General features: G+C 38.1%; 2 protein-coding genes and 1 long non-coding RNA gene across 11 annotated transcripts; all 3 read right to left on the bottom strand.

Annotated features, from left to right (window-relative positions):
* Nucleotides 1-23,437: 23,437 nt before the first annotated feature.
* On the bottom strand, nucleotides 23,438-69,853 carry LOC105421530 (branched-chain amino acid aminotransferase 2, chloroplastic-like). Of its 9 annotated transcripts, none has more exons than XM_088852687.1 (11): nucleotides 69,492-69,853; nucleotides 68,912-68,988; nucleotides 55,614-55,699; nucleotides 51,971-52,145; nucleotides 44,071-44,247; nucleotides 43,828-43,959; nucleotides 41,397-41,495; nucleotides 38,947-39,063; nucleotides 26,309-26,404; nucleotides 25,329-25,441; nucleotides 23,438-23,795 (listed from the first exon to the last, which is right to left on the bottom strand). In XM_088852687.1, the coding sequence occupies exons 3-11, from the start codon at nucleotides 55,676-55,678 to the stop codon at nucleotides 23,675-23,677; spliced, it is 1,095 nt and encodes a 364-aa protein (XP_088708813.1). In that variant the 5' UTR covers nucleotides 55,679-55,699; nucleotides 68,912-68,988; nucleotides 69,492-69,853; the 3' UTR covers nucleotides 23,438-23,674. The 9 variants fall into 9 exon arrangements, with proteins under 9 accessions (XP_088708813.1, XP_088708814.1, XP_011627551.2 ...); XM_088852688.1 differs by lacking the exon at nucleotides 51,971-52,145 and adding an exon at nucleotides 49,014-49,122; XM_011629249.3 differs by lacking the exon at nucleotides 68,912-68,988.
* Nucleotides 69,854-74,027: 4,174 nt separating this feature from the next.
* Nucleotides 74,028-109,156, bottom strand: LOC105421531 (branched-chain-amino-acid aminotransferase 3, chloroplastic-like). Its single transcript, XM_011629250.3, has 10 exons — nucleotides 108,977-109,156; nucleotides 100,882-100,967; nucleotides 93,298-93,472; nucleotides 90,524-90,700; nucleotides 90,285-90,416; nucleotides 87,675-87,773; nucleotides 85,473-85,589; nucleotides 81,577-81,672; nucleotides 80,773-80,885; nucleotides 74,028-74,402 (listed from the first exon to the last, which is right to left on the bottom strand). The coding sequence occupies exons 1-10, from the start codon at nucleotides 109,097-109,099 to the stop codon at nucleotides 74,282-74,284; spliced, it is 1,239 nt and encodes a 412-aa protein (XP_011627552.1). The 5' UTR covers nucleotides 109,100-109,156; the 3' UTR covers nucleotides 74,028-74,281.
* Nucleotides 109,157-111,417: 2,261 nt separating this feature from the next.
* On the bottom strand, nucleotides 111,418-114,465 carry LOC148779424 (uncharacterized). The gene is made up of 3 exons (XR_016045158.1): nucleotides 114,405-114,465; nucleotides 114,036-114,118; nucleotides 111,418-111,628 (listed from the first exon to the last, which is right to left on the bottom strand). It is a non-coding gene; the product is annotated as an uncharacterized LOC148779424 (long non-coding RNA).
* Nucleotides 114,466-144,179: the final 29,714 nt, after the last annotated feature.

Below are 144,179 nucleotides of genomic sequence, written 5' to 3'. Positions count from 1 at the left end.
CCATGAGGCCAGGTCCCGTCACTCAGATGCTGCACCTCCAAGGCAGCCTCTTCACCCTATCTCACAGGACAATTTTGTCCCTCACCTCGTCTCGCAGGCAGACATCGATGCTATGGGGACTCACAGCTTAAAGAACAGACAAATCTCGAGAATACAGGGTGCAACTCTTTATCAAAAGTCGTACCCTTTATACATTGGTCTGACGTCGTTTCCCTCAGACTATAAGAAAGGGAAGTTTTCCCTATTCAATGGTGCCACATCTTCACACCAGCATATCACTCATTTCCAAGCGGCATGTCGAGAGACAACAGCTGGCGGGAGACTCCTACTCTGTCAGTTCGTTGAAGCACTTGACGACCTGACTTTTTAGTGGTATGCTCGGCTTCCCCCAAACTTAGTACATAATTGGGAGGAAACGAAAAAACTATTCCACCAGCGCTTCTATAAGGTTGAGAGAGAGGTTCAAACCCTCGAGCTTCTCACATTGACCCAATTTCCAGATAAACCCGTAGATCAATTCATAGCAAGGTGGAGAGATTTGGGCGCTCGTCACCCTAATCCCATGCTTGAGAAGGAAGCTGTTTAGACCGGTGTGCGAAACCTGCGACCTGAGATAGCTCTACATGTTGAGGCCTCCAACCCCGACCTTCATGTCAGAGCTAATCTCTAAGTCAGTTTGCATAGAGAGTCTGTCACGCCACCATGGTGGGTCGCGACAACAGTCCTCAAGCTTGGGAAACAATCGGGGGAATGGTAGTTCTCAGGCCAACGCCCGATGTAATCAACAAAAAGGGATAATCAATGCAGTTGTCACCATCAATGATGGAAAGAAAGCTGCCTCTCGGACTTTGGACCTCTCCAAGGAGTAAGCACAGCAAAGACAACACCTCAGACAGGCAAACAACAGCCGTCATACAACCGGGTACCCCCACTTACAAACCTTAACCGAGATGACTATTGGACTAGACATCAGAACAAGGTTTATTCTTTTGAAAAGGAATGGGTTTCTACGCTGCTCCGACTATTGCTGGGACATAACATGATTGAGCTACCCTAGATCAAGTTCCCCGATCAAGTTGGTCTCGATACGCACACAAGATACTGTGCTTATCATCAAATGGTCAACCACTCCACAGAAGAATTCTACACACTTCAAGATCTCATCGAGGCTCTGATCTAAACGGTGTGAGATCAAGCTCGAAGAACTCAAGAAAGCATTTGGGGTTGCAGAAGCGTCCTATGCAGTGACAGTTCAAGAAGAAGATGAGGCACCCAACATCCTTCGTGCCTTGTTTGCCAGGATGCTTTAAGAAGGCCTCATCACGCCAAAACCAACAAGACAACCCAAGCGAATGCTCTGACTTCCACGAGCTATTAGTGAAGAAAATGCAGAGAGCCTAAGAAGTTGGTGACATTCCAGACAGAGATCCCCAAATCTCTCCTCCACTGGTACAAGAGGACCCCTTGACTCAAGAGCCGAGAAATCATAATTCAGCCCCTCTTCTAGCCTTGTTTGAGGTGATGCTCCAATAAGGGCTCATCACTCCTAAGCCGGCAATGCAGCCCAAACACCTTGCCTATGGGACCGAGAATCACCGGTGCCCATACCATCAGATATGGGGGCATGAGCTGAATGAATGGGTGCCCATACCATCAGATATGGGGACATGAGCTGAATGAATGTTATGGGTTCAAAGCTGTGGTTGCGGAAAAAGTCCAGGCAAGTCACATTGATTATGCTGAACGCCCACAAGTCGATACTTCCACTCAGGAGAGTGTCCTAATACAAGACTCCCCGAAGGATGCCTCTGATCCCGCTGAACCCTCGACTTCCCAGCCAAGAAAAGTCCATCACGGGCCGAGCAGACTCAAGTCTTTGAAGGGAGAAGCGATTCGTCCAGCTAGGGCTGTTCACAAACCTAGCAAGACAGACCAAGCACCTCCAAAGGTGGCTATAAGAAAACGAGCACCAAGGGATGCTCACCGGAAGAACATGGTTCCTCATCCATCGGTCGAGCCAGAATTCCTCAGGCCTCTTCCTCCCTTGCCGACTTTAAAAGACTTCATACTGGTCGCCACCGACCTTATTCCTTCGTCTCATCAAGAGGATACCCCTGAGTCATCTCTTACTCGGGGCACGTCCAATGAGGGTGATGATGTTAAAAGTACTCCCCAACGACCTAAGCAAGGGAAAGACCCAAAAGACCCCCTGCACACGTCCAATTGTGGTGATGATGTAAAAAGCTGTCCAAATCGGTCTAATGAGGGAAACGACCTTAAAAGTCCCTCACCTACTGACCCTTCTCCTTCTTCCTCTTATTCTTCTCCTTATCCTTCCTCTTCTATGTCTCCTACAGGTACAACCTTGAAACGTCCAAACTTTGAGGCTCTTGACAGAGAGTTCGAAAGAACCAATATAAGCAGGACGCACCAAAGACGGCTATAAAATACGTTAGCCCAGGCGGCTGGATTCTTAACAGTTGCTGACGCCTTAGTGGCTTGAGTTAAGTCAGAACCATCCTCTTCTACCAGGAAGTACAAGAATTCAAAGTCAAAGAAACCCCAGTGGCCTCCTGAGCTTGACTTTGAGTCGAGACTAAAAGAATCAAGAGGGTAGAGCTCTATCCTCAGGAGGCTTGCCACATGGTATAGGTCTATGAAGTATCAGCTAGCACGGGGCAAAAACTGCAGACACCCTTGCAAAGACTAAGCGATTCATATGAGGGTCCTTCTGGCTCTGCAATTGTTGAATCTCAACTTCCCTGTAAATTTCAAATCAAACTCCTGCAGCCTAATATGCCGTCCATATTTGAGGTCGACCCTTCTGTGCCCCAGTTCGAGAAAGGTGTAGAGATCATGACCTATGCCAGATCTCTATTGGAAGCGGAGATGTCAGGATCATGGGTCTCTACACTTGAGGTTAATGAGAAAACCTCTGAAGCCAATAATGACGAGTTGCAAGAGGCCCTATAAGAGTGGCAAGAAGGTGGTCAAGCCACAGCAGATGAACTTGAGGAAATCAATCTAGGGGATGACGCCAACCCCAGACCCAATTTCATCTCGACGATTATGTCTCCAGAAGAGAAAGAAAATTTCATTGTCTTCTTGTGAGAAAACCGAGATGTCTTTGCATGGCATTACCATGAGATGACTGGTTTAAACCCTCAAGTTGCGATTCACCATCTTGGCATCGATCCAACTGTCAAACTTGTCAAGCAAAAATCAAGGAGATTTAGGCCTGACCTCGAAATGCAGATAGATGCCGAGGTGACCAAACTCAAACAAGCAGGCTTCATTCGCGAAGTCAAGTACCAAAAGTGGCTGGCAAATGTTGTACCAGTCAAGAAGGAAAATGGTCAAATCAACATCTGCATTGACTTATGTGATCTGAACACCGCTTGCCCAAAGGATGACTTCTCGTTGCCATTCACAGAGATACTCATTGATTATATGGATCACTGTCAAATCTTCTCCTTCATGGATGGATACTCCGGGTATAATCAGATACAGATGGCACCAGAAGATGAGGAAGCCACCGCATTCTTGACTCCAAAAGTGGTCTTTTGCTACACAATGATGTCTTTTGGATTGAAGAATGCTGGTGTCACATACCAGAGAGCGATGACAACCATCTTCAAGGATATGATGCACAAGGAGGTCGAATGTTATGTAGATGACTTGGTGGTAAAATCCAAAGAGAAAGACGCTCATATGAGAGACCTTGAAAAGTTGTTCGAGCGGTTACGCCTTCAACAACTTACATGAACCCGCTGAAATGCACTTTTAGCGTGCATTCAAGAAATTTCTTGGGTTCATTGCTGGAAGCTGAGCCAGTCAAGATCAAGGCAATCAAAGAAATGTCATCATCAACTACACTGCGAGAGCTGTGCTCTCTTCAAGGGCAGCTGGCATACATCCGCTTGTTCATCTCGAACCTCTCAGATCGCTGTAAACCCTTTACACACCTGTTAGAGAAAGATACCCCATTCATTTGGGATGAAGCATGTCAAGCAGCCCATGATGACATCAAGCATTATTTTCTCAACCCTTCAGTGCTCTCTACACCGTTATTTGGAATACCTCTCATCTTGTACGTGACTGCTTTGAACGAGTCACCAAGGATATTGTTGGCGCAGAACAATGATGAAGGGAAAGAAACTGCACTGTACTATCTCAGCCGCAGGATACAAGGGGCCGAGAAAAATTATCCCCTATAGAGAAGATGTGCTTGGCCCTAATCTTCGCAGTACAAAAGCTCCGCCACTACCTACTTGATCATGAAGTAAAACTTATTTCAAAGGAAGATCTCGTAAAATTTCTCATGACACGCCCATGCCTATTAGGACGTCTTGCTAAGTGGGCATTATTGCTGATGGAATTTAACATCACATATGTTCCACAAAAGGCCATCAAGGGCCAAGCTTTGGCAGATTTTCTTGCATCACACCCATACCGGCAAAATCTCCTTTATCAAGTGACCTTCTTGATGAAGAAGTATTATGTGCAGAACTTACTCATGCATGGGAGATGTACTTCAACAAAACCTTCCAATCTGATCGAGGAGGCGTCAGAGTGGTATTTATGACTCCAAAAGGAGGAGTACTGCCTCTTTCTTTCTCTCTCACCGAAGCCTGTTCCCATAACGAGGCAGAATGTCAGGCTCTTATAATTGGGGAAGATAGCCTTTGATCTAGATTTGGAGCAGCTCAAGATCTATGGTGACTCTGAGTTGGTTATGCTGCAGCTTAAGGGAATATATGATGTGAGAAAAGACATTCTCAAGCCTTATCACGATACTGCAAAGTCATATATGGCTCAGCTTGAGGATGTTTCTCTAAGTCACATCCCCAGGAGATTAAACTCGCAGGCTGATGCACTCACAAAGCTCGGCACTAGAATTCAACTGTCCTCACCAGGGCCTACTCCTGTTTGGGTCGCAGAGTGGAGACACATTTAACTAAGAACCGAAGTGGACACAGATGATAAGAGAATTCTCTTTCCCGAGTGTCCACCTTATTCATTCAGGGCACTTCGATCGGCCAAAGAAGTTATTAAGACTGAACACGAAATGGCACGAAGTTAAGGAGCTAAGGCTCAAAATCAAGAATCAGAATTCTTTGACCCAATATGCTCAGAAGTCGAGCAGGTAGAAAATTAGAGAGAGCCCATCATTAATTTTATAAAACATGGTAGACTCCCAAAAGACCGTGTCAAGCAAAACAGTGTGCGTCAAATGTCTACCAAGTATACCCTCCTTGAAGGAGACACTCTCTTTAGACAGTCATTTGACGGTATTCTTCTTAGATGTGTGGACGTGCAAGAAGCAAACAAGGTACTAGAAGAAGTACACTCATGCATCTGTGGACTACACCAGTTTGGCCCTAAGCTCTATGAACGAATATGCAAATTGGGGTACTATTGGCCTTCAATGATTACCGACTCCCTAAACTATGCCAAGAAGTGACAGGTCTGCTAAATACACTACAGCCTTGTTCATTCGCCTCCAGAGCCCTTGCACCCTATAGTGGCATCATGGCCCTTCTCACAATCGGCAATGGGTCATGTATTTATTCTAGCTGCAATAGATTACTTCTCCAAGTGGGTTGAAGCGGTCCCCCTTAAGCAAGTTCCTAGGACCACAATGGCTAATTTCGTCCGACATCACATCATATACCTTTTCAGAGTGCCTGACCGGATTATATCTGATAATGGCCCTCAGTTCAGAAGTCATCACATCAATCTCTTAGTTAACCAGTTTGGTTTCGAGTGGAAGTACTCAACTATGTACCACCCTTGGGCCAACGGATAAGCTGAGGCTTTCAATAATTCCTTGGGCAACGTTTTAAGGAAATCGATATCAAAGACGAAGAAGAACTAGCACGAGAAACTTCTTGAAGCGATGTGGGCCTATCGCACTACCACACGAAGTGCCACTGATTCCACTCCCTATTCCTTGGTCTATAGAGGTGAGGCAGTCTTACCCCTCGAGATTCAACTACCCTCATTACGGGTCGCCATACATCAAGGACTGACTGAAGATGAGAGAGTCAATCTTCGCTATCAAGAATTGGATGCGCTTGATGAAAAGAGAATGCAAGCCTAGCAGAATCTTGAGCACAATCAGGGGAGAATGAAGACAGCCTTTGACAAGTCAATCAAGGTTTGCACATTTACCCTTGGAGATCTGGTTCTAGCTGTTAAAAGGCCGATTGTCATGCATGGACGGCGTCAAGGGAAGTTTGAACCCAAGTGGGAAGGTCCCTTTATAATAAAAAAGGTCTCGACTGGCACATCCTGATGGAGAGGAGGCAATGCCCCTTATCAATAAGCGATACCTAAAGAAATACTACCCATGATGCATACTCAAAAAGACTCATTGCACAAACAACAAAGAGTTAAAAAAAGATGGTAAAAAGAAGACAAGCAAGATAGTTCAAACAAAGTTTAACTCTTTTTATTGCTCTTTTTATTGCATTAGAAGGAGTTACAAGCTAAAAAAAGGCCCATTATTACGGAGGTTACAAATCTATCATGCAGTATTGCTCTCACAAAGGGAATAACTGCGGTGGAACGTCGCTCTTGCATCTGAGGAAAACAGAATGGCTGCCCTCGGCGTTGCTCTTGCATTTGAGGAGAGGACGGTTACAGGCAAAAAATTTCTTTCGCCATCAGAAGCGTTGCTCGTGCATCTGAGGAGACGATGATGGTTACAGGCCAAAAGTGGCTCTCACAATAAGAGAAGGTGGAAGTGCTTTGATGGGGTATACCAGACATATGAAGCAAAATTCTCTGACAAGGAACTGGCCTATGATGGAGAGCCAACCTTGCTCACAGTGAGGGCCCTTCCACAAAATAACATGGACTTCACTGTTGTGCTGGAGTACTTGGCTTCTGACAGGCATCATAAACGCAACCTTACCATTAGCCATCACCCTTTGCTTACCCAAGTCATCGTTGTGTGTGACAATCACAGCGGGCAACTCTTCCCCTAGCATAACCACAGTTGAAAGCAACTTAATGTCATTCATGAAAGGATCGTCAAGTGAATAGCCACCGCCGCACATGATCAATGTCGTATGCGTCATGTCGCTGGCCATGCACTGATAAGCGCCGGTGTGAGGTTAGCGCCTCTTGTGTCTCTAAAGCCCAGCGGCGGTTGCACTTCTTGAGGACTAATGCCGGCTGTGACTAAGAGGGGTAACGCCGACGGTGTTGGACAAAGGGGGTAACGCCGGCTGAGGCTTAGGCCGGTTGTGTTCACTGTCGCCGCACGTGTTCGCTCGTGACAGTGACCTTTCACCTTCCCGTGACCCTTCGTCTCCTCGGCGATTGTGAACTTTCCCAAGACTCCTCATTTTCCTACGATGACCCAAATCCTCGGCAGCCTTTTGTCTCCCCGTGAGTGTCCGACTACCTGCGACTACTCACTTTCCCTGCGACCTCTGGTTGCCCACTGGGAAACCGTCTCCCCGCTCGCTGGAAACCAACTGTGACACCTCTCCCACTACTCCGATGACTAAGAACCTCTGTCGGAATACCTCAGCAACCCACCGACGTTCTCCCTGCTTCACCTGAACCTTCTGTTCCTCAGCGGAAGCCTCGGTGCTCTCCGATAAACTCTTGCAGACACCCTGTCGAAGCTGCTAAACTTACCGAAATACCTGCGCGCTCGCTGGAAGTTCTCACCAGAAGTCTCTTCTCTCCCACTGTTACACTCTCATTGTTTTACCTTAGGTAAAATAATAAAAATGGGGTCTTCCCCCCTTATATAGAAGACGGTTCCCCAAGGTACCCCTCACAAAGCAAGAATACCAGACAGGACCTTGAAGGCCAAGCAGTAATGAGCCGGATTGGGTTAGGCTCAGACTCGAGGCCCAAAACAGAGGCTTATCGCCGACTGCGCAATGTCAAGCACCACCCTTTAGATGGGCTGGACTGGGTCGGGCTCAGACCCGAGGCCCGAATGGAGGCTTATTGCTGCCCGTCACTAATGCCGCGTGCAACCAATGTTGAACGTAGGGTAATGCCGGCTGTATCGTCGAGTGTGACTAACACCATGTGCAAAGCTACACGCGTCAGTACTATTGTCGCCTATGACCACTAGTGCTATGTGCACCATTGACTATCGCCGCGTATGTTACTGTTGTCCATGGCTAGCGTCGTGTATGTCTGAACTTGATTATCACTGTGAGTATTCTACCACTATCCCTAGTGGAGTTGCATTAAAGCCATAACCTCTGTCATCCTCAGTGGAGTTGCATCCAGGTCGTTCCACCCAGCTCATGACTGGTCATCCCCAATGGAGCTAGATGTAGGCCGTTGTCCCTCATCCCGAGTAGGAACTACACTCGTACTGCAGCCCATTGATCCCCAGCGGGAGTTAAAGTCGTGCTTACCCCTCTACTTCCCTGTGGATCAGCCACGTACGAAGCTATCATATCCCTAGGAGTCAGGTTACTTTCATGAGCCTATTCCCCATGGAGTTCCTTAGGGAGTCATACGTCCCCTAATCCCCAGTGAAGTCTGCTTCCTATCTAAAACCCCTGCTATCATTTTACCCCAGTGAGTCAGATAGCTATCCACAAACCTATTCCCCATAAAGATTTTTCACCTACTAGACGACCCACACTATGGTCTGTGCTGCATGACCTTAAACTGCACAGCCTTGGTCTAGATGCACGACCTTAAACTCCATGGTCCAAACTACATGACTTTAAACTATAGCACTATGGTCCAAACTACATAACTTTAAACTTTAGCACTATGATCCATGTTGCACGACCTTAAACTCCATGGTCCAAACTACATGACTTTAAACTGTAGCACTATCGTCCAAACTACATAACTTTAAACTTTAGCACTATGGTCCATGTTGCATGACCATAAACTGCACAACCTTGGTGATGCATGACTCCATGGTCCAAACTACATGACTTTAAACTGTAGCACAATGGTCCAAACTACATGACCTTAAACTGTAGCATTATGGTCCAAATTACATGACTTTAAAATGTAGCACTATGGTCCAAACTACATGACTTTAAACTATAGCACTATGGTCCGAACTACATGACTTTAAACTATAGCACTATGGTCCGAACTATATGACCGTAAACTGTAGCGGAGGTCTAGTTGCGCAACCTTAACTACATGATCTTAGTTGCTTCCTAGTTGCATGACTTTAAACTACATAACCACAGTCCAAGCTATATAACCTTAAACCACAATGCACGCCCTGGCTGCATGACATTAAAAGGCTTAGCACCATGGTCCAAACTATATGACCTTAAAATTGTAGCGAAGGTCTAGTTGCATGCCCTTAAACTGCATGGTCCTAATTGCATGACTCTAAACTGCATAACCACGGTCCAAGCTATATGACCTTAAAGCATAGAGCACGTCTTGGCCGTATGACGTTAAACTTCTTTGCACAGGTCCCAAAGGCATGACCTTAAATACGCCTCCACACGCACACACACACGCTTTACGTGCATCTTCACGCACGTCTTCCCTAACCACCCATTCGTGTGCGTGTTTCACCTTCATTTTCTCCCCAGTTAGTTTGTTCATTTCGTCACTCTCCATCATTCCCCAGTGAGTCTCACCGTGCTCACAAAAAGGTGAGTCATCTCGCCATCCATACTCACCGTCAGCTAGTGGGTCACCACTTTTCCACCTTCCATTCATACATCATCCATCTTTCATAGGTAGCCTCATGTCATCTCCCCAAAGTGAGTCAAAACCACCACCATACTCACTCCATGGCCTCCACAGACTGTCATCCGTCTCTACTATTGTCCAGTTCTATGACCTTAAAATGTAGTACACGTCCTGGCCGCATGATGATAAGAGGCTTTGCATAGGTCCCGAAGGCATAACCATAAATATGCGTTCACAAAAAAAAAAGAAAAAGGGCATGGTGTATACCTGGACAAGGGAACGCCATGAGTAAAAATGATGGACTGGAATTGTCAGTAAACCATGAGTAAAAGAGTTCCGTGAGAATAAAAACTCGGGCTCGGTGAAAACCCGAAAGGGCACCGTGAGTAAAAATTAAAAACAAGGATGGACATGGTCAAAAGGTCATGAGTAAAAGAGCCCCAAATAAAAGGAAGTTAGTGAAAATTGTCTTTACGGCACCACTTCCCAAGTCCAAGTGAAAATTCGCAAAGGACGCTTGGACCAATAAACAGGTTGATGCAACACTCACCTCAATAGGCGGCTTTAGCAACATTCTAAAGAGAAAAATCCCTAGTGTCATAGTACCATCCAAAAATATGAGCATCAAGCAAGATTTCGATAGCTTGAGTCCATTTACAAAAAGATTCGAAAAGACAGAAGACTCGCCAAGAAGGCAAGACAAGTCTTAGGACAAAGAGCACTATTCTCACGAGGTCACCAAACACACTCCAAAATGCTAAAGATGCCCCAAGAAGGTCAAGCCAGCCAAAACTTGGACCTGCTATGTAATGACACTGCTAGCAGGGGGCAGGGGTTATACCCACAGCTGGTCACCTCGATAAATTGAGGTACCCTGCCCAACTGAGTACAATCTGGTGCACCACGCAAACGGACGCCAACCAAAGACCCTTCAGCACATCATCCACAACCAACAACACAACAAACACATTGCAAAATGTTAAAGACGCTCTAAGAAGGCCAAATTCAGCCAGAACTTGGACCTGCTATGCAACAACACTACTAGCAGGGTAAGGGTTATACCCACAGTTGTTCACCTCGATAAACTGAGGTACCCTACCCAACTGAGTACAATCTGGTGCACCACACAAACGGTCACCAACCAAAGGCCCATCAGTAGACCACCAACAAACCCATACCAAAATGGGAAAAATGCCCTTTAGCATGGCACTCGACCGCCAGACGTGCCTGATTCTGATCAACAAGGTCTGTACAAAATCCTTAGCTGTCAGAATCACAATTAGTCCCTTGAGGGTGAGGACTTCGACAGGATCCCCCAAAAAAGTTACTTATCCCTTAAAATCTCCATGGATAGACTTGTATATTACATCCAAACATCTGAGCATCCTAGTTGCAACATTGCGTGAATCTCCTCGGCATTCACGTGGTCTTGTCACTAAGAAGAAAAAAGTAATAAATTCGAAGGAGATTTTCTGAATGTTATCCTTCTTGCTTCTCTTGAAGCACACCATTTGGTGGGGCAAGCTGTTTGAAAACATTTTTCAGCACCTTAGTCTCCGATGCGGAATGAAAAGATGAAGCAGGTCAATAAAGCCTTGACATACTGTGAGATTCTTGATAGTCTCAGAATTTCCCTAGAACAGGTAGAAATCTTCCTAAGCACTTCAAAAGGCCTCTTGCCAAGTTTCGTCATGATTCGACATGTCTATGGCAATGCAGACAAAGAAACAATTTCGAAAAAATCAGCCTCTACCACCTTGAAATGGACCCTATCACTAGAACTATATTTTTGGTACACCAAAAATCCATGGGACCACCGCCGTTGGATCCATCCAGGTCGAAAACCCATATGGGTCAAGTGTCGGCTTAATCAGGCACTCTAGGACAAAGTTATGGGTAAAATACCAATAAGGGGTAAGCTGCATACTATTCCCCTGGGCCTTCTTACACCAAATCACCATTAAAGGTAGTTCTTTTTACAGTCTCGGACAATGAGTTTCGGGGGCCATATCTCACTTGTCTTGAGTCGGATCACGCTCAAATTTTATGTGTGTTCGTCTCATCAAGACGAGTGTTTTGATATATGGCACACCCCATGAGGACTTTGGAACAAGGAGAAAAGCTAGAGAGACGTTGCTAATCTGTGAAGAAAGTTGTACACGTCCTGGCCGCATGATGATAAGAGGCTTTGCATAGGTCCCGAAGGCATAACCATAAATATGCGTTCACAAAAAAAAAAGAAAAAGGGCATGGTGTATACCTGGACAAGGGAACGCCATGAGTAAAAATGATGGACTGGAATTGTCAGTAAACCATGAGTAAAAGAGTTCCGTGAGAATAAAAACTCGGGCAAGGTGAAAACCCGAAAGGGTACCGTGAGTAAAAATTAAAAACAAGGATGGACATGGTCAAAAGGTCATGAGTAAAAGAGCCCCAAATAAAAGGAAGTTAGTGAAAATTGTCTCTACGGCACCACTTCCCAAGTCCAAGTGAAAATTCGCAAAGGACGCTTGGACCAATAAACAGGTTGATGCAACACTCACCTCAATAGGCGGCTTTAGCCACATTCTAAAGAGAAAAATCCCTAGTGTCATAGTACCATCCAAAAATATGAGCATCAAGCAAGATTCGGATAGCTTGAGTCCATTTACAAAAAGATTCGAAAAGACAGAAGACTCGCCAAGAAGGCAAGACAAGTCTTAGGACAAAGAGCACTATTCTCACGAGGTCACCAAACACACTCCAAAATGCTAAAGATGCCCCAAGAAGGTCAAGCCAGCCAAAACTTGGACCTGCTATGTAATGACACTGCTAGCAGGGGGCAGGGGTTATACCCACAGCTGGTCACCTCGATAAATTGAGGTACCCTGCCCAACTGAGTACAATCTGGTGCACCACGCAAACGGACGCCAACCAAAGACCCTTCAGCACATCATCCACAACCAACAACACAACAAACACATTGCAAAATGCTAAAGACGCTCTAAGAAGGCCAAATTCAGCCAGAACTTGGACCTGCTATGCAACAACACTACTAGCAGGGTAAGGGTTATACCCACAGTTGTTCACCTCGATAAACTGAGGTACCCTACCCAACTGAGTACAATCTGGTGCACCACACAAACGGTCACCAACCAAAGGCCCATCAGTAGACCACCAACAAACCCATACCAAAATGGGAAAAATGCCCTTTAGCATGGCACTCGACCGCCAGACGTGCCTGATTCTGATCAACAAGGTCTGTACAAAATCCTTAGCTGTCAGAATCACAATTAGTCCCTTGAGGGTGAGGACTTCGACAGGATCCCCCAAAAAAGTTACTTATCCCTTAAAATCTCCATGGATAGACTTGTATATTACATCCAAACATCTGAGCATCCTAGTTGCAACATTGCGTGAATCTCCTCGGCATTCACGTGGTCTTGTCACTAAGAAGAAAAAAGTAATAAATTCGAAGGAGATTTTCTGAATGTTATCCTTCTTGCTTCTCTTGAAGCACACCATTTGGTGGGGCAAGCTGTTTGAAAACATTTTTCAGCACCTTAGTCTCCGATGCGGAATGAAAAGATGAAGCAGGTCAATAAAGCCTTGACATACTGTGAGATTCTTGATAGTCTCAGAATTTCCCTAGAACAGGTAGAAATCTTCCTAAGCACTTCAAAAGGCCTCTTGCCAAGTTTCGTCATGATTCGACATGTCTATGGCAATGCAGACAAAGAAACAATTTCGAAAAAATCAGCCTCTACCACCTTGAAATGGACCCTATAACTAGAACTATATTTTTGGTACACCAAAAATCCATGGGACCACCGCCGTTGGATCCATCCAGGTCGAAAACCCATATGGGTCAAGTGTCGGCTTAATCAGGCACTCTAGGACAAAGTTATGGGTAAAATACCAATAAGGGGTAAGCTGCATACTATTCCCCTGGGCCTTCTTACACCAAATCACCATTAAAGGTAGTTCTTTTTACAGTCTCGGACAATGAGTTTCGGGGGCCATATCTCACTTGTCTTGAGTCGGATCACGCTCAAATTTTATGTGTGTTCGTCTCATCAAGACGAGTGTTTTGATATATGGCACACCCCATGAGGACTTGGAACAAGGAGAAAAGCTAGAGAGACGTTGCTAATCTGTGAAGAAAGTTGTACACGTCCTGGCCGCATGATGATAAGAGGCTTTGCATAGGTCCCGAAGGCATAACCATAAATATGCGTTCACAAAAAAAAAAGAAAAAGGGCATGGTGTATACCTGGACAAGGGAACGCCATGAGTAAAAATGATGGACTGGAATTGTCAGTAAACCATGAGTAAAAGAGTTCCGTGAGAATAAAAACTCGGGCAAGGTGAAAACCCGAAAGGGCACCGTGAGTAAAAATTAAAAACAAGGATGGACATGGTCAAAAGGTCATGAGTAAAAGAGCCCCAAATAAAAGGAAGTTAGTGAAAATTGTCTCTACGGCACCACTTCCCAAGTCCAAGTGAAAATTCGCAAAGGACGCTTGGACCAATAAACAGGTTGATGCAACACTCACCTCAATAGGCGGCTTTAGCCACATTCTAAAGAGAAAAATCCCTAATGTCATAGTACCATCCAAAAATATGAGCATCAAGCAAGATTCTGATAGCTTGAGTCCGTTTACAAAAAGATTCGAAAAGACAGAAGACTCGCCAAGAAGGCAAGACAAGTCTTAGGACAAAGAGCACTATTCTCACGAGGTCACCAAACACACTCCAAAATGCTAAAGATGCCCCAAGAAGGTCAAGCCAGCCAAAACTTGGACCTGCTATGTAATGACACTGCTAGCAGGGGGCAGGGGTTATACCCACAGCTGGTCACCTCGATAAATTGAGGTACCCTGCCCAACTGAGTACAATCTGGTGCACCACGCAAACGAACGCCAACCAAAGACCCTTCAGCACATCATCCACAACCAACAACACAACAAACACATTGCAAAATGCTAAAGACGCTTTAAGAAGGCCAAATTCAGCCAGAACTTGGACCTGCTATGCAACAACACTACTAGCAGGGTAAGGGTTATACCCACAGTTGTTCACCTCGATAAACTGAGGTACCCTACCCAACTGAGTACAATCTGGTGCACCACACAAACGGTCACCAACCAAAGGCCCATCAGTAGACCACCAACAAACCCATACCAAAATGGGAAAAATGCCCTTTAGCATGGCACTCGACCGCCAGACGTGCCTGATTCTGATCAACAAGGTCTGTACAAAATCCTTAGCTGTCAGAATCACAATTAGTCCCTTGAGGGTGAGGACTTCGACAGGATCCCCCAAAAACGTTACTTATCCCTTAAAATCTCCATGGATAGACTTGTATATTACATCCAAACATCTGAGCATCCTAGTTGCAACATTGCGTGAATCTCCTCGGCATTCACGTGGTCTTGTCACTAAGAAGAAAAAAGTAATAAATTCGAAGGAGATTTTCTGAATGTTATCCTTCTTGCTTCTCTTGAAGCACACCATTTGGTGGGGCAAGCTGTTTGAAAACATTTTTCAGCACCTTAGTCTCCGATGCGGAATGAAAAGATGAAGCAGGTCAATAAAGCCTTGACATACTGTGAGATTCTTGATAGTCTCAGAATTTCCCTAGAACAGGTAGAAATCTTCCTAAGCACTTCAAAAGGCCTCTTGCCAAGTTTCGTCATGATTCGACATGTCTATGGCAATGCAGACAAAGAAACAATTTCGAAAAAATCAGCCTCTACCACCTTGAAATGGACCCTATAACTAGAACTATATTTTTGGTACACCAAAAATCCATGGGACCACCGCCGTTGGATCCATCCAGGTCGAAAACCCATATGGGTCAAGTGTCGACTTAATCAGGCACTCTAGGACAAAGTTATGGGTAAAATACCAATAAGGGGTAAGCTGCATACTATTCCCCTGGGCCTTCTTACACCAAATCACCATTAAAGGTAGTTCTTTTTACAGTCTCGGACAATGAGTTTCGGGGGCCATATCTCACTTGTCTTGAGTCGGATCACGCTCAAATTTTATGTGTGTTCGTCTCATCAAGACGAGTGTTTTGATATATGGCACACCCCATGAGGACTTTGGAACAAGGAGAAAAGCTAGAGAGACGTTGCTAATCTGTGAAGAAAGTTGTACGAAAATCATCAGCGACACGCGTCGCTCAAGCTGCCAAATCATGGTGCTCGCGCATCTGATTGGCATGAAACCAATTCCATCGCGTGCGTAAGCTCCAGAGCTACCATTGGTCCGAACGCCGTACATGATGAACGGTCGAATATCACACATGAAGCCAATAAAGTGACTGTAAATTTTGGTAGTGAAATTTCAAATTCCGATACAAACTTCAATGTTGCGAAATCTTCGTCCAAGCATAAAATCGAGCTGCGTTTATTGTCACCCTATCATGGCTTAAAACACGATCTATGGCTCGAAATTGATATCAAATCGATCATCATGCCAAGCCCTACAAGAAAATAATCATCTTTTGATCAAACGGGCTCCAGAGCAACCATGGATTATCTATGGAAGATCACGTATGTTTTAAGGCAGCAATAGAGACTGTTTTGGAATTCCATGAATTGTCAAGAAGGGGAAAATAGTCATTTTGCATCCATTTTTAGAATTTATTTTAATTCAACTAAATTGTAATTATCATCAATTGAGATAGTTTTTTTAGCATCCACCCATGTTTGGGCTCAATTTGATAAATACATGCTAAACCTAATTGTAAAGGGTTGTCCTAATTCCCCCTCAAACTTTCAATTGATCAATAAAGTCCATGTTTCTTCTTTGAGTTCGTGGTTGCATCTTAGAGATAGATAGGAGAGAGAAAAAAAGGGCTGGTACCTTTTGGTAAGGTAATTTTCTCTCTCCTCCTCTCGTATATATCTCTTTCTCTCTCCTCTCTTCTCTATCTTCCCCTCTCCTCTTTTTTTCTCTCTCTTGCTTCCTTTCTCTTTTCTTTCTTCTTCTTTTCTCGGCTTTTCTCTCTTCTTCTCTGTGAACATGCACGGTTGTGGTAGGGCTATGCATATCATCTTCATCCTTCTACTTCTTTAACTCACAAGGCCATGGCAATGTTGTGTGTCTCCCATTCTCTATTTCTTCTTCTTCTCTATTTTTCTCTCTGTCTCTCACTGTCTGAACAGGCATGGCGATGGCAACGCTGTGCACGAATCTCTCTTTCTGTTTCTTTCGCTCTCTTCTTCTCTATCTCACACACATGGCGATGGCAACGTCGTGTGAGTTTTCTTCTCTCTCTTGTTCTTTATCTCACACACAAGGCGATGGCAATGTCGTGTGAGTTTTCTTCACTCTCTTCTTCTCTATCTCACACACACCATGATGGCAACGCCATGTGAGTTTTCTTCTCTCTCTTTTTCTCTATCTCACACACACGGCAATGGCAATGCCGTGTGAGTTTTCTTCTCTCTCTTCTTCTCTACCTCACACACACGGCAATGGCAACACCGTGTGAGTTTTCTTCCCTCTCTTCTTTTCTATCTCACACACACGACGATGACAACGCCGTGTGAGTTTTCTTCTCTCTCTTCTTCTCTATCTTACACACACAGCGATGGCAACGCTGTATGAGTTTTCTTCTCTCTCGTTTTCTCTGTCACACACACAACAATGACAACGCCATTTGCATTTTCTTCTCTCTCTTCTTCTCCATCTCACACACACAACAATGGCAACGCCGTGTGCATTTTCTTCTCTCTCTTCTTCTTCTTCTTCTTCCTCTTTTCTTTCTTTCTTTATTCTCTCTCTGCTCTATTTTTCTTTCTGTCTCTCTCTGTTTGAACACGCACAACGATGGCAACGCCATGCACGAATCTCTTTCAGTACTTTCTTCTCTATGCTCTATCTTTTGCTCTGTCTCTCTCTGTCTGAACATGCACGGCAAGGGCAACGCCGTGCACAAATCTCTTTTTCTATTTTCTTCTCTCTGAGACACACACGACAGTGGCAACGCAGTGCGTGTTTCTTTGTCTTCTCTTTCCTTATTCCTCCTCTCTTTCCTAATCTCTTTCCTAATCTCTTTCCTTCTTTCTCCTTCAGCTCTTTCCCAATTTCACTTCTCACTTTCCTTTGTCATCTCTTCTTTCCTTTCTTCTCTCTCTACTTTCCTTTTCTCTTCCTCTTTACTAAAATCCTCTTTCCTCTTCCCTGTCTTTCTTGCCTTCACTCAGATTTCTTTTCTCTCTCCTCTCCAGTCGTGCACGACGATGCTTATCATCGGGTATGACGTTCTCAGCCTTCCTTTATCTTCTGAAAATATGCGTAGTGAGCCGGGCCTTAACCAGAGTGACGGGTCAGGCCTCTGTCCAAATTTCCCCTTTCCCATGTGGTGCACGGCAATGCTCATCGCCATGCATGACACTCCTTACTCATTCATGTCTCTTCTTCTATCATGGACAGCGGAAGTCCATCATCGTCTATGCTTCTCTCTTCCTTTTTCTCTCTTCTTTCTCTCTTCCGTTCTCTCTCTTCTTTTTCTCTCTCCTCTTCTCCCTCTCCTTTCTCTTTCTTCTCTTCTCTCTCCTTTCCCTCTTTTCTCTTCTCTTTCATTTTTCTCTTCTTCATCTTCTCTCGCCTTTCCTCGCTTTTCATTCTCTTCTCTCCCATTCCTCTCTGCTTTTCTTATCCCTTATCTGCCTCTTTTTTCTTCTTCTTCCTCCCTCATTTGACCAAAGGGCAAGCCTAGCATTGTCACAGTAGTCTCGTAGTTGGGCGGTATTGCCGACGTGCCGGTTTTGTTACCGTACTCGTCTTGCTGCTACATCAAACTTGCCATTGTGCCAGGTTGGTTGGTGTTAGTGTTCTGTAGTCGATTAGTACTGTCGTCGTACCGGTCTCGTTATCATGCCAGTCTTGCTACCACGTTAGGTCAATCATCATGCTAATCAGCCATTGTGCTAGGCTCGTCACCCGGTCAAATGTCTCTTTCTTTTCTTCTTCTTCTCTCTTCTTCCTTCTCCCAACCCTCATCTCATCATTTCTTCTCTTTTCTCCTTTGAATGTGCACACCTTGTGCATATTCACCCAAAGACAAGGTGGGATCCTTCGGCCCACTTGTCTTGTAAAATTAACCATGTGTATATGATTGCAGAAACAGGAGAATATGATTGCAGAAACAGGAGAATACAGGCCAAGGGACGCGATTTCGAACTAGTTGTAGGACTGAGGGGACTTTCTTCGTGATCTAAGAGGGTGTCCACACGAGCCAGCCCGAGTAAATCCCGAACCCACCTTAAATTCCTATCTCATCGGTTGGTATACCTGCCCTTGCTCTTGTGCGAGGTTCCCGAGAGAGCGATCTCAAAGTCCCGGGTTCCCCTGAAACAAGAGATGCGTGTTGCCAGATAATTCAGATCCGGAGAGCGATATCGAAGTACCTCACTAGAGTCCTTTTCACCTATTCAGAATACATAGGAATAAAGGACTAGTAGACAATAGAAGCCAAAACCCTTCTAATTGGAATCAAGAATTTTAACCATTCTTGGGGAAGAATACAACAGATTGAAGGAGATGCCCAAAACATTATTAACTGGGGTTCTGGGATAAGTGATCCACCTTGGTATTGGAGACATATTTTTTATGAGATTGAACACTTATGCAGGGACTTGGAAGTCATTTGGAAGCACACCCGAAGGGCCGCAAACGCAGATGCACTCGCTAAAGAAGTTGCCCGACAACATACCTAACTAGATGCAGTTAGTCTGGGTGAAGGAGAAAAACTACAAGCCCCCACACAGTTTTCTTTTGTTTGTTTCGTAATAGTTTGTGTAAAGGGCCAATACTATAAGCCCTACTATGCTTTCCTTTGTCCGCTTTTATAACTGGGATTCTATGCTTTCCTTTTGTCCGCTTTTGTAATTGGGCATATCTATAAGCCCTTCTCAATGGTTGTGTCTGTCTCGTCTGGTCCTCCACTTAGGGACCATTACACAGCTGAGGTCCACGCGTGGTGGACCTCACTGTACCGATGTAACTCCTTTTATTTAATGTTAAGTCAACTTTTATCAAATAAAAAGCAAAAAAATTAAAAGAATAGACACCAATATGGAACAACTGTATATCTCTTTGATGCAGTAGTTATATTCCTTCTTCTACTACCCCAGTAGGGAGGATTCCATTATTTGGGAGCTCACGACTAATGGGTTCTTTTGAGTAAAGTCTTTGTATACTGATATTAGCAAAGACAAGATACTTAGCGTGCATAATCAGAACACATGGAATTGGAACATCAAGGCTTCCTTAAAGAGTGAGAACTTTCCTGTGGTTACCCGAACAAAACCGCAAACGAACAGCAGAACAACTGAGGAAGAGAGATAGAGTATTGGTGAACATATGTATTCGGTTCAAGCAAGATGTAGAAAGTAGTAACCATCTCTTTCTCTATTGCCTTCTTACAACTTCTCTATTGCCCTCTTGAGCTTAGTGAGGTTCATCAATGGATTATTATAGAAGAGGACTGTGTGAATGTGATCAGATGGTGCTTGAATCCTTGCAACTCTTTGGCAAATGACCTCCACCATGGATTTATCCTTCAGAACATGGAGGTCACTTTTTATACCCTTTTAATCAAAAAACTTTTGTAACCCTCCTTTTCCCTTTCCACCCATTAAAAAGGTTTTTTGGTTGAAATGGTATAAAAATATTTTTCAGGGTTATTTTTTATGAATAAAATATAGCTTGAAAGAAAAACGAAAGGAAAGTCTATCCTGAAATAATATAAAAAATTAGGGTTATATCCGAAATTTTCCCTTTTATTGTGCTGACAAGAAATGAAGTGACACATATTTGGTTCATACTTTTGAACATATAAAAATGTATTCCAAGTGAAAGATATTCACCGTAAAATGACTTTTTTTATAAAAAAAGAACTCACCACATGAAGTGGGGGAAAATTACAAAACATTATTTTCCCATCGAACCTAAATTAGACTATCTCAAAATTCAAGTTTTAAAGAGAAAGTATTGGAAATAGGTCAGGAGCTCATGAACGGCATCGGGCTCTCTGACCACAGCCTTGCAGGCATGTTGCCATTGTGAGGTTCCCGTTGATCTCATATGCCCTGGGAAAATACGCAGAAAGCCACCCGAAGACATAATGCACTAGGAAGCTCATGGTAAAATGCCCCGGGAGTAGAGAGAGAAAATATGTCGAATTTTAAGTTGTAAATAGAGAAGCTACCTCAAAATTTGAGAGAGAAACTATACCAAATTTCAAGTTTTAGAAAAAATATCTCAAATTTTTTGAAAAAGAAACTATCTTAAAATTCTTAGAAAAATAAACTATTTCAAAAATTTACAGAGAGAAGCTATCTCAAATTTCAAAGTTTTAGATAGAGATATCATCTTAAAATTTTTAGAGAGAGTAAAACTAACTCAACTCTCAAAATTCTAAATAGAGAAACTCTCAAAAATTTTAGAGAGATAAACTAATGTTCAATTTTAAATTTTAGAAAGAGAAACTATCTCAAAATTTTTAGAGGGAGACACTACGTAAAATTTCAAGTTTTAGAAAGAGAAACTATCTCAAAAATTTTAGAGTTGGAAAACTATCTTAAATGTTCCAGAGAAAGTAGCAAATTTGAGAGAGAGAAATAAATTCATAATTTTTAGAGAGAGAAATTATATCAAAATTTAAGTTTTAGAGAGAAATGTTATCTCAAAATTTTAGAGATAAATTGTTATAAATTCTTTAAAAGGGAAACTATCACAAAAAATTTATAGAGAGAAGCTATCTTAAATTTCAAAATTTTATAGAAAATACAATATCAAAATTTTTAGATAGAGAAACTATCTTAAATATTCAATTTTAGATAGATAAAATATCTTAAAATTCGGATAAAGCTTTCAAATATTAGAGAAGGAAACCATCTCAAAATTTTTAGAGAGAAACTATCTTAAAAGTTTTAGAGACAAAAACTATATCAGAGTTTTTAAAGGTAGAGGCTATCTCAAATTAAAAAATTTCTTGTAGAAGGCTTTCAAATATTAGAGAAAGAAACCATCTCAAAATTTTTAGAGAGAAACTATCTTAAAAGTTTTAGAGACAAAAACTATATCAAAGTTTTTAATGGGAGAAGCTATCTCAAATTTAAAATTTCTTAAAAGAGAAAATATCTCATAATTTTTAGAGAGAGAAACTATATTAAATTTCAAGTTTTAGAGAGAAATTATCTAAAAATAGAGAGAAACTATATTAAATTTCAAGTTTTAGAGAGAAATTATCTCAAATTTTTAGAATGAGAAACTAAGTTGGATTTTAAGAGAGAAATTATCTCAAGGTGTTCAGAGAGAAGCTACTCAAATTTTAAATTTTTAGAGGGAAAAACTATTTCAAAATTTTAGAAAGAAAAACTATCTCAAATTTGTTTCGAAAAGAAAAATTATCTCAAACCTTTTAGAGGGAGAAACTATAATAAATTACAAGTTTTAGAGAGAAACTATATCAAAATTTGAGTTTTAGAAAGTGAAATTATTTCATAGTATTTAGAAGAAAAAACGATATCAAATTTCAAATTTTAGGGAAACTGTCTCAAAATTTGCAAAGAGAAACTACATCAAATTTCAAATTTTAGAGAGAAAAACTATCCCAAAACTCTTAGGGAAAAACTCTTAAAATTTTATAGAGAGAAACTATCACAAAAATTTTAAAGAAATATGCTATCTCAAAATTTAATTTTAAAAAGCTACTTTGGCGTAAATGCAAACATAAATTTTATTGGAATCAATAGTATAATTTAAAAAGTACTTGGAGGGAGCGTATGCTTAGGCCATATAGTCCAAAGGGTATCTAGGCGGTCAAGGGGTCCAGGCCGCCAACGCGGTCGAGGGGTCCAGGCCATGTTTCAAAAAGCAGATATCCATATAGATAATTCAGTGTTTCAAAAAGTGCTAGGCGGCATCTAGACGGTCTAGGTCCAGGCACCTAGGCGGTCGGGGGTCCAGGCCGTGTTTCAAAAAGCGCTAGGTGGCACCTAGGTGGTCGGGGGTCCAGGCCGTCCAGCTCCCAGACAGGCCCCTAGAACCTGGGTGGCCTAGTAGATTTTTTTTTTTTGGGTTTTCTCTCTAAAATTGCCTCTAATGTGTTTTAAATTTCAAATGAACCTAAAAGTGACCCAAAAATCCCCTTGGGTAATCCGTCCAGCCTATTGGCCCGCCTAGACGCTGGCCGATCCGCTTTTTAAAACTATTATATATATGCTTCCTTGTTTTTTTTATCATGTTATGTTCTCTCTCTCACACTGGGCCTCTTTCTAAATACGTTTTACTAAATATAGTAAAAACACAAGCTTGAGCAATTCTTTCCCTATAGATTGTTAGTATATGTAAAATTGTGTTTTTTTTGTAAAACTTTTCCTGTCAAACTATTTCACGCAAACGAAACGACCCTTAAGATTTTCCCAGCATAAGAACTACATTTCCAAGCAGAACTCAACTTTCAATTATATAGCTTAGGCCTCAAACTTTTTTCTAGTTCATACATATTGTCATGGTAATAAATGACTATGCAATTTAATGTAATATAATCAAGAGGTTGCACTGTAATGGAGAGAAGGGACAATTGTAGGGGTTCATATTATATGGAGCTTAAATAAATTCGCCTAGCATCTGATGAGCCCATATGGTGGTGTGTAGTCCTGATATAGTTACCCTGTTCCCTTAAGTTCTTCTAACGAATTACTATTAATGGAATAATCAAATCAAATATATGGCCAATTGTTTACAGGACGAGCATTTAAATACTTTGCGATTTGGCAAAAAGATAAGATCCTGTAGCATGGAATTGGAACCGCAGAGAATCACTCTGATTGTCAACAATTCAATATTGAGAAATCAAACAATCTAGAAAATGCAGTTCTTAATAAAATGCTTACTACTATGTACATTGCATCCCCATCAAAGAAAAGTCGATCTATTTTCATGTTTCTTGCTCCATATATTCATTCATATAATAATCTCCCTAGAGCATATATGTCTTCTCAGCAAATTACTTTTCTACGGCGACAACCCACCCGAAGTTGTCCTCCATGAGTCCCCACTGGATACCCGTGAGTGCAGAATATAGTTGCTGAGATACCTTACCAACTCCGCCATTTCCATATTGCATCCTGCAAATGATACAAATTGCATTAAGGTCAAATTTTCATTGAATTGCCAGCATCGCGACAATGAGACCGTGAGCCTTGAAAGAAACAAGTTTGACAGACATTATAGATGTTCCACTCATAAGCCATATTATGTAGGGCCCTATATTCCTCATATATACTACTGGAGTGGCAAGGGGAACATATGGATGCAGTGCAAATGGACTGGGACTCAGGAATGCATGGTAGGATTTTGGGGAATTCGCTATATTAGATATCATTTTAAATGCATTAGCTTTACAGTTGGTCAGACATAGCTAAGAGTCTTGGAAACCTAAACATTAGAGTCTTGTGATTGGTCCATGGTGAGACGTGCCCTAAATTCCGCAAAAAGCAAGTGTTGTACAGATTGAGTTAGGTAGTGTCCTAGGTTGCCTTGAGGATGTTCTTAGTCCTAATAAAATAACAATATAATGTGGAAATTCAACTATGAAGTCCTTCTGCAACCTTCCCAAATCCTCAATAAGAGCTAAGAGGTAATTTACACTAGCTAAACTAAACCCTAACCAATCCTGTCAGTCATTTGTTGTTATATTTTTCTTCTGTCCTCTTCTATCCATGTATATGCCTCAGTTTGCATGACTACTCCAGTAATGAGTGACAGCTCAACTCCCAAAAAAGTGAAGGTATGGGATTTCTTTCAAAATTTGTCCATGAATGATCCACATCTTTTTCTTCCCAAATTTGTTTGAGGTTTCATGGATCGCACTTGAGAGGGGAAAAGCTGAAGAGGGATTGGGCTATGAGAATTAATGCCCATGAAATGTTTTGAAATGTTTTGGTGTTTTTGTGTGGAGGGAGGGTGGGGTGGGGAGGGGGGTATGACATGATTTTGGAAGGTGCTTAAATGGATTGCTTGAGAGTTGGGACTAAAGAGAACATAGTAAGAAATTTATAGATCTTTTGGAAGCATAATCTCCAATAATTATTGGGGTTTAGCTCTATCAACCCAATGAATGGAAGCTAATGATTATAAGAGCCAACACAAGAGCCAGGCAAGTGCCTTGTGTACCGAGCCACCAAAAGGCAGGCCAAAGCTTACAGTGAACACATATCCTACATTTTTCAGGATGGATCCTATCAGGACTCTTTTAAAACCTTTCATAGGATTTGTAGACATTGGAAATTCTTCGGGGGGTATAAACTAGAGAGTTCTGTTGATAAGTTTCGCGTTGTCTCTTGTTTCTACTTGGCCCCACTACAGTGAAATTGACCACAACAGACTAATGTAACCAAAAGATATACCAGAGGTCACTATCACCAAGTTTCAAGTTCTCAATAGTTGTTCTTCCTTTGAAAACACAAAACTAATTACACGATAAGGGGCACACCATTTGCAGGAACAATTACAAAGGAACTACACCAGAAGTGCTCTGGAAGAAAACTTTTACAAGAGTACGACGGTACACACTAGCAATTAAAAGGTATGCATCAAAGAACACATCAAAAATAAATAAAAAAATGAAAAACCTGGCGTTTGAAGATATAGTTGCTTACTTTTTCCTCTCATATGTGATACTTCCAACTGGAGACACAACCACTGCACATCCTGTGCAGAAAACCTCATCGGCTTCAAACAACTCCTCCACTGGTATAGGCCGCTCCTCAACCTGCATAATGGGGCAAGTGATTCAACCATCATCAAGAAACCATAATGGTACAACATCCATGATGTCAGAAAATCACCACAGATTCCATAAAAACAAATGCATCTCCTAAAAACGCAAGCATCCAACATCCACAGAAGCAATAAGATTCATATTTTGCTGATGATGGTTGAGGAGTGGCCTATACCACTTCCATAATGGGGCAAGTGGTTCAACCATCATCAGCAAACCATATTGGTTCAACATTCGTGATGTCGGAAAATCACTACAGGTTCCTAAAACACAAATGTATCTCCTGAAAACACAAGCATCCAACATCCACAGAAGCGATAAGATTCATATTTTGATCCGGAAAGTAATTTTGCTATCATTTTTTCCCTTTATCTATCACCTACATGAGACAAACACCAAAGCCTAAAAACTGAGAAGAGCTCCATAGCACTAGAATTGTGCACTCAAATAATCTAAGGATTTATATTTAAGAGGAAAAATAATTGAAAGATTATAAATTCTAGATGTTAAAACTCAAATGTCATGGCATATGACATGAAATTCAGAACTTTTAATATCTACAACACCAAATAATTTTCTTCCTATAATCACGCCTTCAATATAAAAGGATGTGGAGAAGCCATCCAAGAACATTGAAATATTTCTTCAGTACCAGAAAGAAACATATGAGATAGCATAAATAGCCTTGTTGCAACTCAGTCATCACAAAAGTTATTAATATCAAAGCTTTTGCCTTCCATACTTCCCAAATAGCATCCATCCATGACAAAATCACAATTGTAAAATGATGTACAAACTTTAGTACTTAGTTAAATGCAATTCATTTCACATTGAGGTAACTAGCTGCAAGTTGAGTACCTTGTATCCTTCATTTTGAGCAACATCGATAATACTCAACCGTGTAATTCCTGGCAAAATGGTCCCTTTTATTGGCGGAGTTAAAATTGTTTTCCCCTATTCAGCGAAGATGGACAAAGAAACATGTAAGGAGCACAGGCAGAGCATAAATAAGTTATCTACCATAATCTTGGTTAAAAATGATAAATAGCATGCATCAATGACATACAAGTAACACGCAAAATAATCCCGAAAAAAACCCATCATTTGTAAGTAAATATTTGATAGGGATCATTTACTAGAAGAACGTATTGGCACAATTAGATCAGATTCTAACACATAGTTGTTGGAAGTGGGAGCAGGAGCAAAGAATTTACCACATAGTTGCCACATGCTAGAACCTCCCTAGCCAGAGAGCTCTTTTCAAACAATTATTTAATTGATAAAACAAAAAGAAATTACAAATAAGAAATTTTATTAAGAATTTAGAATATCCAACAATTCCCACATATAAAAGTAAAGAATGGGAAAAATTTATTTAAGGAATAGGCCAGGGGCCTGGGTGGTTAGTGTGCTTGAGCAACAAAATGACATTTGGGGTTCTATTCTTACCTGCTATATAAACCCATCAAAACATATTTATGAATAAACTAATTGTTTCTAATTCATATATTTTTATATTCCTTTGAGTTGTAGTTTATGTACCAATAATATTATGATGATGCACATCGGGATAACAAATAACACTACAAGGGCGTTGATTTCTTATTGATAAAAAAAATGCTTTATTTACCATTTCAAGCTCTAAAACCTTAACAAGCATATCAAGCTACTTTATTTAGAATTTTACACATCACAACCTCCAAAAGTATTAGAGAGTTAGAGACAATATGATTGCAATTAAGATAAAAATAAATCATCGGTTCAGCCTGCTCCTTCGACCGGCTAGAGGTGATCCCCAAAAAGTGGGGACTGAGCTAACAAATTTAAAATTTGCAAGCCCATTGAGATACCTATTCTAAAGCGTCTAAGGGAGATCCCATATCAGGATCTACATGAATTGGGAGATCCCAGTAACTATGGTCTAGCATAACATTTCGATCACGAGTGATCTAAGAAGATGATCGAAAAGCCGTCCGTCCAACCGCCTAAGCGGACTTTTGGATAAAACGCCTAGGCAGTTATAAAGTGGACACTATTAAGCGGCCAGAACTAGGCACCCGCCTAGGCACCCAAGATGCGTGACTAGGCGGTTAAAAGGACAGGAAAAGGCATCTGCCTAGGCATTTTATCCTTTTCCAAAAAAAGAAAAAGAAATATACTCAATTTGAGTATTATTACCATCTATGTGTAGTCTTTTCAGACTTAAAAGATTTTTGTGTAGTCTATATTGATGATATTCTAGTATTTTCTAAATCACTAGAAGATCATAAAAAACACTGAAAATAGTTAGTGATAAATTCCTAGACTGGAATTATCCTAAGTCCTAAAAAGATTGAAGTAGAAAAAACTTCAATTCAATTTCTTGGAATAATCTTGGACAACCAAGGGATAAGATTACAAGAACATATTATTACAATCTTGGACCAGCAAGGGATAAGATTACAAGAACATATTATTTCAAAAATAAAAAAATTTCCTGGCAAACTTGTAGATAAAAAACATCTACAGAGTTTTTAGGAATCCTTAATTATGGGCGAAACTTTATTCCAAACCTCTCCAAAAAGGAACAACCTTTATTGAAAAAACTCAAGAAAAATAAAGAATTTATTTGGGAAAATAAGGACTCCAAAGCAGTCATAAGTACAATAATAATATTGCTAATGATATTTATATATTTTTTAATTTTTAATATTATACATCTAACAATAATATCATAATCAAAATCATTAAACATAATAAATTTATTTAGTATTAATAATAATATTGGATAGAGGGGAAGGAGAGAGAATACAATGATAGAGAGTAAACATTCATGTAGGAGAGATATAGATGAGAGAGAATCCATTAAGAAGAGAGAATTCACAGAGAAAGAGATTTTTTTTTTTAAACTTTCAAAGAAAGAAAATATATTGAGAAAAAGAGATGGTGTATTTTTTTTTTTTTTTTTAGGGGGGGGAGAGAGGGGGGAGAGTAAATATTAAAGATAAGAGAGAATCTATTAAGAGGAAAGAGAGAGTGAATATGGTCATGAATATGGGAGAGTAATAAATATGTAAGTGAAAGTTAAAATTGGAATAAATAAAGTCTAAAGGATTAAAATGAAAAAAGAAAAAAAGATACTTGGCATGAGAATAAGATGGTCCTCCTCTCACTTTATATATAATAATAGAATGATAGACAGATAGATAGATATAAATCACATAGAATGCATTAAATCCTTGTATCTGTGAACCAGAACTCAACACTGGCCATAGAAAATCAGGCTATGACCAGCACAGCCCGAAAAAAAATCAGATGGCAGTAGTAACGCAACTCCATCACTACATTCAACTGAACACATACCATCAACATGTCCTAAGAAATATTAACGTCAAGCACTGATTTCCATTCAAGTGTAAACATGATAAGAAGTGCACCGATGCAAACTTAAAGGAGTAGAAACTAGAATCATCAAAACTTTCCAACAGGTTGCAGGGAAAATTTTATTTTTACTCAAAAAAAGCGCACAAATGAGGATAAATAAAACAAACTGGTGCCAATCGAAAAGCAATATCACACACATGTACTCATGCATGCATGTCATGCATGCACTCAGGTGCACGAGCACACTCATAGGAAACATGCATTAAAAGATGCAAATGTAAATAGTGTTGGGATTATGTGGCCATAAAAGGCCTTCTTATAACTAATATCCTAATATAGTGGAACATAAACTCAATGGGAGTATGGTCCTTAATGGACCATACTAGGTAAATGTTATTTACCGATACTAAGACTTGACATGACGTGCTAAGTCAGTCGAGTTGGAATGCCCATGGTACCTGAGCATGGAATTAAACCGATGAGGGATTTGTGGGTAGGTCATCCCTTGATGAGGTCTGAGTTACCCGAATGAGTGAGTCAAGGGACTGTGTGACCCTTTTGTGCGATGGTTGGCCTTTATAGAAAAGGGTCAAAGCCTCATCACTTAACCATCACACGACATGTGCATATGCTAGCCATATCGAGAAATCGAACCATCTTTCAGGGTGAAGCGTATACATGTGCAAAAGATTATCTCTATGCACCATAGAGTTGTGGTTGCCTCAGGTCTAGGTGACATTAATTCGTCTCTAGGGGAGAACCAATAGTCCATAGATTGAGATTGCGTCTCCTTACCTATTGGCTGACTTTGGTGGCCCAATCATGAACCCCTACGGTGGTTTGTGGGTCATGAAAACTGCTGGGTCAGTTTGAGAAAGCAAATGTGGATAATAGTCCATAGTAGAAGGTGGGGTTCTCAACGATCTTATAATTTATAAACCTTGTTAGATCCGATTCCCATCAAAATTATTTCGTTTTAATTATTTTTTATGATATATGATTTTTAGATTGATTATTTGAATTTTTGTGAATCTCTGGATATTTTATTTTTACAAATTAGATTTATAAATCTACAGATAATCATTTTTTAGTATGTAAATATTAAAAAAAATAAAGTTTATTTCCATATTTCTAAAAATTAAAATATGAATTTTATAATTCACTAATCATATGGGGGCCCCACCATGGAACATGGACCCACCATTAATTAAATCACATGGGGGATTGAGTGGAGCCCACATGTGGCCACCTAAGGGTGGTACGCCCCACTCAATAAGAAACACCCGTCTTACTGTAAAAATTGCACATGACTTGATTGAAGTGGGGACAACATGAAAACCACCAAGGGTGGCATGCCCCACTCAAGGCAACCCTTACAAAAAGTTGGCCAAGCCAACATGGCTAGCAATTCAAGATGAAATATTTTGGTATGATTTGAAATTTAAGGAAGATTGATTTCAATCAAAATATTGTGTAAGTAGGTTATGGAAAAATATAGTAAAATTGATAATATTTTTCATATTATAATATTTGATGGGATTTAGGAAGCTGGAGGATAAAGTTCTAGCAATTTCTTTTTAATCATGCTGGTTGATGTAAGAAACGTATGGCTCATATTTCTCACTCAATAAGTGATGCAGAGAAAAAAAAAATTTAAATTTTTTATTATTATTAGGATTTTTAAGTATATCTCTAACTTAATAATAGGAGGTACGTAGGGATAATTAGGTGCGAGTTTATCTTGTACGTGAATGAATTGATATTTATCAATTGGGTGGTTAGTTTAAGAGTATAAATAGGATAAAGTTAGTACTAGGGGGTTTATCTTTTCAACAATGGGTAAAACGTGGGTGGCACGTGAATTTAAGAGAGAGAAGATAGGGGTGAGAGAAAATAGGTTAAGGGAGATAAAATAGGAAAGTCAGTTGTTTATTTTCTTTTCTTTTTCTTACTCTATTTAAAGAGACATTTCCCTTCATTGTAAAGAGGTGAATGAGTTAATAAAATTTGGTCTCGTGAAGAGATTATTTTGGGGTGGATTCCCTTGCAAACCTTGAGAGAGGGTATATTCTCTCAAATCTTTTCTTTTTTTATTGTTATTATTTTGGTTTATTTCTCCCTACATCAATTGGTATCAGAGCAAGTTAGGTCTAGAATTTACAATGCCACTAAAAGCCAATCAAGCTAATCCTGCCCTGGCTATGGAAAATCATTGGGGAGAAATTTTGACTAAAGCCCTAGAGGATTTTTGAACTGAAGTACGTGAGATGAATCAGAGAATGCAACGGCTAGAGGATTTTCGAACTGAAGTACGTGAGATGAATCAGGAGATGAATCAGAGGATGCAACAGTTGGATCAGAGATTGCAGCGGTTGGAGAATAACCTTCCTCGCGAAGAAGGTACTAGCAACAACATTAATCTTGCATCAGAAATTCCACGACAAACCCAGAATGTTGATTTCACGCGTACTGAAGAAATTTACAGGCCAAATCCGCATCCTATAAAGCGACCACGAGATTTTAGTATTAAAATCGATCTCCCAAAATTTCATGGTCAAGGGTATTCATCAATAGAATATGGTGCTTCTTTGGCAGAGGACCCATTCCTAGTTCGAAATAATCAGCCCAAGCTTTTATTCACCAATTACTCTTGGGACACAGTTGCAGGCAAAGAGTCTTATATTAGTCTTGAAGACATTGAAGAAGAAATTAACATTAAAGAAATTGAAGAAAAGGTGTCGAGACGCGGGGTGAGATTACATCACCAATTAGCAAATGGTGATTGGCTTCAAGCTCAAGGTCGAGCTTCTCCCAATCCCGAGAGAATGATGCAAATAAAAAAAAAATTAATTAATTTTTTATTATTATTAGGATTTTTGAGTTTATCTTTAACTTAATAATAGGAGGTCCGTAGGGATAATTAAGTAGGAGTTTATTTTGTACGTGAATGAATTGGTATTTATCGATTGGGTAGTTAGTTTAAGAGTATAAATAAGATAAGGTTAGATCTAAAGGGGTTTATCTTTTCAACAATAGCTTTGGGTAAAATGCGAGGGTTTATCTTTTCAACAATAACTTTGAGTAAAACGTGGGTGGCACGTGAATTTAACAGAGAGAAGATAGGGATGAGAGAAAATAGGAAAGTCAATTGTTTCTTTTCTTTTCTTTTTTTATGTCTATTTAAAGGGACATTTCCCTTCATTGCAAAGAGATGAATGAGTTAATAAAATTTGATTTCGTGAAGAGATTAGTTTGGGGTGGATTCCCTTGCAGACCTTGAGAGAGGGTATATTCTCTCAAACCTTTTCTTTTTTTATTGTTATTATTCTGGTTTATTTCTCCCTACATCAACAGGTCTCTTATGCTTAATGGTCTGGATAAAATCTCGGATGGCTAACCCTAAGGAAACCCTCGCTCATGAAAAATTTATAAACAGGGGTTTTCTCTCACATAATTCTCCACACCACATATCTCATCTCTCTCTACTCTCTCTCTAAAAGGGTGGCACGCAACCCTCAGGGTTTTCATCTGTCTCCTCTCTCATCTCAAGATCTTTAAAGTGGGTTGGAAGGGGGTCACGCCCCACTTAGGTATTAAGACGGAGCACACCCACTTAGTTGGTGAAGGCATTGAAGCCTTATGCATTTAATTGTTTCATACTCTCATAATTAAGGGTTGAGCCTTAAGCTTTCCCATACTTGGTAGATCCAAGATAGACCTTTGATCCCGTGCGCCATTGGAGGAGGAGACGAGGTGTGGGGTGTACAAAGCCAGATTGAGGTAATCTCCAACATCTTCCTTTTATGCTTTCTTGTGATCTGTTATTCCTATGAGTATTATGTGCTTCATAATCCCAAGATCAAGTTTATGCTATTTTTTGTGTCAAAAAAGGATGGTTAATGTGGCAGTAAGTGAGAGTCATTGGGATTCCTTGTGTTTTAATTATTTCTCATTATGCATTTGGACATCTGTAAGTAATCCGGGTGGTGAAGATAAAGAAAACATAGAAAACTTTTAACCGGTAAACACTTGCCCGGTTACATAGTCCAATTTTCATTGGTTTCAAAGCAAGATCATTTGCTGCCATATCTCTTTTATTTTACTTTTTCTGTGAGTTGAAAACCAAAGATTCGAAAGACAATGGATTTGTGGTCATATGGCAAACTTCCGGAAAGCTCAATGGCATGACTCCTACACCGAAAAGGCACTCTGTAGAATCGGGTATTCTTTGTTGTTTAAAAGAACTGATATGAACAAGAGAATGAGGTATTTCTCTAATAAATACTTCAATGATATTTTGTGTTTTTGAGAGAACTGAGAGGTATCAGTTGTGACCCTGTAAAATCAAGGAATTGTACAATGAGTTTCATGAATTTTTCCACCAAATAAATAATTTTATTTCTAGGTAATATTTGACAATAATTCATCAAATTGAGTCTACTTTCAACCAAAAATAATTTCATGAAGAAAATTCTTGTGGTTTAAAAGATATGGTCTTTTATTGAAGGGTGCGTAAGTGTTGTTTTCTACAACGAAACTGTTTCAGTGACATGAATGTCAACATTTTATTTCCATTCTTAACAGAATGATTTGAGGGCCACACTGAGTTTCAAGTTGTCATTTTGAGTTTAGTTTCTAATAAAATTTATTTGAGAGAAAAATCCATAAGAAATGGAGAATTTTTTTTTTGGAGATGGGTCATCCTGAATTTCTATAGTTAGATGTGTTTCATTGAGATGTAAATATCTATATTTGTCACGCCTATTTAACATAGTAACATGAGGCCTGCAGAATATATTTGTTGCTATTTTGTCTACTTCCAAAGGTAATTTTTTTAGATAGTGTTCATCCTGGAATTCTGCAATATGATATATTTTGTTACATGAATAGTGTTCATCCTGGAATTCTGCAATATGATATATTTTGTTACATGAATGTCATTTATTGATTTCTCTGAAGAAAAATATTATTTGGGAATCACACTATGATGTTATGTTTTTGTTTTGAGTCTATTTTTCAACAGAAAAGATTTCAATAAGAAATTCTTTGAGGAATCAAAGAAATAAATACTTTATTGAGAGGCGTGCAACCTGATTTTCTGTTGTGAAAATTGTGTTGTGATGTATATGTCACTAATTGATAAACTCACTAGTGGTGTGATTTGGGGATGGCACTGAGTATTGATTTTGAAATTTGAGTCTGTTTTCATACTTAAAAGTTTCAAAGATAAGTTCTTTATCAGTTGAAGAGATATCATAATTTTATCATGGGATGCTAATCTTCTATTCTACAATAAAGCAAAAGATGTGACATGTTAAGGCACATCTTTGTACTCCTTATAATAGAAGCATTTTACAGGCTCATTCAAAGCAGATTGTGCCATGAGTATGGTTTTTTAACAGTAAAACTTCAGAGAAATGTAATGTAATGTTGGGAAATATGATACTCTATGTGAAGAGTGCTAAATCTAGGAACTGCATAAATAGAAAAAACACAATGCACGTAAAAGCACCTTGGTTTCTCTTTGTAATAAAGGGATATGTATAAGGGACTTGGGAGAAGCATAGAAACTCTAAAATATCAGAGGGAGAATCAAAATTATGATTTTTGGAAGGATATGATGAAGAAGAGGATTTCTTCATGGTATGAGAAAGGGAGAATTCATGTGCTGAAGAGAGGGCCACTTTGTTGCCATGTAAAATCGATGACCAAGAGATTCTCCATCAGTTTTGTGCTCTTCCAAAATCATAAAAAGTTCGTCATCAAAGAAAAGCAAGGATCAAGAAAGCCCAAGTACCACACCACATGGTTTTAAGGTATGAAATCTATCCAATTTTTTTGCATGGTCAGGTCATACAGGGAAAGAGGATGAAATTTTCTTTTCATCTCCTATATACTTCTTTGATTATATCTTGGCTCTTTGTTTTTTAATATGAATGGAATATATGGACATTAGTTGATAGGTGCTATCGAATTTGAAATTGTCAGTTTTTGAATACCGTGTGTTTTTGTGCCTCTTTGTGCTTGTACATGAACTACTTAAAGTAATAAAACACATGTAGATGTGGTTTGATCAAAATCTACGGACCTAAGTATCAAACACGAAAGATGGGTATGGCTCATTCAAATATGTAGCACAAAGGGAGTGTTCTGATAGAAACCGGTCTTGATAACCATCCTCGCAATAATGTCTGATGATAATGGTGTGTTGCATGTGATGAGGATCTCATGTTAAAGACTCCATGTGGTTTGATCAAGATCTATGGACCTAAGTATCAAACACGAAAGATGAGTATGGCTCATTTAAATATGTAGCATGAAGGGAGTGTTCTGATGGAACCCAATCTTGGTGACATCCTCTCAATAACGTCTGATGAGAATGGTGTGTTGCATGTGATGAGGATCTCATGTTAAAGCCTCCAAATATTTTCCAAGAAAATATGTGTATTTTGGATATTTGTTAGTTTTGCTACACCTTTTTAGTAGTGTTTCATTTTAGATAAAATCATAGATGGATTTTATGATTTGTTTTGTGGCTATAACATGACTTGGTAAGTAATTAAAAGTATATGTGGTCAAAAAATTATAAAGGCTAAGTAAGTTCTTTTGGAAATCGGATTGGACCTTTTATGTTGAAAAACCTAGGTCTATGGATACGACTTTGAGAAACACCATAGTCTTCCTAGGCCCACTAAGTATTTATGGAAAATCATTTAAACCACCGTGTTTTTTTTCTAACTATTGCTTGTGAAAATATACCAAGTCAAGAGTTTTTATTATGAGGAGAAATATTGGGTCTTGAAAGTATTTTATGTACATGTGAGAAAGTGTAATTTATCTATGAACAGTTTTTAAATGCCCATATGTCAACTCATGTTTCATAGTACCAAATATGTGACCTGTTTTTGAGTTCTTTAGAAACTTCGATTACCTAAAACCATAAACCATATGGTATGTCATGGGATAGCCATCTTGCTAGGCTTCCTTGACACATGTTGGGTTGATAAGATAACATGGTTTGTATGGATTTACAACCAAGAGACTAGTGTGGTTGAACCTTTGTGATTCGCAAAAATGGTTTTTACAATTTGCGAAACCATATGGGCATCGAGTTGCTATTTGGTATGAGACTTGCTATACGACCTCATGACAGGCATGAGAATGCTGAGATAATTTTTGTTTTTTACATGTTAGTTTTGAGTGAGAGTTGTTAACAATCCTACGATTATTTTTAGCTGCTTGGATATTCAAATATACAGGTATCCTATTATAAGAGATCCAGATAGCTTAACATTCCAGTGGGAGTACCTGCTAGTGTTTGGCGAGCCAACTGAAAAATGTTGTTCACCCATGGCACTTGGATATGTGGTGCCAGTTGTATGGCTGAAAATGTTGTTTCACCGATGGCACTTGGATATGTGGTGCTGGTTGTATGGCTACACAGGATACATGATGATCTTCAGTGACAACGGGTCCTAAATTCGCGATGCGATATGAAAAAATAGATTACGACCACGTTCAGGATGTGATCGAAGCAGCAAAGAGAAAGAGACTTCATGACTCCCTCAGAAGCTGCATCCATAAACCCTTTGTGAAAGGTTTGACAGGCGACAGAGTTCACCAGGGTTAATATAATGAGAGAGAATAAGTGAGAAATGCTTGAGAGAGATTGCAATTGGGGGATGAGAATGTGAGGAAGAGAGATTGTAAAGCCTTCAAAGGCCAAGTGAGAGATGTTGGATTTTTGTGGCCATTAAAGGCCTTATGAGAGCATGTAACTAATATTCTGATATAATGGAATATAAACTCAGTGGGAGTATGGTCCTTAGTGGACCATACTAAGCAAATGTTATTTGTCGATACTCAGACTTGACATGACGTGCTAGGCCAGTCGAGTTGAAAAACCCATAATACCTGGGCATGGAACTAAACCGATGAGGGTTTTGTGGATCATCCCTTAATGAGGTCGGAGTTGCCTAGATGAGTGAGTCGAGGGACTGTGTGACCCTTTTGTGCGATGGTTGGCCTTTATAGAAGAGGGCCAAAGCCTCATCACTGAACCATCACACGGCATGTATATATGCTAGCCGTATCGAAAAATTGAACCACTTTTAGGGATGAAGCGTGTACATGTGCAAAAGATTATCCCTATATACCATAAAATTGTGGTTGCATCAGGTCTAGGTGACCTTAGTTCGTCTCTAGGGGACAACCTGTAGTCTATAAACTAGGATTGTGTCTCTTGCCTATTAGCTGACTTTGGTAGCCCAATCATGAACCCCTGCAGTGGCCTGTGGGTCATGAGAACTGCTGGATCAGTTTGAAAAAGCAAGTGTAAATTATAGCCCAAAGTAGAAGGTAGGAGCGCTCCAGCAATTTTATAATTCCCATCAAAATTATTTGGTTTTAATTATTTTACTGATATATGATTTTTAGATTGATTATTTGAATTTTTGTGAATCTCTAGAGATTTTACAAATTGGATTTATAAATCCAGAGATAATCATTTCTCAATATTTAAAAAATGAAAATATGAATTTTATAATTCACTAATCATATGGAGGCCCACCATGGAACATGGCCCAACCATTAATTAAATCACATGGGGGATTGAGAGGACCAGCCCACATGTGGCAACCTAAGGGTGGTACGTCCCTCTCAATAAGAAACACCCCTCTTATCAAAAAAATTGCACATGACTTGATTGAAGTGGGGACCACATGAAAACCACCAAGGTTGGCACAACCCACTCAAGGCACAACCCTTACTAAAAGTTGGCCAAGGCAACATGGCTAACAAATCAAGTTGAAATATTTTGGTATGATTTGAAATTTAAGGAAGATTGATTTCAATCAAAATATTGTGCAAGAAGGTTATGGAAAAATATAGTCAAATTGAGAATATTTTTCATATTACAATATTTGATAGGATTAGATTTAAGAGGCTGGGGGATAAAGTTCTAGCATCTTCCTTTTAATCATGATGACTGATCTAAGGAATGTATAGCTTATATCTTTCACCCCACAAGTCTTTTATGATCAATATTCTGGATCAGATCTCACTAAGGATGGCTAAACCTAAGAGTACCCTAGCTCATGAAAAATCTATAAATAGGGTCTCCTCTCCGATAATTCTCTACACCACAAATCTCATCTCTCCCTACTCTCTCTCTCTATAAGGGTGGCATGCAACCTTAGAGTTTCATCTCTCTCCTATCTCATCTCAAGATCTCTAAAGGGGGTTAGAAGGGGGTTACACCCTACTTAGGCATTAAAAGGGGCACCCCCCACTTACTTGGTGAAGGCATTGAAGCCTTATGCACTTAATTGTTCCATGCCTTAAGCTTTCCCATGCTTGGTAGATCCGTGATAGACCATTGATCCTGTGTACCATTTAGGAAGAAGACCCTGTGTGGAGTGTACTAAACCCGGTTGAGGTAATCTCTGGCATCTTCCTTTTATGCTTTCTTGTGATCTTTTATTCCCATGAGTATAATGTGCTCCATGATCCCAAGATCAAGTTTTTGCTATTTTATTTGTGTAATAAAAGAATGGCTAAAGTCGTAACAAGTGAGAGTCCTTGGGATTCTGTGTTTTTATTATTTTTCATTATGTATTTGGACATTTATAAGTAATCCAAGTGGTGAAACTAAAGAGAAGATAGAAAATTTTCAATCGGTATTTCAATGAAAACACCACTGCTTTAATGGACACATGCACATGACAATGCAAAGCCTGGAGACTTCCATCTCAACTTTAGAAAATAAACTGTCAAAAAATATAAGTCATATCCTATCATAGAGAACGCATGGATGCTAAACTTGCATCCAAGTTTGTTTCCAAGTTTTAGATCATTGAAGTGTCAAATAATAGTACAACAAGGTGGTGTCTCAAGATTCTAAAGATAAATCAGCGAGAACTACACAACTCATATACACTTCCTGGGAATAAAAGCATACAACTTGGACATTCGATTGACAGCCAAAGCAATTTATTAAAGAGCAATGGAAGGCACAAAAGAAATCCAACACAATAGTTAAGATTGATATGGCACTCAAACAAATGCAAATGATCAGCCATTCTGCCAAAAAACAGTTGAACCAGCTTGACATTCAATACCAATATATGATATACCTTCACAAGAAAAATGTTAGCAGCTGAAACTTCCTCCAAATACTTTTTGTGAATAGAATCTAAGTACAAAACCTCAGTGTACTTTTCGGATTTTGCCCGTGCCTGTGCCTTCAAAACCTATAGATAGATAAAACAATGAGCACATGAAGCCAACAAAAATCCAACAGGAAACTTGCGACCAAAAAAATAGAATATTAGATTGTCATGCTATCTTGTTGGCAGAGAGAAAAAATAGTACAAGTAATTGATAACAACAAAATCCAAAGAGAAAAATGAGAATGTAGATGCAACTGCAGTGGGATTATGCTCCAATTAGGCCAAGGAGCACCACTGCCAACCTAACTTCAGACACACATCTAGGAAGTAGCATTGGACTTCTTCTCAATGAAATTTATTTTTCCTCATTTTTTTTGCATGCAACCCCAGGTTGCCCACCCGCAGTCCTCAGGCCAGCGAACACCCTGAACACCTAGGGCATGCCACTTCAAATAAAACACTGATCCAAACTTTTTTTTTATAATAGGTTGAACCAACGACCCATGATGGGAGCACAATTATTAATGAAGACAAAAATAATCGACTACTAATTCAATCAAATCCAAGTTCTTTAAGAAAACATAGGTTCTCATGCACTGGAGAAGAAATACTTCAATGTTTCTTGAAATTTCCCAGAAATTTCACTTTACAAGGAACATTTGTCTTTCTTGATTTTCAGCCATCCAAATCACACCCGCTTTTAGGTAGCATCAATCAACCAGACAGGGTGCGGCAGGGCTTGGTAGAAGCGAACTTAGATGCCTCTCGTCCTGCAGTGCCCGGATAGGAAATCCAAAAACAACCTCATTCAAAGGTCTGTCTGGTCCTCTCTTCCCCTGCTGCGGATGTCCTACAGTGGAGTAATCGTACTGTCAGTCTCAGTTTAGTGTTCCTTTCTGCCGCTATCTACTGCAGGACCTCCGTCCCCGGACAGGAAGCCGGAGGCCTGTCGCCGCAGCTACAAGGTGCAGGGATCCCACGGAGGTTAAGGCTGGCCCCTTAGGTCCGAAGCTGTATGCCACTCCTGCGCATGGTGTCTATAGACCTGCCACTCCAGCACCGCGATCGAACATTGGAGGCTGGGCCTCTATCTGTTGGAGGACACTGAGAAAAAGGAGCCATAGGCAAGTCTTGTCAAAGCCCAAGCTGATGAGGGTTTTTTGCTCTTGTGAAGCTCCAAGCGAGAAGATGTGTAGCCTAGCAGCCAGTGGCGAGCAAAGCCAGTGGTAACAACAAGCAAACAAAGCCCTCTAAACTATTGGGAGCCTCTTCTACACAAGCCATTGGCCAATTCTTGTCAAAGCCCTCAACAACGAGGGCTTTTTGCTCTTGCTTTGCTAGTGGTAGCAACTTCCAATTGTTTAGGGTGCTTAGATTCCTGTGCTACACATCAAAGCACTCGCTCCGTTAGGGGGCGGCAAAGCACAAGTTTGAGAGTGCTTTGCCGCCCTCACCTCGTAAGTGCTTCGCCGCCCTCACCACGTAAGTGCTTTGATAATCCTGAGATGGCTACTTGTGGCCCAGCGTCTGGAGGGACTTCCATTCAGTTGCAATTCCTTTAGGGCGTACCTTAGAAAGGGGCTTGCCGCCCCTTTGATGAACAGCCTCTAGCATAATATTATTCACCAGCCAAACACTTCAGAAAGAATAGTTCCTTCACTGGCATTTTTTCTTTGTGCCTCTAAATATATTCAAGAACCTAACACCTAAGTTTCTTATCATAAGATTGCCAATTATATTTGTGACAAAGATGGCAAATCTTATGAAGGCATTTGGTGCCTTTGTCACCTTTCTTCAGCCATTTAACTCTAACCCATTCATGCCAACTGATATTTGCTTGACTAACAATATGTTAAAGCCATTTTGTGGAGATTTAGAAACAATTAGTTTACAAAGCCAACGATCCTGTATAACCACGTAACTTCAAAAGAACCTTTAAACATTAATAATATTCTTCTTAATCTGTACATCTTCGTATGAAAAGGTATCTAACTTTAGATACTGAATTTCCTATTTCTAATCATTAGTAAGACTTGAGAAAGAATAATCCACCCAAATCTTACTAAGCAAAACTTTCTAATGGATATTAGAGACATAATACCGCAAAAAATACCAAGAAGCCAAAATCTGCAAAATATTATAGTCAAAGATCAGGCAAAAATGATGAGATCAAAACGTTTCTTGGGAAGGTACCCATGCTAAAATGACCAAGGAGACAACACACTAACAGGAATGGCTATAAGAATCATACTGCCTCAAGGATTCCACTTGATAAAGTAGACAACTATAACAGCAACAAACTTCAAAGTATCATGCATCTAGTCCAGTTCTTAATATTTGAAAAGGAAAAAATAGGTGCAAAATAAGGAAAAATAACAGGTGGAAACTGAAAGATTAATGTAAGGCTTCCTTACTGCGGCATAGTTTCCTATTGTCTTTACACCACCAGTCCCACCTCGAGTGGCACGATGAAACTCAGTATCAACCAACAAGCTTATCGGAGCCAAACCTTCCTGATACAAGAAGAATGTAATTCAAATTAAAATGAAATAGAGATCAAGCATCGTAGTAAAAAAAAAACGTTTAGTCCAAATGAATGTGGAACATCTGCTCTCTTCAAACAAGGAACAGAGAGTGAAAGACTAAATTATTCATGGCTAACGTAATGCACAATTTAAAGGTGAGGAACAAATCAAAGTAACACCACGTCTTTACTCACAAACTATCCCCGTCAAAATAAATTAATGCTTTTTAATGCCATCATTTTTATCAGATATGCCTCGGATGATGCTAACCTTTACCTTATTACACAAAAATACATCATACCACTTGATTTAACTTGACGGACACTCAATGACTGAACATATTTTCTTTAATGGATTTAATACACTTCTCTTCAATCAAGAGAAATAGTAGGTTCCAAATAGTAAGTATACATTGTGCAGGTAAAAAGATGATAACGCTCAATATCTTATTATTACATGGTGCTTAGTAGGAGGAGACTCCAATAGAGCTCCACCGTTAATAAAGAACTCCAAGTAAAGTTTTCTGGTGCTTAGCAAACAAAGGTGGATTGTAAGCAATTAGAATGATTACATAGGGTTAAAATGTAAGGTACGAAGTAACTAGATCCCTTTTGCATGCTCAACCCCATACTCCAAGTGCCATTTTTTGTTTTAAATGCATGGTTTAACACCACCCTTGATTTAAAAAAGCCAAAAAACGAATTTGATCCTTATTTTAAAAAAGCAAAAAAAGAAATTTGATCCTTATTTTAAAAAAGCTAAAAAAGAAATTTGACTTGACCTCATAGCATTAAGACCATCCCCATTGTCTATAGACAAGTCATAAGAGACCATACAGATGAATACGGTGCCTTCATCCAGGGAAACAACATCAATAAAAAGAATCCCAGAGTCACACTTTATAACATCATCAAAGTTAAGTTTCCTAAGGCAACAGAGGTGCCCATGGAACTGATCGCTTCAAGGACGTACTTATGAGCGAGATGGTTTACAAGAAACAGCAGAGAAAGAGCAATTTAGAAGGAAGCACTGAACAGGAGTAAAATTGCTTAGCCAATTATCAAAATTATTTTCCTTTAGTTCGTCAATATGTTCAAAGTCATCCGGTCAAAGAGGCAAGTCCACTGAGGAGAACGAATTACATTTCAAATCAAAGTGCTACTTAAGAAGCTAAAAGGTTAACCATCCTAAGAGAAATGCAGCCTCTTCACTGTTAAATTCTCACAATTAGCAATTTGTTAATAAAAAAATTGCCATAAAAGGATACCATATAGGAGTTATACCCAATTTCCAAATTTCAAAGGTTGAGAAGGAAGAATAAAATACTAAAAGCCATCTCCTAAGAGATTATAAAATAGGTTATGAAGCAAAAAGATCTGGCGCATGAAAAAGTACACCAACAGTTGAGATGCATACTATTCAAATTACCAATACTAGATGGTATTTAGTATATTATTTGAACAATTTAAAAATACGGTATTATATTAAGGGAGCAGCACCAAGGTCCAGTCGCAACCCTCTCACGTGGCAAAATTCACTAAATGATAGTTCTCATTTTCTTGACAGCCAGAAAGCCGACAGGTCCATGACCTACCAAAGGTACGCTCTGTAATAGTTTTCAAGTTGTTATCTTCCTGATATAATATAGACAAGCTAGCCATTTTGACGAACATGTAGTCACGGTTAAATATTGAGCAACGACTAGTTACCACTCCAATCTTAAACTGATTATTTCATCTCCGAGAAATATTAATAGGGCATAGTTCAATCAAATGGGTCTTTGAGGCCGGCCAGCCAGACACCAGAAAGAACACAGAACAATATCAAGAGTTAATTTCAAGAGGTAAACCCATCACTTTTTCAAAATGAACAACTAAAAATTACTAAGTCCGGTCACTTTTCCAGTCATGGGTTGACTGGCCTAGGCACCAAATAGATCCATAAACCTAACTCCCCAGGGAGGCACCAACTTGCAATTACACTGGTACAGCGATGGGCCATAACACTTGAATACAATGATTTAAGAACCAGTGACTCGGGCTCAGACTGGCCTGAGTCACTCGGACCTGGCACCCTGCCTGGTCTGGTAGAAAAGGACCAAAACTCAGTGAGTCTCAACGAATCCTGGTAACTTTCAAACAGAGTGCCAGATTTTTTTTTTTTTTTTTTTTTTTGTGTGGGGTGGGGAGGCAGATCAACCTTGAAGTAATTCCCAGATTTTTTTTTTTTTTTTTATGTGGGGTGGGGAGGCAGATCAACCTTGAAGTAATTCCCAGATTTTTTTTTTTTTTTTTTGTGTGGGGTGGGGAGGCAGATCAACCTTGAAGTAATTCCCAACTGGCGATACATATACAAGAAATGTGTATTCGGGAGCTGGTGCAAGGCCCAGAATGGGCCCGCTTCCAAAAAGCAAGGGACGAATATATAGGGAACCTTTTCCAAATGGAGGAACCTGCAATAAAACAATAGAAACAATGTAGTCAATTAAGGTTGCTTCTAAATATTTCAAATCTTAGATATCGGAATTTTGAAAGAGGGTCTATTATTTGAGAATCTGCTGTACCCAGCGTCGATTAGCCCAAACTGTTTCCTTAACAGCATCCACAAATTGCTCTACTGAAGGTGATGGCATACACATACGCTCAGCACCCCTCTGCATTCTTAAGCCATTCTCTTCTGGACGAAAGAGAACTACATCACCATCTTTTTTCCTATATGCTTTTAGACCTTCAAACAAACCCTGCAGGAAGAAGAATAACAGATTCTTAAATTTCATATCGTATGGTAAATTATGATGATGATGATGATGGAAAATTACGATCAAAGCTCTCAATTTCTGAACAAGAAATTCTTTGTCGTATAATGAATAATAGGATGTGAGTCTGAAACCATTTACAACTAAATCTACAGAAACTTGCTAAATAACTCAATGAATCCAAAAAAACAAGTGCATAACCATGCACAAACACCTTTAAAGATACGCTTGCAACAAAAGACACAGAATGGATCCTTTCCAATGGTCGACATAATGCCTTCCAAAAGAACCGGTCCACAAAGGAATCAAAAACCAAGATGCACTCAAATCATTTATGACATTCATCATTTTCCTTTCAGTCAAGACCTCTATGACTGATTGACCCTTGAGCCTCAAATGACACAAAGTGGCAATCCCAATCTCATGTCATATGTCTGTTTTTTCATAGGCAACTCTATCATCGATACTGTGGATGCAGCAGAATGCTTCCCTGGAATCTATTAGCAAAATAAGATACAATGGACAAATTATGGTGGAGAATATGGTTTGGACGAGTTTTTGAAAAACCGCCAATCCGATCCGGAATCGGGAATCGGCTAGATCATTCCGAATCTTAATCCGACTATAAAACAAAATCCGGCCGTTTTTCTCACATGATGAGATCACGAATTGTTGATCCGGTCGTTTTTCTCACATGAAACGATTCCGGTCGTTTTTCATGATGATGTTTTTCATGATGATATCATAAATCGTTTCGTGACATTACAAATCATTGATCCGGCTATTTTTCTCATATGACATCACATATCGTTTCATGACATCATATATCTAACCTCATTTGCTCCACGTCACAGAACGTTCTAAACTCTCCACCTCATGCGCGCACTTTAAAGTACACGATTCTTCTCTACCGCACGCGCATGCAGTTTCAAGTGGCCCATTTGATGGTATTTATATGAGCTCGTTTAAGTTAGTTTTCGATGTGGGATTGCGTTGCGAGTACTGCGCATAACTTGCAAGTGGTAAGGTTCTTAGGGACATAATAAAAAGTGCATATACCATATTCCTGCAGGATCACAATATACATTTAATCCCTTAGGTGAAAAAACACTTATGGTGCAGTTTTGGATCCAAAATATTTTATTTTGAACAATAAAAAAATATCTAAAATATTGGGTTCCACTATACAATCTATCAATATTATAAAAGATAAAAAGTAAAGAAAAAAAGAATTTGAGTTTCTAAATACTTAGTGAATTTTTTTATTTTTTATTATAGTTGTTAATAAGATTTTTTCTTAAAAAATTAGTACTAGCTCATAGGATATCAGAAAAACCAAAAAATAATATTGATTTATTGAATATTAAAAAAAACTAGTTTATGGGATATTTTAAGAGAAAAATAACACTAGCTCATACCACTTTAGAATTTATTTCAAGTAGCTTCATCAATTGTCCCACGTTGCAAATATGAATTTTTTTATTTATTTTCCTAATTTTATTAAAATATGATTGCAAATTTATGTTACCAAATTCCATATTTCCATCAACACTAATTATTACACATTAGATTTATTTATTTGTGAGAATACCCTTGTTTTTTGAATCATTTATATTTTAATATTGTGATTAGTAATTACACTAATTACAAAGATAATCAAATCTTATATTTTATTTATTAATTTATTTACATTAGAAATTATGCAATGAATTATTTTTTGTTAAAGTTATAAATTAGATTTTTAAATTAGATGATATTATAAGGCAAATTCAAATTTATTCTTATTTGGATAGTAAAATGATGATATAATAATAAAATGCAAACCAATAATTATATTTCATTGTATAACATTGTATTTAGTTAGGTTTTAATAAATCTTTGATGAGAATCTTCATACAGGGAAAGAATATCTCAATATTCATATATTGATGCAAAAAAATTAAGTTTATTAATGTAGTACCCCCATTTTTTATTGGATTCCTAAAAAACAACATTTATCTTGAATTTTTATGATTTTTTTGGATTTTTTTTAAGGCTTAATCCGACGGATTTTCGATCCGGGTCGCCGATTCACCGATTCGGACGGGTTTTTGGGGTGCCCGATCCGGGGCACCGGTCCATTTTTTAAACCATTGGTTTGGACAATTTAAAGAATTATCAGAAGAAACTCGTTGTGAAACACCAAAGACATGCCCTTATACTCCTATACTCCATAATAACATGGGAATTGTTGTTGTTGTTTTCTTTTCTTTTCTTTTTTTGTTTCTTTTTTTTTTTGTGAGAAAAATAACATGGGAGCTGTTAAAAGTAGAACAAGACATACCTTGGAACCATATGGACTCAATTCTTCATTCCGACTAACAATCTAAAGCTGTCATGACAATTCCAAACCCAGTTTTGTCCAACATTTCTCCCATAAAGGATCTAGCCAGGAAAAATCCAATCATGCATGTCAACAATTCGCAAGGGCTATCTACACCAAGTAATTAGTCAGGTGTTTCTTGAAAAGTAATTAGTCGGGTGCCTTTAAGCTTTGTTATATTTAAAAAGTCCATTGTTGTATCCACATGGACATAAAATTAGATTCCTTGTCGATGATACTTTTGTGGAAGGGGCTTTACTTTCAGAAATTTTAAACCCTCATCACATTTTTTGGTTGTCTTTTTTGAAAAGCACATTCATTATAATAGAGTTGCAAACTTTCCTATCTTTCCGGATTTCTCTCAATGAAGCTGAGACATAATGCAGATAAGAAAGGTCCGATATAAGATTATATAAGATAAGATCCAAGCAGCAAGAAACTTGATTAATGAAAAGTGTGACTATGTGGAACTCAAGGTACTATATTCAAAAGATTTCTTTACTTTTATTTCAAATACTTGAATTCCGCTTACATGTGCCACAATATATTGCTGAAAAATTAAAACAATGCCCCAATTACAACTTAGGATCTTTATTTTTATTGCCAAGAGAAATAGAAACTATCCAGGAACTTTAAACTAGCTTTTATAACATTTTTTAACACAATATAAGTTCTTGAAAAATTATAGAAAAATAGACAAATAAAATTGAAAATAAATAAAAACTTATGGGAAGACTTACTAGAAGATGCTTGGAGTAACCTAACCAGGACTTGGTACACCCCACACTCGATTCATTGACCAATGGTGTACTTTTCCTCCTTAAGGTGTTGCTAAAAATTCTAAGATAGAGAAGCTTTATAGGCAATCCATCTATCTCTAGGGTTTTAAAGAGCTCAAGAACAATCTAGGGTTTATAAAAACCCTATGGTAATAAAATAGGCTAATCTTTGAAGTTCATCTCTCTAAGCTAGGCTTCTCTATTCCTTTTTCCAAAAGAAATATAACAAACCCTATCTTAGGGTTTCATCTAAAATATAGAGGAGAGAGAGAGAGAGAGAGTGGTGGCATGTCTCTCTTTTGGTTAAGAGACAGAGATGGCGTGCGTCTCTTTTTTGGGTAAGAGAGGAGAGATGGCATGGTAAAATAAAAGAGAGAGAGAAACTTTTGTCGGGAAGAGGAGAGAGAGATCCCCCAAATTTGGTGCATGTGGGACAGAAAGACCCCCCCCTCCCAAAAAAAAAAAAAATTTGGGGCATGAGAGAGAGAAGAGAACCCCTCAATATTAGTACATGAAGGAGAGAGATCCCCCAAATATTGCTGCGTGAGGGAGAGAGATCTTTTAGGAGAAAAAGAAAATCTTGTGATTGGATCTTAAATAGGTTCAAACTAGTTCTTTAAATAGAAGGAAATCTAGAGGTAACCTATCTTCTAGTTTGAATAGGATTTACCTTATCTAATTTCCTATTACACTTTTTTAAGATAAATAGGAAACCCGTGGGGTGAGAGATTAATTAGCGTCATCCATCCCAAAAATTAGCCATCATGATTTTGGGTGGAAAGATTACGAACATTATCTAATGTTTTAAAATACGGCTGCATCGCCCGCATATGTGACCGCATCATGCGCTATGCACTAGACAGCGCATCAAAAATCCCCGGATATGCAGTTTCGAGAGATGCGCCCACATATGTGCCGCATCTCTCTGCATCAGAGCCACATCTCGCATCTCACTTCATCAGGCTGCATAATCTTCTGCCATTTTCTTTCTAAACTATACCCTTCAAGCAGGAGTAATAAGGTCATTTTGACCTTTGAATTGGGGGGGAAAGGGTTTGGGGGTATTAACCACCCAAACAACATTTTTTCAACCACATTTGTGGCTCTTGTTAGATCAATTGAATAAAAAAAAAAAATTGGATGGAAATTTTATTTGTTGAAGTTCTTCGATTTGTGCAATTGTTGATGCTTGATTGTTGATTTGCATCTTTTGGGTGTTGATTTGTATCTTTTTGTTGTTGATTTGAGGATGTTTAGCCGAAATTATAACAACAAATCGACGGTTTGTAACTTTAAAACTCTTTAATCTTCATGGACTTTTAGTTTGTAGTATTTTTGTAACTTTAAAGTCTGTGGTTGAGAATTTGTGCTTATGGTTGTTGGTTGTTGATTGTTGAATGTTTTATGAAAGCTAGCTTCAAGTTTCTAGTTTCTATCAAGGGATAGTGGATACGGAATCTCCGACAGCTAATACTTTTGGAGTTAATAAATAAACTAACTACCTACTATCACATATATCACCTCCATAATTTGTTTTTAGCATTAACCTATATTTTTAGAACTTTTAGAATTTTTTATATTTATCTACCGCATCACTGCGATGCACCTACATCCAGACCGTATCGAGCTACACCGCCGCATTGCCGCGATGCACCTACATCCAGACCGTATCGAGCTGCATCGCCGCATCGGCTCTCCCCCACTGCTTTCGGTTGCATCCTGCAATTGAAAACATTAACATTATCCCTTTACACTTTGACCCAATCCACTCCTATTAAAAATAAATTCAATCAAATTTCAATTTTATCTTTTTTAAATTTGAAATTAGACTTAAGTATTAAATATTATTTATATTTCCCATAATATTTGGAAAACCAAATCAAATTTAAATCAATAGGATTTCCCATAGTATTTGAATCAAATATCAAATCTTATTTTAATATTATAAGATTTCCCATCATAGTTGAAACAAATATCAAATCAAAGGGGTGTGCCCCTTTCTCCTCATAAAGTGGCGTGCAACTTTTGATTAAAACAAAATTTGGGCGTGTAACTTTTGATTAAAACAAAATTTGGCCGTGATACCTTTTTGGTGTGGAGCTGTGTCCCAAACATTTGAATTAATTAAAAATTGAGGCGTCCCCTTAGTTTCCCAGAAAGGTGGTGTGGAGCCACATATAGTATAAAAACGAATATTTGGGTGTGGTCCACAGCAAAAAAAAGGACACATACATGTGGGGTTGATCCTTGGTCCCACATGTGTTATTTTAAGATCTGAAATTTTCAATAATACCCTTTTAATAAAAATTACAGCAGAACTAATATTTTTAAAATTCTAAAAAGAATATTTCAAAATCAAAGAAATATTTATATATCAAAATAAAATATACTAGGAGCGGACTGGTACCAATGGGTCAAAGTAGGCAATATTAAGGGCGCTCCACTCGCCCCAGAAACCATGATCCACAACTATTCTCTTATCTATCCCAACAAAGTCCCATGACCCACAGTCTCTTTGTAGGGGCTCATGATTGGCACGTCAAAGTTGGATAATAAAACAATGAGACTATGATCTTGGAATGTGGATTACAGTTCCTCCCTTGAAGAGCAAGTCTAACACTTGTCACTACAGTGCAAAAGGGGCTCTCTCAATGCACATATACACGTGTTCCTCTAAAAGGGTTGCTTCCCATACGGTTGTCATATGTACATGTTGTGCGGAAGTTTGTTGATAATTTGAACCTTGCTCTCACAGGCATACAACCGCACACAGGAGACCGCACAGTTCTCCTGTCCTACAAACATGATCCCTGAGCATATCTCCGACCTCAACAAGGGATGGCCCACTTCAAATCCTTTTCGAGTGTGCCATCTGCCTAGGTCCAAGGGTTTTAAACATGACCAGGGCTATAAACCACCCAACCCTTAGTCAGTCAATATACACTCCTACTAAAGTAAATATTCTACTATATATCATTTTTACAAGCTCTTGAGGCCTTTAAAGGCCACAAAAACCCAACAATTAAGGGCATAATTGAATATTTGTAAGCCATTAGCATGAACTTGCAAACATTGCAGTCTGATGAATAACCTTGCCAAATTGGTAACGGCATCGAATAATGTAATAGATAAGACCCAGTCTACAAGAATATGTGATGTATCTCAAACAGACATCGTAATCTTGGAGAAGAAATGACTAATCATCGAACAACAAATGCATTCAATTTCATCAGTCTCGTGTTAGATTAATTAGTAATGGTGTTGAATAATGCAACAGATAAGACCCAGTCTACAAGAATATGTGGTGATCTCCAAGAGATGTCGTAATCTTGGAGAAGAAATTACTGATCATAGAACAACAAATGCGTTCAATTTCAGCAGTCTCGTGTAATCTACCCATATCAATAAATTTCCAAGCTATATAGACATTTCATCAATCAATATTACAAGCACAACAATCAAATAAAAAAATTAAATAAACAAATCAATTGAGACTACAAGCACAACATTGAACTTATAAACAATCAACCTATCCAATTGTTTTATAAGTTCATCTACTAGGACCTCCATGGGAAGAAAAGATTGAACACAATGGATGCTTATCAATTATCTGGCCTAGTTTGCTACAAAAGATCATATAGAGCCCCAAAGAGCCAACCAACTAGGAACACACGCTGGCAAGACAGGACAGGCGTTGTACTAGGCTTTCACAGAAGAAGGGGGATTTCAAAGGATGCAGGGATAGAAAAGGGATAATCTAGAGGACCTTTTAGAAAGGATTGAAAAGTGGCTTGTAATGTCTAAAACAAATGAAATTTTGTATCATTTGATCACTCACTTGCATCTCTAACCCTCAATCATAGGTTCCAAAGGCATGTGAGGGATAGAAAATCCTTTCAAAAATAGGGAATGCGATCCATGAGCCCAAGGACCAATACTTTAGCTCTGGCCCCTATCCCAAATCCACAGCTTTTGACTAGTGAGGAATCCAAAAAGACACCAAACAGCCTCCAAAAATCTCTCCTTCAACTAAAAGTCAATTTGGAGCTCCAAATAAATATGTGTGTGTCAAAGGGGAGGGGGAACGGCCATTTCTGCAGCGTTTGTTTAGTTACTAATGCAAGTTTTTTCCTATTATCATGAAATTTATCGTACTGAATACCATGAATTTTATCAACCAATCCTGTAAATGCACCGCAAGGCACAACAAGAAACAAAAGAACCATAAAGGAACATCATGAAACCAAAAGAGAGCACCACAAAGACCTCCATTGTCAACGGACAAGGGGTAAATCATACATCATCCAAAAGTAGGTAAGAAGGATTCACACAAGATTCAGTGCAATCCTTGAGAAAAGTATGGCACACCCTTTAGTAACCGAAAAATTTGGAGAATATGCAAAGCAAACCGATCAAACGATCACTGAATGATTCAAGGATCACAAATCAATTACATTCAAGACATGGTAAAACAATAAAAAAAATATTAAAGGACAACAAAGAGAAGATAGCAACTAATTTCAGAAACTGAGATGTCGCTGAGAGCTATAGGTCAAGTGTCATTAACCTGTCCATAGTTTAAGACGCCAGCAGTCGGACACAATCCAATGTCCCCATAGCGCTGCAATTCGCTACTAGTAAACTGTCCACCTTTAGCACATTTCATGACATACATGTAGTCTGTTGGTGTAATCCCATAAAAAAGGTTATCCCAATCCATATTAGCCAACTCTTCAACCTCCCTGTAGTAAACTACTCAACATATTAGAAAAAAATCCAAATTGTCCATTCTTTTACAATATCTATAGAGAGCTTAAACATAAAATGAAATGAATGGCAAGAACTAATGCTTGATTGGAAAACTCGAATCAATCAGCCAAAAAGAAGAAAGCCATAACTTTTTTGGGTGAATAACCTCTCGTCAAATGCACATGTTGTTGGACGAGTATATAAACGATAAACGTCAAAGGATTGGTCTTAAGTCCCAATCTACAATTCATCACAACCTATTTTCCGTGCACTTTGGTCTTCTAAATGCCACCAACGGGCGAAATGGTTCTCATGGCTCGCCTTGCATAATCGAATGCCCACCTCATTTTTATTGCAACAGCGGGGCATGCAGCTGGAATCTTTATGTCCCTTTTGTAGCAACCATGATGACAACCTTTTCCATCTATTATTCCAATGTGCTTTTGTGCATGGTGTATGGAGATCATTAACTTGGAGATGTGGAAAACGGTTTGTCCTCAGAACTTTTGTCCCTGATTTACTTAGGTGGTGCTTACTTTTCAGGTTTAAATCTCATGAGCTTCGTAATATTTGGTCTTCCATCTTTTTTACTGCTATTTGGTTTCTATGGGAAGAGTGCAACAAAAGAGTCTTGAGTCAAGTCCCACTAAGAGAGAACTTATTGTGAAACGGATTACCTTACACGTTCAGACACTAGCAGAAGTTAAAAAGTGGTCTTTCCATTTATCAGAAAAGGTCATAATTGGTAATCTTCAGATAACTTGGCGTTTGCATAAGTTAGAATCCCTTATTCCGGTGGCATGGTCATTTTCTTAGGATCAAAATTACAAATTACAAGCTCAATATTGATGGTACTTCCTTAAGATATCCAGGTTTAGCAAGTGGTGGAGGAGTCATCAAGAACAAAGAGGGTGGTTTCATTGCTGCTTTTGCAAAGCATTTTGGTTTTGTTTCTAATAACCATGCAGAATTCTTGGCACTTGAAGGAGTTCAGTTGGTTCATCAGAGGAATTGCTTTCCAATACAGATAGAAAGTGATTCGGTCATGCTTGTGGATGTCATTCAGAACCGTGCTCCATGGCAGCTAAAGACGACTGCAGATAATTGTCGTACCGAACTTTCTTTTCATCAATGGTCCATTACACATGTCTTTCGAGAGGCAAACATGGTTGTTGATGCCCTAACTAAGAGGGCATCTGCTGGCCCCGGTGCTACTGTGTAGCACCATAGACCACCAGATTGTCTTTCCTCTCTTTTATTACATGATCTGGCGCAACTGCCTTACTATAGGGTTGTACGTTAATTGTTTTACTCTGCTTATTTATTAATGAAAAAATGGGTAGGGGGCCTTCTCCCCCACTTACCCCAAAAAAAAAAAAAAAAAGTCCCAATCTACACTATGAATAAAATGACAATGAAAGATTTCTGAACTTCAATGAAATTAATATCACAGATTTGATGAAGAAAGATGAATTAACCACCCAATAATGTTGTCTTGCACAATAATAAATCTAAGGCCTCCTCAAGAATAGCTGGAATGGGAAAAAAAAAAAAAAAAAGGATGTTAATACTTGTGCATTCTAAAAATATTAACCATAATATTTTAAGACTTGATCACCTCATAAACAGAAATATTCAACGGTAGCATTGCATAATGCTCCCCATGTTACTAATTAATCTTTCAAAGTATTTGTTTTTTGTCAAAACGAGACATTCGAAGGTGTTTTAGTATGCCTTTTTCATGTATACCTTTCAAATATTAGATTATTTTGTCATCACTCAAGGTTCATAGTCGAAGGTGTTGCAACTAGGCCTCTGTTGATCTGCCAGCAACCCGAGTGAACTTAGGATCCTTCAAAACTACATCAAAGTGACAAGGTTGAAGTCACTTGAAACTTGGAGGGTGACTTTAAAGTACTCCAGATTAACATTCCTCCAAGTTTCAATGAAATCGGCAGTCCCAATACATGACCTCCCCTTTATCGAAGCAATACCAACTAAGCAACAATCAGGCCGGCGGTACCTCCAAATGGGCCAATGGTCCACCCAAATATGCTGAGATCATGCCGATAGAATCTTGAGAGCACGCCCCACATGTTCTCTGAATCCCACCCTTCCAAGATCGTTGAATGGGTATCGATGGGACTTTATTGTTCGGGGTGATACAAAACACACACAAACAAGTACGTACAACATACTTACCTTGGAAGGGTGCCAAGGCCGAGAAACTCGGCCGAGTTAGAGTTGACTAATCTGAGTTTCAAACACTATCTGGAAAGAAGGCCTTGGACTAACTGCAACACACCTAGGATTTGGGAAAGAACCTTATGATTGCAGGTCTAATATTGACCTCCTTGTTGACATGTTTATCCTTCGCAACCCATAACTCTCCAAAGAGGGAGTTTATAAGGCTCTAAAGATGATGTCAAAAGAGAATAGTAAGGTAGGTCATCATCTCCTCCCACCCACAAAATTGAGCATATATTCAATTTCATGTACTCATCAAGACCATGCCCATGAACATGATGTAGGAAATTGCCGACAGTCTTGAGAAGACTGATAGTTACTCAAACAACAAGGCATCCTTAAAACTGCACAAAACAATGATGAAGAAAGACCATGCAAGTTGTCCTCTTTTTTTTTACTGAAGCGGTGGCATTTGAGTTTACAAAATTAACCACAACAAGTAATTTGAGGAATCCCACATGCAAGCTGTCCTTTGTTTGAGACAAGTATTTAAACTTTTACATTCTGATGAATCACAACAAGCCCTTTGTCTGAGACAATAAATTTAACATTTTTCCAAGACAATAAATTAAACATTCACATTTTCATGAATCATAAATATCACTGCCGCGTAAAACAACTTCACAATCATGACTACTATACTAAAAAATAAGCATTGCACAACAAGCCCTGTAACTCTGAATCAAAGATACAGCCAACATGGGATAAAGCTCAAAAGAATAGTCTTCCTTTGGACATAAAGAACCCGCGCATTATATTTTTCAAAGATTAACAACTTTACATTTCATTATATTTTTCAAAGATTAACAACTTTACATTTCTATGCGAGTGAAAATCCAACTCATGCATTCTTTATGAAGTAAAAGACCATCGAGCTACAAATTGGACTTATGCTTGAGTGGTTAGTACTTGATTTTTGTAACGCATATCTAAAATTCGATTCCTACTACTAAACTACCAAAAAAAAAAAGGGACAATCATGGTGAACAAATGCCCAAAAGAAATATAATAAAAATATAAATAGAAAGCAAAAAAAACGCTTGTTGAGCCTTCATTGCATGACACAAAAAAGAACAAGGGGGTAGAAATGTTCAATAGCCTAAGGAAATGTAATAGCTATATGGGCTTTCAATTAAAGCGCATTGAATTTTAGGACATTATCAAACCAAAATTGCAACAGCAAGTATTGCCTTTGAATTTGCTCTTTGACATACCTACAAGCATCCACAGCAAATGCTTTACACCTTGTTAGGGAAGCGTCAATAACACTGGAAGACATGGAGCAAGAGTTATAGTTGGGCTGCAAAGAAGACCATAGAGATGCAGGTTAATTAAAACATAATTATCCACAACAATTTCACAATCCTTTCATACAAATGAAAAAACAAATAAAATCCTTTCATACAAATGAAAAAACAAATTATCCACAACAATTTCACTAACCTTTCATACACCATTCTAAAAAGATCAGATATAAACTAAAAAAGCAATAGCAGTGGCGATTGATAAAATCCAAATAAAAGATATAAAAAAAATTAAAGAAATAAACCAATAATCATAATCCTAGCCTTTGGAAACATCCGCAGCAATGTGGAACAAAGGAGTACCACCTGACCGTTGGGTTGTGTGGCCTTTAAAGGCGTGGGGAGATTTTTCATGTGATATTTTATAGTGGAATATGTACTTCATTGGGAGTATGTGCTGATTGACTAAGGATTGGACGATTTATGGCCATAGTCATATCCAAAATCTTTATCTTTGGTCATGTGGCATACTTTGAGAAGGTTTAAAGTGGATTACCCCTTGTTGAGTTCGAAGAGATACCTAGGGTTGATGTTTGTAGGCCAGAAGAACTATGTGATCTCCAGTGTGCGGTTGTAGACCTTTGAGAACCAAGGCCAAAACCTCAACAAACTTCCGCATGTCATTTTTTAGGAGAAAGGGGGGCACGCCCCATTTTCTGAAAATTTAGTTCAAATTTTAAATTAAATTAAAGATAGGAAATCTTTTAATTTTAAATATGATTTGGTTTCCTATTCTAGTGGGAGTTTTAAAATATAGATTATCCTTGATTACGGCAGATCTAGATTATGATATGATTGTTTATATTTCAAATTTACAAAGGAGTTAGACTTGGGTCAAAATCTAAGGGAAGAAGGTTCATATTTTTCACCCAAAATTATGATGGCGAATTTGTGGGATGAATGACTCTGATTAAATCTCTCATCACAAATTTCCTAATTATCCTATGGGTCAAACTGAAATTTGGATAAGATAAACTTCGATTGGAATCCTATTCAAATTAGGAGATAGATTTCATTTTATTTAAATACCGATTTGAACCTCTTTCAAATTATGACAAGATCTTTCTCTCATGCAAAGAATCCTCTCTCTCATACCCAAGTTTTCTCTCTCCATCATGTTAGTCTCTGTCTCTTTTCTTCACGCCACTATTTTCACTATTAAGAAAAAATTGAAGTTATGTGCCTTCATCTCTTTACCCCATAGGGAGGCACGCCATCCTCTTATTTTGAGAAACTTCTATCTAAAAAGAACAAGAAAGGTGGGACCTTTCAAACCCTATGTGAGGTTTACCAATTTTTGAAGAAGAAGAGAGGTACAGCAAGCCCAGAGAAAAATAAAATAAGCTTTACCCCAGTATGTTCCTATAGGATTTATACAAACTCTAGTTGAATTTTTTAGCTCTCTAAAATCTTAGAGAAATAAGTATTTGCCTAAATAGCTTCCTATTTCAGAATTTTCAGCAACACTTTGAGTCAAAATGCGTTATTGTTCAGGGAATCAAGTGTGGGGTATACTAAGACCTATGAGGGCAACTCCGGGCAACTCCAAGCATCTTCCAGTAAGTCCCCCCAATAATTTTAATTAATTTTAAGAATTATTTTTATTTTTTTATGAATTTTCAAGAACTTGTACTGTACCAAAAATTACAATGGAAGTTTGTTTAAAGCACTTGGATAGTTTCGATTTCTTTTGACAGTGAAAATAAAGATCCTAAATTGTATCTAGGGTATTACTTTAATTTACAACAACATAATAGTAGTCCAGAATTCAGGTATACTGGAAAAAAAAGAAGAATAAAAGTCTAATTTAATACGTTGAGTTCCACATAACCACTCCTTTCACTCGCATCACAATTTCAAACTGTATAGTCCTAGAATGACAATCAAGTATCAAATAATGTTCAACTATTAATAAGAGATGAAAAATATGCTCTTATTACAAGTGGAAGGAAAAATACATGTAATAAAAAACCATTCAACATATATTCACGATGATTTCATCATGAGGTATGCCAAGTATTGCCATAAAAATGGCAAATGAATTTTTTATTTATGTATTGGAGTAAACCTGCCATCTATTTCTTTTTCAGACAATTGTGAATTAAACGGTTGAGAACTCAATTAGGGGCCACGTGAAGGATCATTAGCCAGAGAACAATCCAATAGAGCCTCAATCCTCAAAACTTAACTTCTAATTAAAAGTCAAAACAATTCTAATTAATCAAAGAAAAACCCATTTCCCAAAAGTATGCAAATTTATCACCAGAAGTCGAAGGTAATGATGAATTCGCACATTGTGGAAAATTATAGATCCTAGTAAAGCAGGAAGGCCACAGAGTTATCCATCGGAAGAAGTTCCAATAGCCATTAGATAAAAAATAGAAAAAGACAATTTGGCAATAATTACATAAAAGCAGCCACATCAACCACATCAATGCACTATTTGACAAGGACCCTCTTTCACCGCACACAAATGCAGCAGCAATCAAATCCCCAGGTTGTATGGTGCACTTTAACCTTGTTTATAACTGGTATCCTCGAACCACACAATTATTGCTTATCCACATCATAGTTACGGGAACCTTAAAGGTAAGGCCATGGCCCCACCTTAGGAACTCGATCTCGCAGTTCCTCTGAAGAATCTTAAACAGAGCTAGGCTTAGAGAAATAGGGATATCTCTCCTTAAAAAATGGAATTTCGGTCTACATGCTTGTAGGATCCCTCCAAGAAGAGGAGTTATACTATTAATTGAACTACTGCTCCTCTCTTTAGTATTATACTTTCTTTATAATACGTTTAATTCTGGTGCATATCATATTATGGTAAACCAGAATTTTGGCATTAAAAAATTACAATTTAGTACCGTAGTAAGCCAATTTATGATCGTATTGAACTCTATTATTGTAATAAATTGAAGTACTATAGCTATGGCATTGGTAATAAGCTAATGTGTGTGACGATGGATCGAGTGGGTATTGGCTCGATCCTAATTGTATCATATATTGTTAATTGATCTCGTTTTATGTATAATTACTTGATCTCGTTTTAATTGTTAATAAGTGTGACGATGGATCGAGTGGGTATTGGCTCGATTCTAGTTGTATCATATATTGTTAATTGATCTCATTTTATAGTTGATTATTAGATCATCCAAGTCAAAACATCGATCATAGTGATATGAGATCTCGTTCTGAGATATCCTAGGATCTAGCTCCTTAACTTATAAAATGTATGGATGTAGATCAAATCCACAGGAGCTTCCATACTGTGGCAGTTCAGCATTCCCCGAACCGAACCTACTCCCGAACCCGCCCCAGCCTCAACAACTATGGTCCACATGGAGCTGTGGCATTGTTACATATTGCCTTTTCATGAACAAACAAGAGTGTCTTATGCAAATATCCAATAAACAATCTTCATTTAGGATTTACCTTTTCTTTGTGTGTAATCATCTTCCTAAAATATCCCTTGCATCCTTTCACTCCTCATTTTAAATGACTTCCAATTAGATGTTTCTTGAATTCCATCTAAAGGTTCTTTGGGCTTTAATAGTTGAATTATCATAGTGTTGCTTATTTTGCGGATTTTGTACATTTTTTGGTATATAAATGTTTTGTAATTTCAATTACTTGTTTTTCTTTTTCTTTTCTTTTTTTCTTTTTTTGGAAAGGGTGATGATATATGTAAGTACATATGCAATAGTAAGTGTATAAAAGCTCACGAGGGGTAAGGTTGATAGCAGCCCACAAAATAGGTACTCATGGTATATGAAAGATCAAAGGCATCCCACAGGTCCGGTGCTCTAGATATAAAATTTGAAGCTAGTATAGAGGTCATAGGCAACCCACATGATGTCAGGGACAAGGTTGACAGCAACCCACAAAATAGGTACTCATGGTATATGAAAGATAAAAGCGTCCTACAGGTCCGGTGCTCTAGATATAAAATTTAAAGCTAGTATATAGGTCAGTCCACATGATGTTAGAAGCTGAGCAAAGGAAACACAAAAAAGAGGAAGATAACAATGAAATGGGAATAGAAGGTGATAAAGGGAGAGGAGAGAGACAGAGGTAGAAAGCGAAGAAAGAAAATAGAGTTACGAGGAGGACGGAAGTAAGAGAAAAAGACGAGTATAAAGAAGTCAGAAAGGTGAAGGTAAAAAAACAAAAGACGAAAGACAAGAGACAAGAATCGCCAGCACTCCAATAGGAACTATTTATTAAGAATACCTGAAAGCCAGATACCCCAAACGCATCCTCCAACTAAGTGACACTCTTCAATGCTTCACTTGAAGGCCTTACCATATTCCATTTCTCTTATTAATACTTCAATTGAAATATGGAGGCTAGAGAAAGATCATTTTTGGACATGGTTCCCTAGTTATAATTTTGTGCTTCTTTTTTTAACTCGACATCATGGTTTTATGTCTTCTGAGCTTCTGCCTTCAATTTCAATGTTATTGCTTAGTGGGATATTTGAGTGTTTCATGAGATAAGGAAACATGGTATGTTATGATTTTCTTTTTGTTCCAAATAATTTTCTAAAATTTTCTATTTTTTCTATATTTTCTATATTTTCTATATTTTCTATAGTTTTTTCCAGGTTCTCTCAATTTTTTGCGTTTTTGTGCTTTGTTTTAACATTTTTATTGTTTTTATGGGTCTGACGAATGAACCAGTCCAGTACAGCATGTCCTATTGAATCAATGTCTCACCATTTCAATATCCAATCTAGCCCGGACAGCATTAATCGAACTTTCCACTATCTCGATATCTTTCAGTATTTCCCAAATTTTCTTTACTTTTTTTTTAAAAACTCATACATTCATCACTTTCTCCAATTATTTTACAAATAAGAAGCAGAGAATCTTTGTTCATTATGGTCCAAACACTCAAAATGATTTGTTGCTAATTATTCTAAGTAGCTTACATCTCCAATTACACTTGTAATGTAGAAGAAATCTGGTTACAAATTAGACTTTCAGTTTTCCATTGGAAATTGGATTATTTATTTAATAATAATAATAATCAACAAAATCACTGCATCATCATTTTATTTTATTTTTTGAAACTGGTTAACTTTGTTAAAATAAACAAAAAGAGCATAGATCCACAAGATGTGGCCAACAGACAACCACATGATAAGTGCTCAGAGTATGGAGGGAGAAGAAGAGAAAATAAGGAATTGAATGAACTCAAAAAGCAAGGAGAAAAAGGGTGCACAAAGTACATAACGAAGAATTCTTCATGAGCTGGAAAGCATTCCGGTGTAGGAAACCGAGCAGGTACATGCTTTTGAGCCAGAAGAGAAAAGGTTGGAAGATGTGACCAGTTGGGGCGGAAGGACGTTACTGAGTCCACAACTGGTCCTCAGGAGCTGGAATGCCTCCAGCCTACCAAAGTGTGCAGTGACAAACTACCAAGCCGAAAGATATTGAGGGGAAGGAGCTGAGACATCGTTTGTCCGTCGCACTACAGTAGCACTCCCTTACAAGCTTGCTGAAAATGAGAGGAAAAGAGGGGAGAGAAAAGGAGAAGAGAGGTGGGTGGGCCAAGAGAGGAAATAGGCCTTGAAAAGATAGGGGTAAGAGAAGATATAGGGGGAGAGAGACTAAAAGAAGATGTTACATTAGCTGGAAAGAAGTCGAAGGATGGGAGTAGGGCAAAAGGGCATAAGGTGGAGGCGGTAGAGGGGAGAGAAAAACAATCCGTCAATGATTTGTTTTTTTTTTTGGTTTTTTATCTCTATTTTTTCATTTTTATATTGTTTTGCATCATCATTACTATTACCATTGCAATTATCAGCAGGAGAAAGTGAACTATTAAGAAATAACGAAAAGAATACTCCTATACCAAGTCCTCAGATTTCTGTACTGGACCTAGCACCCTGTCGAGTTTGAGTGACTCGACTGAATCTGAGCCTGTATCAGCTTTTTAAACCATAGGTCTATGTTGAAGTTTTTCTAATCAACAATGTTCTTCTTTTTTTCTTTTGAGAATGGTTAAATTTTTTGCATAAAAAATCAAAATATTACAAAAGATCAACATGGAGAAAATAAAATGCATCCCACAAGCTGGGTGCTCAGACTCCAAGGGGGGAGAGAATGTAAAGCAAAGTACAAAAGCGAGAAAACACTAAGGAAACATCTGTGTCTATATCATTTAGCTGATATATCAAAAGGTGAACTTCGCGAAACTAGGTTTTGTTGACACTGGGTTGGTCCAATCCGCAAGTTGAGAGACAAAGCTTTGAGTGGTCTCGGGAGCCCTGTTGTGGAGAGGTAGAAGCGATCTTCCTTGGGTTGAGGCGCAGGGAAAGAGCCAAAGAGGATATGGTATGGCTCGGTCTAGTAATAAAATTTTCTTTGTATTCCCTACTCAAGGAGGGGAGAAGGGATAGAAGGGGAGAGGGAGTGGGACAAAGAGAGGGAGGAGAGGAGGAGAGAGAGAAGTAAAGGGGACTCAAGGAGTGCAAGAGGATTTTAGAGGGAGAGAAGTAGGAGCGAGAGATAATAGACAGAGCGAGAGAGAAGATAGGGATGAGAAGTCAGCAAAGTAAGGGAGTCAGGGAGCAGCTAGAGCTCAATAGACAAAGAGAAATGAGGGAAAGAGAGAAAAACATTAGAGCGAAGGGATGAACATGAAAAGAAGTTAGGTTTAGGGAGGGGGAGGGTGGGAAGAGGGCAATGATACCTATTTTTCTGGCTTTTTTTTTTTTTCCGTCTTTAGTCTCTAGCCTTTTTCTTTTTCCTTTTTTTTCCTCTTTTTTTTCTCTCATTTTTTTTTTTTTTTTTTTTTCTTAAGCTCTTGTGTCTTTTCCCAACAAATTAGAAGGGGCGAAAGAAGGGATATGAGGGGTACACAAAGAGATACAAGTGTAAGGGAATTACAGAAGGAGACAAGAGACCGGAGAAAGAGAAGAGGGGTTTGACCTGAAGAGGAAAGAGATCGGGGGAGAGAAGGGGAAAGATCAAAATTGAGGATGAAATAGAGGGGACACGAATTTTCCTCCTTTCTCCTGATTTTTCTTTTTTTTTCTTCTCTTAATGTTTTTCTTTTTTTGGGGGGAAATGTAGTTGCAAGAGGCAGAGAGAAAGGGAGAGGAACATGAGGTAGAGAAGACAGAAAGGGAGAGAGATGGAGAAGAGGAAAGAAGAGGAAGATAGGGGTGAGGTTGTCGGCATGCCTGTACCTTATAGCAAGCAATCACAATATACACAGGTAAAAAGATGGTCCCACTAAGGAACGAAGAAGAGGTCCCCAAAGGCTAGGGATTGTGACAGAAACTCCAAAGTAGGGAAGATGCCTCTCGCTCCACCCTTGACCAGAGCGTCTGCCACTGAGTTTGCACTTCTATGAACGTGAGAGAAGGTCATGGTTGGGAGGTTTATGTAAGTAAGGGTTATGGGTTATGAGGTAAAAAAAGGTCGCGAATATCCAAGGGGGTTGCACTAACTTGGAGGCCCATGAAACAACTTCACGAGAATTGCACTCGACTTCCACTGCCGAAAATTGACAACAGACAAGATGGATCTTCTTGAGGCCTTCCAGTAAGTCGGAAACTTATGCAGAGTTAGAGTTTGAAATCCCCAGTGAGCTTGAGAAGATGAGAACTATACCGTTTGAATTTGCTAGGGTACCTCCATAACCTGGGGGACCCGGATTTCCAAAACAAGCTCCGTCCGTATCAAGTTTAATCACTTCCGAAGGAGAGGGCTGCCATAGAGGCCTAAAGGAGGGGGAAGGAGAGTTAAGGGAAAGCAAGTCAGACCAACTGTTCCTAAGGTGAGAGATGGGCGTGTAGGAGAAGACTGGGATGCTTCTGGTCTAAAAGGAGACCAAAGAGATTGCGGAGTCCAAGAATGAGAGTAAGGGTTAGCTAGGCCACGAAAGATTTTAGTATCTCTTCCAAGCCAAATCGACCACAAAATAGTTGCAATGGTTATTGTCCAAAGTTTCTTACTGTTTTTGGGCCAGGGAGGGCCTAAGTAGGCTAGGAAGAGATCCAAAATAGATTGAGGGGTGACCCACTGGAATCCGAAGAGTTTTAGGAAGGAAGACCACACAAAAATGAAGAAGAGGCCATGAATGAATAGGTGAGGGATGGTCTCCTCATCCTGGAGACAAAAGATATAGTGGTTAGGCAGGGGAATGGCTCTCCTTTGCAACTGATCTAGGGTTAGAGATTTTCCTCGGATCAGAATCCACAAGAATCCCTGGACCTTAAAGGGGATTGGAAAGGACCACACTTTATTGAGAACAAGGGCAGGATTCAAAGAGGGGAGGATGGAATAGTAAAAGGAGGCGACTGTAAAGTAGCTTGAAGGATTAGGAGTCCCGACGAGGGAGTCTTGTTTAGTGAGAAGAGAGAAAATAGGGGTCAAAAGATGGTGAGAGAGTTCATGGTAGGGAATTCTAAATCATTAAGGTTCCTTCTAAAGTTTGGAGTTCAGGACAGAGCCAAGCCAGAACATTGCACATAATGCGCAGTAAGGGCATCTGGATCAATGGTTAAAAGGAAGAGGGATGGGAAAAGAAGGTCTAAAGTGGAGGAGCCTACCCAAAGATCTTTCCAAAATCTAGTTCTCTGACCACCACCGAACTGAAATCTAGAAGAAGCCTTGAAAGCACTCTTAGAAGAGGATATGGATTTCCAGGCTCTGGAGGCTCTAAAAAAGAGGAGTTTTCGACAACAAGCCATTCTCCTCAAGCCCATATTTGGCCCGAACAATGTCCTTCTAGAGAAAAGGGTGGGGGGAGGTAAATCAACACCATCATTTCCCCAGGAGAGCGGTATTCATGATTTTAAGGCTCTTGATACCTAGATCACCAAATTTTTTTAGGGGTGCAACACTTATTCCAAGAAATAAGGTGAAGCTTATGGTCCTTAGTTGCCCCACTCGACAGGAAATTCCTTATGAGTTTTCAAGGCGAAGAACAACAAAGGAGGGAATTTGAAAAAGGGGCATAAAATAGAATGGAATGCGGGCCAAGGTCGAATTAATGAGTAATTCGACCCCCCAACGAAAGGAGTCTGCCTTTCCAATTGGTGAATTTCAAATTAAATTATTCGAAAAGGTTGTGCCGTAATTGCTTTCTAAGTTTGCCAATCCAGAGGGATAGGCCCAAGTATTTGGAGGGTAGAGGATCCATGCCATAACCCAAATGTTGGGCAAGGGGAAAGGTTTCAGCCTTAGAGAGCATCACCCCCATCATTTTAGTTTTGGACATATTTACTGTCATCTCCGAGGTGACTTCAAAGCACCTAAGGAACAACCAAAGGTTATCTAGTTGTTGTGGCTCAGCGTCATAGAAAATCAAGGTGTCATCTATGTAAAACAAATGAGACACAACCAGACCGGAGGAGGAGGTTTGGAAACCTTGCAGAAGACCCCTATCATAAAGTTTAGAGAGAGATCCAATGATAGTAAAAAGGAAAGGGGATAACGGGTCCCCCTGACCAAGACCTCTAGAAGCAGGAAAGAGGTCAGCAGGGGAACCATTGATCAGGATAGAGAGAGGGATTAGAAGTTCATGCTCTTATCCAGGATCTCCACCTCGCACAGAAGCCCATGCACGACTGCATATCATCTAACACGTCTCAATTTACTCTATCATACACCTTTTCCCAAACTAGCTCAATGGCTAGGCATGGGTTCCTATAAAGAATCTACAATGAATAGCTCCATGGGTAGAGAATGCCCCATTTAAGATTTGCCTATTAGCGACAAAGGCTGATTGAGTGGGGGAGATAACGGAATGGAGGACAGATTGAAGGCAGGAGGCTAGAACTTTAGAGAGGATTTTATAGGAAGAAATAAGAAGGCTATTAGGGAAGTCTCTCATTTTACCAGCCCTTTCAATCTTAGGAATTAAGGTGATAAAAGTGCAATTTATGGCAAAATTGAGGCGGTCCCTTAAAAAGAATTCATTAAAAAAGGCTACAAGATTTGGTGCCATGGTGTCCTAGAAGTCTTGGAAGATGGTAATGGAGAAACCATCGAGACCAAAAGCTTTGTTTCTGGAGAGGTCGAGGACAGCCCTATGGATTTCTTCCTTCGAAAAAGGTATTTCCAACCAGACCACATCTGAAGGGGAAATAGAAGAAAAGGAGAAGTCTCCTAGGGGGGCTTGGGTTTAGAGGAGGTGGAGAAAAGGTTTTTGAAGTAGGGAAAAAGTAGAATGGCCTAAAGAGATTTGGATTATAGAATTGGTTCTTCTTTTTGCACTAGCCGTTTTGTGGAAAAAGGTAGCGTTTCTGTCTCTTACCTTGAGCCACTTGATTCTGGACCTTTGGTACTAGAAGGACTCTTCCTTTTTGAAGAGGAGGAGAAAGGATCTGGCTGAGGATATGTATGCTAATTCTTAATTTAAATATCTTCCTTTTTTAGGAGGAGGAGGAGCGAGGATCTGGCCGAGGATTTGTCTATTACTTCTTGATTTGAAAGAGGCTTGGTTTTTTTGAGGGAATCCAAGGAATGAATTAGGTTATTACTGGCAAGGATTTGATCTTTGAAATTACCAAGGAAGTTCCAGCTCCATTGTTTCAATGAAGCCTTCAAAAGCTAGAGTTTTTTGGACAGGCGGAACCCCCCCCAACCTTCTACAGAGTAGGATGCCCAGCAAGATTTGAAGAAAGAGGGAAAGGAAGGGTCGTCGAGTCAAAAAAGTTGGAATCTGAAAAGTTTCTAACCTGTGGGATGGGGCAGATATCAAGAAGGATAGGTTTGTGATATGAGGTAGTTTTAGGTAAAGCACTAGAGCAGGTCCCTGGAAAGACAGTCTCCCAAGAATTAGTGACCAAGAATATGTTGATTTTGGTCATGACTGGCAAGGCAGCATGATTAAACCATGTATTGGAGGCACCTAAAAGGGGAATCTCTAAGAGGGGTACCGAGTCGATAAAGTCCGAGAAGGCTCTCATCGAGGCAGTGATGCAACTACCCAAGCTCTTCTCATGGACGTCTAGAGATGTTGAAGTCAACCCCTAGTAGCCATGGGATAGCGGAAGAGGGATTTTTCAGAGAGGAACTCCAGCCACAACGATTGGCGAGTGCAGGGCCAATTAGGAACATAAATGAGAGAAACTTTGAAAGAGAATCTATCTAAGATTCTGCGAAAGAGAATATTGATAGAGAAGTCGCGACTTCCTGGTAAGTGGTCGGGTTCCAAAGAACCCAGATACCCGAGAGGCTCCAAAGGAATCTTTTGCCATCCAAATTACAGGGTATCCTCCCCCAGATATTTCTAATAAGGCTAAGGTCAGGGGAGAGGAGCTTAATTTCAAACAGTGCAATGATGTCGTGTAAGAAGATTAGAGAATGAAACGCACAACGCTTGGTATGGGACCCAAGCCCTGGATATTACAACATAGGATCTTCATAAGGGGGAATATGGGTGGAGGAAGAGTTTTCTTCTAGATGTATGTTTTTTGAGACTCTGGGTTAAAGATACTAGAAGAGGAACTTGAGCAAAAGAAGAGGAACTTGAGCAGAAGAAGAGGCAGGAGAACCATAATTAACATTAGACCGAAGATTGCCACAATGTGATTTTATCTTGTCAATTGTTTATTAGTAGATTTAAAGAGAAAAATTGCCACAATGTGTGCATGTAGAGGCCACATTTCACAAGCACCATTAACTAGGGCAACTCAAAGATAAATTCTTTAGAGAATATTAGCGGGCAAAACACCTTTGAACAAAGTGCGTCCCTAAGTAAATTTTAAAAAGAAAGAAGAATTAAGAGAGAGAGAGATGCCAAACTATTCAAACAAGAAGAAAGGCTAAAAGATGCAACATGGAAGGTTAAAGAGAAAACGCCAATAGTGGGGTATGAGGAAGCATTTTGAACTTCAGAAGCAAAAGTTTCCTAATTGTGAGGACAAGGTCGATTCGACGGGAGGAGATGTGTTATTGACGAAGCCCTTTGACTCATATGCAGTGTACATAAACTTTCCTCGGAACTTACCCCCCTGGCCGAGGCGAGTCACTCAGCCGAGTCCATAACAGGGCTCAAAAAGATAAAAACAAAATTTAAGAAAATTTTGAAAAATAGAAAACATGTATTAAAAGTAAAAAATAGAAAATATGTATTAAAAGTAAATTCAAACCTAAAACACCTTTAAAAAGTTTAAAACAAGATTAAAAAAGTAGTGAAAACAGGAACTTAAAAAATCCCTATTTACAGTTTGGGATATTTCTTAAATATCCAAAAAAAAATAATAGAAAAAGGTAATTATAGCAAAAAACACTCACCAATCTTTGCCAAGAGACATCTTAATCATGTAGGAAATACTTGTATAACGGTTATTTTTTTTAACCAGTTTTTCATTGTTTTTGAAATTTTTAAATACCCCTAAGTTGTCACACAGCTTGGAAGTACTCGGCCTTACCCGTAGGGCTCGGCCGAGTCCCAAACACTACTCTTAAAGCTGTTAGCATTTGTATTGAGTACAGAAGATGCATGAGTAGGAAACAATAGGCTGCCCCCTGGCGTCTACACGCCTGGAGCTCTATACAAAACCACCAAGAGGGTGGCCTGAGTAACTGCTCATATGGAAATTCATTAATAAGAAACAAAATTGAGTACTCATCCAAGGAAAGATTAGGGTGAAGAAACGCTAATATTAGGCGACCAAGCTGAAACAATATAAAGGGACCTACTTAAATCCCTTAATTTTTGTGGACTATTCATAAAAACTAGCAATAGAAGTGCATGTGATCAGTTGGGCACACCATATATCAAAAAAAATAAAAAAAATTCAAATCGAAGCCAAACAAAGCAAAGGCAGCACCACCGGCTTTTTTGTGGACTATTCATAAAAACTAGCAATAGAAGTGCATGTGATCAGTTGGGCACACCATATATCAAAAAAAAAAAAAAAATTCAAATCGAAGCCAAACAAAGCAAAGGCAGCACCACCAGCTTTCATGCTCAATTTGCACAGAGACAACCGCAAAGTTTCAAATCGAAGCCAAACAAAGCAAAGGCAGCACCACCAGCTTTCATGCTCAATTTGCACAGAGACAACCGCAAAGTTGCAATCAAGTAATAACATTAACAATAACAATAACAATAACAATAACAATAATAATAATAATAACAACAATAATTATAATAATATTTTATTTTTTTTTTACTATTGCCGCTGCTGATGATGTTTATGTTGCTCTTCCTATTATCATTACTATTGCATAACTCTGCCTTACCCGGGCCCAAGCTTCTCATGCTGGTCCGAAGCCCGAGTAAAAAAAAAGGAGCGTCGTGTTATGTAGGAATCATGAACCTGAGCAAAATAGCGTAAGACTAGTGCAACCAACCCCAAAGAGTTGGGATAAGAGTTAAAAATGATGATAATGATTATTACTATGATTAGAGTTAGGATATGAGTTAAAAATGATGATAATGATTATTACTATTATTAGTAGTCACAGGCACAATCACTACCATATTAATGTTGATAGAATTAGTGGTTCGAAAAACCGAGTGTAGCAAACGGGAAAAAATCATACCGTGGTAATATCAGCACATGAACAATAATAAGTATGCTAAACCATTGGCGTAAGAGCATCATAGTCTCCAACCTCTACCATGCAACCCAACCCAACAACTTCCACAAAAAAAACAAGCAAATGAAAGAAGAAATGGAGAAGTAGAAAACGTCAAAAAATGAGTAAAAATTAAAGAAAACAAAAAAACAAATGAATGAAGAAATAGAGAAGTAGAAATACCACAAAAAATGAGTAAAAATAGAAGTATAAAAGAATTAAAAGAAAAACACATGAGTACCTTAGGAGAAGAGGAGCAAAAACTAGGGTTTGTGATAGACTTAGCCGAGGAGAACCAACGCCTCGAAGACCAAAACGTCGGCAATCCATGCAATCCAGCGTTCGAAGAAGTCCGAGTCAGTGCAAGGTTTTCCATATTCAGCACTTCGATCGATCGGCGATTGATTGGACGACTCAGAGAACCAGGGCTCCCGCTCGGCCGACTCCGCCATGCTTGGGCCAACGCCTCCTCCTCCTCCTCCTCCTCCTCGCCATAGAAGAAGGTAGAAGTAATGCATGGTTTCCTTTGTTTTCTTAAAAGCCTCGGCATAAGGGTGCTTATTTTCTTTTCCATTAATGCCACGATTCTCAATCTTTAATAATTCTTATTATATATTGTTGTTCCAGTTAAATAGAGTCCACATAGAGGGGGTCCCTTACGAGGCCGACAAAGGTGGGACCCATTTAAAGATATTTTTTATTTGGTCAATTAAGTGGAAAAGACGGCTTACCTCTCTTTCTTTGTTTTTTTTTCTCTTTGTTTTTTATTATTATTATTATTATAAGGGAGTGGCTCTTTTGAATGTGTATCAGGATTGAAAACCAGTATCTAGGTACGGGAGTACTAGGACTAAGACTCATTTGTCTTAGTTGAGGTTTGTACATTTGTTTAGTTGAGGTTTGTATAAACACTCAAATTAGAGCCCACCTTAAGATAGAGACAAGAAATGTGGTTTCAATATTGAAATTCTTTGTGATAGCTTTAAAATATATTTTTATTTATTTATGAAGTTTAAAGCTTTAAAAATAGTGTTGATATATATATATATATACATATATTTGAAAATCTTAAGAATTGATGGTCAAAAAATACGTTACAAAATACACTATTTCCAAAACTTGAAATCAATTTTTTTTCTCATGTTCATGCATCTTGATGTCGAGATGATCGATTTGAAGTAGGCTTAAATTTAATTGTTTAGAGTATATACTTTTCATTTTCATTTGTTTTGTTTTTGGGTGCTGTTTGTATAGAGCCTAGGCTCTAATCCATCAAATTAGAGCCTACCTTCAATAGTATGGAGAAATGTGGTTTTAATATTGGAAATCTTTCTAATAGCGTTAAATTATATTTTTATATTTATTTATAAATTTTAAAGCTCCAAAAATAGTGTAGATCAACAGATCTTTGAAAACTTGAAAATTAACGGTCCAAAAATACATTATAAAATATACTATTCTAAAAGTTTTTTCTCATGTCTATGCATGTTGATATCGAGATGATCAATTTAAAGATATTTAAACATCAAAACAACCACTTCTAATAAAATTTTTGATATAAGCTCAAATTTGATTGTTTAGAGCCTTGGCTCTATATAAACTTTTCCCTTTGCATTTATGCTTATATTTTTTTTTTTCTTTTATGGAAAACGTTCATTTTGGTCTGATAATGCTCGTCGGTAAGCTGTACTAACACCGACTCCTACTTTAAAGCGACGTGTATCTACACGTAAGAGTGTTGTGCTGTCCATAGCAAATGACAACATAAAACGTCTTTGTACCGTCCTTGTTCAGCAAACTTATGATATTTTCTTTTCAGGCAAAGTAAAAATATCTTTTTATTTTTTTTCTTGTTTTTTTTAAGGTTGATGGATGCTTTGAAGATAATGCATGTCAAAATTTTCATTTTCATCATCAACATCGTGTATCTTTTTTTTATATTTATAATAGTTTTTTTCAAACTATTTGGAATCAGCCAAACAAATCCTGAATATGAGATTTCAAGACTTTGATGACCAAAATATACTTCTAAATTGGTTTTCAACCGACAGAGTGAATAGAGGAATAGCTACCACAAAAGCATAATGTTTTAGGGTATATGATTTGACCTCGTTTTTATTTATGTAACATGGTTTGAGCCAATGATTATATGTCTTGCATATCATCAATATACTAACCAGTGTAAAACCCAATCCACGAGTATTTCTAAGATCCCAAATCTTAGAACGGAACCTCAACCCCGCAACCAACCTCGCAAAAAAAAGAAAAAAATGAAAAAGAAAAATGATTGCACCATGTACGTATTCATAACTTAATTAACATCGAATAGATATTGTCTAATTTTTTAGCAGCAAAATCTATGCATTTAGAAGCTCAAAATCGAGTTTTATTCTCCTTAACTTATTAACATTGAATAGAATTGTCTAATTTTTGTAGTAGTAAAATAAGCGTGTTTAGGAGCTCAAAATCTAGTTTTATTACTCTAAAAATATTATCAGGTGATTTTAAAGAATTTCAGATGAAAAAAACACTCATGTCATTTGCCCTAGGAATATAACTATGATATTTGTTTGCCCACCAAGTAGTGGGTCACAAAAGAAGCGGCAACACACCTAATATTTGGGAGAAGTCAATCTGAAGATTTGGATGACCAACCCCACTATGTTAATAATTCATTTTTTGGGGTGATTGGTAATGGTTATCCATGTTTGCAAGACTTTTCTTTTGGCTTCTCAATGCAATGCTTTGAGGATATGGATGTTATCATGTGCATGAAACATGTGTTTCAAGTGTGCACGCTCCTTCATCCTTTCCAAGCATTTGTTTATCGCGAAGTGTGATGAATGCCTACATCATGTTTTTATCGATTCAATTGGGCATGTGATCCTAGTACAGTTCAGTATCTATCTATTCAACTGCGTGTCATCTAGTACACATCATTGTCAAGTGTGCATGTGATCCTAGTACACATCGTGATCTATCTATACAAACTTTGGGGATATCTTTTCTATATTTTTATAGAGAGAAGTTCTCAAATTTCAATTTTTCACATAGAATACCATGTCAAAATTTTTAGATTGCGAAACTATCTTAAATAATCAGTTTTAGATAGATATTATAATCAGTTTTAGACATAGAAACTATCTCAGAAGTTTTAGAAGGCTTTTAAATATTAAAGCGTAAAATTATCTATAATTTGAAAAGACAGGAAACTATATCCCTGTTTTTAGAGAGAGAAGCTATCTCACATTTTAAATTTTTAGAGAGATAAATTAGCTTAAATTTTTAGAGAGAAACTATCGCAAATTAAGTTGTAGAAGAATATATTTCAAAATTTTGAGAGAGGGACTACATCAAATTTCGAGATTTAGAGAGATTGTCAAATTTTTAGAAAGACAAATTATCACAAAGTTTTTAGAGAGAAGCTTTTTAAATTTTTAGAATATCTCACAATTTTAGAAAGAAAACCTATCTCAAATTTGTTTGACAAATAAATTATCTCAAACTTTTTAGAGGGAGAAACTAATATAAATTACAAGCTTGAGAGAAAGAAACCATATCAAAAAATTTACGGAGAAAAACCATATCAAATTTTGAGTTTTAAAAAGAGAAACTATCCCAGAGTATTTTTTTTTTTTTGGTGAAGTAATAAGGCTGTAAGGATTTGGGCCGCTACCTTTTGGTGAGAATAGAGTACAAAAGCTCATCATGGGACTCAATAACACTACTGCCAAGACCCTATGACATTCTCTTAAAAATGGTATGTCAATAGGGATTTAAACCCCTACCCTTTGGTGAGAATGGAGTCAAAGACCTCAACACGGGGCTCAACAATACTAAGCCAAAGCCTCAGGTCATTCTCGAAAAAATCACAAGTCAATGGAGATTTAAGGCCCTACCCTTTAGTGAGAATGGAGCCAGAGACCTCATCATGGGGATCGGCCAAAGCCAAGACCCTTGCTACACTCACTAGAAGTAGTATGTCAATGGAGATTTGCGCCCCTACTCTGTAAGAATGGAGTCAAAAACCTCCCCATAACACTCCGCAAAAAATGATATGTCAATGGTGATTGAGGCCCCTACCTTTTAGTGAGAATGGAGTTAAAAACCTCACTATGAGACTCAACAATGCCCAAGCCATTCTCAAATTTAGAGGGAGAAACCATTTCAAATTTCAAATTTTAAAAACTCTCTCAAAATTTGCGAGGAGAAGCCACATCAATTTCAAGTTTTAAAGAGAAACTATCCCCAAAAAAATTTTAGAGAGAAACTATCTCAAAAAAAATTTAAAAAAAATATATACTATCTCAAATTTTAAGTTTTAGATAACAAATACCTTTAAATTTTTAGTGAGAGACTATATCCAATTTTTACTTTTATCAATTTTTAAAGAGGAACTATCATGAAATTTTTAGAGAAAGAGATAAACTATCTGAAATTTTAATTTATCCATGGGGTATTTTTATCCTAAGAAGCTACTTTCTTTATTTAGGGGGTGAATACAGAACTAACTAAATAGTATTAGAGTCCGCAGGACTGTTTAAAAAATACTTGGAGGGAGCATGCTTAGGAATTGGAACCACGGATAGTGGAGGGAGCATGCTTAAGAATTGGAACCACGGATAGTGGAGGGAGCATGGAAAACTAAATAGTATTGGTGTGCGGGCCGGATATAGCTACCCTGTTCCCTTAAGTTGTAAGGGATTACTACTAATGGAGTAATCAAATCAAATACATGGCTAATCGTTTACAGGATATGCATTTAAATACTCTGCGATTTGGCAAGAAGATAAGATCCTGTAGCATAGAATTGGAACTACGGAGAATCACTCTGATTGTAGACAAATCAAGATTGAAAAACCAAACCATCTAGAAAATGTTCCTCTTACAACATTCAAGCAGAAATCAAACCCTAATAAAATGCTTACTAGCATCCCAACCAAAGAAAGTCTTATCTATTTTATATGCTCCTTGCTCCATACATTCATTCATATAAAAATCTTCCTAAAGCATATTTGTCTTCTCGGCAAATTACTTTTTGAGGTCGACAACCCACCCGAAGTTGTCCTCTGTGAGTCCCCACTGGATACCCGTGAGTGCCGAATATAGTTGCTGAGATACCTTACCAACTCCGCCATTTCCATATTGCATCCTGCAGATGATACAAAATGCATTAAGGTTAAATTTTCGTTGAATTGTCAGCATCGCGACGACAATTACACCGTGATCCCTAAAAGAAACATGTTAGACAGATATTATAGAAATGGTCCACTCATAAGCCAGATTATGTAGGGCCCTATGTTGCTCATATATATTACTTAAGTGGCAAGGGGAACATATGGATGCACTCGGGAAGGTATAGTAAGATTTTGGGGAATTCACTCCATTAGATATAATTTTAAAATGGGTGCAGTTTGTATAGAGCCGAGGCTCTAAACAATCAAACTAAATTGTACCTTCAAATAGTGTGGAGAAATGTGGTTTCAATACTGTAAATCTTTGTGATAGCCTTAAAATATATTTTAACATTTAATTATAAAATTTAAAGCTTTGAAAATAGTTTAGATTGAGCAAATATATGAAAACTTGAAAACATTAAAAATTGACAGTCCAAAAATGCGTTACAAGAAGCACAATTTTCAAAATTTGGAATCCATTTTTTTCTCATGTCCATGCATCTTGAGGTCGAGATGATCAATTTGAGGATATTTGGGCATCTAAACAATCTCTTCTAGTGAAATTTTTCAGGTGGACTCCAATTTGATTGTTTAGAGCCTTGGCTCTATGTAAACTTTTTCCTTTTAAAATACATTAGTTTTACATTTGGGCTAAGAACATAGCTAAGAATCTTTGGATTTCTTGTTCAGGATGGAAAACCTAAATTTTAGATTCTTATGATTGGTCAGTTTAGGCCCTTGCTACTGAGGTGCCAGGGTGAGACGTGCCCTACATTCAGCCAAAAGCAAGTTCTGTACAGTTTAGGTAGTACCCTAGGTTGCCTTGAGGATGTCCTTACTCCTAATAAAATATAAAAGATAACGTGAAAATTCAACAATGAAGTTCTTTTGCAAACAATTCCTTCCCAAATCCTCAATAGCCAAGAGGGAATTTACACTAGCTAAACTAAGCCCTTACCAATCCTGCCAGTCGTCTGCTTTTATATTTTTCCTCCCTCCTCTTCTATCCATATATACCCTCCAGTTGCATGATTTCTCCAGTAATGAGTGATAGCTCAACTCTCAACAAAGTGAAGGTAAGGGATTTCTTCCAAAATTGCCCATGACCTAAATTTGTTTTTGAGGTTTCATGTATCGCACTTGAAAGGGGAAAGGCTCGAGGGGGATTGGGCTACGAGAATTGATGCCCGTGAAATGTTTTGTTTTGTGTGTGTTTGGGGAGGGGGGAAGGTGTTTAAATGGATCACTTCAGAGTTGGGCCCGGTGCAGGAAAAATTGAACTGGAATGGTTAACCGGACATGGCTGAAAGCAGTCAACAGGCCTAACCATGCAAGTCCCGAGCCATCAAAGAAGTGTTACAAAAATAAAATATTCAAAAAAAAATCTAATAAAATATAAAAAGTATATTTAAAGCATGTTCAAACAAAGAACATCCAAATCAAGTTGAAAATTAATGAAAAGCATGGATTTTAAATAATCGATTTGTACCTAGGAGTATTTTTTAAATTTTTCAAAAAAGATGGGAAAATGTTAAAATAAGTATTTATTGCCAAAACAATTTCCAATATTTGCCAAAATGATAAAAAACATTAAAAAATACATTAAAAACAAAATCCCTTATTTTTTGGTATTTTATGTATATATATAAAAAAATACCTGGCCGGTTCACCAAAACCGACCGAAACCGGAACCGGGCAATGGTCGGTTCCGATTAACCGGGCAATTAGAATTCTAACAGTCCTATTTTTCCTACACTGGTTGGGACTGACGAGAACATGTCAGAAATTAACAGATCTTTTGGAAGCATATCTCCATAATTATTGGGGTTTAGCTCGATCAACCCGATGAATGGAAGCTTATGATTACAAGAGCGAACACGAGAGCCAGGCAAGTGCCTTTGTGTACCAAGCCACCAAAAGGCAGGCCAAAGCTTACAGCGAACACATATCTTACATTTTTCAGGATGGATCCTATCAGGATTCTTTTAACACCTTTCATAGGATTTGTACACCTTGGAAATTCTTCAGGGGCATAAACTAGAGCTCTGTTGATAAGCTTTCATGTTGTCTCTTGTTTCTACTTGGGCCCACTACGGTGGAATTGACTGTAACAGACTAATGTAACCAAAAGATTTACTAGATGTCACTATTACCAAGTTTCAAGTCCCTACTCAGAGATCCTCAGGAGTACGAAAATGCATCTCTTCCACTAGGAACCTATTCCTCAATCGGATCAGGTTTAGACTAGACAGCGGCTCTCGTATTCTTGTTTGGTCTGATCTCTGGGTTGGACTTTCCCCCCTATCAACAATCTTCCCCTCTCTCTTCCTCGTCGCGAGAAACCAAAGAGCCTTCATATCTGACTATGCAATTTTCAATGGATCCAACTTGGTCTGATCCCCAATATTTAGGTGCAATTTAATGAACCTTGAATCCTCCCGCCGTCTATCTCTTCTCCAATTATTAGACCCGGTCTTCCAAACCCTTAGTCAATGGGATGCCTTAATTTGGTCCCCTGTCCCTTCAGGATCCTTCTCAGTCTCCTCCCCCTATGCTTCCCTCCTCCCTCAACGTAACCCTAAGCCTCTCCTCAATTCATCTTGGGCTCTTCCAATCCCACACAAAGCCCTGGCATTTGTGTGGATTCTACTCCATGGTAGAATCCTCACACTTGACCAACACCAAAGGAGAGGTTTCTGTTTCCCAAATTGATGCAATCTATGCTTCCAGGAAGAGGAAACAATCCGTCATCTCTTTATTCATTGTGAAGTCCCTTTCTCTGGAGCTTAAGGCTCTAGAGAAACTCACGCACTTTCAGAGGTTTATAGTGAAATCAACTGCATCAGTCTTTGAGTCAATTACCACCCTCATTTCCTTTGGGCCAAAAATATACCCATCTTAGCATCTCTTCAAATCCAACATTTCCTAAATAATTGGGCCTGCCTCCTACATCTTTCCACCCCGACAGCCTCCCCTAGACCCATTTGGACCCCCTTTCCCTTGGGCTTCCTGAAGCTCAATACTGATGGATCATCTCTAGGAAACCTCAGGAATTGGGGGCACTCTAGAAAACAACATCTCAGCTGTTTTCTCATTCATAGCGTATATTGGGGTCCAAGACACCACCTATGCTGAGGCTTTTCGCTTCTAGAAGGCCTTCAAAGGGTGGCCCAGTTGGGAATCTATGCTCAAGGTTTCATGATCGAGGCTGATTCCAGCAACACCATTCTGTGGGCCACCCGACAACAGCAACCACCTTGGAGGCTAACCTCTATCTTTGAGCAAATACATTTCATATGCAGCTCCCTCCCCAACTCACCTCCAAGTACATTCATCGAGCAGCCAACACAGAGGCAGATAGGCTGGCAAATGAAGGAGCTTCCCTAGGCGCAGCAAAAGGCCATAACCCGGTGATGGGACCCTGCCTAAGCAGGGTCCCGGGTAGGCAGGGTCCCGGGAAGGGTGGGCTGGAAACGGTCTTTTGACATATGCACAAAGTGGCCGCTCTCAGCTCAGTCAAATCCTTGAGCCTCCTCTCTCCCTCTTCCCTTTTCTTCTCTCTTCTTCCAAACCTATCATCTCTGTACCAAAGGGAAGGATGGAAAAGGAAAAACGAAAACAGAAGTAAAAAAAAAAGTACAAAAAAAAAAAAGTTATATATACAAGGAAGAAAACCCAAGGCCTTATCTGGGTTTCCCAGTAAGTCTCTCTCCCTCAGCTCTCTATTCTCTATCTCTCTCTTCTAACAACCTCCTCACCTTCTCTAATCTCCACCCCTTCTCCCAGCCCCACTATAGAGGGAGATTAGCTCAGACATTAAGCCATTGCCGAGGAAGAATCGACTATCCCCCAATCTTGCAAACCACGTATGATTCTCTTCACTCATTGTCACTCTTATCCCTGTCTCTTCTCTAATCTCTACTTTCTAACCCCTACTCACCTCCCTCCTCTCACTTCTTCAACTCTAATCACTCTCTTCTACGCTCTTCCCCCTTTATCGCTTTCTCTGTTTTCCTCCTCCATCTCTCTTTTCCATGTTGTCTCTCTGCCCTTTCTACTCACCAACCCTCACTTCTACCCTTGTCTCCACTCTGTTACCTTAACTCCTTAACTCACCAATCTCTATATTCCTTACCATCTTTCTTTTGCTCTCCCTTCTGAGTTTTATTACTCCTGTCTTCGCCCTTCTCCCCTGTACCTATTCTCGTATTGCACTACATGTCGGAAAAAAAAAGAAGGGGGGGAGGGTAAAAAAGAGGAAAAAAAATAACATATATATATATTCGGAAATTATTTTGGCTCTCTCTCTCCACTCACCTGCCTCTGTTCTACTACCTCCTCGCTAGATTCATTCTCTCTAGCCTCCAACCGTTGTTCCATATTTGGAAGCCGACCATGCTTCTTGTCTTTTATTCTCTCTTTCCCCTCTTTTCTGTTTGTGCTCATCTGCTCCTCCAAACTTTACAACTTCATAGCGAGAAGATATGTCAAAGGATGATAGTAGGCCTCATCAAAAGTGGTTAGCCCACGACAGAATTATTCCCCTCAGCCCGGAGAACAGTTCACTCTCTCTCTCTGCTTAGCTGGAAGACGAAGCGTGCAGTGGACGTTTTGCCAAAGATTGACCCCGCCAGCCACTATTTCTACCTTTTCAAAGTATGCTTAAAGCACAGAAAACCTAGTAAACACCTTTGGTGTTCTGCTGCTATCCTATGGAATAAAATGGTATGTAGTTAGGTGTGATGCTTTTCAGACTCCAATTTCAATTTTCGTTGTTCTTCTTTCATCGGTTTTATTTTCCTTCTTTCTTCTCTACTGTCTTCTAAATAGTTGTAGTCTGAGCACCCAAATTGTGGGATGCTGTCTCTAGTTTGTCACTTATATATTCCTTGGAAAATTACAGATACCCCCCAAAACTAACATTCTAGACATCCTACCCCCCAGTCAAGAAGTCGACCAAATTTAGACGAATATTCCCTTTTCCTTTCTCTTCCTTATGTTTTTAAGTCACATGCAACACTCTCTCAGCTTCTCTCTCTACTCGTTCTCTCTACCCTCCCTCTCAGCCTCTCTTTCTCTCTCTACGCGCCATCTCTGGCTTTCCCTCTGTACCTCTCTAGTTCTACTTGCCATATGTCTCTTTCTCTCTCTACCTGCCGTCTCTCTCTCTTTCTACCGAAAAATCCAATTTACTCTCTCTGCCCTAACTCTCTCTCTACTGAAACCCCCTTTCTCTATGTTTCTCTCTCTACCTCTCTCTCTCTACTCGCCTCTCTTTCATTCTCTCTACTCCCTCAAGAAATCTACTAGAGCTTAACCCTAGAAACTCTTCAACCTATGTTCTACTATCGAATGTATATGCTTCGGCTGGAAGGTGGGATGACGTTGCTAAAGTGAGAGGAGAGATGAAATCAAAGGGAATAAGAAAGGAACCAGAGAGTCGCTCATAGACCTCAGAGGAGAGGTTCATGTGTTCTTTTCAGATGATGGGGTTCACCCATTGTTGGATGAAATACATTTAAAATTGGTGGAAGTTACTGGCATGGTGAGAGAGACTGTGTTTATTCCTGACACAAGGTATTCACTTCAAGATCTAGACAAGGATCGGAAAGAGCATGGCCTGCTCAACCACAGTGAGTATAGAGAGAGGTAGAGAGAGATAGTGAGAGAAAGGGGGTTGTAGTAGAGAGAAAGAGAGTTTGGATAGAGAGAGAGTAAAATAGCTTTTTTGGTCTAAAGAGAGAGATAGAGAGAAGGCGGGTAGAGAGAGAAAAAGAGAGAGATGGTGGGTAGAAAGAGAAAGGTAAAGAGAAAGCGAGAGAGGGTGAGTAGAGAGAGAAGGAGAAACAGAGAGGGAGGGTAGAGAGAGGTAGAGAGAGAAAGAGAGCGTAAGTTGCATGTGACTTAAAAACATATGGAAGAGAGACAAAAATGGCATTTTTATCTAAATTTGGTTGGCTTATTGACTAGGAGGGTAAATACAAGAAAAAATAGTGTTGGGGTTTCGGGTGTGATACTAAGTATTGTGGGGTAGGATGTCTAAAAATTAATTTTGTGGGGGTATCTATAACTTATCTAAATTCTCTTTTTTCGATTACTACAAAAGTCACCCTTATTCAAAAAAAAGTTCTCAATAGTTGTTCTTCCTTTGAAAAGACAACTAATTAAAAAAAAGGGGCATACCATTTGCAAGAACAACTAGAAAGGACAGACTACACCAGAAGACCTCTGCAAGCAAACTTGCACAGAGCACGACAGTATACGCTAGAAATTAAAAGGTATGCATCAAAGAACACATTAAAAATAAAAATGAAAACATGACGATTTAAAGATATAGTTGCTTACTTTTTTCCCTCATATGTGATACTTCCAACTGGAGATACAACCACTGCACAACCTGTGCAGAAAACCTCATCGGCTTCAAACAATTCCTCCACTGGTATAGGCCGCTCCTCAACCTGCATAATGGGGCAAGTGATTCAACCATCATCAAGAAACCATAATGGTACAACATCCATGATGTCGGAAAATCACCACAGATTCCATAAAAACAAATGCATCTCCTAAGAACGCAAGCATCCAACATCCACAGAAGCAATAAGATCCATATTTTGATCCGGCAAGTAATTTCTTCAGTAATGTTTGCTATTGTTTTTTCGTTTCTCTATCCCCTTACATGAGACAAAGACCAAAGCCTAAAAACTGAGAAGCGCTCCATAGCACTAGAATTGTGCGCTCAAACAAAAAATCTAAGGATTTATATTTAAGAGTAAAACACTTGAAAGATTACAAATTCTAGATGTTAAAAACCAAATGTCATGGCATATGACATGAAATTCAGAACTTTTAATATCTACAACACCAAATAATTTTATTTCTAAAATCATGCCTTCAATATAAAAGGATGTGGAGAAGCCATCCAAGAACATTGAAATATTTCTGACAAGAAAGAAACATAGAAGATAGCATAAATAGCCTTGTTGCAACTCAGCCATCACAAAACTTATTAATATGGAAGCTTTTTCCTTCCATACTTCCCAAATAGCATCCATCCATGACAAAACCACAATTATAAAATGACATACAAACTTTAGTACGTAGTTAAATACAATTGATTTCACATTGAGGTAACTAGCTGCAGGTAAGTACCTTGTATCCTTCATTTCGAGCAACATCGATAATACTCAACCGCGTAATTCCTGGCAAAATGGTCCCTTTTATTGGCGGAGTTGAAATTGTTTTACCCTATTCAGTGAAGATGGACAAAGAAACATGTAAAGAAGCGTCACAGGCAGAGGATAACTGAGATATCTACTGTATTCTTGGTTAAGAATGACAAATAGCATGCTTCAATGGTATACAAGTAACATGCAAAACAAGCACGAAAAAACCCATGATTTGTAAGTAAAGATTGGAAAAGGGATCATTTACTGGAAGAACATGTTGCCACCATTAGATCAAAGTCTAGCACATAGTTGCTGGAAGCGGAAGCAAGGATTCTACCACTTAGTTGCCACATGCTAGAACCTCCCTAGGCTGGGAATTCTTTTCAAACAATTATTTTAATTGATACAACAAAATGAAATTAAAAGTCAGAAAATTTATTAAGAATATCAAATATCCAACAATCCCCAAAAATACAGTAAAGAATGGGCACAAAAGATAGGCAAATAAAAAATTATTTATTTATTTAAGGAATAGGCCCGGGGCCTGGGTGGTCAGTGTGCTTGAGTAGCAACGTGCTGTTTGGGGTTCCATTCTTACCTACTATATAAACCCATCAACATGTAAAAAACATATTTGTGTATCAACTAATTGTTTCCAATTTATATATTTTTATATTCCTTTGAGTTGTAGTATATGTAACAATAATACTACAAAATACAATAAAAAAAAATATTATGATGATGGACATCGGGATAACAAATAACACTACAAGGGAGTTGATATCTTATTGATAAAATCTGCTTTATTTACCACTCCGAGCCCTTAAACCTTAACAAGCATATCAAGCTACTTTATTTAGAATTTTACACTTCACAACCTCCAAAAGTATTAGAGTCACAGAGAGTATGATTGCAATTAAGATACAAATAAATCATTGGTTTAGCCTACTCCTTCGACCTGCAAGAGGTGATCCCTAAAAAGTGGGGATCGAGCTAACATAATTTACAATTTGCAATCTCATTGAGATACCTATCTGAAAGCACCTGAGGGACATCCCAGACCAAGATCTACATGTATTGGGAGATCCCAGTAACTATGGTCTAGCATACCATTTCAATCGCGAGTGATCTATGATATCCTACAAAATATCATAATGCTGCCGAAGTGCAAGCTAGTAAAATGCAGAAGAATGATACAAAGTATAATTTTGTCTACTATCTATTCAACAGGTGTCTCTCGCTTTTATGGACGAATAAAACAGATAGGAGTGCATAAGGGCCTAAAACACACCAGTCATATGCACGTGCATTACACGTGTATTAAACATTAATCGTTAAAACACAATTTTACTATTAAAATAAAAATTTCAAAAGGCATATTTGATTATAGAGAAAGTCTATAAAAAGAGGGATTTTGATTGATCCATCTTGACATATGGGCTTCTATCAGATAATAATTATTTTTTTATATTTTCAATTATATTATTTCTAACCTTCATAAAATTATTATTAACTATACAAGTAACTATATAATTTACTTATCAATAAATATTGTTCTGAAAAAAAAAAAAATAGAAGGAAAATGCAAAAACATCACATAAACTCAAATATGACTACAATTCAATATGTAATTTGCATTTAGAGGTAATTATATTTTTAAAAATAAATTCAATTACATTATGCTGATGGAAGTAGTGCAAAGAAATGTGGTGACTTACCCTTTTATAAAGTAGAATGGCAGAACAGGATTCATGTAGCCGACCCAATAGTTGGGATAACACGGGATGATGATGATGACGAATTTCAATTACAGTACTCACCTCAGTAAGTTGTATTGATGGTTACTTACTATTGTATTTTTCATTTTTTTCTTTTCATTTTCAATTATAACATCCACTAATATAAAAAATTTGGTTTTAGGATAGTACAAATTATATCATTTACTTATAAGTATTACAGAAAATTGAAAAAACTAAAAAAATAAAAAATAAAAAGAGAAAAGGAATAATATATTTTTTTATTTTTTAGAATGTATCTTTTTCTTCTATTACATTTACCAATACAAGTATTAACTTTTTCCTTTTTTATAGAAATATATAATTGACCTATATAATTTGTATTTTTGATTAATTACTTTTCTGTTTTATCTTTTTATTATTCTTCAATTATATTAATTTCTAAAATAATTGAAATTATTTTAATTACATTACTAAATATATTATTTACTTGTAAGTAGAAATTATTTTGAAAAGCTAGACAAAATAATTTGCAATCTTGTTCACTTATATTTCTTCCCCCATTTTTTTTGTATCTTTTGATTAATAATTTACATTTTTTGGATAGTAAATATATAATTTACTCATGTAAATATAGTCACGAAAGTTTGGGAAAATTAAAATGCAAAAAAGAAAAGAAATAGTAAAATATTAAATTTTCTTTCAGGTAATTGTAATTTCCAAATCATGCCACAAAAACTTCAAGATATGATTCTAATTATATTTAAAAAAGTTTGATGTTAAACATAATTCTTATTTTTTTATTTTTTTTGACATGGCTTAAACATAATTCTTATTAAATATAAGGATTAAGAAAATATATATTTGTTACTAATTCAGTTTTAGATATTATGTCACTTATTAAATAAATACTTTTAATAAATTTCATTAGAACAATAATACAATTTCTACAGATATTATCATTTTCTACAGATATTATCATTATTACACTTATATAATCCCTTAGCAAATATATATAAGACCCATTTGAGGGGGAGGGGGAGAGGGAGGGGGTGGGACAAGGGGAGGGTAAATGTTAAAGATGAGAGAGAATATATTAAGAGGGGAGAGAGTAAATATGAGAGTAATAAATATAAAAGAGTGAAGGTTAAAATTGGAATAACAAAAGTTAAAAGGATTAAAATGAAAAAAAAAAAAAAAAAAGATACTTGGCATGAGAATAAGAGGGTCCTCCTCTCACTTTATATATAATAGACTGATAGATAGATAGACAGCTATAAATCACATAGAATGCACTAAATCCTAGTACTTGTGAACCAGAACTCAATGCTCGCCATATAAACAACAGAAAATCAGGCAATGACCAGTACAGCCCAAAAAACATCAGATGACAGCAGTAACACAACTCCATCACTACATTCAATAGAACAAATACCATCAACATGTCCAATAAAATATTAGCGTCAAACACTGATTTCCATTCAAGCGTAAACGTAATAAGAAGTGCACTGATGCAATCTTAAAGGAATAGAAACTAGAAAACAACCACGCATTCTTAGATTGGACTTTCTTTGACTTCTACGTACTTCACAGATGCTATCATAGAAACTTCCCTATGAGTTAGTATTTTTACTCAAACAAAGCATGCAAATGAAAATAAATAAATAAAAAATGGTGCCAACCAAAACTTGAAAGCAAAAACACAAACACAATGAAGACACATGCCACATGACAATGCAAAACCTGGAGAATTCCATCCCAACTTTAGAGAAAAAACTGTTGAACATTATATAAGTCATAGGCTGTCATAGAGAACGCACGGATGCTAAACATCAATCCAAGTATGTTTCCAAATTTTGAAGCATTGAAGTGTCAAATAGCACTGCAACAAGCTGTTGTTTCAAGATTCTAAAGATAAATCAGCGAGAACTAGAAAACTTGTATATGCGTCCTGTGAATAAAAGCATACAACGTGGACATTCAATTGACAGCCAAAGCAATTTATTAAGGAGCAATGGAAGGCACAAAAGAAATCCAACGCAATAGTTAAGAGTGCTATGGCACTCAAACAAATACAAACGATCAGCCACACTGCCAAAAAAAGCTGAACCAGCTAGACAGCCAATACCAATGTATGATATACCTTCACGAGAAAAATGTTAGCAGCTGAAACTTCCTCCAAATACTTTTTGTCAACAGAATCTAAGTACAAAACCTCAGTGTACTTTTCGGATTTTGCCCGTGTCTGTGCCTTCAAAACCTATAGATAGATAAAACAATGAGAACATGAAGCCAACAAAAATCCAACAGGAACCTTACGACCAAAAAAAAAAGGCATATTAGATTGTCATGCTATCTTGTTGGCAGAGAGAAAAAATAGTACAAGTAATTGATTACAACATAATCCAAAGAGAAAAATGAGAATGTAGATGCAAGCGCAGTGGGATTCTGCCCCAGTTAGGCCAAGGAGCACGATTGCCAACCTAACTCCAGACTCGCATCTAGGAAGTAGCATTGGACCTCTTCTCCATGAAATTCATTTTTCCTCATTTTTTTTAATCCACTGCATGCACAGGTGGCCCACCTGCAGTCCTCAGGCCGGCCAACACACTGAACACCTAGGGCATGCGTAGCACTTCAAATAAAACACTGATCAAACATTTTTTTCTTTAATAGGTTGAACCAACGACCCATGATGAGAGCACAATTATTAATGAAGACAAAAATAATCGACTACTAATTCAATCAAATCCAAGTTCTTTGAGAAAACATAGGTTCTCATGCACTGGAGAAGAAATACTTTATGTTTCTTGAAATTTCACAGAAATTTCACCTTACAAGGAACATTTGTCGTTCTTGCTTCTCAGCCATCCAAATCACACAACTAAGAGTCACTATTTCTCCCACGTCCAACTAGATCATGGTGAGAATCATTCTCGCACAAGCAAACTGGTTTGGAATCCAAAATGAATTTAGAAGTTGAATTGTGGTGTTCCTATTTTCTTGAGCTGTTACTTTACATGTTTATCTGCATTTCCAATTCATAAAATATGCTCACATGATACCTATGTTTCTATTTACCTACTCTTTGCACATTTTTCTTATTTCTTAATTTTACTCTAAAAAAATTAAATGAAAGATGGGTTGACTTAACTTCAATTACAAACTTGACAAAACTTCCCTCAAAAACACTCCAAGTCCAATACGGGTTTCTACTGCATGGCACAATTGCTGCTTTAGAAACTCATCTGGATGAGGAATGACTTGCCCAAGTTACGGGGTTCCCACCACCGAACAAGTCTTGTCTAGGACGAAATTTTCAAAGTCAACTTAAATTTTTTATGCATCATGATAGCTTAACAAATAAGAGAGCTACTAGGTACAAGACACGCCCCCACACACATATGTAACACAACAAACACAATAAATGCATGAATTCACATACAAACAAGATGCAATGTTAGTTCAGGCCTTCCATCCAGGTGCAATTCATTGAGAGTGTACCTTAGAAAGGGGCTTGCAGCCCCTTTGATGAACAGCCTCTACCATAACTCACTCACCTTCACAATATTATTCAACAGCCTAACACTTCAGAAAGAATAGTCCCTTCACTGGCATTTGCTTTTTCTATACCTCTAAATATATTCAAAAACCTAACACTTAAAAGTTTCTTATCATAAGATTGCCATATAATTGGCAATTATACGGCAATCTTATGAAGGAATTTCGCGTCTTTGTCATCTTTCATCATCCATTTAGCTCTAATACATCATATCAACTGATATTTGCTTGACTAACAATATCCTAAAGCCATTTTGTTGAAATTTAGAAACAATTAGTCTACAACGCCAACCATCCTGTGTCATAACTTCAAAAGAACCTTTAAATATTAATAATATTCTTCTTAATCTGTACATCTCAATATGAAAAGGTATATAACTTTAGATACTGAATGTCCTAATTATAATCATTAGTAAGAGTTGAGAAAGAATAATCCACCAAAATCTTACTAAGCAAAACTTTCTAATGGATATTAGAGACATAATACAGTAAAAAAATACCATAATGCCAAAATAGTCAGATATCAGGCAAAAATGATGAGATCAAAAGGTTTCTTGAGAAGGTATCCATGCTAAAATGCCAAGGAGACTACACACTAACAGGAATGACTATATAAATCAATGCCTCAAGGATTCCACTCGATAAAGTAGAAAACTACAACAGCAACAAACTTCAAAGTATCATGCATCTAGTCCAGTTTATAATATTTGAAAAGGAAAAAAGATGTTGAATATAAGGAAAAATAACAGGTGGAAACTGAAAGATTAGTGTAAGGCTTTCTTACTGCTGCATAGTTTCCTATTGTCTTTACACCACCAGTCCCACCTCGAGTGGCACGATGAAAATCAGTATCAACCAATAAGCTTATCGGCGCCAAGCCTTCCTGATACAAGTAGAATGTAATTCAAATTAAAATGACATAGAGATCAAGCATCCTCGTATTAGGCAGGAAAAAAAAAAAGTTTAGTCCAAATGAATATGAAACATCTGCTCCCTTCAAGCAAGGAACAGAAAGTGAAAGACTGAATTATTTTCATGGCTAAAATAATGCACAATTTAGAGGTGAGAAACAAATCCAATTAACACCATGTCTTTACTCACAAACAGCTCCTGTCAAAATAAATAATTGTTTTTCACAGCCATCATATTTATCAAATATTCCTCAAATGATGCTAGCCTTACCCTATTACACAAAAATGCATCATACCACTTGATTTAATTTCACTGACACTCAATGACTGAACATATTTTCATTAATGGATTTAGTACACTTCTCTTCAATCAAAAGAAATAGCAGGTTCCAAATGGTAAAGTATACATTGAGCAGGCAAAAAGATGATAAAGCTCAATATCTTATTATTACATGGTGCTTCGTAGGAGGAGACTCCAATAGAACTCCACCGTTTATAAAGAACTCCAAGTAAAGTTATCTTGCGCATAGCAAAATAAAGGTGGATTGTAAGCAGCTAGAATGATTACATTGGGTTAAAATGTAAGGTACCAAGTAACTAGATCCCTTTTTTTGCATGTTCAGCCCTATACTCCAAGTACCATTTTTTGTTTTAAATGCATGGTTTAACACCACCCTTGATTTAAAAAAACCAAAAAAGGAATTCGATCCTTATTTTAAAAAAAGCCAAAAAAGAAATTTGACTTGACCTCATTTTCCAATGGTCATATATAGACAAGTCATAAGAGACCGAACAGGTGAATAACTATGCCTTCATCCAGGGAAACAACATCAATAAAAAGAATCCCAGAGTCACACTTAATACCATCATCGACGTTAAGTTTCCAAGGGCAACAGAGGTGCGGGACTGATCGCTTCAACTATATAGTCATGAGAGAGATGGTTTACAAGAAACAGCAGAGATAGAGCAATTTAGAAGGAAGCACTCAACAGTAGTAAATTTCTTAGCCAATTATCCAAATTATTTGCCTTTAGTTCGTCAACATGTTAAACAAATTACATTTCAAATCTGAGTGATACTTAAGAAGCAACAAGGGTAACCATCCCAAGTGAAATGCAGCCTCCACACCACCAATTTCTCACAATTAGCAATTTGTTAATACAAAAATTGCCATAAAAGATACCATATAGGAGTTATACCCAATCTCTAAATTTCAAAGGTTAATAAGGAAGAATCAAATACTAAGAGCCATCCCTTAAACGATTATAAAATAGGTTATGAAGCCAAAGTATGATCTGGCACATGAAAAAGTACACCAACAGTTGCGATGCATACTATTCTAATGACCAATACTGGATGGTATTTAGAATATTATTTGAACAATTTAAAAAAAGGGTATTATATTAAGGGAGCAGCACCAAGGTCCAGTCCCAACCCTCTCATATGGCAAAGTTCACTAAATGATAGTTCTCATTTTCCTGACGACCAGAAAGGCATGATATACTACATGTATACTCTGCGATAGTTTTCAATTGTTATCTTCCTGATACAATATACACAAGCAAGCTATTTTGACGAACATGTAGTCAGGTAAAATATTGAGCAACAAGTAGTTACCACTCCAATCTTAACCTGATTATTTCATCTCCAAGAAATATTAATAGAGCATAGGTCAATCAAATGGATCTTAGAGGCCAGTCAGCCAGACGCCAGAAAGAACATACAGAACAATATCAAGTGTTCCTTGCAGGAGGTAAACCCATCACCTTTTCAAAATAAACTAAAAATTACTAAGTCCGGTCACTTTTCCGGTCATGGATTAACTAGCCAAGGCACCAAATCAGATCCATAAACCTAACTCCCCAGGGAGGCACCAACTTGTAATTACACTGGTACAGCCATGGGCCATAATACTTGAACACAATGATTTAAGAACCAGCGATTCGGGCTCGGACTGGCCTGAGTCACTCGGACCTCGCACCCTGCCTGGTCTGATTGATAAGGACAAAAACACAGCAAGTCTCAACGAATCCAGGTCCCCTTGTGGTTTTTAACCAGAAACGCGGCTGTGTAAAACCTCCAACTCAGGCTTGAGACATGGTGAGTCAAAGACCAAGTCCATGTTTTCTAACGCGTCTTGAACATAATCAACAGGTGAACAAGATAAGCACTAACATATGACGTAGCTGAACAAAAAACACGAGGAAAAGCCAAAACAGCACATTTGAGCCTACTCATTTCCCAAAAACTTCAGTTCAGATCATCGCCTTAAATAGTCAAAATAGTGTTTGATCATTTGTAGGTTGTAGGAGGACAATGATAGTAGATGCAGCATCACATAAGAAGACCGAAAGTTTTAAATCCACATAATATTGGTGAGTGTTCCAATCCCAATCCAAGGGTCATTAACTTTCAAGCAGTATCCCAGAATTTATTTATTTTTATTTTATTTTTTTTGTGCATGGGGTGGGGGGGAGATCAACCTTGAAGTAATTCCCAACTGGCGATACAAATACAAGAAATGTGTACTCGGGAGAGGGTGCAAGGCCCAGAATGGCCCCACTTCCAAAAAGCAAGGGACGAATATATAGAGAACCTTTTCCAAATGGAGGAACCTGCAATAAAACACAGAAACATAGTCAATTAAGGTTGCTTCTAAATATTTCTAATCTTAGATATCACAATTTTGAAAGACAGTCCATTGTTTGAGAATCTGCTGTACCCAGCGTCGATTAGCCCACACTGTTTCCTGAACAGCATCCACAAACTGCTCTAATGAAGGTGATGGCATACACATACGGTCAGCACCCCTCTGCATTCTTAAACCATTCTCTTCTGGACGAAAGAGAACCACAGCACCATCTTTTTTCCTATATGCTTTTAGACCTTCAAACAAACCCTGCAAGATGTAGAATAACAGATTCTTAAATTTCACATCATATGGCATATTACGATGATGATGATGATGATGATGATGGCAGCAAATTATGATTAAAGCTCTCAATTTTCTGAACAAGAAATTCTGTCTAAAATGAATAATAGAATGCGAGTCTGAAACCATTTGCAAATAAATCCACAGAAACTTGCTGAATAACTCAATGAATCCAAAAAACAAGTGCATAATGCTTGCAACAAAAGACACAGAATGGATCTTTTCCAATGGTCAACGTAATGCCTTCAAAAGAATCAGCCCACAAAGAAATCAAAAACCAAAAAGCTATCAAAACTAAGATGCGCTCAAATCATTTATGACATTCATCATTTTTCTTGCAGTCTAGATCTCTATGAGCCTCAAATGACACAGTTGGAAAGCCCAATCTCATGTCATACGTCTGATCTTTCATGGGCAACTCTATCATCAACATGGTGAATGCAGAATCCTTCATTAGCATCTATTAGCAAAATAAGATACAACGGACAAACTATGGTGGAGAATATGCTTTGGACAGTTTAAAGAATTAGCAGAAGAAACTTCTTGTGATACACCAAGGACTTACTCTTATACTCCATAAAAACATGGGTGTTGTCTATTTTTATATTTATTTTTTAAAAAAAATTTGAGAAAAATAACATGGGAGTTGTTAAAAATAGAACTAGACATATCTTGGAACCATATGGGCTCAATTCTTCATTTCAGCTAACAGTCTAAAGCTGTCATGACGATTCCTAACCCAGATTTGTCCAACATTTCTCTCATAAAGGATCTAGCCAGGAAATATCCAAGCATGCATGTCAACAAGTCTCAAGGGGTATGTGCACCAAGTAATTAGTCAGGTGATTTATGAAAAGTACCAAGTAATAATTAGTTGGGTGTCTTTAGGCTATGTTATATTTAAAAGGTCCATTGTTGCTATGATCCACATGGACATAAACTTAGATTCCTAATCCATGCTACTTTTGTCGAAGGGGCTTTACTTTTCAGAATTTCTAAACCCTCATCAAATATTTTGGTTGTCTTTTTTGAAAGGCACATTCATCAGATTAAAGTTCTAAACTTTCCCATCTTTCCGGATTTCTCTCAAAGAGCACCTAAATCAATGAAGCTGAGACATAAAACAGATAAGCAAGGTCCTATACAAGATTATATGAGATGAGATCCAAGCAGCAAGTATCTTTGCAGCAAGAAACTTGGTTAAGGGCATAATGGAATATTTGTAAGCCATAAGCATAAACTTGCAAACACTGCAGTCTGATGTATCAACTTGCCAAACTGGTAACGGTGTCGAATAATGTAACAAATAAGACCCAGTCTGCAAGAATATGTGGTGTATCTCCAAGAGACATTGTATCTTGGAGAAGAAAAGACTAATCATAGAACAACAAAGCGGTCAATTTCAGCAGTCTCGTGTAATCTAACTGCATCAAATGTATTTCTAAGCTATATAGACATTGCATCAATCAATATTACAAGCACAACAATCAAATAAATGAACAAATCAATAACGACTACAAGGACAACATTGAACTTACAAACAATCAACCTATCCTATTTTTTTACAAGTTCATCTACTATGCCCTCCATCAAAAGAAAAGATTGAACACAATGGATGCATATCAATTACCTGGCCTAGTTTACTACAAAAATATAATATAGAGCCCCAAAGAGCCAACTAGGAACACACGCTGGCAAGAGGGGACGGGTTGTGCTAGGATTTCACAGAAGAAGGGGGATTTCAGAGGATGCAGGGAGAGAAAAGGGTCAGCTAGAGGACCCTTTAGAAAGGACTGAAAAGTGGCTTATAATGTCTAAAACAAATGAAATTTTGTTTCATGTGATCGCTCACTTGCATCTCTAACCCTCAATCATAGGTTCTAAAGGCATGTGAGGGATGGAAAATCCTTGCAAAAATAGGGAACACGATCCATGAGCCCAAGGACCAATAACTATAGCTATGGCCCCCATCCCAAATCCACTGCTTTTGATTGAGGGATCCAAAACGACACCAAACAGCCTCCAAATATCTCTCCTTCAACTAAAAGTCAATTTGGAGCTCCAAATAAATGTGTGTCAAAGGGGAGGGGGGACGGGCATTTCTGCAGCATTTGTCTAGTTACTAGTGCAAGTTTTTTCCTACTATCATGAATTTTATCTTATTGAATACCATGAATTTTTATCAACCAATCGTCTGAATGCACCACAAGGCACAACAAGAAACAAAAGAACCATAAAGGAACATCATCAAACCAAAAGAGAGCACTACAAAAACCTCAATTGTCAAATGGGCATGGGGCAGCCAAAAGGATGCAAGAAGGATTCATACAAGATTCAGTGCAATCCTCGAGAAAAGTATGGCACACCCTTCAGTAACCATAAAATTTGGAGAATATGCAAAGCAAATCGGTCAAACGATCACAGAATGATTCATGGATCACAAATCACTTACATCCAAGACATCGTAAAACAATAAAAAACATATTAAAGGGCAACAAAGAGAAGGTAGCAACTAATTTCAGAAACCAAGATATCGCTGAAACTATAGGTCAAGTGTCATTGACCTGTCCATAGTTTAAGACGCCAGCAGACGGACTCAATCCAATCTCCCCATAGGGCTGCAATTCGCCACTGGTAAACTGTCCACCTTTAGCACATTTCATGACATACATGTAATCTGTTGGTGTAATCCCATAAACAAGGTTATCCCAATCCATATCAGCCAACTCTTCAACCTCCCTGCAGTAAATAACTCAACATATTAGAAAGAATCAAAACTGTCCATTCATTTATAATATCTATAAAGAGCTCAAACATAAAATGAAATGAACGCCAAGAACTAATAGTAATTGGAAAACTAGAATCAATCAACCAAAAAGAGGAAAGCCCATATTGTGTTTGGGGTGAATAACCTCTCGTCAAATGCACAAGTTGTTGGATGAGTATGTAAACGATAAACGTTAAAGGATTTGTGTTAAGTCGCTACGATATAAATAAAATGACAATTCGAGATTTCTGAACTTCCATGAAATTGATCTCGCAGATTTGATGAAGGAAGATAAATTAACCTCTCCAAAAAGTTGTCTTGCACAGTAATAAATCTAAGGCCACATCAGGAACAGCTGGAATGAAACAAAAAAGTAGGATGCTATTAACCATAATTTTTGAAGACTTGGTCATCTTAGAAACAGAAATATTCAACGGTAGCATTGCAGAATGTTCCTCATGTTACTAATTAATGATTCATAAGTTTTTTTTTTAAGTCAAAAAGAGACTTTTAAAGGTGTTTTGGCATGTCCTTTTCATCTATACCTTGCAGATATAAGATTATTTTGTCATCATTCGAGGTTCATAGCCTGTGGAGGACTCTAGGCTTTCCTCAGCTGTACATTAGGGCTTCAACAACCCACATAGGTGAATGCATATTCAGAATATAGATTCAGCACAACAAGGTACACAACAAGATGGTCCTCAAGACCAAGGCAGTGTTATCAAAACTGGAGCAATGATTGAACTAGTCAGGGATCTAGCCTAGTCAAAACATGTTTGACCAGTCAAACCATTGGAAAAAATAATAATAGGAAAAATAGGTTAAGATTATAAAAGGTGTTTAAAAGGAGGGGGGTGTGCAAGTGCAACCTCTGTTTGCGGGTCCAACTCGTCAAAATTGACTGCTCTGACTAGCCAAAACCAGTCAAATATTAGTTTTGGCCAGTTATGATCAAACCCCATTTTTGCTTTAGACTAGGCTAACCAAGGCATTGATCTAAGGTCCAACCCGACGGTCAGATATAGTCTTGATAACACTTGACCGAGGTGAATGTTGCAACTAATATCAAGGATTTTGGGCTCATAGGCATGTTTGTGGCTTTTAATTCATAACATTATTATCCATTAAGATCAAGAAGATTGTTCCTATAAACATAAATCCAACTCAAGGAGGTCATGAAAGAGGTAAACAAAAGTTAGAAGCGGCTTGATTGGCTATCAAAATCCGTGACACATCCAAGAATATGAGGGGTTTGTAGGAAATGGATTTGGGGTTGTCCTATGAAAACTCACGCAAGCAAATCAGATTTTAGGAGAGATGGAGAACAGATCACTAGTATTTAATCATTAATATCGATGACCTCTTCAGTTATGATCGGCAAACATTGTTTTAAAAAGTGGACCGCCAAGCACCTAGGCAGCCTAGGGGGTCCAGAAGGCTTGGGCACGGGCACATTGTCCAAGACTACTCAGCCAAATTAGGTAGGCTGTCCTTGGGCGGCCGCCCATCCAGGGGCGGAAAGCCCTTTGTTGAGGGGCTATTTTTGGGTTCTTTTTGAAAAAACAAGTTTCTAATGGTGGGTTTTAAGTTCATTTCAAACTTAAACCCACTAGAACCCATTTGAGAGAGAGAAACCTAAAAAAAACCAGATTTTGTGATTTTCATTGGATCAAAGTGTTTCTCAAAGTTATGGGAAATAGATCCAAATATCACCCATTAATATTATATTTAGTTTTAGAGTTTTTTTATGCCTACTAGAGGGTGTTTTTTAAGATTTTAGCACTAGAAAACATCTCAGAGGTGAAAGTTTGGAGATCGAGCAATCAAAATAAGGGAAAAACATTATTTTTTAGATTACTTGTATTATTTTGAGATGTCTTTTTTAGGATCTAGTCGAAGTGCGATCCAGGTTGGAAATATGGATATGACATGAATCCTTTGAATAAAAATTGCATAAGGGCATAAACCGGTTTAAGAAACATCTTGCTGGTGTTAGGGGGAATGTTGCCCCTTATAAAAATGCTCTTGAAGCTATCAAAGAGGAGATTAACCAATATATGAGTTCAGTAAAACACATACTAATGGGGGTATTTACCGGTTCAAGAAACACCTTGCCGGTATTAAGGGAGGAGATTATACAATATTTTTCACGGAAGCACAAAAAAAAAAAAATGTGATGAGGCATCAAGTAGAGCAATCAAGACACTTATGGCAGGCAGAAGAAGAGAAGGAAGAGGAAAATTCAGAAGAAACAGAGGAGGATGAGCGTTATGTTGAATTGGGAGATGACTTTGATGACAATGACCTCGAATCTGATGCATATGATGAGGCTTACCCTACTCCTGATGATGATGATGACTAACTCGTGTGTGTATGCTTGTATGGTTCTAGCATTGTATGAAAATATAGATTATGGACTATCTAAATTCTCCTCATTCATAGAAATATGGATTATGGATTATATGTTACATAGTTATGCTATTAGACAAAGACACTTTGGGCGCGTTTGATAACAGGTAGTTAGAGGAGAAAGAAGGAACTTCCCCATTACTGCACAAGTTCCATGTTTGATGCACGGAACTTATACAGCAAAGAAGTTCCACCTAGAACTTCCTTATTCCCTTGTGCTTAAGGAAAAAAGTTCCATCTAAAATGATGGAACTTAAAATAGGAACTCGGCTCCTCAAACCCTATTCTGCCTCCCTTCTTATATTTATATTTATATTGTTAATATTTATATATATTTGTATTATATATAATACATAATAGATATTTATAATATTATATTTTTTTTTTCTTTTTTTTTGAGAATTACATAATATATATATTAATAGAATAAATATAAAATACAACATATAATATATTATATTATGTTACACATAATATATATTGTGTTTATATTTAAATTATTAATATATTTATATTATATAGTATATATATTTATGTAATATAATATATTTTATTATATATTATATAACAAAATAAAATATAAAGTACCCTATATTATTATACATTTATGTAAGGGAAAAGTTTATATAAAGCCGAGGCTCTAAACAATCAAATTTGAGCCTACCTCAAAAAGTTCACTAGAAGAGGTTGTTTTGATGCCCAAATATCTTCAAATTGATCATATCGACATCAAGATGCATGGACATGAGAAAAAAAATGGATTTCAAGTTTTGGAAATAGTGTATTTTGTAGCGCATTTTTAGACCATCAATTTTCAATATTTTCAAGTTTTCATAGATCTGTCGATCCACACTATTTTTGAAGCTGTGAACTTTATAAATAAATATGAAAATATATTTTAAGGCTATCACAAAGATTTCCAGTAGTGAAACCACATTTCTCGACACTTTTTGAAGGTAGGCTCTAATTTGATTGTTTAGAGCCTAGGCTCTATACAAACCGCACCCTTTATGTAATATAATATATTTTATTATATATTATATATTATATAATAAAATAAATATAAATACACTATATATATATATATATTATAGTAAAAATATATATTATACATTGTATTATATATTATAGCAAGTTATAAATATCATATATTTATATTTATACTATTTTATATATATATATATATATTATATTTATTTAATGTAACACAATATAGTACATAATATAAAATATAATATATTTTGTTCTATAATACATTTTATGCATGTAATAGATATTTACAATACAATATATATTATATATTGTCTTATGTCTAATATAAAAATAATATTTAATATATAATATTTAAATAAACATGACTTTATATTTCAACAGGTTGTCAAACAGAGATACCTAGAACTTCTTTAACATTCTAGCAAGTTATCAAACAAGTACACTCAAAACTTCCTTAAATAACTTCTTTCTTCCTAGCAAAGAAGAACTTCCAATTTCCAAGGGACATTTACCTTCCAGTTATCAAACAGGCCCTTAGACTACAAACATTTTTCTTTCTACTGGGCCGCCCCAGTTTTGGGGGCCCGCTTAGGCACTGAGCGGCCTAGACCTCCTCGGCTGCCTAGGTGCAGCCTAGCGTTTTTTGAAACACTGTTGGCAAAATTCTAAAGTTCAATTACCAACTTTCAGGCTCTAAGAAAGGGCATTGGTGGTCTCAGCTCTTATTCACCAATGTTACGGAATGTGCAGTCCAAAGAATGTTCTGTATGAAGGGCGCAGCATGAAGTGGATAGAAAGTTTCCATCCTGAGGTAAATCTGCCAAAATATTCCTCACCACCAATTAGACGAGGGCACTATTATATTTCATTGAATCAAACAGTTTCTATCTTAAAATCTTATGTTGAGATACTTCAAAAAGTTACCCTAATTTAGGACCAACTCTCTGGCTCCTATAGAGATCTATGCACAAACCGGCGTACTTAGGATGACATTGGTGCAAGGGTCTAGTACTTGATTAGGGCTCTTATAGTGAAGGGAAAATAATGATTTGGGACCAAATAATGTAGGAATAAAAGCTAAGTTGACAGGATATTTCACAAAATATGGAATGTAGCATCCTTTTAGACTCTCTTAGCAAAATAGGAAACTTCTTCTAACTACAATTTGAGAAATATCTTACTAAAAAAATAAACATCTTTTGACATTAACAGTCCCATGGGCCAACAACCTTATAGAAAGTTGTCTATGAGTCACAATTTCACATGGCCCTACTTGGCTGGGCTTACTGTCACTTCTTTGGGGCCCTAGCCGGCCCACTGTGATATCTTGTAAGCAGTCCACCAAAGGAAAAACAAAATGTCTCTTAAATAAAACTATTACACGAGTTTCAATGGCAATGTGAAACAATTTGATGCTTGCATTTAAAAATGCAGATTCGATTGCTAGGCCACCAAGTTGCCTAGCCACCTGGGTGGCAAGGCAACTGCCAAGGTGGCGTTTGGGTATGCGCAGGTTGCCCAAACAGAGAGGAGGGGATTTTTGGACATCAATGGTGATAGGGGAATTCAGGTTGGATAGTAACCCCCCAAATTACATTTAAGTACGAAGTATTTAAAAAAATAATTAATTAATTGCTTTGTGTGTTATTGTGTTATACTATTTCCGATCATTGTTAACGGGTTCTTACAACCAAGGGATCAATTCTGCTCTGAAATTTCGCTCCTACGCTCCAAGAAAGGGAATTTTGCTCCCTATCAATTTTTAAAGTTTCGAATTCAATACATTATCAAAAAAAAAGTTTGGAATTCGATCCTTCCTATTAGGACCAAGATCCAAAGTTACAGGGCATCCAAAGTCCGAGCATTATATCACCATATAGTAGTATAGCAATATATAGCATAGTATTAGTAGCAGATAGTAGACTAGAGTATAGTATATAGCATAGTATTGGAGTACAATATAGCAGCATATTATTGTGTAGCAATGTAGTACACTATAACATACATACTATACCTACTATACTAGTTAAGTGCTCTTCCGGTCCCCCCTCGTACATGAATTTCACTTTTTATTAAGGTGTTTGGCCAGTGATATGCGATACAAAATTCCATGTTGATCCTTTGAAGTGCTTCTTTAGACAAGGTCAAGTGACATCGGATTTGGCCCAAATTTGGACAATTTGCTCTTAATGTCCTCATTTTAAAACCTAAGCATTGTCATCATTATCCAAGATCATCTCAAGGGCCTTTTCATAGATCAACAGCCATGATTTATTTAGGGTAAAAGTAGTCCAAGGGATGTCAGATTGACTTGAAATTTGGAGGGTGGGCCCGAAATATTGCTGATTAAACATGCCCTAAGTTTCACTGCTGTTTGAGATTATTGTCAATGGCTCCCTTTACGAGGTGCTCCAACTGGGCCTTCGCTGATCTGCCAGCAATCGGAGTGAACTTGGGATCCTTCAAAACTGGGTCGAAAATCACCTAAACCTTGGAGGGTGACTTTAAAATACTCCCAATTAACATTCATCCAAGTTTCACTGAAATCCGCAGTCCCGATACATGACCTCCCCTTTATCGATGCAATATCAACTGAGCAGCAATCAGGCCGGTGGTACCTCCAAATGGGCCAATGGTCCACCCAAATATGCTGAGATCATGCCAATTGATGCATGAGAGCACATCCCGGATATTCTCTGAATCCCACCCTTCCAAGATCATTGAATGAGTACCTATGGGACTTTATTGTTCTGAGTGATACAAAATATACACAAACAAGTATGTACAACATACTCACCTTGGAAGGGTGCCAAGGCCGAGTAACTCAGCCGAGTCTGAGTTGACTCATCCAATTTTAAAATATGGTCTGGAAGGAAGACCTTGGACTAACTGCAACACACACCTAGAATTTGGGAAAGAACCTTATGATTGCAGGGCAAATAACAATATCATTGACCTCTTTGTTGACATGTTTATCCTCTGCAACCCGTAACTCTCCAAGGAGGAAGTTTATAAGACCCAAAAGATGATGTCAAAAGAGAATAGTAAGGTGGGTCATCATCTCCTCCCACCCCCACATTGAGCATATAGTCAATTTCATGTACTCATCAAGACCATGCCAATGAACATGAAGTAGGAAATTGCTGACATCCTTGAGAAGACTGATCGTTACTCCAAAAACAAGCCATCCCTAAAACTATTCAAAACAATGATGAAAAAAGACCATGCAAGTTGGCCCCTTTTTTTCTTTTTTTTTGAAGCGGTGGCATTTAAGTTTACAAATTAACCAGAAGAAGTGAGTTGAGGCAGCCCACATGCAAGCAATCCCTTGTCTAAGACAATATATTATTCTAAGACAGTAAATTAAACATTCACATTCTCAAAAATCATAAATATCACTTCCACCTAAAACAACTTCACAACCATGACTACCATACTATAAAATAAGTATGGGACAGCAAGCCCTATCACTCTGAATGAAAGATGCAGCCAGCAACGGATAAAGCTCAAAAGAATAATCTTCCTTCGGTCATAAAGAGCAACAACCCGCGTATTATGTTTTTCAAATATTTACAACTTCACATGTCTATGCAAGTGAAAATCCAACTCATGCATTCTTTATGAAGTAAAAGACAATCAAGCCAGGCAATGGGCTCAGCCTTGAGTGGTTAGTACTTGATGTTTGCAACACACATCAAAAGTTCAATTCATACTACCAAACTACCCAAAAAAAAGGGGACAATCATGATGAACAAATGCCCAAGAGACATATAAGGAAAATATAAATAGAAAGTAAAAAATCTGCTTACTAAGCCTTCATTGCATATCACAAAAAAGAACAAGAGGAAAGAAAAGTTCAATAGGCTAAGGAATTAAATAGCTATACGGGCTTTCAATTAAAACGCATTTAATTGTAGCACAATATCAAACCAAAATCGCAACAAGTATCGCCTTCGGATTTTGCTTTTTGACATACCTACACGTGTCCACAGCAATTGCTTCACACCTTGTCTGGGACGCATCTATACCACTTGAAGAAATGGAGCAAGAGTTATAGTTGGGCTGCAAAGAAGACCATAGATATGCAAGTTAATTAAAACATATTTATCCGCAACAATTTCACAATCCTCTCATTCAAATGAAAAAATAAAGGAAAAGAAAATGAATAGTAAAGACCTTCAAAAACATCAATTCTAAACAGATCAGATTTAAACTAAAAAAGCAATAGCAGTGGCAATTGAAAATAATAAAATCCAAATCAAAGATATATAAAAATTAAAGGAATAAACCAATAATCATAACCTACGCCTTTGGAAATGTTTCGCATAAATGTGGAAGAAAGGAGTACCACCTTGTTGTTGACTTTTGTGGCCTTTTAAAGGATAGAGTGATTGTAAATATGATATTTTATAGTGGAATATGCGCTTCAGTGGAATTGTGTGTGACTGACCGAGGTTTGCAAGGTTTATGGACCTGGTCATGTAGCACTACCGAGAAGGGTTTATAGTAAGTCATCCCTTGTTGATGTCGAAGAGATGCCCAGGGATGATGTTTGTGCAGTTGTAGGCCAGTGAGTGCAAAAACCAAAGCCTCAACAAACTTCCGCACAGCATGTACATATGACAACCACATTTCTGGGAAGCAGCCCAACAGAGGAACACATATACATGTGCATAGACAGACCCCCCTATTTACTAAGGTAACAAGTGCTAGACTTGCTCTTAAAGGGGGGACCAGAAATCCACATTCCAAGATCATGGCCGCACTGTTTATTATCCAATTTTAACAAAGCTAATCATGAGCCCCTTGAAATGAGACTGTGGGTCATGGGTCTTTGTTGGGCTGGATAAGAAAACAATAATGGATCATGGTTTCTTGGGCAAGTGGAGTGCCTTTATTGTCCCTAATTTTGACCCCATTGGTATCAGCCCCTCCTAATATATTTTATTTTGCTATTATAAATATTTTTATGATTTTTAATTTTTTTTTAGAATTTTAAATATGATTTCTGTCGTAATATTCATTAAAAGGGTATTATTAAAATTTTCAAACCTTGACAAGGCATATGTGGGGACCAAGGATCCAGCCCCCACATATGTGTGCCACCCATGTGCGACCCACTTACCCCTTAGAGAGGCACGCCACTACTTTAAGAAAAAAGTGGCACGCCTGTTTTTTAGGAGAAAGGGGGGCACGCCCCATTTTCTTAATATTTAGTTCAAATTTTAAATTAAGTAAAATATAGGAAATCTTTTAATTTTAAATAAGATTTTGTTTCTTATTGTAGTGGGAGTTTTAAAATATAGATTATATTTAATTATGAGAGATCTAGATTATGATAAGATTGGTTATATTTCAAATTTAAATAGGAGTTACACTTGGGACAAAATCTAAGAGGAAAAGGTTCCCATTTTCCATCCAAAATCATGATGTCTGATTTGTGGGACGGATAGCTCTGTTTAAATCTCTCTCACCGTACAGATTTCATAATTATGTTAAAGGTGAAGCTGGAAATTGGAAGGCATACTTAGATTGGAATCCTATGCAAATTAGGAGATAGACTTCATTCTATTTAAAGATCTATATAGACTTCATTCTATTTGAACCTCATTCAATTTATGACAAGATTTTTATCTCCATGAAAAGAATCCTCTCTCACACATCCAAGTTCTCTCTCTCTCTCTCTCTCTCTCTCTCTCTCTCTCTCTCTTTCTCTTTCTCTCCCTCTCTCTCTCTCTCTCTCTCTCTCTCTTCTCCACGCACTTTTCTCTTTCAAAAAAAAAACTGAAGTTACGTGCCTCCCCCCTCTTTACCCCATAAGGAGGCACGCCATCCTCTCTCTCCTCTTATTTTGAGAAACTTCTATCTAAGAAAAAAAAAAAAGGTGAGACTTTTCAAACCCTAAGTGAGGTTTGTTGATTTTGTAAAGGAAGAGTGGTACTACCAGCTAAGAGAGAAAAAACCATCAATCTTTGCTCTAATATGTTCCTATGGCCAAACCCTAGATGGATTTTTGAGCTGTCTAAAACCCTAGAGAAAGAAATATTGCCTAAGTAGCTTCCTATTTTAGAATTTTCAGCAACACCTAAAAGAGTAAAAGTGCATCACCGACCAAGGAATCAGGAGTGCGTGTACCAAGACCTGTGAGGGTAACTCCAGGCATCTTCCAGTAGTCTTCCGAGTAGTTTAAATTAATTTCCAGTATTATTTCATATTTTTTTGTGAATTTTCAGGAACTTATATTGTACAAAAAATTATAGTGAAAGTTTGTTTAAAACTCCCAGATAGTTTCTATTTCTTTTGGCAGTGAAAATAAATATCCTAGATACAATCTAGGATTTTATTTTAATTTACAGTAACATAATAGTGGCCCATATAAGTGGAATTCAAGTATATTGAATTAAAAAAAAAAAATCAATTTGATACCTTGAGTTCCACATAGTCAATCCTTTCACTTGCAGCACAATTTCATACTTTATAGTCCAAGAATGACAATCAAGTATCAAATAATGTTGTTCAACTATTAACAAGAAATGAAAAATACACTCTTATTACAAGTGGAAGTAAAAATACATGGAAAAAAAAAAACATTCGACATACATTCATGATGATTTCATGGTGACGCATGCCAAGTATTGCCATAAAAATGCCAATTGAATTTTTGTTTATGTGTTGGAGTAAACCTGCCATATACTCCTTTTCCAGACATTTGTGAATTCAATGGTTGAGAACTCAATTAGGGGCCACATGAAGGATCATTAGCCAGAGAACAATCCAACAGAGCCTCAATCCTCAAAACTTAACTTCTAATTAAAAGTCAAAACAATTCTAGTTCATTAAAGAAAAACCCAATGCCAAAAGTATGCAAATTTATCCCCAGAAGTCAAAGCTAATGATGAATTTGCACATTGTGGAAAATTGTTGCTCTTAGTAACGAAGGCATGCCATAGACATATCCGTGGGAACAAGGTCCAATACCCATTTTATAAAAAATAGAAAGACAATTTGGCAATAATTACAGAGAAGCAGGCACATATTGATGCTATTTGACATGGACCCTCTTTCACGGCACACAAATGCAGCAGTAGCCAAAATCCCCAGGTTGTATGATGCACTTTAACCTTGTTAATCACTTGTATCCTCAAACCACATACAATTATTGTTTATCCACATCATAGTTGCGGGAACGTCGGGGGTAAGGCCACGGCCCCACCTTAGTAACTAGATCCCGGAGCTCCTCTGAGGGATCTTAGGCGGAGCTAGGCTTAGAGAAATAGGGATCTCTCTCCCTACAAAATGGGGTCTCGGTCTACATGCCTGTAGGATCCCTCCAAGGAGAGGAGCTATACAATTAATTAAACTACGGTTCCTCTCCTTATTATAAATTTATTTCTTTGGAATACGTTTAATTCCGGTGCATATCATATTGTGCTAAGCCAGAATTATGGCATTAAAAAACTACAGTTTAATAACATAGTAAGCCAATTTATGATATTATTGAACTGTATTATTGTGGTAAATTGAAGTACTATAGTTATGTCATTAGTAATAAGCTAAGGTGTGTGTGATGGATGGATCGAGGTGGTAAATTCAAGTACTATAGTTATGTCATTGGTAATAAACTAAGGTGTGTGTGATGATGGATCTAGTTATATCATATATTGTTAATTGTTTTATGTATGGTTCATCTTAGATCCTCCAAGTGAAAACCTCGATCCCAATAATATGAGATCTTGCTCTGAGGTATCCTAGGATCTAGCTCCTTAATTTATAAAATGTACGAACATAGATCAAAACCCAAGGAGCTACCCTATGCAGTTCAACATTCCCCAAATGGATCCTACTCCTAGACCCGCCCGGCCTCCGACAACTATGATCCACATATGTAGTTGTAGCACTGTTACATATTGCCTTTTCATGAACAAACAAAGTGCTAACGTAAATATCCAACAAACAACCTTCATTTATTTACATTTTCTTTGTGTATAATCATCTTCCCAAGATATCCCTTGCATCATTTCACTCCTCAGCTCCTCATTTTAAATGACTTTCAATGAGATGTTTCTTGCATTCCTTCTAAAGGTTCTTTAGGCTTTAGCAATTAAACATCATAGTGTTGCTTATTTTGTGGATTTTGTACATTTTTTGGTATATAAATGTGTTGTTATTTCAATTACTTGTTTTTCTTTTTCTTTTTCTTTTTCTTTTTCTTTTTCTTTTTCTTTTTCTTTTTTTTCTTTTTTTTTCTTGAAAGGGTGATGATATATGTATATACACATGTAATAGTAGGAGTATAAAAGGTCACGAGGGGTAAGGTTGACAGCAACCCACAAAATAGGTGCTCCAGGTATATGAAAGATCAAAAGGCATCCCACAGGTCTCGATATAAAATTTGAAGCTAGTATTGAGGTCATAGGCAGAACACATGATGTCAGGAGCTCTACAAAGGAGAACACAAAAAAAGAGGAAGATAGCACTGACATGGGAATAGAGGGTGATAGAGGGAGAGGAGAAAGAAAGAGGTGGAATGCAAAGAAAGAAAATAGAGGTCGAAGGAAGTAGAGAAAATATGAGTATAGAGAAATCAAAAAGGTGAAGGTAACAAGACAAAAGACGAGACAAGAATTGCAAGCACTTCAATAGGAACTGCTCATTAGAATACCTGAAAGCCAGATACCCCAAACACATCCTCCAACTAAGTGACACTCTTCAATGCTGCGCTTGAAGGCCTTACCATATTCCACTTAACTTATTTTATTTTTGGTTGTTTAATACTTCAATTGAAGTATGGAGGCTAGAGACTGTTCATATATGGACACGGTTCCCTAGTTATAATCTTGTGTATTTTTTTTGGGGAAAATTCTTTTGTACCCCCCAATTTTCGACAACCATTTCTCAAGAAACCCAAGGGTTCAGAATATTTCTGGCGGCATAGGGTCTCTATCTTTTCTGTCCTCAACCCCCTGGACCCCTTTGACCATATAGTTTTTACCCAAAGAAAGGGAGAAATGACACCCTCTTAACAATTCTTTTTCTTCTCCGTAATCCATTCACCCTCTCTCTCTCTCGAAAAACACCATCTCTCTCCCCGATACCCAAAACACCCTCTCTCTCTCTCTGAAAACTCCGTCTCTCTCTCAAATACTCAAACTGAGCTCAATTGCACAAAGTGCCCCTCTCTACATCGTCTCTCTCCTCTCTCTATGAAAAGATGCTTCTCTCTCTCTCAAGCACCTAACCCTTTTTTTTCATCTGAAATTCCTTCTAGACAAGAGATGATAGAAATACGGTTTAAGGCACACCTATTCCTCTTCCCTGTGTGATTGAAATTCCAAAATGATAGATTGATTTGTGCTAGATCAAAATTGGATTTATTAATGTTGGGGCATGAATTAACCCATCTAATCATCACCAGAGCTTAATTCAAGCCTGCGAAACCCTTTTCTTACCAACAAACTCATAATTGAGGTTGGGTCCTTCTTCCTGGTATTTCAAAAGCTAAAACTCCTGGCTCAATTCAAACTAAAGCGAGGTTTCCCTTCTTGATCAGCAGCGCAAAATTCGAATTTGCTCGCATAACGTGTAAGAAATAAGCTTTTCCAGGTTTTCTCCCCGACAAAAGAAGCTCAAACCCTATCAATTCATACTTGATCACAATTGAGGGGCTTACAAATCTAGCTTCAATTGAAACTGGATCAGTTAAATTAAGGCTTATGGGATTTCAGCCATGGGGGAGGAAGAGGAGAGAGATGCGTCTTGAGAGAGAGAGAGAGAGATGGTGTTTTGAGAGAGAGAGAGAGAGAGAGGGAGACGGTGTTTTTGGTATTTGAGAGAGGGACGGAGTTTTGAGAGAAAGAGAGAGAGTGTTTTGAGTGAGAGACATATGGAGAGGTTAATGGAGAAAATAGGGTTTGTTAAGAGGGTGTCATTTTACCTTTTTTTGGGTAAAAAATACATGGCCAAAGGGGGTTGGAGGATAAAAAAATAGAGACCCTACGCCGCCATAAATATTTTGGATCCTTGGATCTCCTGAGAAATGGTTGCCAAAACTAGAGGGTACTGAGAAAATTTCCTTTTTTTTTAACTCGACCTCATGGTTCATGTTATGTATTATGAACTTCTCCCTTCAATTTCATTGTTATTGCTTGGTGAGATATTTGAGTGTTTCATGAGATATGGACACGTGGTGTGTTATAATTTTCTTTTTGTTCCTGATAATTTTCTAAAATTTTCTATTTTTTCTCTATTTTCTATAGTTTTTTCCATGTTTTCTCAATTTTTTACATTTTTTTGCTTTGTTTTATGTTTCTATTTTTTTCCCGGGTTTGACCAATGAACAAGTTCAGGCGGGCAGGTCTTACTGAATTCGTGCCTCACCATTTCAACCTCCAATCTGACCCTGACAACAATGATCAAATTTTCCACTATCTGGATATATTTTGTATTTCCCATATTTTCTTTACTCTTTCGTTTAACTCATACATTCATCACTTTCTCCAATTATTTTACAAATACGAAGCAGAGAATCTCTGTTAATTATGGTTCAGACACTCAAAATGACTATGTTGCTAATTATTTTAAGTAGCTTACAAGTCCATTTACACTTGTAATGGAGAAGAAATCTAACTACAAATTAGACTTTCAGTTTTCCATTAAAAATTAGATTTTTTATTCCGCAACCAAGTCAAAGTAAAATTAATAACAATAATAATAATTATTATAATTATAATACTAATTATTATTATTATTATAAAAATAATAATAATACTAATTATTAGTATTATTATTATTATTATAAAAATAATAATAATAATAATCAACAGAAACAGTGCATCATCATTTTTTTTTTCCCAATTGGTTAACTTTGTTAAAACAAACAAAAGAACATAGATCTACAAGAGGTGGCCAATCGACAACCACATGATAGGTGCTCATAGCACATAGGGAGAAGAGGAAAAAAAATAAGGAACTGAAAGAACTTGAAAAATGAAGAGAAAAAGGTGTGACCCTCTAAACAGGTGCACAAAGTACATAAGGCAAAGGAAGAATAAAGGCTAAAGGGTAAGGAGGAATACAAAAAAGAAGGTAACTATGCAGAAGAGGGTTAGGGGCTAAAGAAAGTAAGATGCAGGAGGATGCTATTCTTCAGGAGCTGGAAAGCATTTGGGTGTCCGAAACCGAGAGGGTACATACTTCAGGGCCGGGAGAGAGAAGGGTGACCTGTCGGGTGGAAGGAGATTGCTGGGTCCACAACTGGTGCTCAGGAGCGGGAATACCTCCAGCCTAAATGCAGTTTCTTCAGGAGCTGGATAGCATTTGGGTGTCCAAAACCGAGGAGGTACATGCTTCAGGGCCGGGAGAGAGAGGGGTGGAAGGCATGACCAGTCGGGGTGGAAGGAGATTGCTGGGTCTACTCTCAGGAGCTGGAATGCCTCCAGCCTACCAAACTGTACATTGACGAACTACCAAGCCAAGAGATGTTGAGGGGAAGGAGCTAAGACATCATCTGTCCCTCGCACCACAGTAGTTCTCCCTTACAAGCTAGCTGAAAATGAAAGGAAAAGAGGGGAGAGAAAAGGGGAAGAGAGGGGGGTGAGCTAGAAGAGGAAATAGGTGCTGAAAAGAGAAGGGTAAGAGAAGAAATGGGGGGAAAGAGTCTAGAAGAAGATGTTACATTCGGGGGAAAGAAGCCGAAGGATGGGAGGAGTCGGGCAGAAGGGCCTATAGTGGATGCAGTAGAGGAGAGAGCAAAACAATATGTCAATGTTTAGAATATATTTTTCCCTCTTTTCTTTTTTTTTTTTCTCTTTTTTTTTTTTTTTTTCTTTTTTATATTGTTTTTCATCATCATTATTATAACCATTACAATTTTTTTTGATGCTGTCTATAACCATTACAAATATCACCCAGAGAAAGTGAACTACTGAGAATAAAGAAAAGAGTACTCTTATACCAAGATTTTCATCAAAGTGACAAGCAAAAACATTAGATCCACAAACAAAATGCAAGCAAAAAACAACTCATTACAACAATAAATCAGTTAATGGAGAAAATTAATGAAGGAAAAGCACCTTGAGAGACAATGGCGAAGGACGTTGAAGAAGCTTGACAGAGGAGAAACCTCCAAGAGGTGAAACCTTCGGTGATCCAGGCACCAGCCGGGCCACGGGCAGAGTAAGAGCCAGATTTTCCATCTTCTCTTGTTTCTCTCTCTAATGAAGCGTTCTCTCTCTAAACCAACCTCTGCAACTGCTGCGTCACTAAACCCTAATGATCGGCAAGTATTTTCGCAGTTCAGCAAGGCTGCAGAGGGAGAGAGAGAAAGAGCCCCTTTGCCCGAGTCAGTAGTGGAGTAAGGCGGCGCAGGCGCTCAGAGAAGTGAGGGGTTTTATCTAGGCTATATTTCTTTCCCATTGGGACAACGACAAAAAAAGCGTTCGTCTGCGCTGACGTGTCAATTGTGAGGTTGGAGTGGAAGCCATTAGAGTAGAAACCATATTCTACACCAGCGCTATGTATAATGGAAGCCATATTTTTGCTGTAATGAGAGAAAGGTGGTGGAGAACTCGTTAAATTTTAACCGGAGATACGAGTTAAGATGGACGGTGTCGTTATGGGTCCCACGCCATTATTTGTAGCGGGGTGATATACAATCATTTTTCTTTTTATTATTATATAATTATATTATTGATAGCTGACGTGGAAAGGCCATGGCGTGCATTATCTCAAAAAATATATATTTTTGACCAATTATAGTATTTGCATTGCGCAGTGAAAGCGGTGTATCCCCCTTCGACGGAGGGAGAAGAGGCAGTCATGTATGTTTATATGTAGAGAGTACTCCCCTCACTCATGATCATAGAACCAAAGGGATGGTACGCCTCTCTTGTTGAACACTCGAAGCCTCGCACCAGCAGTCGCAAGGGTATATGTTTGTATTTTGGATCATAGTTACCGGCAGCGCGAGCGAGAACGGGAACGGCTACAGTTTTGAGAGCGGAAGCGTCAGATTGAAGGCTGCCTAAAGCTCCGGAGCTCGGGAAGCGAGTTCCGATGAGGCTAAAAGTTGCGGATCGAAATCTCGTATACATAGGGAGCGTGTTCCCAATACATTGGGATCGAGGTTATTATATAACGGGAAGGTGTTCCATGTAAAATGGGGTCATGTTCTCATGTTCATGAGGATCGCACTCCCATAAACAACAGGAACGGAATCCCATTTAAAGTTGAGTCGTGCCCCTATCTAATAAAAATGTGTTCCTATTTGGAATGGATCGAGCTCCATTCAAGGTTGGATCGCATTCTGCTTAACTTGGAGCCAATCTCCACATGTCCTCTCTCTCTTACTCTCTCTATCTCTGTCTCTCTCTCTCTCTTGACCAAACATTCACCACTTCTTTAGCCTCCGTACCACCCCTAATCCAATGGACCCATCTGCCAAAATGCGCCTCTCTCTCTCTCTCTCACTCTCTAACTTCATGAACACATTCATCTAACTTTACAGTGAGTGGACTCTTTCTCTCTCCTCATAGAGCACAACAGCAACAAAAATCTACATACCCATCTCAACCTCGCTTGCTAGCAGTTGGGGACCTCCATGGCGATCTCCAAAAGGACAAACAAAGCTCTGAAAAATGGCTAAAATCTTCGATAAAAAGTTATTCACTAGGTTGCAAGCAACTCCATGGTTATGAAACGTGGTAATATCCTTGACAGAAGAGGAGAAGAATTCAAGCTCTTTTATTTTTTAGAAAAACTCAAACAAGACGCAAAGAAATCAAATGGGAAGCTATTAATTTTACAGGGAAACCATGAAAAGCCTGAATATACAAGGAGATTTCAGGTATGTTATAAAAGTTAGCCTTGACGAATTCAGGAATTGGGTGACTGATTTTCTAGAGAAATTCAAATGAAAACCGTTGTAAATGATTGGAAAAGCAAATTAACATTTTTAATGGAGTACCAAAAAATTATCCATCTGGAATTTAGGGCTAGAATATTTGCTTTGAGTCCTGGAGGGGGAATTTCTACGCGTTTTTTAACTGATAACCCTACTACTTTAATGGTGGGTGGCTCTATTTTTTTCAAGGTGGGATCCTCCCTAAGGATGGAATTCTGGGAATGTAGGGATCGCGATCTTAAAATTCTGGGAGCGGGGATCTTATTTGTTCGGGAACACGTTTCGTGGGACAGTGGACGCGAGATCCGTGCGATAGTGGGAGCAAGCTCCATTCTGAATGGGATAGAGATTCCTAAAAATAGAAGCAAGCTCCCAAAACTTTGAGAATGGGTTCTGAATGAGATCCCGACCACGGAGTGTTGGAGCTGGGTCCCAGAGCAAGAGCGCCACCCTAGCTGGGCGCCCCGGTAACTATGTTTTGGATACTTGCATTGGCACAAAAGAACCATGAGCCTCCTCATGGTTGGGCTCGTTGCTCAATGTCTCAGGCTCATTATTTATGAATGAAACAATGGTTCCACGAGATCAATCAAAGTTATGAATCAAGCCAAACTTGATTGATTCAATGGAGCCAACTTCTAAAGATAACAACAAAAGTTGATGTTTTTGTTGACCACACTCATGGTCACATGTAATTATTGAACAAATACTAGAGTTACCATCAACAAATGAAAAATCAACTATTGAGCAATCCCTGCTGCACCATAAATTGAAGAATAATGACTTTGTGCGCAAAGACCACATCCTGAACACCATCAGTAACCTAATTTATTACATGTATTCATCAATATCATTGATGAGAATATTTTGGAAGCTGCTAGAAATTATCAAAATGAGGAATCAGGTAACCAAAGATTTTATGTTTCATATTGCTTATACTTTAAACTTTTCCCATATCCACATATATACATATATATATATATATATATATATATATATATATATATATATATATATATATGGGAAAAGATGGGATTAGCCCACTAGCTTATATGAGCATATGAGCCAATGGCTCAGATTGAATCTGGGACGATCTGATGATCAAAGATGTTCGATAGTACTTGAATTATTTTTTTTTTTCTACAAATCCAAACCACTGAAATTTTAAATGTGTATTATTCTCATCAAGGCACACCTAATAAAAATATAAAAAAAATTATTTGTAAAAAAGACCAAAATACCCCTCAAAACTTTTCGAGGGTATTTTGATCAATTTATTTCATGTAAAATGTTTTTTTGATATTTTTCGAAGATTCACTTATTTTTTATGAATACGCTCCTAAAATTTCAAGTGATTTGGATTTTTAGAAAAAAAAACTAAAATTCAAACACTACTGGACATTCGTGATCGTCAAATCGGCCAGATTCAATTTGGGACGTTGGGCTCATATGTTCATATGAGCTAGTGGGCTAATCCCATCTTATGGGGATATTTTTTGGATATTCACCTATTTTTGTTGTACACACGCCTAAAATTTCAAGTAATTTGGATTTTTAGAAAAAAAAACTAAAATTCAAATACTACCGGACATCTGCGTTCGTCAGATCGGCCCAAACTCAATCTGGGATGTTGAGCTCATTTGTTCATATGAGCTAGTGGGCTAATCCCATATTATGAGATTAGCCCATCCTATGGGATTAGCTAGTGGGCTAATTCCATCTTATGGGAAAATATAGGATTAGCTCATTAGCTCACATGAGCATATGAGCCCAACGTCCCAGATTGAATCTAAGCCAATCTGATGATCACGGAAGTCCGGTAGTGTTTGAATTTTAGTTTATTTTTTTTCTAAAAATTCAAATCATTTGAAATTTTAGGCGTGTGTTCAACAAAAATAGGTAAATCTTAATAAAATATCAAAAAAATATTTTACATGAAATAAATGATCAAAATACCCTTGAAATGTTTTGAGGGGTATTTTGGTCATTAGTTTTTTACAGATACTTTTTAATATATTTTTATTAGGTGTGCATTGATGAGAAGAACACACATCTAAAATTTTATATAATTTGGATTTGTATAAAAATAAATAAAATTCAAATACTACCGGACATCTGTGATCGTTAGATCGGCCCAAATTCAATCTGGACCGTTGGACTCATATGTTCATATGAGCTAGTGGGCTAATACCATCTTTTCCTATATATATATATATATATATATATATATATATATATATATAAAAAATTAACTAATAGGCGTTATAAATGGACACGATGATTAATTTGATTTAATTAACTAACAGGCGTTAAGTTTATGACAGTATCCTCTAAACCATGGCAAGTTCAATGAAAGAAACAGTCAAAGATTTGCATTGATGGGTTGACAAGGAAATAGCAAATAGAGAGAAAAAACCAATCATGACACCTTTAAACATACAAAAAAACCTATTTTAGATCCTAACACACTTTAGCTTTCTAGAGAAGAGCGACGAAGACAAAAGCCTCAAATAGGCTCTAGAAGAACGACCACCAAAACACAATACGTTAAAAAATACACCCAATTTACAACTAAATTTTTTTATGTGAGAGAGGCAAGTCTTATTGACCAATACCATCACAATCACTGTTGGAAAAACCGAGCGAGGGTTAGATCGGAATTGGCCACTGATCAATTTCTGTTTTGGGCGGTTTTGATGATCTATCGATATTAAAAAAAAAGCATATAAATTCTCAAAAATAAAGAATTTAGTTTGTAATATATTTTTTAATATTTTTTATATTATGGTAAAGATTAAAAAAAAATTGGCCATTAACATTTACTTTTATATTTTTCTATTTTTTTTAAAAAAAATTTAAAAATACTTCTAGGTACAAATCGATTCTTTAAAATCTATTTTTTCATTACTTTTCAACTTCAAATTTTAATCATTTATTATATGCTTTTCATATTTTAGAATATCTTTTTTGTATCTTTTTTATTTTTTTAGCACTTTTTTTACTGCCTGAGACTTTCCCAATTAGAACAGTTAAATTGGCTGGTTTACTAATTAGACCGATTAAACCACTTCCATACCATGTCCAATTAACCGTTCCGATTCGATTTTACTAACAATGATCACAATAGAGAGGGCAGTTTTTCCGCAAAGAGAAACCGATGAAAATGTACTCAATACAAGTTCACAACAATCAAAATTAGCCTAAATTAACCATAATAATATCATACTCACGATTGAGTCTTCCTTTCCTCCACCACCAAATTCCATTCTGTCTCTTGTATTCCAATTCTTTCTCTTTTCGTGACTCTACAACCCTAAGAACATAGGGTATATCAAGTGGTGAGAAAGCATCAACAAAAGAATAACTTTTACGACATATCAGCATCTATGGAGATAAAGGAGAATTGTTTTTTTTTTGGAGAAAATTACTCAATAATCAAATGCAATGCAAATCATAAAACTAAGTATGATCTCATCGATTTGAAGTCAAAGAGAGCCATGCTAAGAAAAACTAAGTATGATCTGGTCAATTTGAAGTAAGAGAAGGATGCTAAGATAACATATTGGTCACACATTGCAAGGATATCAAAGGGAACATACCTGAAAATCTCAATATGGAACTTGAAGAAGTGGCAGATCGTACAAAAACTGACAAGGAGACGTTTTAGAGAGAAATAAGCTTCCATTTATAGCATTATTTTCCTAGTGGGACATTTAAGCACATTTAAAGATATTTTCATTGGTTCTTATTTATTAGAAAGGTGGTAAGTATGGGAAGATATCCTAGAGAATTTTGGACATTTATTAGAAAGGTAAATATGGGAAGATATAAGAGATAATTTTGGACAACTTTAATGAGGACAGACGTGCACTTCTAAATTCCTATTAATCTATCCTTATTTTATACATGCACATATAAATACATATAAATAAATAAATATCTCAAGCTATATATATTGGGCAATGATTTCATGTAACCGTTGTATAGTAATATGATGCAACAACTTTAAAAAACCATCTTATAGCCATTTGTTTGATCCAAAATTTGGAATATACACTCTTTTCATTTTAATGAACAGGAAAAAAATGAAAACACAACCTAGAAATTATTTTCTTAACCCAATTAACATAAACCATTCATTTTGGTGAGATACTTAGATCTAGGCCTTACAAAGATTTTTTTATTTCCAATTTTTTTGGATGGCTTTATTATCATTAGATGAACAATGTTAAAAAACAAAAAAATGATTTTGAGTTTATAAAGGCTAAGATCTTGAAATTCACAAAATGAATGGTCTAGATTCGTTTTTGGAGGGGACTCATTTTGACTATATCTAATATTCAAATTGAACTCTTTTTTATTGGGGGATTGATTATTGAGATGAAGAGTGTGTGTGCAAAATTTGAGGTCATACAAATACCACAAACATGGTTTTATAAAAGTGTCATTGCATTATACTATGATACAACCGTTACATTGGATCATTGCTTATATATATATATATATATATATATATATATATATATATATATATATATATATATATATATATATATATATATATATATATATATATATATATATATATATATATATATATATATATATATATGGGTGCGGTTTCCATAAGGTTGCAACCTTAAACCATCCAATAACATGTAATTTTGGTGTAAAAAATTCGTAGGATTATCTAAAAATATATTTTCATATGTAATTATAAAATTTTAAACTCCAAAAATGGTTAAAGTCATGTAGATCTATAAACATGTGAAAATCTTGAAAATGGACGGTCTAGATAATGTGTTGCAAGGTGCACTATTTTTACGACCCAAAATATTTTGTTTTATAAATTCATACATCTCGATGTCGATGATCAATTAGAGGATATTTTAATATTAAAACAACCTTTTCCGATGGATTTTTGAGGTGCGTCTGTAATTTTACATTGTAAGGTTGCAACCTTATATAAACTTTTCTAGATTAAGGCACACCTTCAAATTTGATCATAACATATAGTTTTGATGTAAAAAATTCTTAGGATTATGTTAAAATCTATTTTCATATCTAAGTATAAAATTTTAAACTCCAAAAATGGTTAAAATCAAGTAGATCTATAAACATTTGAAAATTTAAAAAATGGATGGTCAAGATAATGTATTGTAAGACACGATTTCTGGGACTCAAAATCAGTTTTCTTTCATAATCATATATCTCGATGTCGAGATGCTCAATTAGAAGGTTTTTAAACGTTAAAATAATATTATTCGTTAGATTTTTTAGGTGCATCCCTTAGTTCTACATTTTAAGGTTGCAACCTTATATAAACTTTTTCCTATATATATATATATATATATATATATATATATATATATATATATATATATATATATATATATATATATATATATATATATATATATGAAGATACAACAAAACACCTATTGGCGAAAATGAACAGTGATTTCGCCTACCCTCATCACCGTCCAAAGTTCATCTTACGGCCACGATTGTCTGGTAGTGTTTTATTTTTTATTTTTTTCTTCTACAAATCAGAGTGAGTCGAAATTTGGAGCGTGTGTACATTAAAAATAAGTGAATCTACAAAAAATATCAAAAAAATATTTAATATGAAAAAAATTGATCAAAATACCTCCAAAAATTTTAGGAGGTATTTTGGTCAATGTGTTTTTTACGAATTATATTTTTTTATATTTTTATTAGGTGTACCTCACTAAGATGTATACATGCTCCAAATTTTAGATCATTCTGATTTGTAAAAAAAATAAAAAATAAAATACTACCAGACAATCGTAACCGTGTGATGAACTTTGGACAGTGATGAGGGTAAGCGAAATCACTATTCATTTTCGCCTATAGGCGTTGATAAGACTTTTTCATATATATATATATATACATATAGGTTTTTCTAGGGTTAACAACCTTTTAAATTATATAGGTTCAAGTTAGAGACCCTTGTGACCCGTATTTTTATTTTTACTGCCCCTATATAACTTGAAGACCAAAGGATATAGAAGAGCATTTTGGACTTTTTATTTGAAATTTAAAGCTCATCTCTCACGTCTTCCTATTCTTTCTCTCTCCTTGTTGTCTCCCATCCTCTCTCTCTCTTTATCTCTCTCCTTTCCCTCCCCCATCCCCTCTCTCTTTTGATCGAAAATCTCTCATATGGGATTAAGAGATAGAAAGAGAGAAATAATAGGAAGGGGGACAACAAGGAGAGAGAAAAAATAGGAAAGGAGACATCAACAAGAGAGAAAAAATAAGAAGGGGGACAACAAGGAGAGAGAAAAAATAAAAAGGGGGACAACAAAGAGAGAGAAAGAGAGAAATATATGAAGGAAGACAACAAGAAGAGAAAGAATTGGAAGGGGGACAAGGAGAGAGAAAGAATTGGATGGGAGACAACAAGGAGAGAGAGATAAAGAGAGAGGAGGGGGGACAACACGGAGAGAGAGATAAAGAGAGAGGATGAGGGTCAACAAGAAGAGAGAAAGAGAGAGATGATGGAGGACAGCGAAAGAGAGAGATGATGGAGGACAGCAAGGAGAGAGAGAATAGGAATGCGTGTGTGAGAGAGAAGAGCTTTAAATTTCAAAATTCAAATTTTTACAAGTTTGGGACTAAAAAGTTTAAAATGCCCTTCTGTATCTTTTGGTTTTCAAGTAATATAAGGGCAGTAAAAGTAAAAATACGGTTCACAAGGGTCTCTAACTTGAACCTATGTAATTTGGGGGGTTGTTAATCCTAGAAAATCCCTATATATATATATATATATATATATATATATATATATATATAAACTTCACAACCTTTCAAATTACAAAAGTTAAAGATAGAGAAAGTTGTGAAGGGTGGATTTATTAATTTTGTTGTCTATTTTTTTAAAAAAGTTACTTTTGTGGGGTAAATTTGTAAATATTACTATAAGACAAAGGGTATTTTTGTCATCTCCATGAGGGGTAAAATTGAAATTTTAAATAAAAGACAATGACACTCTACAAATAAAGTTCTAGGACACTAACTTCTAAAATGCCATTGTACTTTTTTGAAAATTTCAAATTTACCCTTGTTTAATTGTAAAGTTACCTATTTTAAATAATTTTTAATAAAAAAGTAATAATTGTTTTGATATATGCACCCATCACAACCCCTTCTAACTTGAACCTTTTTATTTTGAGGGGTTGTTAACTCTAGACAAACCCATATCCATATATATATATATATATATATATATATATATATATATATATATATATATATATATATATATATATATATATATATATATATATAGCAATGATTTCATGCAACTATTGTATAGTAATATGATGCAACAACCTTAAAAAACCATCTTATGGCCATTTTTTTTGTCCAAATTTTTAAATATACATTTTTTTCATTCTAATGAACAATCATCAAAAAAGAAAAATTTTAAAACACAACCTAAAAAGTATTTTTTTAGCTCAATTAACATAGGCCGTTCATTTTGGTGAGATGCGTAGATCTAGGCCTTAGAAGGACATTTTCATTTCCAATTTTTTTGGATGGCTTTATTATCATTGGATGAACAAAGTCAAAAAAGACAAAAATGATTTTGAGTTTTTAAAGGCTAAGATATTGAAATTCACAAAATGAATAGTGTATATTAGTTTTTGGAGGGGACTCATTTTGACCATATCAAGGGTTCAAATTAAACTTTTTTTTTTAGGGATTGAATATTGAGATGAAGAGAGTGTGTGTGCAAAATTTGAGGTCATACAAATACCACAAACATTGTTTTTTAGAAGTGTCGTTGTATTATACTATGATACAACTGTTGCATTGGATCATTGCTCATATATATATATGAAAAAAACTAAGCAACGCCTATAGGCGAGAATGAACAGTGGTTTCACTTACCCCTATCACCATCCAAAGTTCATCGCGCGGTCACGATTGCCCGGTAGTGTTTGATTTTTCATTTGTTTTCTACAAATTGGAATGACCTAAAATTTAGAGCGTCTATTCATAAAAAATAGGGGCATCTTCAAAAAATATAAAAACAATATTTTACATGAAAAAAATTGACCAAAATACCCCCAAAACTTTTTGGAGGTATTTTGATCAATGTTTTTTTACGAATATTTTTTTTTTTATATTTTTATTAGATGCGCATCCGTAAGATGTACATACCCTCCAATTTCAGGTCATTTCGATTGATAGAAAAAAAAAATGAAAAATAAGTCACTAACGGACAATTGTGACCGCGCGATGAAACTTAGACGGTGATGAGGGTAGGCGAAATAACTATTCATTTTCACCTATAGGCGTTAGGAAGACTTTTCCTATATATATATATTAGATCCGTGGCGGTTTTTAAGGCAAAACCGCAATGGACATAGCATGCCCATAGCGGGGTGAAATACTATTCAATTTCGCCTATAGGAATTTTTAAAACTTTTCCATGATATATATATATATATATATATATATATATATATATATATATATATAGGAAAAAGTTTGAGTGAGCCGGCTCGCCTACAGGTTTCGTGTGAGCTCAATGGTTGAGATGAAGAGTGGGAAAAAGGGCGGGCGTGATTAAAAAAGACAGGCGCTCTCTTCAAAAATGCTTAGGCGCGCTCTCTCTCTCTAGGTAACCGTGAAGAACCCACTAACTTGTTCTCCATGCAATTCCTCTCTCCCCCATTCTCCCTCTCTCTCTATCTCGTGAAGAACCAAGAGGCGATCTCCCGTGAAGCACCAAGAACTAGGATCCTTTCTCTCCTCCGTTCTCCCTCTCTCTCTCTCTCCTGTTGAGCCCAAAATCAGGTACACCAGTAGGTTTTTATTCAACAAAAATTTATTTTGCAAATATTTGGGGGTTTAGGTTTTTGTATGATCAAATATTGGGGATTTTAGGTTTAAATTCTTATGGATTTAAATGTGTTGGTTTTTTGGTGCTCCTCGTACATTTTGTATTGCTCTGATTTCCATTAATTCGATTGGGAAGCCCAAAATCAGGTGCACCAGTACCAAAAATTGTGGATTTAAGTTTCAATTCTCATGGATTTATTTATTTTTCTTCCACTTGTACATTTTGTATGCTCTGAATTCGATTTGTATGATTTTTATTGCTTCGAATTCTCATGATTTTTACTGCTCTGATTTGGTTTTTGTGTTTGTATGGTTTTGTATGCTCTAATGTTTCTTCACGAATTCTTCAATGATTCCTAATGGAAATCATATGTTGTTTCTGGTGTCTAAGGTTCCCACAATATTGTTACGTATGGAAAAGATTAATTACCTAATCGTGCAAATGACATTTTCTAATGTGCAATCATTTCCACAGAAGTGCAGAACACCATGTGTTCTCTTGAGTTATATGATTTAAGCACGTAGAGCAATGTTAGTCATTTCCAAGCCAGAAATAGGAATGTTTGCTGTGCCATATTCATTTCTTTGAGCTAGTTTGTGTTGTTTCAATTATTTTTCTCAAATATTTATACTGCTTGATATGATACAAGTACCTCACTACTATTTACTGTGTGCATTATTCTCTAGGTTTTTGTATGATCAAATATTGGGGATTTCAGGTTTAAATTCTTATGGATTTAAGTCTGTTGGTTTTTTGGTGTACCTTGCACATTTTGTATGCTCTGATTTCGATTAATTCGATTGTGAAGCCCAAAATCAGGTACACCAGTACAAAAAATTGTGGATTTAGGTTTTAATTCTCATGGATTTGATTTTTTTTCTTCCTCTTGTACATTTTTTATGCTATGAAATCGATTTGATTTGCAAATATTTGGGGGTTTACGTTTTTGTATGATTTTTATTACTCTGATTTCCAATAATTCGATTGGGAGCCCAAAATCAGGTACACTAGTACCAAAAATTGAGGATTTAGGTTTCAATTCTCATGGATTTGTTTTTTTGTCTTCATCTTGTACATTTTGTATGCTCTGAATTCGATTTGTTCAGCAAATATTTGGGGGTTTGGGTTTTTGTATGATTTTATTTATTTGATTTCCATCAATTCAATTGGGAAGCCCAAAATCAGGTACACCAGTACTAAGAATTGTGGATTTAGGTTTCAATTCTCATGAATTTATTTATTTTTTCTTCCTCTTGTATATTTTGTGTGCTCTGAATTCGATTTGTTCAGCCAATATTTGGGTGTTTAGGTCTTTGTATGATTTTTATTGCTCTGATTTCCATTAATTCAATTGCGAACCCCAAAATCAGGTACACCAGTACCAAAAATTATGGATTTAGGGGTTTAGGTTTTTGTATGATTTTTATTGCTCTGATTTCCATTAATTCGATTGGCCCTCGCTCTCTTGTGTCAATCTTTAGTAGCAGCCTTGTTACAGTATTTGTCCTCTTAAATGTTTTAATTATTTGAAGATGGATTACACCATTGGCCTGGTGATGTTAAGAGTATTTACTATGCGGTTCTATGTTCATTGAGGTTCCATAGTTTTTGTGTAATCATTTTATGTCATAGGAGATGGAAACCTTTGAAAGGAGTGGTTTGGCCATCAAATTATTGCATGTCGTGGTAGGCATATTGCCTCATAGTACTATTGAAGTTAATTCTTTCATGTTGAAGTCTATTTTGAAATACATAATGTTCTACGAGGAAATTATTGTTATGACTTCATAAAACTCGTATATTCAGACTGTGGCTATTGTTAGTCAGGGGCATTTAAATGGTGCTAAGTGTGTTTATAAGCACTTTAACAGTATTTAATTTAGTTAAATCCCTTTTTGTGAAATTCCAAGCAGTTGCATTATGGGTGAAATATGAAAAAAATTGTTTTTCTATGTGAGCCCTCCTCTCTATGTGTACAGAGAAAGGAACTGTAGTCAATTTAGAAATTCACAATGACTTACACTCCATGGAATAAGGCTCATAACCAACTAAACTTCACGACCAAGAGATAAGATATGGAGATTGTCAAATCAGTTTTGAAAAAATGTGTGAAGTATTGAAGTCACTAATTGACTAATAAATTGTGTTTTGTGTAGGGCAATTTTAATACCTGAGATGGACCTCACCATTTCAGAAACTGTGGCATCTCCCACATGGTCAGAGGATGACAACATGGGGCATACTCTAGAGTCCATGGAGCAAGATCCCTTGCTTGTAACCCCGCCCCCCAATAAGTTCACAAATGCCGAAAACATGGAGCATGTGACGTCCTCCAAGGGGTCTGAAATAGAAGAACCCCTTTTAGAAATGAAATTCGGTGATGAAAATGATGCTTATGAGTTTTACAAGGCTTTTGCATTGGCGAAAGGGTTTGGTATCAGAAAGGGAAGTACTCACATGAATAAGGACGGAAAGAGAGTTGATAGGGAATTTAAATGTTCGAAGAAGGGATTTCGTAGGGTGAGAGAAGTGCAATCTAGAAAAATTTGCCTCAAAAAAGGTATGGTTGTGGAGCGAAGATGTGCATAAACATAAATGTCAACAATGAGTGGGTTGTCACAAGGTTCGTTAAGGATCACAATCACCTTCTTGTAACCCTAAGGAAAGCTCGACTCATCCGATCGCACCGAACAATACTGGATGTGATAAAAACAATGATAAACTCAATGAGCTCTGCTTTGGTAAAATCTCAGAATATTTATGATATCTTTTTAGAGCAGTCTGGAGGGATTGATAATCTCCCTTGCTCCCAAAAAGGCATTGAAAACCAATTAGGAAAAAAGAGAAGAAAGCTCCAAGGGGAAGATGGCAATCATGCGATGGAATGGTTAATCGATATGCAAAAATCCAATCCATATTTTTTCTATACAGTGAAATTAGATGAAGAAGATCACATTGTCAGCCTACTATGGGTAGATGCCATGGTAAGGGTGTTCTACCATCACTTCTCGGATGTGGTCACCTTTGATACTACATATAAGACAAATTCATTTGGCATACCCTTTGCTCCCATACTCGAGGTGAATCATCACTTTAACACAATTTTTTTTTGGGTTTGCTCTTATATTTGATGAGAAAGTGGAGTCTTTTGCAAGGGTATTTGAAAACTGGCTAGAGGCAATGAGTTGACGTCAACCCGGAGTAATTATTACCTATCAAGATCCTGCAATGAACGCTACAGTAAGACAAGTTCTGAATAAAAGCAGGCATCATTATTGTAAGTAGCACATACTTTCAAAGGTCAAAGAAAAAATATGTCATGTCTTGCGAAGGAGTCCATTTTTTTCAAAAATATTCAGAAATTGTACAATGAGCCAAACTAAGGAGACTTTGAGTCAGAATGGCAATCTCTTATTGAGAAATATGATCTTCAACAGAGTGAATGACTCAATAGATTGTTTAGATGTCGAAAGCAATAGATTGATGCATACGTGGCTAACTCAGAACAGGTATGTCATCGACTCAGAGAAGCGAATAAATAAATAAGCACTTCAAAAAGTACGTGACTTCTAATAAAAGCTTACGCACATTGATGGAAACTACTATAAAAGTGCATGATAAAAAACTTTTTAAGATGAGAGATAATGACTTAAAGAACATGACATCTACGCCTTGTTTGAGGACCACGTGTGACATTGAGGCTTACGCTTCGAATTTATATACACACAAAGTTATGAAGTTGTTTGGAGAAGAAGTTGCAGAAGGTATCAATTACACGAGTGAAATGATTGAAGACAATGGTACAGTTGCAATCTTCAAGGTATCCAAACATGGAAGTGGAACAAGGGCCTGCAATGTAGAGTTTAATTGTCATGACCAAACTTTTGTTTGTACTTGCCACATGTACGAGAGGCTAGGCATTATTTGTAAGCATGTTAGGGTCTTGATGGTGAAAAATATTTTTGAAATCCCATCACATTACATAATGAAGAGGTGGACGAAAAATGTGATGAAAGGTGTTGTACTTGATGCCCATGGGAAACAAATTCAAGGTACTTCTGACCTACACCGTTTAATTCGTTTTAATGAGGTCTATCAAGCCACTAGAGAGCTAGCTGAGCATGCTGAAGAAATGTAGAACTCCATGCATTGATAATGTCTGAAATATCAAGTACACTTTCAAAGGTCAAGACCAAGATAGGAGGTGTGGTATTTACCAGATGGTGCCTTTAAGACACCTTGCAACAGTCAAAATGAGAATATGATTGCCGACAGTAGCAACCATATTAAGGTTGAAGGACATGCACGACATAACATCCTTGAGCCCCCTCGGGAATGAATAAATGGGAGACCTACCAATGTAAGATATGTATCTCGGGCTGAAATATAGGCAGAGAAAGCGCAAGCCAGAGAGAAGGAAGTTACTTGAAAGTGAGCAGTTTGCAAAGGGAGTGGACAAGGAATTGTCCATCTCTTGCACATTCAAAGTATGAATGAACTATTGCTCCATTTCTCTTTCTCTATGTGACTTTAATTATAAATATTTGAAATGTTTTTCTTCATTTAGGTTAAATGTAAATATGCGATGCACGGATGGGTCATGTGAGAATGTGGAAAATGATGAGTAATGGTAAGAAATTTGTTTACATTGAAATTCTTATGCTTATTTGGTTGTTGACAATGTAGGTAAATAATATTCCTATTGTGTCCATTTATTCATACCTTTACCTTTCTTAAGCATTGTGGTACTTCTATACGTGCTTGTATTACTTACTGATGGTCTTATATTTGCAAACATCGATTGATGGAGGACTTCACATTTCACTAGATGTTTCCAAGTCAGAATACGATGCTTGCACTACCTCTGATGAATTTACTTTGTTTCATGGTTATTACATGCATGTTCATATGATGTGGTGGTGGTAGAATAAGTTAAACGGTAGGGAGGTGAATAGTTTAATTATTTGTAATACTACACGGTGTTCCGTTTGGAATTTATGACATGTTTTGCATGACATATGGATTAAAAAAACAAAAATATGGCAGTAGTGCCTTATTGCTTTTGGAATTTATGACAAAAAATATGGGAGCGATGCTTTATTGCGTTTGAAATTTATGATAGGTTTTTGTATGATCTATGGCTTGAAAAACAAAAAATATGGAAGCAATGCTTTATTGCGTTTGGAATTTATGACAGGTTTTTGTATGATATATGGCTTGAAAAACAAAAAATATGGGAGCAGTGCTTTATTGCGTTTGGAATTTATGACAGGTTTTTGTATGATATATGGCTTGAAAAAAAAAAAAAATGGCAGCAATACCTTATTGAGTTAGGAATTTATGAAAGGTTTCGTATGGTACATGGCTTGAAAAACAAAAAATATGGGAGCAGTGCTTTATTGCGTTTGGAATTTGTGATAGGTTTTTGTATGATATATGGCTTGAAAACAAAAAATTATGGGAGCAGTGCTTTATTGCGTTTGGAATTTACAACAGGTTTTTGTATCATATATGGCATGAAAAACAAAAAATATAGGAGCAGTGATTGATTGAGTTTGGAATTTATGACAGGTTTTGTATGGTATATGGCTTAAAAAAAACAAAAAATGGGAGCAGTGCTTTATTGAGTTTGGAATTTATGACAGGTTTTGTATAGTATATGGCTTGATAAACAAAAAATATGGCAACAATGCCTTGTTGCGTTTGGAATTTACGATAGGTTTTGTAGCATATATGGCTTAAAATTAAAAAAGAAAAGGAGTAGTGCTTTATTGAGTTTGGAATTTATGATAGGTTTTGTATGGTAAATGGCTTGAAAAACAAAAAATATGGGAGCAGTGCTTTATTGAAGTTATCCAACACCCAGGTCTTCAATTAAAGGCATAGTCTCAAGGGTCTACTCCTAATCTTGAAATTTGTGTGGTCAGAAAAGTCGGCTCCGCCCAAAAAATCATGAATAGTCAAGGGGTCTGACTGGGCATCGTCTTACAGGGGCTTTTAGGCAACCAAAGTAGAAGCCGAGAGAGGGACGAAGTTCAAGTTGTATCTAACGCCAATTCCCACAACTCGAACCGAGATAACCCCGAAGCACAACGATCTCAAAACCAAGACCCACTTAGGTCTAGGGAATCTAACCCAACCTCGAGCCACCATAGTATAGCTTGTGATGTTTTGAACATTGTACGAAGTAGATGTGTCAATCTAGACCGACCCTTAGGCGAGATGAGCATCCAAGCTGCCCTTAAAAGTCTAGTTGACCTAGGTTACACCATCATGCTTCAGCTTACGGGTAAAAATCCCAAACCAACTTAGTGGTATAAGTCAACCCCTAGTACAACCGAGTCAGCCGATTCTTCAATCGGTCCCTCTAGTTTATCTGGTCAAACAAACCGTGCAATTTTCCCAACTGGTGGCGATACCTATGGGTCAGCATGTCCCTCAGGTACAAATATATCAAACCGCCCCGGTGACTGCGGCTCATCAATCTTAGGCTTATGTAGGCCAACATGTACCCCAAGTCTAGACATATCAGTCTACACTTGGGAACCCACCGACCAGTGGGCCTACTATCATGCCAAATACCCAACACGAAGGCACTTTAAAAGCAATACAGGATATGCTTATAAGAATGGGCATGCATAACATTCTACCCCCAAAGGCCTTCCCCTGGGATTTGTCGTCCCGTAATTTAGAAACAAGTTTAATGGGAAGACTGATCTAGATACTCACGTCAATGCGTATCTAATCTCCGTTCGAGCTGTGTGAGATAGGCCTAATCAGTGGAAGGCCATATTTTGGTAAACATTGACCGGCGAGGACCTGAACTGGCATCGGAGACCAATGTTCACTCAACCACACATCACTCCAGACAAAATGTTTAACCTATTCGTCTCTCACTACTGCGGTCAACACCAAAATCTCTCTCCCTAGGGCGAGCTCAGTGTAGCGAAAGAAAACCCAGGAGAATCCTTCGAGGATTTCATCGGTGATTCCGCGAGGCGGGTCTACTTACGGACCCGGCCAAAATCTCCATAGTCTTAGAGAATGCCGCTCCTGAATGCAAGACATTCTTCAGCCAAGGTCTCGTCCCCTACTCTTTTCGACTCACTGAATGAGCAGGTGGCGCGTCATGAAAGGGTCAGAGGGATACCCCTCAGCACCAGGCCCCACAATAAACCGATAACAACTCCCCAAAATAAGAACAAAAACAATAACAAGGGGAATGCTTGTGGTCAAGTTAATGAGATTATCGTTAACAAACTGCCACAAGGTTCAGTTGCTCATTGCAACAATTAGAACCAAAACCGAAGGGGTCTGCTTAGAGCCAACGCTCAAAATAATAACCAAAGGCGAGAGGATAATTTCACCCCTCTCAAAGGGCCATTAGAAAAGGAGTTGGAATTACTCATGGCTAGAAATTTGGTTTATCTCTCGCCACCATTTGAACCACCATTTGAAGTCACGGATAAGAGCAAGTGGTGCAAATGGCATCAAAACCATACTCATGATACTCAAAACTGCTTGTATTTGAAACAGGTGATTCAAGGGTAATCAATAGGGGGGACATCACTGTCGCACGTAGAAATCAACCTGTCGAAGAACCTAATCAAAAGATGGGTATCTTCACAAATCCTCTCCTTAAAAATATGGTCACAACGACCAGAAAGCCTGGAGCTCAAGAGAACATCGCCATTCACATGATTGAGAGTGGAGATAAAGAAGATGATTCGAGTCAATTCATATTTGCTTATGATCATCATTTTCAAGTGTCCGAAGAAGATCTTTTGAGCCTTCTAGAAAGAAACCCTTCATCCCTAAACCTCGATAACCTTCCCAAATGGGACCAATATGGCAGAGATGATATGCTAGAAATTGATATGGTCATAATCAATGAAAAGATGTCATCTCCAAAACAAGGGGCCAACACCCCGAAATCTCACATTACTCTAGCTAGGGCTGACCCTGTCGAGTTTCAGGATGGCGAGGTTGATTCCCTAATCTGAAGAGGCCGAGTGTTCATACCCATTCAATTGATGGCTGATACTCTTGACGAAAGAATGGGAAACACCCTAAAAGCCAGACAACCAGTAGGAGTCGCAGATCACGAACCAAATAAATAAACTCAAGGATCCGCAACCAGCTACAATCTCCCGGCTCATCTTGGGAAGATTCAGGCTCAAATCCCCATTTTGGAGTTGCTTGCCAATTCACCAGCACACAGAGCCCAGATCGAAAAGGTCATCGCCAAGACACACATCCTAAGCAGCACACAACCAGAAGAGTTGTGCGGAATGATCAACCAACTGATGACACTAACACCAATCATGTTCACGAACAATGACATTCCAGTCAGCTTCAATCGCTTTCTTGTCTAGCCTCATCACCTTTTTCATGCAAGGATATGAGATACGGAGAGTGCTTGTTGACAATGGGGCATCCTTAAACATATGCCTTATGAAAATAGTGAAGCAGATAGGCAAAAGCCTGGATGCCTTCGAGCTATGTCTACTAACTATCGCTGCATACGATGGGACCAAGAGACAAGCTAAAGGCATACTACTTTTCAAACTCAAGATCAGCCCTATTGTCCAAGTGATAAAGTTTTATGTCTTGGACATAAAAACTTCATTCAAAATGCTACTAGAAAGACTGTGGCTGCCTGAAAACCTTGTGGTACCCTCTACACTCCACCAATGCCTCAAATTTTTGACTAAAAACGATGTCGAGAAGGTATGTGTTGAGCCCCCTTCTTTTCCAAATCCTAGTATAGGTAATGGGAAGCTAGTCGTAGGGGTCGAGCTTGGAGAAATCCTACTCACTTCCTTCGAGCAAACATATTGTTCCACCTTACGCCTAGAGGCCGGCGACCCTGTACCCCAAATCTTGCAAACTTCGACATCGATGGATGACATTATCCAATGTCAATATCGATACGGTTTTGGGTCCCTCAAGGCCTGGCGCATACTCTTCTCTCAAGGCTTCCAACTAGGCAAAGGCTTGAGGAGTCAAGAGCAAGGCGTAACGGAGGCAATTTCTAATCACCCCAAGCCAAAACTGAAAATGGAGATCGAAGAGGACTCGGGTGTTCTCTCACCTTATTGCAAAGCCGGATGAAGCATTCATGCCATCCTTGCTTTGTATCTGAAGGCATTCAAAGCCTCGATCCTCTCAATGCTCATTCTTCAAAATGGCTAAAGGTGATCCTTGACTCCCCAACGGTCGGGAATTCTTCTTCCACACCACACACACACAAGAACTGAGAATTGAAGACCTTTTTGCTGTCATGGATTTGGAAGTATACATAATTAGCTTTGACACAGCCAAGCGTGCTCATCCGCCTTTTCAAACCCAGGGACATAATTGGTCAATCACTTCCCTATCTTGAGAATCTCTAGAAGCATACCAGAGGCACCTTCAAGTCCCTGTGGCAAAAAATGGATAGCTGCAGGGTGGCCACATAACCACCTTGCGAGTCCAGTCCCCAATATTTCTCTCGCGAGTCCCATAAGGAACACCTCTTGTGTTATTTCAAAAACCGTTGAAAATTTAAAACATGATAAGATTGATAAAAAGGAAAAAGAGTTTTAAAAAACGATGAACACTCAAGATAGCCTGATAATGGTGCACAATACCCAAGACAACGAATTGGACGATCAAGGTGAAGATCAAGAGTGCCAAGAGTTTGAAGAAATCCCTCAACTTGAGAAGCTCACTTCCCATGTTGAGCAATTCAAGAAGAGGTTCGATGGTGACCCAATGATTATCATCGAAGAGATGATCGACGTAAACCTAGGAACTGAGAAGGACCCAACGTTAACCAAGATTGGAACCTCCCTATCTCTTGCGGAGTAGGAATATATAATTTCCTTTATCAAGGAATATCGTGATGTCTTCGCCTGGTCATATGATGATATGCTAGGGTTAGATCCCATATTGGTGCAACATCCTAATATTCAACGAAGGAGCAAAGCCTATAAGGTAGAAACTCTGACGTCAAAAGACCCACCTTGAGCTCAAAATCGAAGAAGAAATCTTTAAACTACTCAAGGCAAAGTTCATTACCCTAGTCGGTTACTCAGAATGGTTAGCCAACATAGTGGTCGTACCCAAGAAAGAGGGGAGGATCCGAGTATGTGTTGACTACCGAGACCTCAACAAGATATGCCCAAAGGACAATTTTCCATTAGCAAACATAGATGCTTTGGTCGACAACACTGCGGGGCACGAGATGTTGTCATTCATGGACGGCTTCTCAGGCTACAATCAGATCCTCATGGCAGAAGAAGACAAACCAAGACTCCACTCATAATGCACTGGGGAACTTATTGCTACTGGTGCCCTTTGCCTAAAAAATGCTGGGGCAACTTGTCAACAGGCAATGACTAGCATCTTCCATGATTTAATGCATACCATCATGGAAGACCATGTCGACGACATTCTGGTCAAGTTGAAGACTAGGTCTGATCATCTCACCAACCTGAGTACAATTTTCAAAAGACTCCGGAAACATCAACTCAAACTCAATCCACATAAATGTGCCTTTGGAGTTGAATTCGACAAATTACTAGGCTTTATAGTAAGCGAAATGAGCATTGAGGTGGATCCGTCCAAAATACGAGCCATCACTGAAATGCCCCCTTCCTATAACCTAAGAGAAATCCGTGGGCTTCAAGTTCGTATACAAGCCATAAGGCATTTTATCTCACAACTGGCGGACAAGTGCGCACCATTCAATAGGCTCGTTAAAAAAGATACCCCATTCATATGGGATAATGAATGCCAAGAGGTGTTCAACCAAATCAAGGAGTACCTCACCAAACCTCTCATCCTTAATCCTCCTAGTCCAGATAAACCCCTATTCCTATATATATATATGTGAAAGACATGACCATGGGGACAGTGCTCGGACAATATGATGACCCTAGAAAAGAACGAACCATATACTACATCAGCAGAACTATGGTGGACTACGAGACAAGATACACAGATGTGGAGAAGCACTGCTTGACTCTTGTATGGGTCATGCAGAAGTTAAGACACTATGTCTTATCTCATATAGCCAATCTCATCTAAAAAATTGACCCACACAAGTACCTATTGGAAAGATCAGTCCTTAATGGAAATTTGGCGAAGTGGAGAATGATATTGAGCGAGTTCGAGATCGAATATGTTACTAAAAAATCGATCAAAGGACAAGTCATTGCTGACCACTTAGCTGAACACGCACTGCCAAATAACACTCCCGTCAACACGGATCTCTTTGATGAGAACCTCTTCACAATTGAGGACTCAATTTGGAAGCTATACTTCGACGGTGCAAGGAACGAATACCGGTCAGGTGTAGGTGTCATATTATGCTCACTCGAGAAGATTTTAATGTTAACAACCATCAGATTGAATTTCCTATGTACCAATAACATTGTTGAATATGAAGCCTTGATAGCTGGGCTCAAGAACTCTATGGGGATGAAAATTCTGTAAATACGAGTGATTGGTGATTCCTTACTCGTCATAAACCAAGTTCAAGGGATTTGGAAGGTAAAAAAAGAAAAGCTCAAATCCTTTTAAGAAAAGGTGGAAAAGATGATATCATATTTTAAGACAATCACCTTTCAGCACGTAACTAGGGAAAATAATCGGTTCATCGACACCCTTGCGACCCTTGCTTCAATAGTTGATATTCCTTCATAAATTACCACACTGCCATTCTACATCAGGAACAAAATTGACCCTTCCCCACCAAGGATCAAAAAAGAAATAGAGCAAGAAAATGAGAATGATGGGGAAGTGTCTCTCGTGGCTTCAGATGCACTGGTTAAGGCAAAACCATGGTTCCACGATGTTCTGTCCCTGTTGAAAGATGATTTATACCTTGAAGGAGCCACCAAAAAGGATAAAGAAGCCCTTTGAAGGTTTTCTATGGGATTCTTAGTAAGAGGTGATTTCCTATTCAAGAAATCCTTCGATGGCATCATTCTACGATGTCTCGATCAGCTAGAAATTGACCAAGTACTGACAGAGTTACATAATGAAGGAGGTCATTCTGGGGCAGCCGCCTTAGCTTGAAAAATTAGGCGCCAAGGCTATTACTAGACCACCGTGGTTGAAGATTGTTGGAAGTTCATCAAGAGGTGTCCCAAATGTCAACTTTATGGAGACCTCATCTAGGCACCGTCTGTACCACTCAACTCAACACCGCCCGTATGGCCCTTTGTAATGTGGGGTCTTGATATCATTGGAATGATTTCACCAAAAGCCTCAAACGACCACCATTTTATATTAACGGCTACATAATACTTCACAAAATGGGTAGAGGCCATATCATTTGTCAAAATTGAGGGACAACATGTTGCCCGTTTCATAAAGAACAACATTGTATTCAGATTTGGTGTTCCCGAGTCAATCATTACTGAAAATGGATCAAACTGTAAAAGTAAAAAGGTCACTAAGGTGTCCAAAAATTTTGAGATAACATATAAATTCTCCACACCTTACTACCCTCAAGGAAACGGACAAGCAGAGGCCATGAAAAAAGGACTTCTCAGGGTTATAGACATAATAATATAAGGTCGCAGAGATTGACACGAAAATCTAAATGAAGCGCTATGGGCTTATGGGACAACTGAGAAGACTCCTACTGGAATGACCCCATACTCATTGGTGTATGGTACGGAAGCAGTGCTACCTATTGAAGTTGAGATACCATCTCTTCGAGTGCTTATTCACAAAAATTCCGATGGGGAACAAAAGATCAAAGCATGAATCACTGCTCTCGTTACTTTGGATGAAAGTCGACTACGAGCAACACAAAATATCGTTGCTTGCCAGTGTAGAATTGAGAGGGCATACCAAAGAAATGTTGTTCCCCTACAATTCAGAGAAGGGGACATGGTACTAAAAAAAAACTTCCACACTCCTGCAAATCCACACCCTTTAGGCAAGTTCAAACCTAATTGGGAGGGGCCATTCATGGTTACCCGAGTGCACGCAGGCCATTCTTACAAGGTAAAAAATCAGGAGGGGTATGAACTCAACGATTCCATTAATGCGAGGTATCTCAAAAAATACAACCCGTAACGGGCTCAAAAGCGTGGTGAAAACTTGAAAATGCATCATAAAGAAAAAAAAAAAATGGACTTGGTGAAAACCTGAAAAGGAATCAAGGGTAAAGAAAAAAGAATAAAAAGAGTCTCCAATTCAAAACCTCAAGTACAAACAAGTACCTGTGAGTTACAACAGTATTGAACAAGCAAAACACTCAAGTACAAACAAGTACTTGCAAGTTCAAACAATACTACACAAGCAGAGGATGAAGACTCCTCCTAAACCCTGCAAGTTCCCAACAAAGCCAACTCAGATAGATGCGGGAGGGTGACATGGATGGAAAACCGAAGTGACTACGACGAACCCTGAAAGAACGTCGAGACTTCTTCAAGATGGAAGCCCAGCAAGAATCTAGAGAACTCTTCATGGACCCGCGAAGCATAGGATGAAAGCTCCAAAGGTAAAAGGACAACTTCAAGACTTTTGAGTTCTCACGATCTCATAAGGAAGTCCTTTCATCATCTTTGGGTAAAACGTAATAAAGAAAACGACCACCAAAGGTGCCACAGGTGGCAAACTGTAAGGCCCGTCCCTTTTGAAAATGCTTTTTTCAATTTGATTACCCTTTGAGAAAGTATTTCCTCCATCACTACAAGAGGCTAAACTATTAGTCGATCTGGCCTCGTCGTCGAAGCCAACTTCCAATGCATGTTACAAAGGCTTGAAAGTAGCCATGCACTCCATGGTTGTATGAGTATAACTATCAACTACCACATATTGGAGATGGATGAATCTTGCCAATGATGATATTGGGTAGTTTGGGAGTGTTTTTCTCTCGACTGGTTCCCCTGAGGCAAAATGAGGCAAGCTCATCCCTGTGTGTGCATATGATGACCCAATAGTTGGGAATTCGAGAGAAAAACCCTACAACTAGGGGACTGAATGTGTAGGAATTCAGTTTGAAAAGTGTGTGCAAAGAAAGTGTCTCACTTTACTTCGAAAAATCAATTGTACGCGTACAAGTTGAACAAAGACCCCCCAACAGGGGCAATAAAAAAAAAAAAAGTTTTAAAACTCCCCATAATAGGGGCAAGTTGAAAAAGACCTCCCAACAAGGGCAGCAACAAGGAGAAAAAAGAAGAAGAAAGATTTCATGATCACAGAACATCAAGAAGAACTGAAAACAAAATTCTGGGTATCTCAAAATTCCGACTTTATTCATCCATTGAAAATGGGCTTATTACATGCACTTACGCAATCAACTCTGGTCCCGAGATCGAAGTTTCTATTGTCCTAAAAGCCTTAAAAAACTATTGAAAAATAAGGGTGATAATGAGATCAACTTATTCATGGCAAAAAAAAAGAAGAAAAAAAGAGTGAAAAACACTTTGGCTTATTCAGTCTTTGACTTGCAGTAAACGTCCTTCTCCTTGAGTTTCACCACGAAGGCTACCCATCGAGCCAATTCAACTTCAGCTTCTTCCAAGCTAATATCAGACACTTCCACATTAGATTTGATTCGCTTGTTTGAACAAGATGTGCCATCTTCTCGAGGAGGCACGAGATCCTGAGTAGGAGCAGAAGTTTGATCATGCCTTGGGACATAATAGAAGAGGGCAGGCATGTTCCCACCAAGAATCGTAGTTGGAAGTGGTTGTGGGCTTGTCTTGCTTGACCAATCCTTCCCCAGAAGAAGACTCTTTCCCCTTCCACGACAAACCTGCCTTAATCAGAAGGGTAGAAGAGTGCCATCAAAGTGGAAAGATAGAGCGACGATCGATCGCTTCTCCAGGAGAAGTATAATGCTGACTATGGTGAAACTAGCGAAGTACCCCTTGAGGGAAATACCCCTCTGTGTAGTACTGCCCCGCCAGAATAAGACATGAAAGCCCCATAGCACGCAGAAACAGGGGCAAATTCCCAAGACCACTAATCACCTAATCAAAAGATGACAACTCTTCCAAAACCCATCGAAATAATTGACGTCTCGAGGTCGGGTGGAGTCATTAACATACGCCAGTCCCAGAGCAGCAGATACAGCCATCATTGATCAAGGAGGACTGACAGTGGAAATGTGTTCGTAGACCCAAATCTGCAGAAAACATGAGTAAAAAACACCCCAACAGGTCACGGAACAGGAATGTGTAAGATAAGTTTTTTTAAGGGAAATATGAGATCCAGGGACCTGTTGACAATGTTGCTTCAATGATCTCTTTGAATTTGGTATCAAATTGGCCGAAAATGTGTAAGATAAGTTTTTTTAAGGGAAATTATCGCTAATATACCTAAATTTTAAGAAAAGTGTAAAAAAAACCTTAAACTTCCCAAAACCTCGCTCACACCCTTTTTCCCAATTTTCAGTTTTTTATGGACAAAAATACTTTTTACGGTAGTCTTTCTACTTTAATGCATTGCGACCATTATGGTAATTAAAATATTGTTGTAAAAAGAGATAGAATTACGATACTTTTAGTACCGTAATAACATAAACATCTATTATGGTACTTTAATTACTGTAATAACATAGAGCATTATGGTAATTAAAATACCGTAATACTTTAAAGTAGTATTATGGTAATTTAAGTACTACAATTTTGCCCAACTCAATACGAAAGATTTTTTACTCTCTCGAGCTTACTATTTGTTTACTCTCTCCACAAAAATCCACGTTAGCTGTAATATTTTAAATCTCAAATTTTTAGGATGTTATCTTTACTTAATTTTTATATGGTTCTCAAAATTTTAAAACGAAAACACGCTTAAATAGGTGTTTTTGAGCAAGGGAGTACATCTACATCGTGCTTCCATGGGAACATAGATTTTTTGAAAATGGTAGCCCTGATATTAGCTTGGTTTAAAGCCTTCAAAAACTCATATCTCCCTCATCACGAGTCGCGTTGCACTCAAATTTTGTGAACATGTTCGTCTCGTTAAGACGAACGTTTTGATATGTGGCATGTCCCGTGACGACACTCGAGAAGGGAGAAAAGCTAGAGAGAGGATGACGATTCGAGAACAAGAGTTGCAGAAAATCAGCAGAAGCACGACCCACTCGAACTGCCATATCACAACACTTATGTTCCCGATCAACGTGAAACCAGTTGTATTGCATGCGTAAGGTCCAAGGCTATGTCTAATCCGAACATCACGTGTGATGAACGGTTAGATTTGGTGTACGATGATGTTAAATTTTCTGCAGAAGTTCGACCGTCGGAATCCAAGTTTCGGCCAAAAACCCAAGATGATAAAATCTTCATTTGAGCATGAAATCTAGCTGCATTTGTTACAACGTGATCGTGAAATCATACTCAGTACAATTCAAAAAATAAATCAAGAAAATATATCACGAAACGAGCGCACTATCTATCAGATGTTTTCGAGTTTCGTACAAATTTCAAGTCGCATGATCATTGCCTAAAAACACGATCCGTAGCTTGAAGTTAGTATAAAATTGATCGTCATGCCGAGCCCAACGAGAAAGTAATCATCTTTTGGCTATGAGAGCACTGGAGCAACTCCATATCATCCTAGGAAAATCTAACACGATTCCATGGTTGCAGCAAGGACTGTTTTGGAATTTGGTGTATTGTTGGGCAGGGGCAAAATCGTAATTTTGTACCCATTTTAGAAAAAAAAATTAATTCAAATAAATTATATTTTTTTAGTAATTAGGATAAATTTTAGGCATCCACTCATGTTTTGGGCCCAACTCTATATATACCACGTTATGCCTCATTGTAAAGGACCTTCAATTGAATTAATAAAAATTAGAGTTAAGCTTTGATGTTGAGGGCCTTGTCCAGGAGAGAGAGAGAGAGGAAAGAGAAGAATAGGCCCAGTATCCCTAGGTTAAGGTAATTCTCTCTCCTCCTCTCTTCTCTCTCATCTTCTGCTCTTTCTTTCTCTCTCTTCTCTCTTCCTCTCTCTTCATCTCTTTCTTTTTCTCTCTCCTCTCTTCCTCTCTCTTCTCTTCTTCTTTCATTCTCTTTCTTCTTCTTCCCTCTCACTTTTTCTCTTTCTTCTTCTCTGTTGACATGTACAGTTATGTATGTCTATCTTTCTCTCTCTTCTCTCTCTTGACATGCACAACAGTGGCAGTGCCATGCATGCTTCTCTTTCTCTCTCTCCCTCTCCTTCTTTTTTCTCTCTCTTCTTTTTCGTTCTTTTCTCCTTTTTGCTCTTTTCTCTCTCTACTCTTTGTCTCTCTCTCCTCACTCTCAACATGCAAGGCGGTGGCAACGCCATGCATGCTTTTTTTTGTCTCTTTCTCTCTCTTGACATGCACGGCAGTAGCAACGCCGTGCATGCTTCCCTTTGCCTCCTTTTCTCTCTTCTTCCCTCTCTTGACATGCATGGCAGCGGTAGTGCCATGCATGCTTTTCTCTCTCTCTCTCTTTCTTTATCTTCCTCTCTCTCTTGACATGCACGGCAGTGGCAGCATCGTACTGTTGGAAGGTATTTTTCATCAACATGGGGCCCCTGCTCAATAAAGCCTAGCAAACAGTGAAAATTATGGCAGTTTAAGAATAGCCTTGGAGTCGGTCAAAGATCTTCATAAGGTCTCTCAAAAGTCTCCTGCCAAGTTTCGTTGTAGTCCGGCATGTTTAAGGCAGTGCAGACTGAGAAACAGTTCCAGCAGAATCAACCTGTAGCACTCTGAAATGGCCCCTATTACTAGAGCTACTTTTTTAGTGTCTCAAATCATTAAGGGACCACCATTATTGGATCCGACACTGTCGAAAACCCCCAGGGGTCAAATTTTAGCCCGAACAGACACTCCAAGAATAAATTATAGGTAAAAGAGTGAAATAAGAGGGGTCGCACACTATTCCCCTATGGCCACCCTACAACTCCATGCCATGAAAGGGATAGTCATGACCAGTGACTTTCGACACTCATATCTCACCCGTCCTAAGTCGGATCGCGATCAAATTTGGTGAGCATGCTCGTCTTATCAAAACAAGCGATTCGATAAATGGCATGCCCCGTGACAATACCCGAGCGCGAAGAAAAGCTAGAGAGAAGTTACTGATCCATGAAGAAAGTGCAAGAAATTCAGCAGCGTCGTGCCTCGCTCAAGCGGTCAGATCATGCTGCTCGTGAACCTGATCGTTGTGAAACCAATTCCATCGTGTGCGTAAGGTCTCGGGCTATCACTGACCCGAACCCAGTACGTGATGAACGGTCGGATTCTGCACACAAAGCCGACGAAGGGACTGCAAATGCCGTTGCCGGAACTCCAGATTCCGGTCGAAATTCCAGATTTCAGCGAAATTCCAGATTTTGATCGAAATTCCAAAGTTGCAAAATCTTCATTCGAGCACGGAATCGAGTTGCATTTGTTGCCCCATGATCGCATGGAATCGAGCTGCGGTTGTTGCGAAATCATCGAAAAACATCAAGGAACGAGTACACTACCGATATGAAGTTTCAAGATCCATTCAAATTTCAAGTCACATGATCATGCACTAAAGACACGATCTATGGCTCAAAGTTGGTATCAAATCGTTCGCCATGCCGAGCCCTATAAGAAAACAATCGATGAATTCCCGGTTGCTATGCTAGTCTCGCCTCTTCGTCGATTGTTTCTTCCCTTTTTCATCTTTATTTGAACCTTACGCTTCATCGCCCTCTCTTATGAATGTACATTGCCTTAAGACAAGGGTGGGTCTTTCTGACCCACTTGTCTTACAAATTAATCATAGAAGTGTTTTGCAGAAAGCAAGAAGAATGTAGGTCAAGGGAGATGATTTCGATCCAGCTAAAGCAGCTGAGGGGACTTTCTTCGTGCTCTAAGAGGGCACCCACGTAAGCCAGCTTGAGTAAGTCCCAAACCCACCTTCAATTCCTCTCTCATCGGTTGGTATACGTGCTCTTGCTCTCGAGCAAGGTTCTGAGAGAGCAATCTCAAATCTCGGGTTCGCTAGATACCCGAGATACGTACCACCAGATCATCCGGATCCGGAATCCTAGATCAAGACACCTAGCCAGCATGGTGACTCCACTGGAGACTTACTACCCCTTAGTCGGCTCGCTCTTGTTTGACCAGTATCCTCTTTTACTTTCTGCATTAATTTCTATGGCACCTGGGTTGTTTAAACCATTCATCCGAGTTGGGGACTTCTTTATCCCCGCCCTCGTGACTGTCCAAGGGAATCGAACTGCTCAAGCGTATTTGGGGCATGTTTGAGAGAGAGAGTGAGGTGAGAGAATCTTTTGACCGTTACCCCTAAGTTCGAGGGAAATCTTCCCTCTCTTCTTTTCTTTTTTCTTCATCTCTCTCTCTTCTTTCCTCTCTCCTCCCTCATTCTCAGTCGGAGTTCCTCGTAGGGGTCATGCATGGCAGTGGCAGTGTCGTGCATGCCTCCCCTGAGGTCACACAAGTCTCGCATGACGATGGCAGCACCGTGCGCGAGTCTCCTTCTCGTTCTGTTCTTCTGTCTCCCTCTCCCGGTGAGGCTTATAGACGACGATAGGCTGTAAGTTCCATAGACATAGCTTCGACGTCTTAGTGAAGAGCCCAGACGGAGGAACTTGCTGCAACGCACAAGGGTCCTTCCCTGTTGCGCATCTATAATAGACGACGAAACCCTTCGCTGCCCTCTACAGACCTCAGCAACATCTATAGCCGTCCACGAGCTTCCTTTGCGTATTCGGTGCTTATCGCCATCCTTTCGACGTCCCACGCCTATCGTCGTGTGCCTCGTGAGGATTACCGTCGCATGTTTTACGAAGTACTATTGTCGCGCACTTCATCAGAGACTATCGCTGCCCACGTGGGAGCGTGTTGTCTCCTTTTGTTGTTAACGGCGATGCATAGCACCATCCGTAATTCATTTCTCACTCTCTAGCCATGAGCAATAGTGTCGAGCGCCGCCCAAGGGCCACGATATTGCTATTCCATGATCGTGAGTGGCAACGCCTAGCGCCATCGGGACTCCATCTCTCTGTCGTCTTGTGTTTTCTTTTCATTCTCTTTTCTCTTCTCACTTGACCGAGGGTAGACTTAACCTAACACCGCCATATCAGTCTCGGTTGCGAGTAGTATTACTGCCGTGCTGGTCTTGAGAACCATGCCCATCTTGCTACGACTCCGAGTAGATGACTTCCCAGTTGCCATGCTAGTCTCGCCTCTTCGTCGAGTTTTTCTTCCCTTTTCTATCTTTATTTGAACCTTATGCTTCATCGCCCTCTCGTATGAACGTACATACAAGGGTGGGTCTTTCTGACCCACTTGTCTTACAAATTAACCATAGAAGTATTGTGCAAAAAGCAAGAGGATTGTAGGCCAAGGGAGGCAATTTTTAACCAACAAAAGCACCTGGGGGGCTTTCTTCGTGATCAAAGAGGGCGCCCACGCGAGTCAGCCTGAGTAAGTCCCGAACCCACCTTCAATTCCTCTCTCATCGGTTGGTATTGCAGTTTAACATGTCTAAGGCAGTGCAGACTGAGAAACAGTTCCAACAGAATCGGCCTTCCATGACCTACAATCTTCTTGCTTTCTGCACAACACTTTTATAATTAATTTGTAAGATAAGTGGGTCAAAAAAACCCACCCTTGTCATAATGCAATATACGTTCATACAAGAGGGCGATGAAGCATAAGGTTCAAATAAAGATAGAAAAGGGAAGAAAAATTCGATGAAGAGGTGAGACTAGCATTGCAACCGGGAAGTCATCGACTCGGAGTGGTAGTAAGATTCTCAAGACCAGCACGATGACAATACTACTCGAAACCGAGACTGATATGGCGGTGCTAGGCTAAGTCTACCTTCAGTCAAGTGAGAAGAGAAAAGAGAATGAAAAGAAAACACGAGACGACAGAGAGATGGGGTCCCTACGGCACTAGGCGTTGCCATTCACGACCGTGGAATGGTAGTGTCGTAGCCCTTGGGTGGCGCTCGACACTACTGCTCATGGCTAGAGAGTGGGAAATGAACTACAAACGATGTTAGGCATCGCCATTGGCAATAAAAGGAGACAACACGCTCCCATGCAGGCAGCGATAGTCTCTGATGAAGCGCGCGATGATAGTCTTTCGTAAAGCACGTGACGGTAATCCTCATGAGGCGCACGACGATAAGCGTGGGATGTCAGAAGGATGGCGATAAGCACCAAATAGGTGAAGGAAACTCGCGGATGGCGGTAGACGTTGCTGAGGTCTGTAGCGGGCAGCCAATGGTATTGTCGTCTACTATAGATGCGCAATAGGGAAGGACCCCTGTGGACGACAGCAAGTTCTGCCATCTGGGTTCTTCACTAAGATGTCGAGCTACGTCTGTGGACAGCGATAGGCAACACCGTCTACAGGCCTCACTGGGAGAGGGAGATAGACGAACAAAAGGAGAAGGAATCTCATGCACGGTGCTGCCATCGCTATGCCCGACTTGTGTGACCTCAGGGGAGGCATGCACAACACTGTCACTGTCGTGCATGACCCTACGAGGAACTTAGACGGAGAAGGAGGGGGCAAGTGAGGAAAGAAAAGAGAGAGATGAAGAAAAAAGAAAAGAAGAGAGAGAAAATTTACCTCAAAACTAGGGGTACCAATCAAAAGTTTCTCTCACCTCACTCTCTCTCTCTCAAACGTGACCCAACAATGAGAAGAAAGAAAAACTTGCTTTAAGTAAAAACTCTCTCTTTTGTGAAAGGTTGAGTCCTCTAGTGCGTACAATGCTGGTACGTATATATAGAATTTGCACCAAACATGGGTGGATGATAAAAAGTAACTCTAATTGTTGAAAATTAAGAATAAATTGAATTAAAAGAAATTAGAAAAAAAGTTGCAAAATGACAGATTTGACCCTTCTTAACAATTCATGAAATTTCAGAACTGTCCATGTGTTGCCCTAGAACTTGCGTGATCTTGCATGGCTGATCCGGGGTCGTTCTGATGCCCGATCGATCATAAGATGATTGTTTTCTTGTAGGACTCAGCATGGCGATCGATTTGATACCAACTTCGAGCCATGAATCGTGTTTTTAGTGCATGATCATGTGACTTGAAATTTGAATGGATCTGAAACTTCTAATCGATAGTGTACTCGTTCCTTGATGTTTTTCGGTGATTTCTTTGCTGAATTACACTGAGCATGCCATTACGATCACGGGGCAACAAACGCAGCTCGATTCCATGTCCAAATGAAGGTTTTGCAACTTTGGAATTTTGGTTGGAATAGGGAATTCCAATGACGAAATTTGTAGTCTCTTCGTCGATTTTGTGTGCAGAATCCGACCGTTCATCATGTACGGGGTTTGAGTCAGTGATTACCTGAGACCTTACGCACATGATGGAATTGGTCTCGCGACGATTGGGCTTCAGAGCAGTGTGATCTGGCCGCTCGAGCAAGGCACGACGCTGCTAAATTTCCTGCACTTTCTTCACAGATCAACAACTTCTCTAAGCTTTTCTTCGCGCTCGGGTGTTGTCACGGGGTGTGCCACATATCGAATCGCTCGTATTGACTAGACGAGCATGCTCACCAAATTTGAGCACGATCTGACTTGGGACATGTGAGATATGAGCATCGAAAGTCACTAGTCGTGACTATCCCTTCCATGGCGTGGAGTTGTAGGGTGGCTGCACGGGAATAGCGTGCGGCCCCTCTTGTTTCACTCTTTTGCCTATAACTACTTCCTAGAGTGTCTGTTTGGGTTGAAATTTGACCCTTGGAGGTTTTCAAACGTACCAGATCCAATGGTGGTGGTCCCACAATGATTTGAGACAACGAAAATGTAGCTCAGTTATAGGGGTCATTTCAGGGTGTTAGAGGTCGATTATGCTGGAACTGTTTCTCAGTCTGCACTGCCTTAGACATGTTGTACTACGACAAAACTTGGCAGGAGAGTTTTGAGAGACCTTATGAAGATCTTTGGCCTATTCCAAGGCTATTCTGAAACTGCAGGATTTTCCATTGTTTGCTAGGCTTTATTGAGTGGGAGCTCAGGTTGATGAAAAAGACCTTCCAACAGCATGCCTTGCCGAATGTTGTGCTTCGAGAGAATCGAGAAGTGAAATCATTCGGGAAGTTTGGGGGATCTCTTCGAAGTCCTCACCCTCAAGGGACTATTTGCGATTATGAAATGTGAGGCTTTTGTAGGGGCCCCCTTGGACAGAATCAGGCCTTTTATGGAGGCCAAATGCTATGAACCTTAGGTCGGCATTGGTTGCTACTACATCATGTTTTCTTTTGATGCTCAGGATGTCTTTGGAGGTCCCACCTAGCAAGGTTCAGCCGGGGGCTTCTGACCTGTCTCGAAAGTCTGGTCCCATGTAGGCTAGGGGATTTTGGCGAGGCCTACGCTAAAGCATGTGGCAGGTTAGACTCTGGATTCATTAGTTTCTTGCCTTCGTGATGGTTCTTAGCATTTATGGAGGGATCTTTTAGTCATTGTCCTCACCCTCAAGGACTCTTGTTGTTGTTGAACTGAGGAGATCTTATACGGCTCTCACTCCCTGATGAGCCATGCTGAAGCGTGGGGGATCTTATGTGGCTCTCACCCCTGATGAGCCATAATTGTTGGGAGATCTTATACGGCTATGTAGACACCCCCTCGAAATTTTGGCTAAGGGAACTCCTAAAAACCTTGAATCTGGTCCTAAAGGACCACACAAACTCTAGTAAACCATAGGCAACCTAGACCCAATTTAATTAACCTAAAACTACCCAAATCCTATCACCTGGCCTGACCTGATGATACATACGTGGCATTTATGACATAGTTAATGCATTTTATGATGCAATAAAAACGTTTTCTTTAATTAGATAGGGCTAAAACTTCAAGCTATAAAAAACAAAAAAATCCAAAAAAACTCCAAACAAATTAGAAAAAATCATCAATGGAGTTTTGTAAATACCCCCTTCATAACACAAAAGAAATAGACCAGAAACCACAAAGAAATCCTTTAGAAAATTTTGAAATTAGAAAAATAGCCCAAAAATAGGAAAAACCCTTAGAAAATTCTTAAAAATTTAGAAAAAATCCCCAAAATCTGAAAATATTAGAGAAAAATCCCATAATTCATATTCAACCTCTGGAGATCCCAAAATCCTTAGAAAACTAAGGAAAATATCTTCCAATCCCAAGAAAAAGGCTAGCTAGACCCTACCTAAAATTCTCAGCTTTTTCTCCTGCCTTAGGAACCTTAGATATAGGTAAAAAAACCTTAGATCTACCAATTCCAGCAAGCACATGCATCCAAAAAAGGAGATGGTGGCGTAAATCGAAAGAGCAACTTGATCCAAGCCCGAAACTCCGAGTTTCGGGTCCCAAGAGGTTAGTATATCGTTCTTTACTTAATTTAGTTTGTTTTTATTTATTTAATTATCTGATTATTTTAGTTTTTTTTTAAAATTAATTCATCATTAGATTTAATTAAATTTAGAAGTGTTTTTTGTCAAAATACGGATATGGAGCTGGCGCTGCCAATGGACTCAGAAAAATACCGGAT

The sequence above is a fragment of the Amborella trichopoda genome, chromosome 12, assembly GCF_054954075.1.
Source record: "Amborella trichopoda isolate Santa Cruz 75 chromosome 12, AtrichopodaSantaCruz75HAP2 v2.0, whole genome shotgun sequence".
NCBI classification, from domain to species: Eukaryota; Viridiplantae; Streptophyta; class Magnoliopsida; order Amborellales; family Amborellaceae; genus Amborella; species Amborella trichopoda.
The sequence above is the reverse complement of the archived record's forward strand: the minus strand, read 5'-3'. Positions and strand labels throughout refer to the sequence as shown.

What these genes read in the sequence shown, in the direction of transcription:
- LOC105421531 (XM_011629250.3), bottom strand. Translation starts at nt 109,099, where the DNA reads ATGGAAAATCTGGCTCTTACTCTGCCCGTGGCCCGGCTGGTGCCTGGA. An exon ending in ATTGCTGTGGACACGTGTAG is followed by an intron (nt 93,473 to 100,881) that starts GTATGTCAAAAA and finishes TATTTACTGCAG; the next exon opens with GGAGGTTGAAGAGTTGGCTG. An exon ending in GCGTCTTAAACTATGGACAG is followed by an intron (nt 90,701 to 93,297) that starts GTCAATGACACT and finishes TACATCTTGCAG; the next exon opens with GGTTTGTTTGAAGGTCTAAA.
- LOC105421530 (XM_011629249.3), bottom strand. Translation starts at nt 69,824, where the DNA reads ATGGAAAAGAAAATAAGCACCCTTATGCCGAGGCTTTTAAGAAAACAA. An exon ending in CTAACATTTTTCTTGTGAAG is followed by an intron (nt 26,405 to 38,946) that starts GTATATCATATA and finishes TTCGCTGAATAG; the next exon opens with GGGAAAACAATTTTAACTCC. An exon ending in CTCAAAATGAAGGATACAAG is followed by an intron (nt 25,442 to 26,308) that starts GTACTCAACTTG and finishes CCCATTATGCAG; the next exon opens with GTTGAGGAGCGGCCTATACC.